Source organism: Rosa rugosa, chromosome 3 (genome assembly GCF_958449725.1).
Source record: "Rosa rugosa chromosome 3, drRosRugo1.1, whole genome shotgun sequence".
Classification (NCBI taxonomy): Eukaryota; Viridiplantae; Streptophyta; class Magnoliopsida; order Rosales; family Rosaceae; genus Rosa; species Rosa rugosa.
The window spans coordinates 11,036,601-11,158,496 of record NC_084822.1 but is presented as its reverse complement, the minus strand read 5'-3'; the positions used below and the strand labels follow the sequence as shown (position 1 = coordinate 11,158,496).

At 39.2% G+C, this 121,896-nt stretch overlaps 11 protein-coding genes and 3 long non-coding RNA genes across 18 annotated transcripts in view; 6 read left to right on the top strand and 8 right to left on the bottom strand.

Moving 5' to 3' along the window:
- Positions 1-1,540: 1,540 nt before the first annotated feature.
- On the bottom strand, positions 1,541-2,767 carry LOC133740194 (probable carboxylesterase 12). Its single transcript, XM_062168115.1, has one exon. The coding sequence runs from the start codon at positions 2,622-2,624 to the stop codon at positions 1,671-1,673; it is 954 nt and encodes a 317-aa protein (XP_062024099.1). The 5' UTR covers positions 2,625-2,767; the 3' UTR covers positions 1,541-1,670.
- A 12,672-nt stretch (positions 2,768-15,439) lies between these two features.
- Positions 15,440-16,718, bottom strand: LOC133740853 (probable carboxylesterase 12). Its single transcript, XM_062168790.1, has one exon. The coding sequence runs from the start codon at positions 16,530-16,532 to the stop codon at positions 15,579-15,581; it is 954 nt and encodes a 317-aa protein (XP_062024774.1). The 5' UTR covers positions 16,533-16,718; the 3' UTR covers positions 15,440-15,578.
- Positions 16,719-32,325: 15,607 nt separating this feature from the next.
- LOC133738768 (probable carboxylesterase 12) lies at positions 32,326-33,633 on the bottom strand. Its single transcript, XM_062166380.1, has one exon. It carries the CDS (start codon positions 33,537-33,539, stop codon positions 32,586-32,588), a length of 954 nt encoding a protein of 317 aa, XP_062022364.1. The 5' UTR covers positions 33,540-33,633; the 3' UTR covers positions 32,326-32,585.
- A 5,971-nt stretch (positions 33,634-39,604) lies between these two features.
- LOC133740025 (probable carboxylesterase 12) lies at positions 39,605-40,709 on the bottom strand. Its single transcript, XM_062167858.1, has one exon. The coding sequence runs from the start codon at positions 40,590-40,592 to the stop codon at positions 39,648-39,650; it is 945 nt and encodes a 314-aa protein (XP_062023842.1). The 5' UTR covers positions 40,593-40,709; the 3' UTR covers positions 39,605-39,647.
- Positions 40,710-43,616: 2,907 nt separating this feature from the next.
- LOC133736206 (presequence protease 1, chloroplastic/mitochondrial-like) lies at positions 43,617-52,036 on the top strand. Its single transcript, XM_062163650.1, has 19 exons — positions 43,617-44,109; positions 44,217-44,400; positions 44,511-44,685; positions 44,772-44,904; positions 45,015-45,085; positions 45,743-45,826; positions 46,331-46,421; positions 46,973-47,493; positions 47,634-47,798; positions 47,874-48,092; positions 48,196-48,323; positions 49,420-49,609; positions 49,927-50,010; positions 50,102-50,199; positions 50,480-50,744; positions 50,826-50,988; positions 51,066-51,246; positions 51,458-51,529; positions 51,667-52,036. The coding sequence occupies exons 1-19, from the start codon at positions 43,839-43,841 to the stop codon at positions 51,806-51,808; spliced, it is 3,237 nt and encodes a 1,078-aa protein (XP_062019634.1). The 5' UTR covers positions 43,617-43,838; the 3' UTR covers positions 51,809-52,036.
- Positions 52,037-52,857: 821 nt separating this feature from the next.
- LOC133737207 (NDR1/HIN1-like protein 10) lies at positions 52,858-53,710 on the bottom strand. Its single transcript, XM_062164816.1, has one exon. It carries the CDS (start codon positions 53,488-53,490, stop codon positions 52,858-52,860), a length of 633 nt encoding a protein of 210 aa, XP_062020800.1. The 5' UTR covers positions 53,491-53,710.
- A 12,227-nt stretch (positions 53,711-65,937) lies between these two features.
- Positions 65,938-67,372, top strand: LOC133738709 (cyclin-dependent kinase inhibitor 7). The gene is made up of 4 exons (XM_062166290.1): positions 65,938-66,381; positions 66,599-66,648; positions 66,772-66,915; positions 67,099-67,372. Exons 1-4 carry the CDS (start codon positions 66,100-66,102, stop codon positions 67,166-67,168), a joined length of 546 nt encoding a protein of 181 aa, XP_062022274.1. The 5' UTR covers positions 65,938-66,099; the 3' UTR covers positions 67,169-67,372.
- Positions 67,373-73,552: 6,180 nt separating this feature from the next.
- LOC133738719 (uncharacterized) lies at positions 73,553-76,942 on the top strand. The gene is made up of 7 exons (XM_062166301.1): positions 73,553-73,908; positions 74,081-74,138; positions 74,425-74,505; positions 74,648-74,683; positions 74,811-75,050; positions 75,171-75,312; positions 75,948-76,942. The coding sequence occupies exons 1-7, from the start codon at positions 73,718-73,720 to the stop codon at positions 76,439-76,441; spliced, it is 1,242 nt and encodes a 413-aa protein (XP_062022285.1). The 5' UTR covers positions 73,553-73,717; the 3' UTR covers positions 76,442-76,942.
- Positions 76,943-77,908: 966 nt separating this feature from the next.
- On the top strand, positions 77,909-80,289 carry LOC133739536 (B3 domain-containing protein Os06g0194400-like). Its single transcript, XM_062167321.1, has 8 exons — positions 77,909-78,061; positions 78,165-78,260; positions 78,345-78,437; positions 78,922-78,953; positions 79,054-79,219; positions 79,309-79,518; positions 79,714-79,810; positions 79,936-80,289. The coding sequence occupies exons 1-8, from the start codon at positions 77,909-77,911 to the stop codon at positions 79,974-79,976; spliced, it is 888 nt and encodes a 295-aa protein (XP_062023305.1). The 3' UTR covers positions 79,977-80,289.
- An 811-nt stretch (positions 80,290-81,100) lies between these two features.
- On the top strand, positions 81,101-83,200 carry LOC133738971 (B3 domain-containing protein At5g42700-like). Of its 2 annotated transcripts, none has more exons than XM_062166677.1 (7): positions 81,101-81,320; positions 81,432-81,524; positions 81,839-81,870; positions 81,964-82,111; positions 82,210-82,416; positions 82,621-82,702; positions 82,828-83,200. In XM_062166677.1, the coding sequence occupies exons 1-7, from the start codon at positions 81,204-81,206 to the stop codon at positions 83,007-83,009; spliced, it is 861 nt and encodes a 286-aa protein (XP_062022661.1). In that variant the 5' UTR covers positions 81,101-81,203; the 3' UTR covers positions 83,010-83,200. The 2 variants fall into 2 exon arrangements, with proteins under 2 accessions (XP_062022661.1, XP_062022660.1); XM_062166676.1 differs by having other exon boundaries at positions 82,819-83,200.
- Positions 83,201-107,859: 24,659 nt separating this feature from the next.
- Positions 107,860-109,680, bottom strand: LOC133740626 (uncharacterized). Its single transcript, XR_009861342.1, has 3 exons — positions 109,464-109,680; positions 108,474-109,278; positions 107,860-108,143 (listed from the first exon to the last, which is right to left on the bottom strand). It is a non-coding gene; the product is annotated as an uncharacterized LOC133740626 (long non-coding RNA).
- Positions 109,681-110,079: 399 nt separating this feature from the next.
- On the bottom strand, positions 110,080-112,637 carry LOC133735138 (uncharacterized). The gene is made up of 3 exons (XR_009858773.1): positions 112,107-112,637; positions 111,272-111,348; positions 110,080-110,341 (listed from the first exon to the last, which is right to left on the bottom strand). It is a non-coding gene; the product is annotated as an uncharacterized LOC133735138 (long non-coding RNA).
- A 2,986-nt stretch (positions 112,638-115,623) lies between these two features.
- On the bottom strand, positions 115,624-119,540 carry LOC133741410 (uncharacterized). The gene is made up of 3 exons (XR_009861892.1): positions 119,271-119,540; positions 118,436-118,512; positions 115,624-117,505 (listed from the first exon to the last, which is right to left on the bottom strand). It is a non-coding gene; the product is annotated as an uncharacterized LOC133741410 (long non-coding RNA).
- Positions 119,541-120,458: 918 nt separating this feature from the next.
- The window catches only part of LOC133739527 (B3 domain-containing protein Os01g0234100-like), a 2,609-nt gene continuing 1,171 nt past the window's right edge, over positions 120,459-121,896 (top strand). For 2 of the 4 annotated variants that reach the window (XM_062167315.1, XM_062167314.1), the window contains exons 1-5: positions 120,459-120,785; positions 121,050-121,081; positions 121,177-121,333; positions 121,439-121,651; positions 121,881-121,896. The exon at positions 121,881-121,896 is cut by the window's right edge and continues 75 nt beyond it. In XM_062167315.1, coding sequence (XP_062023299.1) covers positions 121,196-121,333; positions 121,439-121,651; positions 121,881-121,896 — 367 coding nt within the window. In that variant the 5' untranslated portion in view covers positions 120,459-120,785; positions 121,050-121,081; positions 121,177-121,195. The remainder of the gene's footprint in view (positions 120,786-121,049; positions 121,082-121,176; positions 121,334-121,438; positions 121,652-121,880) is intronic. The other 2 variants (XM_062167312.1, XM_062167313.1) reach the window with 2 other exon arrangements.

The following is a 121,896-nucleotide window of genomic DNA, read 5'->3' as shown; positions in this document are numbered from 1 at the left end:
GATCCACCATGAGTGTAGATCATTCTGTCCAAATTTCAGAGCTAAATTCCATGTGGTTGGGCCGGAAACGCTGCTGGACTCCTTATAGGTCCAGTTTTCCAGTTTTGCTTCTGCAGAAAATTGGACTGATTGTTTGAAGGCTTTCCACTCAAAACTAGCTCTGGCACTCTTCATAAGAAATGATCCTTGGGATGTCTAGATTTAATCTAGAAAGTTTTAGCTCATTTGGATTTCGTTTGATTAGTCTGTCGCCCCTCCTTCCTTGTTTAGCTCGGTTTCTCCTAGCCGAAGTAGGAAAATGTGCTAAAGTTGACTTTTCATTTCCATGCTTCCATGCTTCCATAGTAGGCTTTATTTAGCCTCTAAATAATATATTTCGAACTTGTCGACAATATATAGCTTGAGCCACTGACATTGGCCCAATTTCTCCAAGACGTGCCTTGTCAAGCCAAAATGCTCATTTTGGGTCCAAACAAACATACGCTTTGTGTCTTGAAGAGGTTTGGTGCTACTTGTAGGCCGCGTTGTGCCCCGAAAGTTTACGAGATGAATTGGCATCCACCCATTATTGGTTGGTTCAAAGTTAACACGGATGGTGCTTGGAAGCGAGGGGAGGATCGTTCAGGTTATGGTGGAGTTTTTCGTGATTTCCAGGGGGAGGTTGTTGGTGCTTTTTTATCATCCCTTGACATTCCTAGTTCCATTGTTGCGGAGGTTATGGCAGTGATCAAGGCAATCGAGCTTGCATGGGTTCGTGATTGGAAGCATATTTGGCTTGAAGTTGACTCTTCCCTAATTCTGAATTTTCTCCGCTCTCTTCAAATGGTACCTTGGCAATTACAGGTGGCATGGAAAAATTGTGTGCATCGCATTTCAATGATGCAATTTCGTTGTTCACATATTTTTCATGAAGGAAACCAGGTGGCTGATGCATTGGCCAATTTTGGCGCTTCAGGTACGGGCTTTACTTGGTTTGATTTATCTCCAAGCTTTGTTAATCAATTTTGTTTAAGAGATAAGTTGGGTCTCTGTAGTTTTCATTTTAGATGATTTCTTTTGTTTTGAAAGGCAGGATGTTGTTTGTCATTCCTCATCCGTAGTACTTTACATCTGGGAGGTGTATAATATGTCATCTCCTCTTATTTGTATTTCCCTTTATTTTTATTAAATCGTTTCCCTCGCATTTACGAGGTTTGATTAAAAAAAAAAAAACCTAACCATCGCAGACGCAATTTTGGTCATGGGTGTCACATACTCACGACCTGTGTCTCGTCTGTCTCTCTAGAATTACTCATCACATAATGCAATAATGGCTCATATGAAGAGTGATTAGCCACCTCGTTAATTACTTGGTGAAGAAATTTAGGGCGTAGTTTCATGGTACCTAATAATTTGAGCTATTGTAAATTTGTAATGGATACCTAATTTCCCCATCTTAATCGAGTCATTTCCCCTTTTTCTTTTATAACTTGAGCTTAGGAAGGAATTACATAAAGAAAGCCAGATCGGCCGGTCAAGAGCTACTTTCACATTTTCACAATTTAAGCATAGAATTCTCTTGTACTAGGATCATTATTATCCAAGAAACATAGTACGGTAGTACAAGCAGGCATAGAATACCAGAACATACGAAGAAGAGACCAACAAGCTAACCAGAATCGAAACCAAAACTAATTCATGAAAGAAACGATCTTCTTGAGCATGGTCACAGCATTGTCACAAGTAGCATTGGACAAATGGAACACATGCTGCTCCTCCTTCGCTTCTGATACCTCCACAACTCCATTCCATCCACTCTTCTTCAACACCTCACTGTAATACCACCCCCTATCTTTCAACGCATCCTTCTCCGCAACACAGACCAAAACTTTCTCACAACCCAACTCCCCCAACTTCGGATCCTTACCCGGATTAAAAAACGGGTCATCGGATCCACTAGTCAAAGGGTAAGCAAACCGCCACAAAGCAGGCACCATCTTTCTAAGACTCTCGGCCAAAGCTACTTCTCCCCCTATTGGTTCTTCACCCCAAAAGTAGGGATGCACCAGAACAATCCCATTCAGCTTAAAACCCACCAACTTCTCAGATCCAACTCTCAAACCCATGTGGTGAGCTATGTTAGCCCCAGCACTATCACCTGAAAAGAAAACCCGGTTCAAATCTGCATACCGGTTCAGCCACTCTTCCGGGCCGTTTCCGGCGAGATGGGACTCCACCCATTTGAGTGCGGCCCACGAATCTTCATAGGCAGCCGGGAGTGGATGCTCCGGCGCCAGCCTATATTCAACAGAAACAGCTGCAACATTGGCCTCGGAGACTAAAGAGTTGAGGTAGTTGTGATAAGTGGGAGAGAAAGCACTTTCAACGCAGAAGCCACCGCCGTGAAAGTAAACGAGAAGAGGGAGCTTCTGGGTTGACTCGGCTGACTCGGTTGCGGTGGATTTGGGAATGTAAAGCCTTGCAGAGATGGGTGGTGCGGTTGAGATGACGACGTCTTTGGATTGAACACCGGTTTGGGGATCAATGGATGCAGGGACTGTGGATGTGCCTAGGAGGCGGTCGATTCGACCGTCTTTGTATACTTTGATGATGGGAGAGAAATCATGGGCTAGTTCGTCGCTCATGGTTAGATTTATGGAAGAGACGATAAACAGATCACAACCGATATGTGAGGAGGAGAAAGGAGGGCTTGTTCTCTCTTAAAATATAGGGTAGTTGTTGGTTTTTCTTGGTGGATTTTCTTGGAAATGTATTCAAAGCAATTTTGAGTCTTTATGCAAGTCACTATATAAAGACTTGATCTTTTACATCATGCATGACGCTCTCGAACTTGTCCTTGTAATCAATGGCATGCAAGATTTCTCGACTAGAAAAAATATCGTAAGAATTAGATTAGATTAGAAAAAGAGAGGAAGTTATCTCATCAGCTTTCGAAAATAGAGCACAACTAGCTTCCCAAGTTTCTGGAAGGAAGATATTCCCTACTTGAAATATCTATGCAGATTTGATTTCTTAAGTCTCTGCTAAAGTAGTAAAGAAAAACTAAACAAATAAAGACTTGCATTCTTCCCACAATTGCCGAGTTTATATTCTTGTCTCGGTATGGAGATTTACCAAATAGATCATTGGAAGCCCGTATTGGGATTAGTTGCCTTTGGAAGCTCGTGTTGAGCCTCAATAAGTCAATATATATGAGTCAACCTATTGGAGCTAACTAGTGCAATAATTGTCGAAGCTCAAATCTTATCCTAAGCCTCACATCACATGTAAAATTGCTAACGTGGCTAGAGGCTTTAAATCTTATTGGTAAATCAACATAACCTCTTCACTCAAACAACTTGACAAAAATAAGCTTTGAATAAGAGAATTAAAATAAGTCAAATAGAACAGGTTGAGAGAATGAATTTTCTGATATATTATTACACCCATTCTGTGGTGTATATAAATAGACTACAATCGTACTACAACTATTGTGTACTATTGTACTACACAACATATAGAAGGTAAGTAGTTACAACAATATATTTTCTTGTAGTCTATTCCTAATAGGGAACGATGACTCACACTAACACTCTCCCTCAAGTTGGCGCATATACATCAACCATGCCCAACTTGCTTAGTGAGTCATAAAACGCCTTCCTAGAAACTCTTTTGGTAAGTACATCTGCAAGTTGCTCTTCAGTTGAAACAAAAGGAAAGCTAATAATTTTGGCATCTAGCTTCTCCTTTATAAAGTGACGATCAACCTCCACATGCTTAGTACGATCATGCTGTACTGGATTCTGTGATATGTCAATAGTTGTCTTGTTGTCACAATACAACTGCATGATATTTTTGAGTTTGAAACCCAGATCACGTAACAGATTTCTCAACCACAACAATTCACACACTCCGTGAGCCATACCTCTATACTCAGCCTCAACACTAGAACGTGCCACAACTTTCTGTTTCTTACTCTTCCATGTAACCAAATTACCTCCCACAAAAGTAAAGTAACCTGATGTCGACCTCCTGTCTGTGATATTTCCAGCCCAATCTGCATCTGTGAAGCCACAAACCTCAAGAATGTTGTTGTGTTTAGAAAACAGTACTCCCCTTCCTGGAGCTGACTTCAAGTACTTCAGAATTCGCATAACAGCATCCATGTGACTCTCACTCGGATTATGCATGAACTGACTCACCACACTCACTGCATATGCAACATCTGGTCTAGTATGAGCCAAATAAATCAAGCGCCCAACTAACCTCTGATAGCGAGCTCGATCAGTAGGTACCTGATCTGGATACTCAGCTAAACAATGATTCTGCTCAATAGGAGTATCAATAGGTCTGCAATCCAACACACCTGTCTCTGTCAGCAAGTCAAGCACATACTTCCTTTGGCACAAATAGATTCCTTCTCTCCCCCTAGCTACCTCAATTCCTAAGAAGTACTTAAGCTCACCCAAGTCCTTCATCTCAAACTCAGAAGCTAGCTGTCTCTGTAGTCTATCCATCTCAACAGTATCATTACCAGTGATTACCATATCATCCACATAAATAATTAGAGTTGTTACCTTCCCTTGTTGATGCTTGAGGAACAAGGTATGGTTTGAGTTGCTCTGCCTGTAACCAACCTTCCGCATGAACTATGAAAATCTTCCAAACCAAGCACGAGGTGACTGTTTGAGACCATAAGAGATTTTCTCAATTTGCATACAAAATCACCAGGAGAAGCAACTACATACCCCGGTGGAAGGCTCATGTACACTTCCTCGGCTAACTCTCCATGAAGAAATGCATTCTTGACATCAAACTGTCTGAGTGGCTAGTTTAAACTAGCAGCGAAGGAGAGCAGAACCCGAATAGTATTCATCTTGGCAACAGGAGCAAAAGTTTCATCATAGTCTATACCATACGTCTGAGTAAACCCCTTTGCTACAAGGCGTGCTTAATTTGTACCAATTCACTGATCCATCTGCATTATGCTTCACGGTAAACACCCATCGACAACCTACAGCCTTCTTGCCTTGTGGTGGAGGCACAAGTTGCCAAGTATTGTTCTTCTGCAACGCCTCCATCTCTTCATCCATCGCTTTCCTCCACTTTGGATCCCCCAATGCATCCTGCACTTTGTTAGGTACTGATACAGCAGATATTTGATTCACAAATGATTCATATGACTTAGACAACCTCCTAGTGGACATATAGTTGGCTACTGGGTATTTTGATTTGGTAGTAAGAGTAGGTTCATATCTTTTGGCTGATTGACCTCGAGTGGTCCTATGTGGTAACACATATTGCTCAACATTAGACTCACTACTACTAGTATCAGTGGATGGACATACCTCAAATGGGTGATCTTCAGTACCAGGAAGCTGTGGGTCAGGGGTAGAAGCAATGGCAAGAGGGGCAGATGTGTCTTCAACCTCATTCTGAGTGAGGTTAACTGGAGCTTAGATGTCTGGAGTTTCTGCTACTGGAGGCGACGTGCTAATAGTCTCAACCGGATCGGTCAAAATACCTCCTGGCTGTGTGACTTCTCATTCTCCTTCTAATTCCTCCCCCTCTCCATGATATAGCTCTTCAAAATATGAATTCTCCCCCTGAAGAGCTGTATCTGAAGAGGAAAAATAACTCATGTCTTCAAAGAAAGTAACATCCATAGTGACATAATACTTTCTGGTTGGTGGATGATAGCACTTGTACCCCTTCTAATAGCCTCCGTAGCAAACAAACACACACTTAATGGCCCGGGCATCCAACTTAGACCTCTGGTTTTTTGGTACATGGACAAAAGCAACACAACCAAAAACACGAGCTAGAATATTATGAAATGAGGGTAAGGAGACATGAGAGGCGAGAACCTCAAATGGAATTTTTCCCTGAAGGACACTAGATGGAAGACGATTGATAAGATGAGAGGAAGCATGTATAGCATCGCCCCAAAGATACTTAGGCATATGAGCACTAAAAAGAAGGGCACGAGCCATATCAAGTAAATGACGGTTTTTCCTTTCGGACACCCCATTCTGTTCTGGTGTTTGCGGACACTGGTTATAAAAAACTCTTGGAACACATGGTTAACATACTCCCCCCCATTGTCAGAACGAAGGACTTTAATGGTGCTATGATATTGTGTTTGAACAAGATTACGAAATGTTTGAAAAGCAGGGAAGACTTCATCTTTGGTTTTAAGAAGGGCAACCCATGACAATCTCGTACAATCATCAATAAACAACACAAAGTATCTCATACCCGATACAGTGGGCTCTCTAGAAGGTCCCTAAACATCAGAATGAATCAACTCAAAAGGAATAACACTTTTATTAGAAACACTAGGAGAATAAGTAGCACGATGACTCTTGGCCAAAACACATGTTTCACAATGTAAAACAGACTCATCCACACCAATAAACAGAGTAGGCATGGATTTTTTCATAAGACTAAAAGATGGATGCCCTAAACGGCGATGCCACAACCAAATTTCACTTAACTTATCAGAATTCGAAGTCAAAGCAGCTCGGGACTGTGCTCCTGGTTTCTCTCCTGCGTATGTCTGATCCAGATGGAACAACCTACCCCTCAGATACCCCCGACCGACTATCTCCCTGGTGAGAAGATCCTGAAAAATCACATACATAGGATAAAAGGTTACAGAGCATGTTCGACTCAGTGTTCAACTGTGGAACAGATATCAAGTGATGGGATAAGTCAGGCACATATAACACATTATGAAGTTCTAAAGTGGGAGTAATACGTACTGACCCTGACCCTAACACAGGAAAAGCCTCACCATTGGCATTAGTTACATAGGACACTGGTGGGGAAGACAATTCAATAAAATACGATTTGTCATAAGTCATATGATCGGAAGCACCAGAATCAATAATCCATGTATGAGAACCAACAAAGTTAGAAACCTTTAAAGCCATACCAATCGTACCCCGACCAGCTATAGAGGCTGTAGGAGTAGCCCCACCTGCTGTATGATGATCTTGTCCAGCCACTCCATAGAAATCTGGTTCTTGGACCAATTGAACAGCAGCTGCTTTTGCCTTATGACGATAACCTTGTTTTTTAGGTTTGAGGTGCGGATTCAGTTTCCAGCAAGTCTCTCGAATATGCCCAACATCGGTGCAATAAGAACACTGAGGACGAGGACGATTAGCAAAGCCTGGTGGAGGTCCTTGCTGATGAACTGGGATTGATCTCTGATGCTGAAGAAAAGGTGCTGGTGCCTGAATAGCTAGGCTGGATACTTCAACTTGTGCCTGTTTGAGACTTTCTTGCTGAGACTCATCCTTACAAATGTATGTAAAAGCTGTGGTCAAGCTAGGAGGATCTGGCATTCTAAGCAATTCTCCTTTGACACTGTTATGTTTGGCATCAAGTCCTCGCAAGAATGCATGAACCCGCTCAAGTTCCTTTTCTTTCTGGTACCATGCAATATCCTCCTGGTTCTTGATCTTGCAAGGACGCTTCTGATCAATTTCAGTCCATACATTCTTCAGCTTGGTTAAAAACACTGACACTGGTTGCTCATTCTGTTGCATTCCTGCAGCTTTGCACATCAATTCATGAACCTGTATAAAATCAGACTCATTTGTATAGAGATCTCCCAACGTCTTCCATATCGCCTCAGCAGTTTCACATTCCTCCACCATCTGTAGCACATCATCAGTCATGGCTCGAAATAGAATCGACATTATAAACCCATCATCATCTTCCCACTTAGCATATGCCTCCTTATCATCTTCACTAGGAGCCTTGATTGTTCCAGTCACATGCCCCATTTTGTGTATCCCACGGAGATAAACAGACATAATCTTCTTCCATGTTCGAAAATGGTACCGGTGAGTTTGGTACCCCCAAAAGAACCACCTTCTGAGCTCTTGACAGAGACTTCAACCCTATGGACCTCATTGGACTTAGAACTCTGACCTTCACTGTCATCACCACCCATTGCAATAATACAATAGAAAAATACAAAAATCCCAAAGTACGCAGCGGAAATAAGAATAGTAACAGTTTTTTTTTTTGAACCTGTTTGACTAAGCTGAATGGGTTGACCGAGTTGAGACGAGTTGACTCACTGACCGAGTTGACCGAGTTGACCAAGTGAAGAGATCGATCTGGAATCGTCCCGAGTTTGGGCAAGGATCGTCGTCCGGGCAGGAAGCGATCGATCTGGAATCCTCCTGAGTGAGCGACGCTGATGTGGACCGAGCGACGCGGCTGAGCAGAGACACCGACGCTGATCTGAACAGAGGGAGGAACGATTCTGGTCTGGTGATCAAGGGAGGAACGATTCTGGGCTGGTAACCAAGAACGACGCCGGGCTGGATCAAGAGAGGCCGATCTGGACTGATGAGAGGAACGGCGACGGTCTCGGGCTGAAGACGAAGCCGACTGGACAAAAGGAGCGACGACGGTTTTGGGCTGAGGACGAGGTCGTCTGGACTAGAGGAGCAACGGCGGCCTTGGGCTGAAGGCGAAGCCAATCGTAGCTGTGAGATGAGGAAGTTACCCGTGAAGAATGAAGACGTCTGCCAACAATTAGAGAACGACGTCGTCTAACCCACAGAGGGTTCTAAGTCAACTGTCTTCCTCGTATTGAGAGAAGACTACAGAAGAAGAAAAAGAGACAAAGTCCTTTGGATCTTTGCTCTGATACCAAGTCAAATAGAACAAGGTTGAGAGAATGAATTTTCTGATATATTATTACACCCATTCTGTGGTGTATATAAACAGACTACAATCGTACTACAACTATTGTGTACTACTGTACTACACAACATATACAAGGTAAGTAGTTACAACAATATTGTTTGGACCCAAAATGAGCATTTTGGCCTGACAAGGCATGTCTTGGAGAATTGAGCCAATGTCAGTGGCTCAAGCTATATATTGTTGACAAGTTCGAAATATATTATTTAGAGGCTAAATAAAGCCTACTATGGAAGCATGGAAATGAAAAGTCAACTTTAGCACATTTTCCTACTTCGGCTAGGAGAAATCGAGCTAAACACGGAAGGAGGGGCAGCAGACTAACCAAACGAAATCCAAATGAGCTAAAACTTTCCAGATTAAATCTAGACATCCCAAGGATCATTTATTATGAAGAGTACCAGAGCTAGTTTTGAGTGGAAAGCCTTCAAACAATCAGTCCAATCTTCTGCATAAGCAAAACTGGAAAACTGGACCTGTAAGGAGTCCAGCAGCGTTTCCGGCCCAACCACATGGAATTTAGCTCTGAAATTTGGATAGAATGATCTATACTCATGGTGGATCATTTCATATGAAGAAGTCAAAAGCCCAATTTGAATTCTTGATGGAGATATAATTGAAGGAATAAAGGAGCCGAAAGTGCTTCCTTATCTCCAAAATTCATCATTCCTCATCTCCAAAATTCATCATTCCTTATCTCTTATCTCCAATTTGTGCTTCCTTATCTCCAAAATTCATCATTTCTTATCTCCAATTAATGCTCCACTATCATTTGTTTAAGGCCAACTACTTTGGCATGGTAGCCTATAAATAGAGGTTACAATGAAACACTTCAACACACAATTCACAACAACAATCTCTAAGATTATCCAAGCCTCTCTAGAGCAACCCTCTCCTTCTCTTACCAATAGTCACACTCCAGTCCTAGTCTCCTCAAGAGCCGACTGTTAGTGCCACCAAACCTTCCAGCCAAGCTAAAGTCACGCTTTAGCAAGTTCTCCTCACTTCCTAGCAGTTCTCGCTCTGCTCGATCTACAACATCGAGTATCGATTGTGATTTTGAAGAAGCTCAGCAAAAGTCCTCGCCACGAGGCACAAAGAATCCCACGACGAGGTTGGTGCTCTCCTCGTCCACAATCGCTTGAAAGAAGTCAGGTCAAGGGATACCCCCGACAACCGCACCCGAACGATGCTGGCACGGCCGCGCAAGAAAAAAGACTGTTGACCAGCTCAAGGAAAACTGGAGTCAAACAAATATATTCCCTTGTAGTCTATTCCTAATAGGGAACGATGACTCACACTAACAAAATACCTGTGGATGAGGGCAATGTCGACCAAGAACCCTCCAAAAATCGAGTGAAGGCAATATAGGTGTAAGGCCCAAACTTAGAGATAAGCTTTGTAATCCATTTGGGCCGCAAGGCCCAAACTCATATAGTGCAAGATTAAAGTGGACGTAGTCTCCCGCTAAGGCGGGAGACGAACCACTATATTTCTCGTGTCTCATTTACTCTATCTTTCTTCTCTAATGTTAACTAGAGCCTTCGGTTTCTAACGTTAACAACCACCTATATTTAAATAAATAAAAAATACAATACTCTAACTTAACTCTTTGATAAAAGAAATAAAAAATAAAAAACTCTTACTTAGACATAAAACAAAAAGAAAAAGATGGATTGATCGAACAAAGAAAAAAAAAGATGAATTGATCTAACATAAGAAGAAGAGTTTTGTTTTGTTTTTTGTTTTTGTTTTTTGTTTTAACTCTTAGCCCACATATATTAGTGAGAATCGAACTCATGCCCTTTATAATATTGTAATTATAATTTATCAACATATCACAGCTCACTGATCATAAGAAGAAGAGTTAAGTTATATAGATTATCATATATATATAATCAATTAACCAGTTTATTCAAAAAAAAAAATCAATTGACAAAAAAAAGACAAAAAAAAAAAACCAGTATCATTTGGTCTAGTGGTATAGGTCTCCTCTTTTTTTTTTTTTTTTTTTTTGAAAAGAAGTCTCCTCTTTATAAGTGGGAGGTCGTGAGTTCGACTCACAATGGACTAGTTATTGTATATGAGTTGTTTATTTGATTAAAAAAAAAGATGAATTGACGAGCATGAGAGGAAGAAGAAGAAGAATAATTGATCAAGCATATAAAAACTAAAATCATATTCAAATGTTTAAAAAAAAAAACACAAACAAACAAACAAAAACCCTAAATGTTACCTTTAATTCAAGCTCTCTGTGCTCTTTGTCGTTATCAGAGGTACCCATCATATAACCTTCACTTTCCAAAAGGGCAAAAGTCGAATTTCAACATCGGGTGGAGGTAGAGAATTTATCAGTATGGAATTTGGGAAAAACGGGGTTAGTTACAATCTAAGTTAGAGTTTTTTATTGGGAAAATGTCTATTTACCCAAATTTGAGATATACTAACCCTACTTACCCAAACATCTTATAAGATTGCCCACTTGTTGGATCATAATTCATATACATATTTGTGCCCTAAAACATGGAAATTACTTGTTCTAAAGCCCAATTTAATGTTGACTAATCCAATTCCATTATTCCCCTAATCTTGTACTTTTGCTTAACCTTTGTGTTTATTTATAAATATTTATTATGTTTTCTTTATCATACTAGGAAACAGTGGAGAAGCATGGAAATGAAAAGTCAACTTTAGCATTTTCCTATTTCGGCTAGGGGAAAACGAGCTAAACAAGGAAGGAAGGGCGGCAGCCTAATCAAACGAACTCCAAATCAGCTGAAACTTTCCAGATCCATTATAGACATCCTAAGGATCATTTCTTATGAATAATTCAAGAGTTAGTTTAGAGTGGAAAGCCTTCAAAATATCAGTCCAAGTTTCTGCCTAAAAGACGAAAAACTGGCAAAACCGGACCTGTACAGATTCCGGCAGCATTTCCGGCCAAACCACAGTGAACTAAGCTCTGAAATTTTACTATGATGATCTACACTTATCAAGCAACATTTGGTATGAAGAGTCGAAGGCCAATTCCAATGTCTCGATGGAGATTCAATTGAAGGAAGCTTCAGGAGCAGCAAACAAAGTCAAAACATGGCAGTTTGGCCTAGAACCTTCTTTGGACGGATTTCTTGTGCATTTTTGGAAGATCTATGATGCTGAAATTATCAAGGAGAGCCCTAAAACAATCCTTCAAGAATATGGCTAGATTAATCCATCATATTATCTTTTGAACAATAGGCATCCCTTGCACACTTTCTCTCCCATGCTTGTCACCTTGACTTTGGTGAGCCAAAACCACTCCAACACTCTTCATTTTCATGTTTCCCATGGACAACAAAGAGAGCAGCTGATCCTCTCTTTTCCTAAGTCATTTTTTTCTACTCTACACTCTCATAGCTCATCATTACTTCTCTCTTTTTACTCCATCTCTTCCATACCCATTTCCCTTGTTTTTAGGATCTATTACCACTCTCATACTCCACCTTCATGCTTCTTACAATACTAGAGCTGCTCCCTTTTGCTTCCATTCATCGTTTTACTCCTCTCTTTCTTCTCTATATAAGCATCCCTTCATTACACTCTTAAGGCATCATCCATTCCACCCCATTGCATCTTCTTTCTCTCTTCATCTCCTTCATAAAACCTCCATATCCACCTCCCAAAATTCAAACCCATAATATCCATACTCCCCTTACTACTCCATCTCCTCCATCACCACCACCTCAACTACCATCTTCAACCACCATAAACTCCATCACTACCACTCAAAATTAGTCAAGGAAGCATCATATCTTCATCACCATTATATTCATCATCAACATCAACAAGTTCATAATCCATTCATTCCACCATCAAGGAGGATCTAAGGGCATTGAAGGAGGAAAACCATGGAGGAGCTAGTCATCAATTTGTCAAGCTTCAACTAGTTCACTCTTTCCTTAAACTCCTTAATTTTCCTTGATGTATTTTAGATTTGGTGTTAATTTGTATGAATATGAGTGAGTAGTTACTTTGTCGGGGCTAGGGTTGAAAGCCCTAACCAATCTTGTATGGATTGATGCTATAATATGATGTTATGCAATTTTCTTTAACATGCCTACATGCTAGTTCAAGAGTTGAATGCATATGCTTATACTTTACCATTTTGAGTATGTGTGTTTGCTATGTCATGATATAATGTTTAGAGATTGGTAACCTTTGAATGTTAAAGCATGAAAGCACACTAGGTGTGCATGTAGGGGTTGTGAATTACAATCACTTAGAGATAAGCTTGGTTGGTTTGCATGATTTCTTCATCTCCAAACTTTATGCACTTAGTTTAATGCACTAGATACCTAACCGGATTGAAATGCATGACTTAAGTAGTTAAGTACTACACCCGAGAGGGGTTGCTTGATATCACAAAAGGAGCATGTCCCTTGTCATACCCGAGAGGGATGCAAGGAGAGAAATTGGTTAATTAATTTAGCATCATTCATATTGAAATGCATCAATACTTGCAAGGGAGGTTAGTGGTGGACAATCTAAATCCTAAATTTCATCCATTTGATCATTAGTTTAGTTAATTTAATTTCCATTTGAGCATCTAGCTATTTTTCAATTCAAAACTATCTTCAAAAACCAAAATCAAATCACTACTCCATCTTGCACATACTCACCATGAGCCTAGATTTCCTTGTGAATTTAGGTTTGTGATTGTACATTTGCATATTCTAGCTCTCCTTAAGTTCACACCCTAGCTAGTGAAAGGAATCCAATCCTCGTGGGTTCGACAACCTTTCTTAAATCCCTATACTATTACTTGTACCCCTTATACTTGAGGGTGGCTATTTGGCTAACACCACTTACCCAACAAATAACATATTTTTTGTGCTAATACCCAACTAAGTATTTTTTTTATTTTTTTTTTAGACAATTTTGCCCTCCTTCCCATTGTCACTTAGAGAGAAGTCAACGGAGACTTGACTGGAGTCCCGTTACCAGTCGCCGGAATACCGTCACCGGTCGCCGGAAGTCCTCAAAAAGCTCGTCAGAGATCTCGTAGGTCACAGGAGAATATTATTGCTCCCTAATAATATCATTATTGTCCCCCAATAAAAACATTACTGCCCCCCAATAAAAACATTATTGCCCCCAATAATATGATTACTACCCCCAAGTAGAAACATTATTGCCCCTCAATAATATTATTATTGCCCCTGAACAACAGCTTCTGCTCCTCTGGTTAGATTACATAGAGCTCCATAAACTTTACAACGCAGATACACTAGTATAATTTTAAGCTCTGCTGCACATTTTCATGAGACAATACCACAAATGAATTGCTACTTTCAAGATCACACATGGGGAGGTGCTTGACCATATAATGCCTTTGTTCTAGGCGTGCATGTGGGTTGCTACTTGCTACTTGCTAGTGTGCATAGTGGAGGTGTCTAAGCACAGTAAGTTTTAAAAAATTAAGAACTAATCAGGTGTTATTATTGTTGTTTACCCTAAAAGATGAAATAATCCAAATAACTTGTACTGGTCAGTAACAAACTTTTGCCAAATAGCTTTTACTTGGGTTTCTACCACATAACTACTTCCAAATGTAGTAGTAACAAATTCAAACAGGATAATGCAGACAAATAGCATATTGTACCTCAACACTTCCTGGTTCTAGTTTGCCTTAATCTAACAGGCAACACCCCCCCCCCCCCCCACACACACACACACACACACCCTCCCTAACAATGAAAAAATTACGTAGAGCTCCATAAACTTTACAACGCAGATACAAGAAAATCAACTCTGGTTCTTGTACCAACTAGCTCAATAGTTGCAAACATCAACACCCACCCAATAAAGTATATGGTGACTAAGATAATTGGCAATTCATGTTTTCAGGGGAGGCAAGAGCCTTTCTCTTTTTGCCATTTCATAGAGCGCAACGGCTGTTAAAACCTTTGCATCAGCTGTCATGCGCCAGAGCTTTTCATAAAGGAGTACACGAACCTTAATCAGCTCACGAAGACCTGTTTCTTTACCTTGCAGCTGATCAATAATCTCTTTATCCACCTGCCCTCTGTACAGATTGAGGCTGAGTTCTTCATCACACCCTCCCTAAGAATGAAAAAAAAAACAAAAATAGTGACCTTTTACAGATAGAGGTTGAGATCTTTATCCACCTGCCCTCTGAACAGATAGAGGCTGAGTTCTTCCTCCACCGCACCACCGCCGACCTCAACCACCTTAACAACGTCTTCGTCGTCGTCGGGTTCCCCTAGCAAGACCCAGCCAAGATCTGGATCGAGAAACAGAGCCGAGATGGCCCAAAATCCGCTGGAAAGGTTCCGTCACAGTCATCGACTCGCCAGGCAACATGATTTCTGCAGCAAAGTCTTCACCGCTGTGAATCGGACTCTGGTGCTCCGACACTCCAACGACGACGAGGAGGAGGAGGAGGAGGAGGAGAGAGAGAGAGAGAGAGATCGATGAGGAGTTAGTTTCAATTTAATTAATAGGGGGCAAAACTGTCATTAAATATTAAATTGGGTAAATAGGAGTAGTGGAATAAGTGTGGGAGTATATTGACTCAAATTTTGACATTGGGTCAATATCCCTTTTTTATTTTTTCTTATAAAAGAGTTAGATCAAATTTTAGTATTTTTTTATATATTTAAAATATAGATGACAATCCATAATTAGTGAGCTGGGAAAGAGCTGAACAAGTAGCTTTATCCAGGGTGAACCCAAAAATTGTTGTTTTCAACTTTTCACAATATGCGCATAGATTTCTTTTGCACAAGGATCATTATATAGAACGTACACCACAACAGATCGATGAAGAGACCGGCCAACAATCTAATCGATTGGAATCGAAACCAAAACTAATTCATGAAAGAAACGATCTTCTTGAGCATGGCCACAGCATTGTCACAAGTAGGATAGAACAAATGGAACACATGCTGCTCCTCATTTGCTTCCAAAACCTCCACAACTCCATTCCATCCACTCTTTTTCAACACCTCACTGTAATACCACCCCCTATCTTTCAACGAATCCTTCTCCGCAACACAGACCAACACTTTCTCACAACCCAACTCCCCCAACTTCGGATCCTTTCCCGGATTGAAAAACGGGTCATCGGATCCACTAGTCAATGGGTAACTAAACCTCCACAAAGCAGCCAACATCTTTCTATGACTCTCAGCCAAAGCTAGCTCTCCGCCTATTGGTTCTTCACCCCAAAAGTATGGATGCACCAGAACAATTCCATTCAGCTTAAAACCCACCAACTTCTCAGAACCAACTCTCAAACCCATCTGGTGAGCTATGTTAGCTCCAGCGCTATCACCTGAAAAGAAAACCCAGTTCAAATCTGCATGCCGGTTCAGCCACTCTTCCGGGCCGGTTCCGGTGAAACGGGACTCCACCCATTTTAGAGCGGCCCACGAATCTTCATAGGCAGCCTGGAGAGGGTGCTCCGGCGCCATCCTATAATTAACAGAAACCGCTACAACATTGGCCTCGGAGACTAAAGAGTTGAGGTAGTTGTGATAAGTGGGAGAGAAAGCACTTTCAATGCAGAAGCCACCGCCGTGGAAGTAAACCAGAACAGGGAGCTTCCGGGTTGACTCGGCTGACTCCGTTAAAGTGGATTTGGGAATGTAAAGCCTTGTAGAGATGGGTGGTGCGGTTGAAATGACGACGTCTTTGGATTGGACACCGGTTTGGGGATCGATTGATGCAGGGACTGTGGCTGTGCCTAGGAGCCGGTGGACTCGACCATCTTTGTATACTTTGATGAGGGGAGAGAAATCATGGGCTATTTCGTCGCTCATGGTTGGATATTTATGGAAGAGATGATAAACAGAGCAAACTGATATGCAAAAGAGGAGGGCTTGTTCTCTCTTAAAATATAGGTACCATTTTTGGTTGGGCTGTTTTCCAGCAAAATTTTGGTTTTCCTGGGTGGATGTTCTCGGACACTGGAATTATATTGCATAAACAGTGTCGTAATTAATGTCGTTGTTGAATAAATTTTTGAGTTTGAAGGCAAGTCATTGAAGACTTTGATCTTTTACATCATGCAAGACGCTCTCGAACTGTTCCTTGGGATACTAGACAGTTAGGGTGAGTTTGGCCCCGAGGTGATTAATTTAAAATCGGCTTTAGCTGTGCTGTGAGAATAATCAGCTGTGAAATTAAGTAGGTTGGTGTTTGGTAAACTGTGCTTTTAAAAGTACTGTGAGTACAAAAGCAGTGTTTAAGTGTTTGGTAAACTTTAGTATAAAAGTGCTGTGAGTTTAGAAAATGACCAAAAAGGACATGATGTTAAAATGATGTTACTTATATATATTTTTAGAAATAATAACATTTATTATCTTTATAAGTTATACTCTACTCATTCATATATCGTGACTTTCTGAAGTTCTGGGAAATTTTCGGAGAATTTTTTGGATACCCGGACTATTTATCGTGACTTTCCGAAGTTCTGGGGTTTTGAAAATTTATTTAAGGAAATAGAAATCAAGTGGCGCGATCTGAGCCGTCAATTTCCTCCACCATCCAATCTGGTCCGTTGATTTGGCTTTAAAAGGAAAGGAAATGGACCAGATTGGCCTAGAAAGCTCGAGAGAGAGGGAGCTTGGAGTCAGAAGGCCACCGACCCGGAAGAGAAGCCTGATCGGAACTTTCACCTCCGGCCACCCCACGACGGCGCACGGGCACCATCCTCTTCGTCTCATCGTACCCGTCACGTATATGGCCGTTGATTGTCCATGCACCGGACGACGAAGAAGAATCGACGGTGAGAAGGTCCGACTGCTCCGGCGAGTTTCAGCGAATTCCGGCGACTCCGGCCACCGATTGGCTTGCATGTGGTATGAAACCTCATTTTCTCGTCATGGTCTACATGCCTGTGTGATTATTTTCTGAATTCGATTAGGTTCTGATGATTTTGTTTTTGGGAATTCTCAGCTTCGTCGCGGTTCCTCGACGCCGGTGACTTTTCCAGCTCTTCTCGGCTTACTCTTGGCTTCGTTGCATCTGTAGAAGAAAGCTGACCACGATTGGAGTTGGAAGTCATGAACTTGCTGGGTTGTAGGCATCAAATCCTCAGTCCATCTTCAAACCGGTTTCGGCAGTGTTGGGATATAGATGAGGGCAATATAGGTACACATCTCAACTTCTGAAATGTCTTAATCTAGAAGCATCACTTTTGCAACTTGTGGATTATAGCATTGGGAAGTGGGAGATTGGATTATAATCACCAACCTCTTGTTTTACCAAACACCCATCCAACTTAAATTATGGAATAAGCAGCTTAAGCTGCTCTAACCTCGGGGCCAAACTGGGCCTTAGTAGACACTGACCTGCAAGATTTCTCAATTAGAAAAGAAAAAATCGGAAGAATTACCAAAGAAAAAAAATAAAAAGGAATAACATGTAGAGGAATTTAGAGAAATATATATGGTATAAGTAACTCATGGGCTTCTAAAAGTGGAGCCCAGGTAGCTGTGAATGTATATTCCACCATACTTGTGTGGTCATGTGGAACGTCATCTTTTCCGGAAGTTAGTCCAGCTTGAAATCACTGTGCTCATATTATTAGGGATTGCGGTCAAATTCATTTCCTCAAATTCTGGTAATGAATTTGACCAAGGGAGCTTCTATTCATACCTCCAAAGTTGGCATTTGGACCTCCCAACTTAATAGACCTCCAACTTACTTTTATAGATAACCAATACCTCCCTAATTTTCCCACAACGCCCATCGTCCAATAAAATCAATAAAAACTTCTTCTTTTACGTTCTATTCATACCTCCAAAATCAGTAGTCGAACCTCATTCAATTTTTGAAGATTACACAATCCTATTTTACCCTTCATACAATTAAGCTGCACAAAAAAAAAAAAAAAATCTCCAGTCGGTAGTCAATACAGTATTTTTCATTAAATCTATTGAATATAGAAGCACGTTGGTATACTGCTATCTGAGATGTTTAGATATTACTCCCAATTCTCAAAATTTTTAATTAAACTGAGTTTTTGGATACAAAATTTTCATTACTTAATTATGATTTACGTACAGTCGATACAGATGCCTGTACTGAAAGTTGTCATGGTGTTCCAAAGCCAGTCCAACATAATGCTCTTTAGCTTGGAGAGAGACACATATTTACTAATTGCTTCGAGTTGGAAAAAAAGTACAAGCAGCAATATAATAGGCAATGCACAGTTTAGAATTTTACTAATTGCCTCATCGAAACATACTATTTGTAAAGGTAAGAAGAGACTTTTTTTTTTTTTTTTTGTCTGTGAGCTGTGACCTATTGGTTTCTAGGATAACCGATATTGTGGATGTCACAGTTTCAAACCCCACTGACATCATGGGAGGGGAGGGGTGGGGTGGGGTTAAAAAAATTATAAAAAAAAAAAAAAGTTTTTTTTTTTGTCTCTTTTGTGTCCTTATTGGTAATTTGGCATGAGTTGACAAAGTCAAATATAATTTGAAAAAAATAGAGAGGTACAAATACTAATTTTGGAGGTATGAATAGAAGCTCCTTTTGACCAAATGAAAAACAATAAAATCTGGCAAGTAATTAAAGATAAAATAAATAAATAAAATATTCCCCACAATTGTTATCCAAAGCACAAAATTGTGCAAATGTATTCCTACTTACTCCATCAACAAAATTTTATTCCTGCTAACCAAATTTAAAATGAAATGTCAATTTTACTCTTAACCTAAATAATAAATTACAGCCTGCCACTCCCCTCTCTCTCTCTCTCTCTCTCTCTCTCTCTCTCTCTCTCTCTCAGCGCCGTTGTCAAGGATCAATTTGAGGCATCTGAGCCTGCCAAGAAGCAACAGCAGCAGCCGAAAGTAGTCGAGCAGCCGTGAAGAAATTTGGTGCCCAAAGCCCAATCTCTCTCTCTCTCTCTCTCTTCCGCGCTGAAGAAACTTCACATTTTTGCCCAAAGCCCGACCTCACCTTTGTGCTCGGTGATGGCCGTCGCAGAAGCAAACGGCGGCGAATTGCAAGAACGGGAAACAGGATGTTCACTCTGTCCTCGATTCGTCGATGCTTGAGAACTCATTTGGGTCAACATTGTCATCTCCGTTGCTGGCCAATTTGCCTCCAATTCGGGTCCACATGGGTTTGCTCAGATGAAGGTGGGTTTGGTTGGGCAGCAAAAGCAAGACGATGGTGACAGCTTTGTGGTGTTGTCTTCGCTGTTGTTGCCGGTTTTGTGGCAGCAAAAGGGAGAAGACGTGGGTTTTGTTGGGTAGCAGAAGCAAGATGATGGTGGGTTTGCTCCGATTCGGTGCCCAGAGCATTTTCTAGGTGCCCAAATCATTTTTTTTTTGGTAAACTGTGGGCAGAAGGCCGAGAAAGAAAGAAAAAAAGAAAAAAAAATGTTTTATTATCTCATAATAAAATGTTTATTGCCCCCCAATAAAAGGTTTTGAATTGACGTAATCTCCTCATATTTTTCCTCAATCAAAGTTTTATTTGTCTAAATTTAGGGAGATTAGTTCCCCTTCCCCCTAGTAAATTTTTATTGCCCCCCAATAAACATTTGTTGGGGGAAATAAAGGCTTATTGGGAGGCAATAAAAGTTTATTGGGGGGAGCAATAAACATCTCCGGTGACCTATGAGATCTCTGAAGACTTCTGGGTGCCCAAATCAAATTTTTTTTTTTTGTCAACTATGGGAGGAAGGCCAAGAAGGAAACAAAAAAAAAAAGTTTTATTATCTTATAATAAAACGTTTATTGCCCCTCAATAAAAGGTTTTGGATTGACATAATCTCCTCATCTTCCTCAATTAAAGTTTTATTTGTCTAATTTTAGGGAGATTAGTTCCCCTTCCCCCTAATCTCCGGTGACCTATGAGATCTCTGAAGACTTCTGGGTGCCCAAATCAAATTTTTTTTTTTTGTCAACTATGGGAGGAAGGCCAAGAAGGAAACAAAAAAAAAAGTTTTATTATCTTGTAATAAAACGTTTATTGCCCCTCAATAAAAGGTTTTGAATTGACATAATCTCCTCATCTTCCTCAATCAAAGTTTTATTTGTCTAATTTTAGGGAGATTAGTTCCCCTTCCCCCTAATCTTCGGCGACCTATGAGATCTCCGAAGACTTCTTTAGGGACCTCCGACAAGGTTTCATAAACTTCATTGCCCCCCAATAAATGTTTATTGGGGACAATACATGTTTACTAGGGGGACAATAAACCTCTCCTGTGACCTATAAGATCTTCGACCATCTCTTTGGGGACCTCCAGCGAGGTTTTCAGAGAAGTTCGGTGGCCGGCAACCAGTGACCGGATTCCGGCGGTCGGTTACCGGAGTCCGGCAAAGTCACCTATGGCTTATTTCTCTTCCATTTTTCCTCTCTATGTGACAAAGAGGTGAGGGCAAAATAGTCTAAAAAAAAACTTAATTGGCTATTAGGGAAGAACTTATTAGAATCATTATAGGTAAGTGGGAAAAAAAAATAAGTAAGTGGTGTAAGGGGGCAAAAAGTCCCTAGAATTAGGGTAAATGGTAAAAAAACCCTTCTTATTATTGTCTCTGCATGGAGTTTTACCAAATAGATCGTTAATTAGCCTATCCTGTTAGACGGCACCAGTAGAGGAGGTAGTCAAGATCTACATGAGATAGATGTGTAAGAGCAGATGAGAGAAGATATTTATGTGAATTAGAGCTTTTAACCTAGTGCTTTGCTAAAGTTTGAGAACCATCTTCTTTATGGCGGCGGCTTCTAGTACCTTGCTATTGTTAGTAAATGGTGGCTATGGCGGTTTTTAGGCTGCTTATTCTCTTCTTCGTTGCTCTAGGTGGCGAAGGTTCTGAGGTGGTGTCGGGGTTTAGTGATGTCATGGATGTGGCTTGTGTTGTAACCACACTCGGTGGTGCTGACTGGGTGGAGTGCTCGGTGTTGAACCGTGTGGTTTTGAATCGAGATGGGCTCTCAGTGGCTCAGATCACGAGTTGGATGAAGAAGCCAGGCAGTTTCTCATCATCCATCAACATGGTCGAGTATGAACTCGTATTGACGCGCTCTATGACTTTCGTGAAGAAAGTTTTCAGAGAAACTGAACGTATAAAAAGTCAACTCTTGAGCTCCCTAAAACAACTCATTCAAAGTAATTATTCATCCAAAAATAATTCCACTCCACCCCTAAACCACGTAATCGTCCTAACAATCAACTTAATAATTTTCAAAAAATCATCAGAAATTAATAACTAATTTTTGGGGTATTACACGTGGCTTGTGTTGCTATCACACTCGGTGGCGCTGACTGGGCGGAGTGCTCGATGTTGAACCGTGTGGTTTTGAATCGAGATGGGATCTCAGTGGCTCGGATTGTAAGTTGGATGAAGGAGCCAGGCGGTTTCTTATCGTCCATCAACACGGCCAAGTACGATGGGATCAGATTGGGTGTGGTTGCCCTTTGGGTTCCGACTCTGTGATGGGTGCCAGAGATCACGCTATTGGCACTGGATTTCAGCCTCTTTCAGAGCCTGCCGATGAGTGGGTCAGAAGCGTAGGTGCTGGTGGAGGACGTGGTGACACCGGCGAAGGGCGCGGTTTCTTCTCCTGCTTAGGTAGCGATGGTGATTTTCAAGTAGCCATCTAGCCATGTTGGAATTGTGTCGGCTAGGCTTGGTGGCTTTGGGTGTCTAGGGTTCCTCAAGACTGGTCTCTTTAGGCTCGATTAGTTTGAGCTCATAGTATTTTTAGGTTTATGTTTTTTATTTTAGCTTTGGGTTCCCATCCTTTTTTACTCAAATATGATGGGCTTATTTTTTTTATTTTTTTGAGTGGGGAAGATCGACAAGAAATAAATAGCCTCGTAGGTAGTTTATTAATTTTGGGGTTATTTTATTTCTTGTTTTTGCACTTAATAAAAAAAGGTGAGTGTGCTACGAGTATGCTAAGTAGTATACTTGTGTGAGGGGTGTGCTAGGGCTGCGTGCTCTATGTAATGACTTCTACTGACAGCCCTATGAGCAAGTCAGTATTGTACTGCTTGCTGAAATGCATAATGGATAACATTTTTAACTCAAAAAAAGAAAAAATAGATCGCTGGAATATATTGCAGTTCCATAGCCGATATTGTGATTAGTTGCCTTTGAAAGATTATGTTAGGCCTCAATATTTTTTGAGAAACCCATTGAGCCCGGCCAGTATGACAATGGTCGAATCTCAATCTTATCCTAAGCCTCACAGGATTACTTTCGTCATCACACATGAAGTTACTAACGCGGCCGAAGGTGTTAAATCTTATAGGTATTATGTTGCATAATTTCTTCACTCCAACTACTTGACAAAAATAAATAAGAGAAAGAAAGTACCGTGTGAATGAAAGTGTTTTGATTTAGGTGCTCATGACGTGGAGTATGATTTATACATATGAATTGAGGGTCCTCGTAAGATAGGAAGCTTTAACTCGCTATGTTGCCTATGAAGTAGAATACACACATAGATATATCCTTCTCTGCTAAGGAGGTCCTTTGGATTTCCTTGATATACCCACTTTTCGATCGCATATCCACATCTCAACCGTTCAGTTTTTATGTATATAAGTAGATCATCTATGCAAATTTTTAGCCAAATTGATGATCATTAAAGCACTGCGATTTACAATTATAAACACGAACAGTTCAAGTTGGACATATTTGGTTCGTTCATTGATTTAATCTAGTTCGATATCTTAACGATCATCAATTTGGCTGAAAATTTGCAGAAGTGATCTATATATTAGGACCTAAAAACTGAACGGTCGAGATGTGGATATGCGATCGAAAAGTGGGTCTATCAATGAAATCTTTAGATATTAATATCTAAAAATCTCCTTAGCAGAAAAAAGTTATATATATAGGGAAAAAAATGCAAACCATACCTGACGTTCGTTTCATTAGTAACTTTGGTACCTCAACTTAAAAAAATGTCAGATTGGTACCTGAGGTTCACTCCCTGACCCAACATAAGTACCTGGAGCCCATTTCGCCGTTATGCCGTTAGCTCAATTTCAAAATGGGAAGGGTATTTCTCTTTATTCATACGGGCAACCTACACTTATCTGTTCCATTTCACCCAAAATGGAATCACTTTGAACCTCTCTCTCCAAATCATATGTGTACTTTCCCTCTCTGTATCTCATCCACTGCTAAGATAGAGATTCGCTTCAGAAATCACTAAAACAACAGAGGAAAGGAAGACTGAGGAAGATTTGATTCGATTCCATGGATAGAACTTGGAGATACTTTCGTGTGTATGGGGAGCCACTCGTATATGCAGGTAAAATGAAATGCCCCCCCCCCCCCCCCCCCCCCCCAAAAAAAAAAGTTTGTCACTTTTACTCTATTAGTTTGGAATTGATTCTTTAAGGCTTTTTGTGTCTTTATATGGTTGAGTCATTGTCGATATGGTGGTGGGTTTGTGGCTTTATGTGGTTTTGTCTAGGGTTTGGGTGGTTTTTCCCCCTTTTTTTTTGTCTTTTTATGAAATTGTTTATTTCTCTGTCTGTTTTATGTCGGAATCAGGTGGTTGAGGAGGTTAAATGAATTAGGTTTAGGGTTTATGGCTGGGTTGGTGGGGAATTTAAAAATCCCAGCTGCTTTGGGGGTTTATAGTAGTCAAAGGGGAAAGTTATTAAACCTAGGTTGGTGAAATCTTAAATTAGAGACTGACAAATTAGGGAATTGTGTGTAATGCATCTAAAATGAATGGGATGAATACATTTACAGTTTTGCAATTTCATCAACTGAAACACTATGAAATGTGTAATGCAGATCCATCTTTGTTCACCATGAAGATATATCATGGAGGGAGGTTTCACAGTACCAGTGGTTTAGATAAGAGTTACAGGGGGGAAGTGTTGTATGTTGATGGGGTTGACCCTGACAATGTCTCATTGACAGGGTTGCATTATTGGGCTATGATATGGGATATCAGACACCTCCAATACAGTTTTGGTTTCGAATTCCGGGTAGTGAGGAAGGTACAGGATATCTGCCAGTGATGAATGATAGTGAGGCAGTGGACATGTACAAGTATGTCTCCCCTAGGACCAAGCTTCTGGAGCTTTATATACTTTGTGAAAGTCCAAAGAGGGTGTTCATGGTAGATGAGCTTGACAAGTATGATGAGGATTTAGATCACACTTCTTTCATGAACTGGTGGATTGATGATGTAGAAGAAGGGTCCATTAGTGATGATGTGGATGATGATGGGCCTCCAATTGTGGAGCTGTCAGATGATGATGGGCCATTTGTAGATGAAAATACAGAGGATAATGTTGTTCCAAGTAACCGTTATAGGCTGGGGGTTGGTACTGGGCCAAGGGTTGGTGATGGCCCAAGGAATGTTGACGGGCCAGGCCTTGAGAGCCAATCAAGGAAAAAAAGAACTTTAGACAAAGGGAAACAGAAGGTGCAGCATGATGACATTCAAGCACCAAAGAAAAAGAAAGGCAGGCCTAGTAAGGTTGTTCAGCCTAGATATGCAACACGGTCTGGGGGATAATGTTCTGGGCAAGGAGAAGGGACATCAAATGGTGGGAGCATACCCCTGCAAGAGGAAGATTGGGATTCAAGTTCTACCGATTCTGATGACCCCAACTTTGATAGGATTAGAGATTCTAACATTGAGCTGGATAGTGAGGGTGATGACGAGCAGTTTGCTGAAAATGTTGATGGTGATCCATCTAGGGTAAATGAATGGGATGATATGGGCTTTGAGGGAAACATTTCATAGGAGGATGGGAATGAAAGTGATAAATTGGGTAGTTTACATGGCTCTTCAAATGAGGAGGGTGAGGATAGAGGGAGGTTTCCTGTGAAGTGCAGGAAAAGGTATTCCAACTAGGGGAGAGTTTAAGGGAAAAGAAGGCATGAAGAACCTTAGCTTTGAGTTGGGAATGGAGTTTTCCAATTCAAGGGTTTTCAAGAATGCTGTTACGTCCCTTATCTCAACTTACTTGTTTACTAGTCATTCAGACGGTAAACGACAATTACTTTCACCTTTTACTTTGCTTCGATACTTTTAGTGGCCCTAAAAGTTGACTTTTTGTTTGGATCAGTTTTGAGAAAAACTTCCTACATAAAAGTCGTAGAAGACATTAAACTGAGCGCGTGCATATATGGTACGTAAAAATCAGAGTTCGTATGTGAAAGTTATAAGTGAAATACAAAGTTATTGTTCATGGTAATTTTATATATATTTGAAAAATTACTGTGAGTAGGTCAGAACCTACCAACTCGGTAACTCTCTCTCTCTCTTTCTGTTCCACTATTCACCGTCGTAACTTCGTCGTCCATCCACCTGGGAGCATGCCACCGGCACCGTTCGACTCGTCTCCTCCTCCTCAACACGTCTGTGGTGGTGGATCATCGCGTTGTGGCCAGAAAAAGAAGATACAAGCAGTGGAAGTTCACTGTAGCATTTGGAGGTCAACGCCGTTTTCTTCCAACTCTGGCCACCTCCGGCGATGAAACCAGGTCCTTTAGAAGCGCCTTGGAGTGTACTTGGATCCCCCCAAATTTCATAACCCAGATCGAAGCGTGGAAGGAGAAATCACGACGGGAAATTTTCTACACTATTCCCCGTCGGGTCCTTTCGGGTTTGCTTGGTTTCTGGCCAGTTCAAGGTATTTTTTGAATTTTGTTGTAGTTGAGAAAGATGTTTGGATTGTTGAGAGGAAGCTACTGGTAAAATTTGGTGGTTAGAGGTGATGTTGGACGGCCGTGCGTGGAGCCCACGCACCGCCACTGTGGGTGGCGCGTGGAGGCGTGTATGGCAGGATTTTTGGCTTCTGTTTTTAGCTAGATAAATTATGTGTGAGTTGTAGAATCTGTAAATGTGTGTTTGGTGGAATTTGGAGAAGTTTGTTATTGATTGTGAATTTTCGAAGTTTGGGGTTTCGGATGTCGATTTATGGGAATCTAACCTTCAGATTTCCCTTGTTTCCGCTATGGAATACTTTAATTCACGGATTGATATTAGTGGTGAAGTTTGGGTTGAATCCGGAAAGAAATGAAGATATTGATTTACAAGGGGTTTTTGGGTTTCATTTTAGATTCTTATTTAATTGTCGAATTGTTGTTTACGGAATATAATTGTGTACAAGACGAGGTACCGACCCATCGCTCGATGAGGATCCTTACGCTTGGGTACCACGTTAGCCGTATACTGTGAGTGGACTTTTATTTTAAGTAATAATGCATGCGGTTATTTCTCGAACTAATGCTTTATTTAATTATCATAATATTTGTCTAGCATATTATTTTGGTTTCGGATTATAGTTTCGTTTATCAATTGATTCTTCCATCATGATTTTCGAATATGAGTTTTCTATGCTCGAACTTGAATTTATGATTTATGTTGATTTTCGACGAATTATTTTCCGAGGTGATTTCTGGAATTAAACATTATATTTTATTCATCAATTTTGAGATTTTTGAAAGGCTTTCGAAAATGGAATTTTCGAGGAAATTATATTCATTTGTTGATGGATTTGAGAATATCCTTTTGGCGTGTGGGACATGTCGTTGATACATGTGATTTATCATGCCATTCTCCATGTACGGTTGGGAATCGTACTCGAGCTTTTATTTGCGAGATTTTGGAGAAGTCTTATTGGTTTTTAGTTTTCGTATGGTTTTTAACCCACAATACCTGGGTCGTTATATTTTATTGCTAGCTAGCCTATTAGTACTCCTCCCCGCTTACTATGTGTTTGTGGGTGAGTTGAGCAAAGAGCATGGGATGCTCAAGAGCCTGGAAGGCTCCGACCAGAGCCTGGGAGGCTTCCGTACTCGTATGGTGATGACTTCTTCCCCATACTCTATCGTTACTTGACTAGTGGGACTTGTCCGATCTTGTTTAACCAGCGGGGCTGGTCTTGTTTCAGTGGTCTCGAGAGCTGTCTGGTCCAACTGAACACGGGTTGTATCGGTCTGCTACTATCGCTATCGGTCTCTCTTATCTGCAAAATAGACAAAGGTCAGAGGGAAGACCGGGTGTGCAGGCCTTCAACGCTCCGATGCCTAAGTCAGTATCGGATTAGATAATGATAATGGAAAGCGATAGTAAACAGTTACCTCTTTAGGTCATTGGAGATTACCTTAATGTAGCAGGTTTGTGGGAGCTTGGTTTCGTTTCTTTCTGTGTGGGACACTTGGGATCCAGATATCGCCCCGAGGGGTATCCGAATCCCCAGCTGGCTTATAGGCGATACAAGTATATAGGCAATACGAGTCTTGTGCTTCCGATACTTGTGTCTAGGAGGTATGTGTATACCAACCGGTCTTATTTTTCTTGAGTGTTGGAGTATCTTTCTTTTAACTTGGTTGTTTGTGACTAGCGGGGCTAGTCGGTTTTCTTGAGCTGAACATTATTCGGATAATTTTCCTTAATTGTTGCATGCATCAAGTTTTTTAAAGGAATAAACGTTAAACATGGGAAAGTATAAAATCCTTTTTCTTTACAATTATTTAATTTTGTCCACTCACGCTAACGTTTTTTTTTATCTACTTCCCCCCCCCCCCCCCCCCCCCGGGACCTTTGGTTTCAAATGCCCAGTTCACAGTGAAGCTGTTCGACTTTAGGAGTTGAGACTTAGCACCACCGCTGCCATCTATCCTTCGTAGGTTACTTGCTAACCTACTTTGTATATTGTTTTTCTTTTGTCTTTAGACTGCTCTGATAACCATGGGACTGTTGTATTAATATTGTAAACTATGAGTTGGTTGTAAAACTGAGATATTTGGATTTTTGGATACTCTAATTTGTGGAGTTGTTTGTTTGTGGGATCAAGGTGGCTCCAGGAGTTTAAGGGTGATTGTTTAGAAGTGTAAATTTATTTCTACAGGTTTTAGGTAGTCCATTTTAGGGGTGACTCTGCTGAATTTTCGGTAGAGTTATTCCTAAAGTGGGCCCCACATGGCCATCTCTGATTTCAGGGTGGAATTCGGGGCAGGTCCTGTCAAATGCTATTAGGAAGCATTCTATTCTGACAAAAAAGGAAGTCAGATTCCCAACTAACACCAGACACAAGGTGAGAAATAACTACATTATGAACTGTGGTCTGTTTTCTTTTTCATTTAATCTCCCCACTGTAATTCTTTTGGACTAAATACTGTTTAGTCCTTAAGCTTTTGACTATAAAACACTTCAGTCCCTGGCCTTCTAATTTCACACGTTTAGTCTTTGTACTTCAAAATTTCGGACCAATAGGTCCTTACCGTCTAAAACCTCAGTTAAATCGCGGCGAAATGTCTATTATGCCCTCAATTCTTTTTTTTTTTAAATAAATTTATTCCTTTCTTTTTTCTTTTTTTTTATTATTTTTTCTTTATTTTATTCTTTTTCTTTCTTTTTATCTCTTCTCCTCCACCCCCTACGAGGAATGATGAAGAAACAAATAGAAAGAAAGAAAGGGAAAAAAAATTCCTTTTCCAAAAAAATAAAATAATTAATTAATTTTAAAAAAAAACTGAGGGCATAATAGACATTTTGCCACGACTTAACGGAGGTTTTAGACGGCAAGGACCTATTGGTCCGAAATTTTGAAGTACAAGGACTAAACGTGTGAAATTAGAAGGCTAGGGACTGAAGTGTTTTATGGTCAAAAGCTCAAGGACTAAACAGTATTTAGTCCAATTCTTTTCATCTTCATTAACTGATGTGCTTCATGTTTATTGACAAGATGTGTGCAAGGTGTATAACTTTACCAGGTTGACCTTGGAAAGTTTATGCCTCAACTACTGATCTTGATAATCCCACAATCTACATTAGGACATTAAAGCTTGAGCACAAGTGCAATACAGTGGTGAAAAAGGTGTGCCAGATGCATACTCCTTTCATAACAGAAGAGTGTCAAGCATTCTTCATGATTGATCTCAACTGGTCAGAGAAGGCATGCAGAATGCCATAAACAAGGATTTCGGGATGGAGGTTGGATACCAGATGTGCTATATGACAAGGATGAAGGCCAAGAAACTAGCACAAGGCACTTATGAAGACCAGTACAATTTGCTTGAAAGCTATGCTCATGAGCTCAAGAAAAGGAACCCTGGTACCTCAGTTTGGATTCAGATTGAGTTGGATGGAGAGGTTACTAGATTCAAGAGGATTTACATATGTATAGAGGCTCTGAAGAGGGGATGGAGGGAAGGATGCAAGCCATTCATAGGATTAGATGGTTGTCACTTGAAGACAGTCCACAAGGGTCAGCTGCTCTCTGCTGTTGGCATTGATGGAAATAATGGGATTTACCCTATAGCTTGGGCAATAGTCAAAGCAGAAAGCAGGGAAACTTGGACATGGTTTCTGGATTTTTTGAAGGCTGATCTGGAAATACATCACAGTGGACATTACACTTTCATGAGTGACAAGTAGAAGGGACTGGAGTAGGTCATCAAAGAGTTGTTCCCAGATGCTGCACACAGGCACTGTGTCAAACATCTTCACAACAACTTTAAGAGTGATGGACACACAGGTTGTATTATTTGAACTATTTTTCTTCTTAATTGTTTTCTGCAGCTTATGTCAGACTTCTAACTTAGCATGTTTAATTGTTCATTGATTGTAGGGCTGGAGTTGAAACAAAAGCTTTAGCCGTGGCAAGGAGCTGTACAATGAACACTTTTTCATTGAAGCAATGGAAGATTTGAAGAAAAGCTCAGTTAATGCATGGCAATGGTGAATGGACAGACCTGCAATTCACTGGTCAAAGTCTCATTTCTAAGCAAAGTTCAAATGTGACTTCCTTCTCAACAACCACAGTGAGAGCTTTAACAAAAGCATTTTGTCAGCAAGGAAGAAGCCTATACTAGCATGTCTGGAAGAAATCAGAACATGAACCATGGTGAGGTTAGCAAATCGCTGGAATTCTGGCCCTAATTGGTAGCGTAAGGTAGCCAAGAGTGGAAATTAAGCTGTTGAGTGTAGACTTTAGCCATGATTATAGGCCAGTTGCATCAAGTCCATGGAGATATGAGGTACAAGGAAGAGGGGTTGGATCGATGTCAGAGTAGGGTGGTTGCACAACACTCAGTGGCCTTGGATACCAAGTCCTGCACTTATGGAAGATATGATATATTTGGCCTACCATGTGGCCATGCAATAGCAGCCATTTACTCAAAAGGAATGACCCCTGATGACTTTGTAGATGCATGTTATACCAAGGAGACATACATGAAGGCTTATGACCTAATTATGCATCCAATTGCTGGAGTGAAGGAGTGGGAAAAGATTCATAGGCCAATTGCACCTCCTTTGTATAGAAGACAACCTGGCAGGCCTAAAATGAGTAGGACCAAAGAACCAAGTGAGGTGTTTTACTTGTCCAGTTGGTTGTTACTGTTACTAATATCAACAACTTTTTTTTGGGTTGTAGATGAGGTGGCTCCACCTCCTGGAACAACCAAGTTACCAAAGGTCTACTACTCTCAGGTAAAATGTGGGATCTGCCATCAAAAAGGCCACAATAAGAGGACATGTCTCAAGAGTAATCAGGTATGCTTTAGGGATAATTTTGTGTTCTGGAAATTTGAATTAGATGGTTGGAAGTGTTGATTGCTGTGGAATGTTGGGGAATTGCTAAACTATTTGTTATTGTAGGCACCTGCTGAGAATGTACAAGCCCAATCTGCTGAGAATGCAGATGTCCAGCCTCAGCCTATGCATATGCCTCCCCAGCCTGAGCCTATGCCTTCCCAGCCCGCTGACCCTATGCAGCCCCAATCTCAGAGTGACCGGGGGCCCCAAGTGGATTATGTGGCTACCCAGCTGTCCCAAACTACATCATCTGCCCAAGCAGGAGGATCCCAGCCCCAGTTCAGAGCTAGGAGGTTCAAAGCCCTAGCTCATAGGAAACCCAAGCCTCAAAATGCACCCCCAAGCCCACCAAGTTCAGATGAATGAGTACATGATGTTTTTTGTAGGAACCAGGTTATGTTGTTAATGCTTGGCTTTTTAGAGTTATTTTAGACTGGTTCTGAAATGATGTGTGATACATGCCATTTTTGTTGTTTATGTGCCTTCAAACATTGGCATTTTAAGTTGTTGAATATGGCTTTTTGGGACATATGCCTAACTTCATCTCTTTTGTAGCAATGGACATGCCTTCTTGAATGAAATTATGTGTTGTTGTGGACAATTTTTTAGCTTCTGTGTTGTTTCATTTCTTTGCCATTTTTGGGCTATCAGATTATTGAGCAAACTAAAGTTCAGGTACCAAGATTGTATGCATTTTGGTAAGTCACATGATGGTTTAGTCGTTCCATCCAAATTTGGCGCAAAAAAGGGTTCAAAGGGCCCACAAAACTGGTATGACCAGACTCAATGGCGCAAATACATAAATGGACAGAAATACCCCACCAAAATTGCCACGTGGCTAGCGGCATAATGGCGAAATGGGCTCCAGGTACTTGTGTTGGGTCGGGGAGTGAACCTCAGATACCAATCTGACATTTTTTTAAATTGAAGTACCAAAGTTACTAATATAACGAACGTCGGGTATGGTTGGCATTTTTTTTCCATATATATATGTATATATATTTATTCCTTCATTTTCCTCAGATCTCGACTACAATCACAAGATAATCCAAAAGAAAAAGAAATGCATAATGCATACACTTGTTTGGCATATTTTTATAATCAATTTTGAACCTAAAAACAATAACCAGTGGTCTGCATCTTTAGTTGGCAAGTCAACAACATGTGTCTAAAGTTTAACGAAATTGTGCATTTCGTTTCCTTCTCTTTATTTTCCTTAATGTTAAAGGCGTGAGAGAAAATGAAGTAGAACATTGGAGCTCAAAAATGGATGAAGTCTGAAGAGACCAAGAAGCTAATCAGTATCGAAAACAAAACTAATTCATGAAAGAAACGATCTTCTTGAGCATGGTCACAGCATTGTCACAACTAGGATTGATCAAATGGAACACATGCTGCTCCTCCTTTGTTTCCAAAACCTCTACTACTCCATTCCATCCACTCTTCTTCAACACCTCACTGTAATACCACCCCCTATCTTTCAACGCATCCTTCTCCGCAACACAGACCAACACTTTCTCACAACCCAACTCCCCCAACTTCGGATCCTTACCCGGATTAAAAAGCGGGTCATCAGATCCACTAGTCAAAGGGTAAGCAAACCTCCACAAAGCAGCCAAATGCTCTCTATGACTCTCGCCCAAAGCTACCTCTCCGCCTATTGGTTCTTCACCCCAAAAGTATGGATGCCCCAGAACAATCCCATTCAGCTTAAAACCCACCAACTTCTCAGACCCAACTCTCAAACCCATGTGGTGAGCTATGTTAGCCCCAGCGCTATCACCTGAAAAGAAAACCCTGTTCAAATCTGCATGCCGGTTCAGCCACTCTTCCGGGCCGGTTCCGGCTAAATGGGACTCCACCCATTTGAGAGCGGCCCATGAATCTTCATAGGCAGCCGGAAGAGGGTGCTCCGGCACCAACCTATAGTCAACAGAAACAGCTACCACATTGGCTTCAGAGACTAAAGAGTTGCAGTAGTTGTGATATATGCGAGAGAAAGCACTTCCAATGCAGAAGCCACCGCCGTGAAAGTAAACCAGAAGAGGGAGCTTCCGGGTTGACTCGGCTGACTCGGTTGTGGTGGATTTGGGAATGTAAAGCCTTACAGAGACGGGTGGTGCGGTTGAGATGACGACGTCTTTGGATTGAACACCGGTTTGGGGATCGATGGATGCAGGGACTGTGGTTGTTCCCCAGGGTCGGTCGATTCGACCGTCTTTGTATACTTTGATCATGGGAGAGAAATCATGGGCTAGTTCGTCGCTCATGGTTGAAGAGATGATAAACAGAGCACAACTGATATGTATGGATGAGAAAGGAGGGCCTGTTATCTCTTTAAATATAGGTATGTTTTTGGATTTTTGTTGGTGCATTTTCTTCAACGCTGGAATTAAATTGCATAAACAATTCATTGTTGAAAGTCATTAAAGACTTGTATGTTACATCATGCATAACGCTCTCGAAGTCTCGAACTGTTCATTGGGAGAATAACGGGGATAGTCAATATCTTGTGATTACAAAACCCATTTTTTGTAATCTACCTTATATTCTTCCTCATGCATATATCTTGGAATAATTGGAAAGAATTCGAAAGAAAGAATAAAGAGGGTTTAGCAAGCAGTTGAACTAGTACGTAGAGGAATTTAGTGAAATATGGGAGGCACTTAATTCATCAGCTTAAGAAAATATGTGGATCGTCATCTTTTCTGGAAGGAGGGAATATCTTCCTTGAAATCACTGTGCTTATTCTATAAGGAATTGTCGTCAAATCCTGCCTAATGAATTTGACCAAAAGAAAAAAAAAAAAAAATTAATCGCGGCTTGGTTAAATGGTTTTACTAATCTGGAGGTGGAGGGAGACTCTAAAATTCTACTGGACAATATTTCGTGTGCTTGTCAAACCCTTGGAAGTTACATTCTCTTTTACAGGATATTAGAATTTTGAATGATAGAGTGGGGAATGTCACATTCAAGCATGTCAAACGTGAAGCAAACTTTCTTGCGGATGCTATAGCCAAATGTGGTCATTATCTTGAAGTTCAATCATGGAGCCACTCTTTACCTTTGTCAGCTAGTCAAGCCTTCCATTTTGATAATTTGGGTTGTGGTTGTATTAGGGGTTTTGTGTTGTAGTTTTATTTTGCCTGGTTGAAAAAAAGAAAGAAAGAAAAATCTGTTAAGTAATTAATGTTAAACAAATAAAAACTTTTCCCCACAATCGCTAAGTTCATATTATTGTCTCTATATGGAGTTTTACCAAATATAGATCATTGGAATGTAGTTTCGTAGCCCATATTGCTATTAGTTGCCTTTGGAAACATATGTACGTGTTGAGCCTCAATATTTTTTGAGTCAACCCATTGATGCCGCCGGTGCGATAATGGTTGAAATTGAAACCTTATCCTAAGCCTCATGGGAGTATGGAGGCGTTAAATCTTGTAGGCATAAATGCCGCCATAATAGGTACGTTGAATATGGAGAATTCTTGGGTACCTTGGTGTTTGCCATACCCGCATTTTGTTAAATATTTTGGACCATTGGATTAGTAATATATCCAATGGTTCAAAATATTTAACAAATTGGTAACTTGTTTAGCCCTTAGCCTTTCTAATTTTTTTGGTAACACAAACTACTAATTGAATTGAAAATAATAAAGATAGTGAAAACAATAAAGCCAATTAATGTTTGATTATCAATTGACAATTGACAATTATGATTTTTCCTTTTAAAAAAAAAATTAAAAGAACCTTCTATCCTAGGTTCACCGAATTACTTTTAGTTAAATAGTCTATACTACTAATTAATTTTATTATTAGTAAATTAATGCTTGATTAATGCTTGTTATTAATTGACAATTACACAATTGAAAATTACGTTTTTTCCTTATTAAAAACAAAAAACTTCTAACCTAAGTTTGCAAAATTAGTATTAGTTAAGTAATCTTTATTATCAATTAATTATATGGATTAAATACTTGTTACTCCCTATACTTTTCTCCTAAAAACAGTTCAGTCACTGACCTTTTAAATTAAATAGTTTAGTCCTTATTCTCTCTAATTCTCACACAACAAGTCCAAAATGAGTCCAAAATCACTATTATGCCCCTCATTTTCTATTTTTATTATTATTTTAATTTTTTTCTCTATTTTTTTTTATTTTTCTCCCCTTTTTTTATACTCTCTCTCTCTCTCTCTCTCCCTCCCTCTCTCCCTCTCTCCTCGCTTCTTTTTCCTTCTCTGCATTTCAATCTCAAATTCCAGTAGTTAGGGCCAAAACCCTAACAGTAATTCTCTCCTCTCTCCTGTCCACTTCTCTCGATCGGAGACCACCATTTCCGGCCACCAATTCAAAACACACCACCGCCAATCGATTCTGGACCCGATTCCGATTAAAACCCAAGAAGATCACTGCCATCCACCGCCGCCAGCCTCATCACGCGACCATCAAAGTCGCGACGGCGCTGCTCCCAAGCTCTCATCAAGTTTCGGCCATTTCCTCAACACACCCCCGCCATCAGCGTGCTCAGAGGAAGCCGAACATCAAAATCCAGAAGCCTCGCCGCCAGCCGTGCCTCGAAGGACCGCGCACGTTCCATCGCCGGAATCCTAGACCCTGGGTTTCTCCGGTCTTCCTTCTCCAAATCGAATCGAGCTCCAATACCTCTAAGAATGGAGTCAGTGCCTCTCCTTTTATCAAAACCAAGGGCTCGACTTCTGATTTCAACCAGAGCCGCCGCGGACGCCGTCGGATTATCCTATTCGTTCTAGGGAAAGGGTCCACGGAAAACAAGGGAAAGGGTTTTCTAGATGGGTCGAATATCGCCAGGCTTTGGCCACAGGTGAAAGCGGCGGCGGAGGAAATATCTCCGAGGCATTTGAAGGCCCTCAAAGGCAGCCATTTCGAAATTAGGGTTCAGCCCACTGACACCGTGAGCACCTTTCTTCTTCATCTCCTTTTTTTCGATTCAAATTTTGAATTTCTTTTGCCTTCTTTAGCATTTCGCCTTCTTTCTCTCTAATTGTGAGTCAAGTAATTGAACAATGCCCAATTGGAATGATGGAAATGTTGTGATGTAGAAGACTTGATGTAGTTATAGAGAATCAGTTTGGCTTGAAATTTGATGTGAAAAATGCAGGTTATGATTGGATGTTTGGCTCTGGTTGTTATGTTGCAGATGACAAGCATAGATTTGGCTTATGGTTTTTGAATTGTCGTAGTCTATGGAGTGTTACTTCTGAGCTATTGGCTCAATTGCTATCAATTGGATAGATTATGGATGATGGGTTGAAGAAAAAGAAGGTTTCGAAGAAGAAGAAGAATAAGGTTTCGACCCGAGGCCAAGAACAGCTCTGGCGAGAGAGAGAGAGAGGCAGAAAAAAAAAAAAAAAAAAAAAAAAAAAAAAAAAAAAAAGAGAGAAAAATAATATAAAAAACATAAAAAATGAGAGAAAAATGATAAAAAGATGAATTGAAGGGTATAATAGTCATTTTGGACTTGTTGTGTGAGAATTAGAGAGAATAAGGACTACACTATTTAATTTAAAAGGTCAGGGACTGAACTGTTTTTAGGAGAAAAGTATAGGGAGTAACAAGTATTTAATCCTAATTATATCATTAGTAGTTTCCTTAACCAAATATAATTCTTTTTACATGCATTTTACGATAACGACAACAATTAGTGTAAAAATAAATAATATTTGTTTTAAATGTAGTCAAATGAGAACCTACTTTAGGACTTATTTACTCAAATGAGAATCTACTTTACTCTAATGAGAACTTATTACAATTACCACTTTTATGACTTAATTACTCAAATGAGAACCTACTTTTCTCTAATGATCGAAGACCTTTTTTACTTTAATGCGAATTTTTTTTCTAATTACCACATGTGTCCTCAAAGTGGTTACATGAGTCCTCAAAGTGGTAAATATTATATAAAATAGAACATGTATGAATCTTTATGTTTTTATCATTAGTGAAATTATTACTACAATGACTACACATTTTATCACAACCCCCAACACTTGATGTAAAAGCGGTAACTTTTGTTCTATTTGTAGTAATTACTCCACCTAAACTAATGTACTAATTTATAGACAATTTAACAAGTATGACAACAAATTTGTTGTCAGAGTGGTAAATCTTTATGTTTTTATCAGTAATGAAATGATTACTACAATGACTACACATTGTACCACAATCACAACAATTGATGTAAAAGCGGTAACTTTTGTCCTATTTATAGTAATTACTCAACCTAAACTAATGTACTAATTTATGGACAATTTAACAAGTGCAACAACAAATTTGTTGTCAAAGTGGTAAATCTTTATATTTTTATCATTAATGGAATAATTACTCAATGACTACATATTTTACCATAACTCGCAACTATTGGTGTAAAAGCGGTAACTTTTGTTCTGATTGTAGTAATTACTTCAAAAACTATACCATTTACAAGATTACCAACCATTTTACAATTCCGACAACATTTGTGTTGTGAACATGGTAAAATTAAAATTGGACCAAAAGATATGTAACAACTCAGTATTGTAAGGAGCTTCTCCACTTGATAATCAAGGTTCTAAATTTGATAAAAGTTGTCCAAATATGATATTTACATCTCTGACCACTCAATTACAATAACCACAACAACTGTTGTCATAAGTCGTAATTGTAGTTCAACTATGTGTAATTTATTATTTTGACAATACTTGTTACATGATTTTTAACAATGTTACATATCAAGAAATAGTGTGTTGTTAATATGGTAAATTTTATTTTTTAAAATGACACATGTCGATATTTAATTGGGTAACCTGTTGACCAGTTCAGTAGGTTTCCACTATATTAATTTACTAAAAGTAAAAAAAATAAAAAAATAAAGGTATGACAAACACCAAGGTACCCAAGACGACCCCCGTTGAATATATAATATATTAATCTGAATGAACAGGGATAGTTTTTTGAAAGGTTATCTGGGAGAATTCACGATATTGGCCTCTTTCTTAAGTAGGCAGGACGCGACTGCAATCTTGCCTGCAATATATGAGGAAATATTGCACGGGAACAAAGTTTTCAACTCGTTGTGAGCGAGTACGTCAATGATAGCCAGCAGCTGCTAGATTTTTGCTCAGCTTTGGGCAAGTTCGTAAAGTCAGCTCGTGATAGTCATTCATATATGGACCACGTGGTTCAACAATACTTTGAGACCCGAGCACTGCAAGATGATCTTACAGAAACTGAAAAATCTCTAGGTCTCTGAGGATGTTGACGGGATTCAGCTGAAAGCTTGCTCGAAAAGCTCCAGTGTTTGGTCACGCAGTTTAACGAGATATTTAAGACTTTGGAAAGTGGAAAAAGAAGGTATTCAAAAGGAGCATGAACGTGTTTAGAGAATATCAAAGACTGTATGTTAGTGTGGCTGCGGGTATACTTACGTACTGTGCTTAACTTTTTATAGCCCTGCAGGTGCCGAAGTGTTACCGGACATCATACGTGATGTAGCTGATTGTGCTTACTATTCCAACAGTTATGGAAGCTGTTGCTGAATGTTATATCTAATCGGATTTATGTAAACCGATAAGCTTTCTCAGTTTACCATGTGCTGGCTACACTAATATTGTTACTATAATTAGGGTTCATGAGTTCTGGATTTTGTTAGGGTGTGTGCTCTTAGTATCCAATCATCTATGTTGCTGATCTGCTAAGCTACAGAATGATCTTTATTATAGTTAATGATCATATTACTTGAATATTGAAGGGCCATTCGAGTCTGTGAAAGACTTAAGAGTGCCACCACCTTGTTGTCATGTTGCCCGATTTGTATAGTACTTTTTATTGAATACCTCTAGTTTCTGTTAGTAATTGTTTGATTTACTTTTACTACAGGCTCTTTTTCCAGACAATACCTATGGTGTGGACAGTGGAGGTGATCCAAAAGTTATTCCCAAACTGACATATGAGGAATTTAAGGTATGTTGTGTTAACTGAGAAGAGCTAGTTATGTCTTAATACTAGGATAGGTTTTCAAATATCTGATCGTTGAGTTGTTGTAACCTTGAGATATTGTGATTTGGTCTAGTTGACTTATGGTGCTTTTAGTTGAGGATGGTTAACTTTTCTTTTTGTAGACTTAGAATCAGAATTTTTTTTTTTTTTTTTTTTTTCTCTTCAGTGAGTTTTGGTAGATTGTTAGTATTATATTTAGCACATTCTCCGCAATCTTATAAGCAGTGTCCTGGAAAATTTTAGCATGCTTCCAACATGTCATCTGAAGTTCTGGACCATATTGGCTGTAGAATGACTGTATTTAACTTTGATTAAGAAAGTGTTTAGTGTTTAACGTAGCTGCTTATCAGAATCGAAAACAATAACTAATTTATGAAAGAAACTAACTTCTTGAGCATGGTCACAGCATTGTCACAACTAGGATTGACCAAATGGAACACATGCTGCTCCTCCTTTGCTTCCATAACCTCCACTACTCCATTCCATCCACTCTTCTTCAACACCTCACTGTAATACCACCCCCTATCTTTCAACGAATCCTTCTCCGCAACGCAGACCAACACTTTCTCACAACCCAACTCCCCCAACTTCGGATCCTTACCCGGATTGAGAACCGGGTCATCGGATCCACTAGTCAAAGGGTAACAAAACCTCCACAAAGCAGCCAACATTTTTGTATGATTCTCAGCCAAAGCTAGCTCTCCCCCTATTGGTTCTTCACCCCAAAAGTATGGATGCACCAGAACAATCCCATTCAGCTTAAAACCCACCAACTTCTCAGACCCAACTCTCAAACCCATGTGGTGAGCTATGTTAGCCCCAGCGCTATCACCTGAAAAGAAAACCCGGTTCAATTCTGCATGCCGGTTCAGCCAGTCTTCCGGGCCGTTTCCTGCGAAATGGGACTCCACCCATTTGAGAGTGGCCCATGAATCTTCATAGGCAGCCGGAAGAGGGTGCTCCGGCACCAACCTATAGTCAACAGAAACAGCTACAACATTTGCTTCAGAGACTAAAGAGTTGAGGTAGTTGTGATAAGTGGGAGAGAAAGCACTTCCATTGCAGAAGCCACCGCCGTGAAAGTAAACCAGAAGAGGGAGCTTCCGGGTTGACTCGGTTGTGGTGGATTTGGGAATGTAAAGCCTTATAGAGACGGGTGGTGCGGTTGAGATGACGACGTCTTTGGATTGAACACCGGTTTGGGGATCGATGGATGCAGGGAGTGTGGATGTGCCCCAGAGTCGGTCGACTCGACCGTCTTTGTATACTTTGATGATGGGAAAGAAATCATGGGCTAGTTCATCGCTCATGGTTGAAGAGATGATAAACAGAGCACAACTGATATGTAAGGATGAGAAAGGAGGGCTTGTTCCCTCTTAATATATAGCTACGTTTTTGGTTTTTGTTGGTGGATTTTCTGTGACGCTGGAATTGTAATTTCAAGGTTGAAAATATGTTTTGAGTTTTTAGACAAGTCTTTGAAGACTTGATCTCTTACATCATGCATGACGCTCTCGAACTGTTCATTGGGAGAATAACGGGGCTAGTCAATACCTTGTGATTACAAACCCCATTTTTTGCAATCGACCTTATATTCTTCCTCATGCATCTTGGAATAGTTCGAAAGAATAAAGAGGGATGAGCAAGCAGTTGAACTAATACGTAGAGGAATTTAGCTAGTGAAATATGGTAGGCACTGAATTCATCAGCTTATGAAAATGGAGCCCAGCTAGCTGTGAATTTATATTCCAATTGTGTGTGGTCATGTGGATAGTCATATTTTCTGGAAGGAGGGAATATCTTCCTCGAAAGTCGAAATCACTGTTCTCATTTTATTTGGAATTGTCGTCAAATCCTGCCTAATGAATTTGACCAAAAGAAAAATAAGAAAATCCGGTAAGTAATTAAAGATAAACGAATAAAAACTCTTCCCCACAATCGCTAAGTGAATATTATTGTCTCCGTATGGAGTCTTACCAAAAAGATCATTGGAATGTAGTTTCGTAGCCCATATTGCGATTAGTTGCCTCTGGAAGCTTGTTTTGAGCTTCAATATTTTTTGAATCAACCCATTGTGCCCGTGCGATAATGGTCGAAGTTCAAACCTTATCCTAAGCCTCATGGGAGTATGGAGGCGTTAAATCTTGTAGGCATAATATGTTGCATGCATATATAATATATTAATCTGAATGACGCGGTAAACAACACACTAAATAGGGATAGTTTTTGACTTTTTGGATAGGTTATCCCAGATAACTTCACAATATTGGTATCTTTCTTGAATAGGCAGTCCGCGACTGCAATCTTGCCTGCAATGAGGAAATATTGCACGGGAACAAAGTTTTCTACTCGTTGTGAACAATTACGTCAATGATAGCCAGCAGCTGCTAGATTTTTGCTCAGCTTTGGGTAAGTTCGTAAAGTCCGCAGTCCGCTCGTGATAGTCATTCATATATGGACTACGTGGTTCAACAATTGAGAGGATCCCAGCACTGCAAGATGATATATTTTACAGAAACTGAAAAATCTCAAGGTCTCTGAGGATATATGTTGACGTTCATTCAGCGGAAAGCTTGCTCTAAAAGCTAGCTCCAATGTTTGGTCACGCAGTTTAATTAACGAGATATTCAAGACTTTGGAAAGTAGAAAAAGAAGGTATTTAAAAGGCGCATGAACGTGTTCTTTCTTGAGAGAGTATCAAAGACGGTGTGTATGTTAGTGTGGCTGCGGGTACTTACTGTGCTTACTTTTTATAGCCTTGCAGGTGCCGAAGTGTTATTGGACATCATACGTGTTGCAGCTGATTGTGCTTCTGGTCCATTAATTTACTTCACTTGTGGTGGATTACTCACTTATTGCAAAAGGTATGGAAGCTGTTGCTAATAATTCATTAATTCTAATGCTAGGGGATCTGCTTTTAAGGGCGGGATTACAGTAATTGCTGGATCTGCTGTGCTCTCATGGGGCGATTAACTCCTTGTTTGAAGCTTATGAAAACAATTTGGAAGATGGGAAAGCGGAGATCAACTCAATGCAAGCTGGAACTGTGATTGCCATTAAGGAGTTGGCGACATCGATCAAGTTTCGCATTGAACAGGTTGTAAACGAGGTTGATTCACTCTTTTCCAAAGTTGACACTTCATTAACATGGGAGATGTAGATTTCTTACAAAAGGATATTAAGGAAAAGCTGCAAATGTTTATATATGAAGAAAGTTGATGATTTGGAGGCATAAAATGTAGCATTGAAACATTGAAAGCCAGGGATGACGTTCGGAACAAAATCAAACCCAAGCCTATGGAACATGCATCACAAAAGATCGAAAACCTATCCTGTTATCTTGCATAAATAGTACTTTCTATGAAAATTATTCTGAATAACAAAAATATTAGCGGTTTGCTGCAACGTATGATTTTGATGCATAGGCTTCGGGCCTAGTACTGTCTACTCGATAAGTAATTCTAATTAACTTTTTGTTTTTCTTTGTTGGTTTGCTTGCTTTTTGTATTTTCGTTTTGATTATTGAAGTTGAACTTCATCAAAACTCCATAAAATGTGGAGTTGGGTGTGTGCATAAGTATGGATGTCAATGTTCTTTTTTTTTTTTTTGGCAAACCTCGACAGAACGAGGGAAATTTATTGAAAAAAGAAAAACTAGTACATCAAGACGGGCAAGGGGAAGACAACAACCTTACCCCTTGAAAGATTGAAGAGACATTGCTCTTCAAGAACAACTAAAAAACTACAAACTAGCTAAAACAAAAATTAGGAAAACCTAAAGGGTCTCGAGCACAAAAAGAAATTGCTAAAGTAGTCTTGGCTTTCATGACCCTTTGGCGTTATTCATTCATTAGTAAATTGATTCATTGAAGTTGAATTTTTTTCCTCTTTTAATTCTAGACTACTTTTGATATCAGTGAGATTTGAATTCATGGCCTCCATGGTGTTAGTTGGGCTAACTAACCAACATGCCACGACTCACCGACCATTGAAGTTGAACTTCATTTAACGATAGTCATTTTTATCATTTTGTGATTAATCTTATCGAATAATAATTCTATGCATTATTATTAACCATTAATAAAACATACATTAACATTTATATCTATCAAGAACAAACCATCACACATCGACATCACATACATTTCTTCGAATGAAGGAATTGGAATATAAACAAGTCTTATGTAGTGATAAATATATGCTCTTTAATCCACAAGCCTCCTCTTCTATTGGGAGATTTCACTTTCCTTTTTTTTTTTGTCTATATTTCATTTTTCACTTGTCAACCAAGAAAACAAAAACACAAAAGAAACAAACACTAGTTTCGTAGTCCTCACTCCACTCTCCACACCAAGATTTCGAGCAAACTATGAGAGCCATGAATCTGTCTACTCCCTAGGCAAGAAAGCTCTGTTGGTATCACCCAAACCACCAATACAAACCTCCCTTCACTACTTAACCCTCTGATATTATTTCCCTCCCAGCAATCAAAAACCCATTAAAAACCAAATCTTTATCATCACTGGCCGCTCAACTCTCCATTGCACGCCACAAAAATGGAGAGAGCAGCTCTCCTTTCCTGCACTAATAGAGCCTTCTTCTCCTTCCGCCCCCCCTCTATCCCATTCTTTCGATTCTCTCGCTCCTCTTCTTCTTCTTCTGCTCTCAGAACCCATCGCCACCGTCCGATTCTCCGACCCTCCTCCGGCCGCCCCCTCCGCCGCACCAGCCTCTTACCACTCCCCGCCGCTTCCACCCACTTCGCCACGCGCTTCTCCTCCCTCTCCCCACGCGCTGTCGCCACGCCGCTAACCCCCTCGCCGTCAGGTAAACTCTTCTCTCTCAGTCTCAAAACCCTAGCTTTCCTCCTTTTTTTTCCCCCCAATGCGTCGTCGTTTTGATTGAGTGGGTGTTATTTTTTTTTGCGGGTGTAGAGTTCTCTGGGGTTTCCGATGAGGTTGCGGAACGGCTGGGATTCGAGAAGGTCGCTGAAGAGTTTATAGGAGAGTGTAAATCCAAAGCTCTGCTCTTTAAGCACAAAAAGACGGGTGCACAGGTGATCTCTGTTTCCAACGACGATGAGAACAAGGTTTTCGGCATTGTTTTCCGAACACCACCGTGAGTATATATTACTCCAAAATCAACTCTCTTTTAGGATTAGGATGCATTTGATTAGTATTTGCTTGTTGTATTATATAATCAAGACCTTGTTCTATTTGTTGTTGCAGAAATGATTCGACTGGAATCCCACACATTTTGGAACACAGTGTGTTGTGTGGTTCTAGGAAATACCCTTTGAAAGAGCCGTTTGTGGAATTGTTGAAAGGGAGCTTGAATACTTTTCTCAATGCATTCACCTATCCTGATAGGACTTGCTACCCTGTTGCCTCCACAAATTCAAAGGTAGAAACGAGTTTGAGAACAACCGCACACCACCTATACGGCCTCTGTGTTCTGAAAAGTGGTTTTCTTTTCTTTTTTTAATTCAGGATTTCTATAATCTGGTCGATGTGTACCTGGATGCTGTGTTCTTTCCAAAATGCGTGGAGGATTTCCAGACTTTCCAGCAGGAGGGCTGGCACTATGAGCTCAACGATCCTGCTGAAGACATATCTTATAAAGGTTGGATATAGTTAGAAGTGCCCACATTCTGTTTTGTTTTTGGGTTTTTTTTTGCCCATTCCCAAGTGATGCCTGATTTCTTTTTAAATCAATTTTGTTCTTACTTTCAGGAGTTGTTTTCAATGAGATGAAAGGGGTGTACTCCCAGCCTGATAATATATTAGGGCGGATTGCTCAACAGGCAAGTTTTCTCTGCAACCTAAATTTTTTGTTCTGGTAGTCTGGATTTTGACATCCTTATAGGCTAATTATTGAGTGTCAAATATTCCTTTTGAGTTCTCATTATCCTCTTGCTGGTTCCAAATGAACAAAGCTAGATGCTCTCTTCTCTGTCCCTCCTACCTCCTGTCTCTTATCTTATCTCCTCTCATAAATGGCTTTGTGTATATGAATTGTCACCTGAATTTGGTTATTGAACTGCTAGCAAGGTCAATTCTAGGAAACTATGTAACTAGTTGAGAGGAAAGTTATCTAGGGATTTCATTTTAACAGATAAGTTTAAGCTGAATGTTTTATGTAATCGGATGTATGTCTAAACCAGTAAGCTTTCTCAGTTTACTATGTGCTGGTTACACTGATGTTGCTATAATCATGTAATTAGGGTTCATGAATTCTAGATTTTGTTAGGGCGTTTGCTCTTAGTATACCAGCCATCTATGTTGCTGATATGCTAAGCTACAGAATCATCTTTGTTATTGTCAATGATCATATTACTTAAATATTGAATGGCTCTTCGAGTCTGAAAGACTTGAGTGTCACCAGTTTGTTGTCATGTTGCCTACTTTTATAGAATATCTCTGGTTTCTGGTAGTAATTGTTTAACGTACTTTTTCGACAGGCTCTTTTTCCAGACAACACCTATGGTGTGGACAGTGGAGGTGATCCAAAAGTTATTCCCAAGCTGACTTATGAGGAATTTAAGGTTTGTTGTGTTAACTGAGGAGAGCTATTTATGTCATAATACTAGGATAGGATTTCAAATATCTGATTGTTGAGGTGTTGTATCCTTTGAGATATTGTGATTTGGTCTAGTTGACTTATGGTGCCTTTAGTTGAGGATGGTTAACTTTTCTATTTGTAGACTTAGATTTTTTGGTGAGTTTTGGTAGATTGTTTATGTTAAGCACATTCTCTGCAATCTTACAGGCAGTGTACTGGAAAATTTTAGCATGCTTCTGACATATCATCTGAAGTTCTGGACCATTTTGGCTGTAGAATGACTGTATTTAGATTTGATTGAGAAAGAGTGTTTAGTGTTTACAGTAGCTGCTTAAGAGAATTTGTACTTCAGTCACAGTGACTTTTAGTAGAATTAGCGGTGCCTTTTGATCTAATGTGCTACAAAATGGAATAGTTTGTGATATATATTGCATGTATTAGTTAAGACTTTTGTAATTGTGCTCTTCTTTATGACAAACAACTACAGGAATTTCACCGTAAATATTACCATCCGAGCAATGCCAGGATTTGGTTCTATGGAGATGATGATCCAACTGAGCGCCTACGCATTTTAAGTGGTATTAAATTTTGATCAGCTTATACATGCTAACATGCATGCATACATACATACATTTGAAGTGCTTTTGTTTGCCTGCAAACTATCATGTCTATGATATTCTGTGCCATAGAAGTGGGAGTTTTCCTTATAGAAAACTTATGAGAATTGTGAAGTGATCACTGTCATAGATGCTAATCTGGTGTTAAAACCATGAAAAATAAATACAATCATTTTCTTTTTGATAAAAAACAGTATTTCGATCACTCGTTATGTGCATTCGACTATTTTTCTTTTATTTAAGATGGTTTAACTGTGAATCACCAAATGATTTGTCATTTTGGTTTTATAACCAACTTGTTTTAGGAAGGGATGTGTAGGTTACAAAATTGAGAAAGAACAGCTGTTTACAGCAACATCCTCTGTCACAAGCTGCCATCATTTATTCAGTGCAAGATAAAAAAAAAAAAAAAACTAAAAAAAAAAAAAAGCATGTTTAACATTGTGGAGTAATATATTTTCAATCTATAGCATCTTACTCCTACTCTTACTCTCTCTCAATCTATCTTACAGAGTACCTAGACATGTTTGATGCAAGTTCAGCTCCAAATGAATCAAGGGTTCAAACACAAAAACTATTTTCGGAACCAGTTAGGATTTCTGAGACATATCCTTCTGGTGAAGGCGGCGACTTAAAGAAAAAAGGCATGGTATGCATCAATTGGCTGCTCTCTGAGAAACCCCTGGACTTGGAAACTGAGCTTGCCCTTGGGTTTTTAGATCATCTTATGTTGGGAACTCCTGCGTCTCCATTGAGGAAAATATTGCTGGAAAGTGGCTTGGGAGAAGCTATCATTGGAGGCGGGGTTGAAGATGAGCTTCTTCAACCTCAATTTAGTATCGGGTTGAAGGGTGTTTCTCAAGATAATATTCAAAAGGTAGAAGAATTAGTCATGAGTACACTTAAAAAATTAGCGGAAGAAGGGTTCGATACAGCTGCTGTAGAAGCATCCATGAATACCATTGAGTTTTCTCTCAGGGAAAACAACACCGGATCATTTCCTCGTGGTTTGTCCTTAATGCTTCGATCCATGGTACTTATCAACCTATTTAGTGTTTTCTTTCTTTCGTTCTTTTTTGTTCAATAAAATACCTGTCATCTCTTTTGACCATTTATTCTTGATCACAAGCTTGATTCAGTTCTTTTTTTTTTTTCTTTTTTTTTTTCCCAAAGGGAAAGTGGATATATGATATGGATCCATTTCAGCCATTGAAGTATGAGAAACCTTTACTGGCACTAAAAGCAAGAATAGAACAGGAAGGCTCTAAAGCCGTTTTCTCTCCTTTAATAGAGAAATTTATTTTGAACAATCCTCATCGAGTTGTGGTAGAAATGCAGGTAATCAGTTGTATATTTTTTTCCCAAAGCTTGCTTGCTCATTTCATTACTCCTAACTAGTAAGATCTTTGTCAGCCTGATCCAGAAAAAGCTTCTCGTGATGAAGCAGCTGAGAAAGAAATTTTGGAGAAAGTAAAAGCAGGTATGACGGAAGAAGATCTTGCTGAGCTAGCACGCGCTACACAAGAACTGAAACTGAAGCAGGAAACTCCTGATCCACCAGAAGCTCTGAGAAGTGTTCCAAGCCTCTCTTTGCTTGACATTCCAAAGGAACCTATTCCTGTTCCCACAGAGGTTAACATCGCCTTAAATTTTTTGTGTTCCAGTGTCATACAAGTTACTCATTGGTTAGTTAAAAAAAAAAGTAAATAAATAAGAAAATGTCTGTTAAATGTAGGTTGGGGATATCAATGGAGTTAAAGTTTTGCAGCATGACCTTTTCACAAATGATGTTCTCTACACTGAAGTTGTGTTCAATATGAGTTCACTCAAGCAAGAGCTCCTTCCTTTGGTACCTCTTTTTTGGTAAGATGTTGTCTTCAATATGAGTCACTTGAAATTTCTTAGTTGCTATTCATAACATGATGTTCTACAGATGAACTTTTCTTAATGGAAGGTCAACTTCTGAAGAAACTCAAAAATTGATTGATTTTAGTTTGCTTTCCATGGTAATTTATGTGAGCACAAACTAATTGATTCTCCAATTTCACTATCTGGTAGTTTATGGGATATAAAATTCATACAAAAGATTTCTACTTTAGCCTCCAGTTGTCAAGGTAAAACATAATACTCTAGGGACCAAACTGGAATGCTCCCATTTGTTAGATATACTTTGTCATTGTGTTAGTTTCAGTTACCTGTCATTAATTAAGAAAATGGAGAAGGCTTAGGTTGATCCCCGTTCCACACCAACTCCCTCAGATTAGTCAATGAGAGAAACTGATTCTAATGCCCTTTTTTATTAGTCTTTTGTTATGCGACTCTTTTAGTTAAAAAAACGTCTCTTCAATTCTTAAATTATGTCAGTCTCGCGGGCAATGCTATCATTTGTTTAGAACCCCTGATCTATAGCTACATGGTGTCTTTGGTACTTAAAACCAAAACTTGTCTGCCCATTTCTGAAACCCCTTGTGGAAAAATGAGACTTTTCATCCATGGGAATTATGCATAATTAGTCGACTATATGTTGTTTACAGCAAACTGCACATAACTGTTTCTTTCTTTTACCTATTTAATTTAGGGGAATACATGTATAGATACTGTAAACTACAAGACTACACATTTCAGGGTGAATACCCTGTCTGTTGAATAAGATACTCATGTTCGTTTCCACTAATTGTATCAACACATCGTGCCAAGAAAAGAAAAGACAATTCTATATATCAAACCTTAATGAGAAATCAGCTGCAGTAGTAGTAGTAGCAGTGGTAGTACATGAATACTGCAGAGCCACAGACTAGTGGATCTTTTTTTTTTTTCTTTTTCTTTCTTTTTTTTACTGACATCGTTTAATAATTATGATTATGGACAAAGTACCAGTCAAGATTTACATGCTTATTTAAGAATAAAATTCTTTCTTTGGGGGAAATATTGGCTGACTGTATCATGATGTTCTTAACAGTCAATCATTGCTGGAGATGGGAACCAAAGATTTGAGTTTTGTGGAACTTAATCAGTTGATTGGAAGAAAAACTGGAGGGATATCAGTTTATCCACTGACATCATCTGTCCGGGGCAAGAAGGATCCCTGTAGCCATATAATTGTTCGAGGCAAAGCCATGGCAGGACGTGCGGCTGATCTATTTCATCTGGTATCCTCCCCCCTCTCTTTTCTTCTTTCCCCCCAAACGCTTAATTTCAGTTTTCATTACTTATGGATTAATTTATGTGAAGATTTTGATGTACTTAGATAATTCATTATACTGTTAGTACTTATTGCTTAGAACTCGTCTTGATTAATTGTTGCACTAAGGTCCCAATTTTTCATTCACAGTGATGCTTTATTCGTGTCCTACTTTTGGCACCATGAGGTTACAATAATCAGATGTAGGAAACTGCTTATGCACCTGGCTAGAGGAATAACTCTCAAAAAGAAATATTTGAATGACCAATGAATATGTTATTGCAGATCAACTGTATTCTTCAAGAAGTCCAATTTACAGACCAGCAGCGGTTTAAGCAGTTTGTTTCCCAAAGCAAAGCTAGAATGGAGGTATATTATGTTTTATAAAATAACATTTCAACAGAACGGGATCCTAATATTAGTAATCACAGCTTAAAGAGTTTATGGTACTCCTTTTCAGAACCGATTGAGAGGTAGCGGTCATGGAATTGCTGCTGCAAGGATGGATGCAAAGCTAAATGTTGCGGGGTGGATTTCTGAACAAATGGGTGGTTTCAGGTTTGGACCGAAACTTTCTACTGATTTGACATCTTGGCCAAGTGTCCACTATCTTCTCATTTTGAAGTGTACCATCAGAGGCGTGGAGTTTGCGATTTAGTTGTCTCAGAGCTTAAGATCGAGTCCAATTTTTTTCCCCACTTTTATGAGATGAATAATTGTGAAAAGCTTTCTAGATTTTTGATTTCTTGTTAATCTATATATACATTGAAATCAACTCTTTTCTTTCTTTCTACCAATACAGTTTCTGATACAGTTTGTGTAATTTCTGTCTACATAGTTACTTGGAGTTTCTACAAGCTCTTGAAGAAAAAGTTGATAATGATTGGGAGAGAATATCTTCATCTCTTGAGGAGATTCGCAAGTCCTTACTTTCACAGGAGGGTTGCTTGATTAATATGACTGCTGAAGGAAAGAATCTTACCAACTCTGAGAAGTTTGTTGGCGAATTTCTTAATTTGCTGCCTCTCAAATCTCCCCTTGCAACAACTACTTGGAATGCTCGATTACCTTCTATAAATGAAGCCATTGTTATACCTACTCAGGTTAGAGTGCAATTCTTTATCGGCACGTTTCTTTTTTCCATATTTGTTGGAGTAATTATTCTAACCTCTTACATTCTACAGGTTAATTATGTTGGAAAAGCAGCCAACATTTATGACACTGGGTATCAACTTAATGGAAGTGCATATGTTATCTCTAAATACATAAGTAATACATGGTTGTGGGATCGTGTACGAGTTAGTGGTGGAGCATATGGAGGCTTTTGCGACTTCGATAGTCACTCCGGTATAACTATCATCTGTTTTATGTTTGTATGGAATTTTATGTGCTATCAGAACCTAACATTGTCGAATTTGATGTAGGTGTGTTCTCCTTCTTATCTTATCGTGACCCCAACTTGTTAAAGACACTTGATATATATGATGGAACTGGGGAATTTCTACGCCAACTAGATTTGGATGAAGAAACTCTCACAAAGTCCATCATTGGAACAATTGGAGATGTTGATTCATACCAGCTTCCTGATGCCAAAGGTTATAGTAGGTATGTGGAGATAACTTCCTCTTTCTATAGAGATTCTTATCAGCCATTATGATACAAAAGGGAACGAGAAAACAATTGTTTTATCTTTAAATATGCCTGTAGATGGAAACAATTTGGTGAACTTATACAACCTGCCATAAAAACTCATTTGTGATCCCCTCAGATGTTTCTGTATTTACCATTAACCTAGTTTTCTTTTTATTTTCTGCAGTTTGATGCGGTATTTATTGGGAGTTTCAGATGAGGAAAGGAAAATTAGGCGAGAAGAGATATTGTCAACAAGGTAAAGATGCTGATCGGATGTCCCCGAAGGGACTAAGATGCTGATTGTTATACCAAACATTTAATTATTTTAAGACAGATGCTTATGAAGAATTATTATATTCATGATTTTTTACTTACTATGCCTTTGTCCCACAGCTTGAAGGACTTCAAGGAGTTTGCAAATGCAATTGATGCAGTTAAAGACAAAGGGGTTGCTGTTGCAGTGGCATCTCCAGATGATGTTGATGCAGCACAAAAGGAAAGATCAAACTTATTTGAAGTGAAGAAAGCCCTCTAAGACAGGCATTCGTGCATTGCTGTTCTAATTTATACAGCAACGGGCGCCTGATGTGTTGTTTCTGTTTCCACCCGTCCACATAGAAAAGCAATACAACATAGTAGATTAGAAAAGAAATTTTGGAATGCATTAAAGGTGTACCATGTCTGGCTACTGAAATTATGTGCTTTACACTGACCAGTGAGGATCCGATTCTTTTGACCCAGTAAAACATGTCATTTTGTTGGAGTTTTGCTTGTCTTGTTTTTGGGTCTGCTTAATTCCTCAACATCTCCAGCAGATCCGGTACTTGAAGAATGTGTTTCCTTCATTCAAGAATGAGCAAGCTGCCATGCAAGTACTTTCTGTTGCCCATTTATTGACAACAGAAAGTACTTGCATCCTAGATTTAATTGGCAAAACGTCTTTTATATCCCTCCCGTCGAGTAATGGCTTTGCATCACAGACGTTATCAAGACCTAGATTATTTATCACCTTCTAAAAACAAAGCTCTCTTCGATCTTCTAGTTTCAATTTCTTGTCCATGACAACGTCTGTGGGATATAACAGTATATCAGCAAGCGACTCGCCAAATATCTTTAATTTTTCATAAAAGAAACCCTGTCAACATTGGGAGTTGATTCGTTAAGTTACAGGGACATCAACATATTCTTTTCCCAAATCAACTTCAGCGAGGCGTACATCCCCATTAGATTCAAAGTAAGGAAGCAAAGACAAACTTCTCCACTGCATGGTGTATAGTCGTAACTGTTTCAGCATCACTGGGTTTTCCTCTCAATGAGTATCTGAAAATGTAATTCACCACAGGAACTTCTATTGCTTTTTTCATCTTTGTACATTTTTATGTTCATCTTTGTTCATGCTACCTCAATCTCTTGTAAACTGGCCGGTGATGCTTAAATGGGTTAGATCAAAACCACAATGCAGATGGAAAAGAGAAGAAGATAAAAAGAGAATATAAACAAAGACGAAAAGTGCTTGCTTGCATAGCCACTCATGAATCAATCAGCACTTTGACAATTGAGATAATAGAATGGAAAACGTTAGTATTAATCTTCATCAATATCAGGATTGTGAAAGAAATAAACGTTGCTACACTTGTTAGCCTTGAAGCCATTTGCATATGTTCCATTGAGACTCAATGGAACCTTAAGTTTGCAATCGATCTTGCGATAAGGCTTGTAATTGCGTGTCTTCAACTTGCCAAACCTGGCTTTTATCCGAAGAGCAAGCTGCAAGTCAATACTGTAAACTCTGGCAGTAGTCTCCTTGTTGAACTGGGAAATGTCGGCATTCCCAAACTTCATCAACTGTGATCCTTCAATGTGCACATCGTGCACATCTGTAGTGTTCTTGTGGCCTCGGTAAAATGGTGAGGAAGTCAAAGTCACAAGACAAAATCTCTTCTTTCGGTAGTTGGCAATGACTTGGATGCGGCGGTAGTAGATGCCCACCCTTTTGTTGGGATTTCTGATTGTGATGTTGATGGCGAGGTTGTAGTTGAGAGTGTTGTTGGTCTTGTTAAAATTGAATTGGGTCAGAGAGGCATCTGTGATTGTGAATTTAGGCTCTTGGGGAAGAAAGATGAGCCAGAATATGAGGAAGGACAAGGAGAAGCAGATGATGAGAATGTAGTATATGCTACAGAAGCAGCAAAAACAGCTAGAGCGCCTTCCAAACATGGTGTGGAACAATTGAGGAATCTAATGTGATAACGTATATGCATAAATATAGGTGTAATGATTTGATGATCATGATTATAGTGATCAAAATGGCTGTACGGCATGTGCCTGCTACTTCAAAGTCAAATAGGCCGGAAGGAGGTGCTCAGCAAGTAACTGCTTACTGGTAGCTCCCAACAGCTCACTTTTGCTTCGAACTGCATGTGGCTTTCTCAGGTTTATTAAATTATGTTGACAATGTCGACTAATACAAATTTGTGTATTGACCAACGCAATTAGAGGCGATTTGATTAGATGGATCAATAACTCAAGCAATGCTTACAATGTAGACAATATAAAAAAGACTATTTTCATATTTCTCCTTTTTTGTCTAAACTTATATTCTTGTAGACGACTTTTCATCTAGTTTTCAACTCTATCTATAGATGCGAAGCAATATTCGAGAAAACCATGGCTACAAAAGGAGAACACCAAGTGCTTTCTCTTACATAGCAATTGTATATATCTCGGAGAAAGTACTCTTTTGGGTTCAACATACAACTGGTGGTTTGGTTCAAATTTAACGTCAGTTTGAGCAATTGGTCAACCAATCTAGACTGATTTCGATTTCCGAATAGGTTTGATTCAACATTAAACACAAATGACAAATCAGTGTTTTACTAAACTAATCAATTGTCTTTGGTTTTGGCCGGTTTGGTTTTTGCATATCCCAAGGGGAAAACTAGTAAGCACTTTGAAGTTTCATAAGGTTCTAACAAATGCATCCACGATTGGATTCAAAGTGAGACAGCAAAGACACAAACTTTTCCACTGCATGTATATAGTCGTAACAGTTTCAGCTTCATTGATTTTGGCCTCCCCTATCTGAGTATGTAACTCACCGCAGGAACATCTTTTGCTTTCTCATCTTTGTACATTGTCTTCCTTGATTCCTTCATGGGAAGACCATATATAGCAGCATAAAGAGAGGCCTTTGTTCATCACTAAAGGTAATAGAGTCCCCAACTGGCCAATTGAATAAAGTTCTGCAAGTAAGCGGCACAACCTGGCTGTAACGTCCTTATAATGGATACTGCTTGCTCAGGATTCAGGAAGACTGAATACAACCTTATAAACTTCAAGTCAAATAGATAGGTCATAGCTTAAACAGGGTTGTTTCCAGACATATCAGATCAATTTCAGCTCCAGTTGGTTCTCTGCTAACTTTTATCTAACAGTGCACCTTTCACTTCATCACAGGCAGCGGCCTCCTTTATATCCTCAAGTCCTCATGTTTTATGAATCCACACTGCAAATAATTAAGGATGGCTCTAAGAGTTCGTAGCATATGCTCATCAGTTGGATAAAATATGATACAATTTATCAACAATCCCTTAAGTTGCCAGAATATTTTACAACACGAGGCAACTTATCGATCAACACTCCCATTACAAAAGATCGATGATCGGCTAGCATAGCCACTCATAAAATAATCAATCTGCTTTTTGACAGTTGAGGTAATAGAATGGAAAACGTTATTATAGATCGTCATCAAATATCAGGATCGTGAAAAGAATATGTTCCACTGGAAGTCAATGGAACCCTTAGTGTGCAATTGATGGATACCACGTTTGATTGCGCTTCTTAACCTTGCTGCACGTCAATACTGTAAATCAAGCAGAAGTCCCGTTGTTGAATTAGGAACTCTGCATCTCCCAAACTTCATCAACTGTGACCTTCAACGACCACATTGATGTGGTGTTCTTGTGGCCTTGGTAAATGGTGACGAAGTCATAGTTACAAGAGCGAATTTCTTCTTTTTGTTGGGATTTCTGTTGGTCATGTCAATGATGAGGTTGTAGCTGAAAGTATTGTTGGTGTTGTTAAAATTAAAGTCATAGCCGAATTTGTGACTTTGAGTTTGGGCTCTTGGGGAAGGAAGATGAGCCAGAATATGATCGATGAAGGGTAAGCAGAAGTAGAGGACGAGAATGTATCTGCTACAGGAGGAGAGGCAGCTGCAGCGCCTTCCAAACATGGTGCAGATCAGTCTGCAGTGGACAGTTGATGAATATAAATGTGATCGTGTAGACCTTGGTGGGATTGATTGCAGTTACTGGTACGTAGCTTCCAACAAGGTGACTTTTGCTTCGCATTCTGTGCGAGCCACATATTTGCTAAGGTTTATTAGTTAATGTACGTTGACATCCCTTTTCTTTCTTAGTCTGAATGTCGAATGATTTTTTCAATAATAAAAAATTTGGTAGAATCTGCGTGCATATAAAAAATGGGAGAGAAACCGCTTCCATTTTGGGTCGTAAACTGGTTGGATTTAATTTGAGCTCGGTTCTCGTTCAACTCATGTTCGTTAAAGAAATAATGAGTTGAGGTTGAACTCAATTTTAAGTTTGATGGAGAAAGCGAGTTAAGTTTGAACTTTAATATATTCATCTTGAAAGCTCGTGAAAAGCTTGTATAACGTTAAGGACGGCCTATGGGCGCGGCTAGCCTAAGTGGTGAGAGAATATGGAAAAATGGGTTAGGTTTAAGTCGGTTCAATTCCACTTCCAATGTTATATAAAAAAGAGTCAAATAGACTCTATTATGTTCGTGCTTGAGAATAAGATAACAATTGATAAGTATTTAATAGAATACTAATCATATCTCTATAATTCCATAGGGAAAGAAAAAAATATCAGATGTCTCTTGCTCTTGCTCTTGCTCTCGCTCTCGCAAACCCTAGCGACGCAGTCATCGGTGTCGAGCATGTTGCGCACAATCTCAGTAGTGTTTCTACCTTTCTCGATCACCCAAAACGATTGCGTGTGTTGACCTCTCTCTTCTGGTGCATTCCTGATGGGTACAAATCTGCCATGGCAAATCTCCTTTGGTTTTCTATTGGTTGGCGAGGGCGGCCACGAAGAGGGCGGCTAAAGGGTGGACTTCGGTTCCAATGTAGTGGATCTCGGAAGGACTGGTCGAGATGGATGGCGGCACTTGTCTGGATTGTGAGGTCATTGGCAACCATTGGCTGGTTTTTTCTCTGGTAGGTGGCCTTGACGCGGTTGCCGTCAGAGATGCTGGTATGGCCTGGGTTGGAGGAGATCTTACGTAGCCGCGACTGGGGGATCTATCTATTCTGGTCTTGGTCGCTCGAGCTCTGGGTTTGGCCTCTCAGACTCCGAGCTATGATGCTGATGGTGGTGTTGCATGGAGGCAGAAGGTGCATGAAGTCGTGGTCGGTCGAGGCACAGAGGACGGCAGCTTTAAACGGCAATAGGCTGCAACATTAGGGTGCCCGACCTTGGGTGTCCAGATCAAATCACCCTTTCGAGAATTTGGGCTGCTTCTGGGTCCAATTCAACCTTCTGTTGGGACAGACCTCTCCATATGGGTCTGGATTTGGGACCCAGGTGGTTTTGGACCTGAGTTTTTGTTCTTTTATGCTATTTTTACATGTTCGGGTTTGCTGACTTAATTTCAGGTGGATTGAGCCTTTCTAGATTTTATAAAAACTCTCTGTATAGTTGCACTGTGAGTACCACAATTGCATGCATTGGCGTGCAGTGTCCCTTATGCTGGGTCGAGTCTAGTTTTGTTTGGTCTGCTGATCTTCTGCATACCCAAATCTCAAGTGTTGAATGCTGGGTCTACAATTCTCAAGGTCATGACAATGGTTTCGTTGTTGGTAATTATCTTGTGGACGATGAAGATTTACCTTCAAAATATGCTAGTTGTTTCTAGAAAAGTTTCAGAATTGAGCTTTACAAGAACATGCAATTGGTTGATGTAGTACATCTTCTAGTTTGCTCTACTTTAGTTTTAAGACCTAGGCGTTTCTGGCCTTTGTATGCTCCCTATTGGGATGTCCTCTTAAGCGATTTCAATCGCTAATTCAATGAACTTTTCATCAATAGAATAGTAATCATAATAAAAGAATGCCTTTCTTTCTCTCTCCTGACAACCACTACGCCTCTCTGCCATTGTTTCTTAAAATCGCAGCGATAAAAATAAAAACTAAAATAGTGATGCATTAATTGATCTTTCGCGAGTAATAGTTCATAATTGAAAGCCTCCCATATAAAAGTTAAAAAAAAAAAAAATTGAAAGTGAAGGAATTGTCATCTAGCTCCAAATTCATTTTCACGATTTAGGTTGCTCCAATTTTGCATGCCAATAAGAAGGCAAAAGTTTATAACGAAACATAATGATTAGAAGTCTTAGTTTCAATTCCAACTGCTTCTTCAATTCTCTTCTATTTTTCAGTAGTTTCTTTTTTTGGATAAATTCTATTATTAATAATTAATATTGCAGTTTCAAGTTTCTATCATATTGTAATTCAAAAGAAACCAAAGTTAAAATAGGTCTATTACTTTAAAATGACTTTCGCCCTGATCTGGAGGAATGCACTCTCATGAGTGCCCTAGTGTAGGGTTGCTTCTTGGGAACATGAATAAATTGGGATGGTCTTTTGATTGTCGTCGGAGACCATCCTAGTAGTGTCGAACTTGGTTTCTACAGCACTTGAGCTTCATCTCATGGATTCATTATGTTTGATTAGTCTAGGTTTGGCTTAGATTTTTCATTCATGACTCTTTCTGTCGTTGCCCGGAGTCTGGGTGAGTCATCTCTTGCAATGTTTCCTACTTTACTTCAATGGACTGACACCCCACGCGTTCAAAAAAAAAAAAAAATTCTATCATATTGTTGTATGCATCTTATGAATTTAATTTTCTATTATTGGCTTTTTTATAATTTAGTGTTGGTTCTCAATTGCATGAAAAAAAAAATTGATTGAAATGCATTTATCTAGTGTGCTATGCATCTTTAGTTTAGGTTCATTTAATAATTGTTCTATACCGATTGGTTAAAAAAAAGGAATTAGTTCAATATACTAAAAGGTTTCAAGCGTCATGAATGTTTGAACTCCTGAATTCTTAGACCTGCCTTGGAGTATGGATATCTCGTAGTTAAACTGAAAAATTAACTGTATTTACTACATAGTGATTAGTGTTAGGTCGATCTTCCTTTTTTTTCTTTACCAATGTTAGTTGTTACTAGCTTTTCAGTCCACATAAAGACGCCCAGGAAAAAACAAGAAAAAGAAAAGGAAAACCGTCAATATTGATCATATTTTTGCAATAAACTCCAACATGTTAACATGACTTATTTAGTTATAGACTTATAGGGGTTTGGATTGGCAATGATTTGGCACGAACACAAGTATGACACGACTCACTAAACAAAAATAATAAATGGACTGGTATTAGTGTCAAACTCCCTAATCTAATCTAATTAAGATTTCTGATTTTTGGGTTCTTTCAGCTCATCCAATCTGTAACTACGCTAGTTGATGAATGACAGTCTCTCTTTTGGATGGCAGCCGCCTCTGCATGTCTAGTCCTTCCTCATACTTTATGAATAATAAAATTTTCCCTTCCTTTCTCTGTTTTAAAGAAGAATTAAACCATTCTCAAAAAAAAAAAAGAAAAAAAAAAAAGAAGAAGAATTAAACCACTTAATAGCTTCCTGTTTCAACTTCCTGATATTATTACTGACAGTATTTCAGTAGATCTGTAAACTCACCGATCAACATTTACCCACCGGCCAGCCTGTGCATTTCAGAACTCTGCTGTGTACCATTAATATTAGTTCATATTTGTACTAGCGTCTAGCTAGCTAGATTCCCAAACCAAAGGTACATACAATACAGATCGAGCAAGCTTTGTCAGAATTGCCGGGCCACCACACCTACCATACTACTATTAACAAGAGAGATATTTGAGGCTGCAGGTAGTTTTTCCTCCATAATTGATTGTTCTCTTTTTCATCCACCAATCATCTACAAGAACAGTTAAGAGCTAGCTTAGACATGCATGCCCACGCTAATCACTGTTAGGATTTAGTTACTAATTAATAACTAATCAATTCATTGAGCTACATTGCGGGGTGATCGCTGAGGGAGTTGTCATGCATTTGTCAACTTGATGTACATCGATCCTCTGCCCATTTCTTAAAACTTAATTTAGGCTTCTAGCTAGGGTTGGTGGTTATCTAACATGGTATAAGAGTGTTACCCCGTAATTCTCTATCAATCACTATGGAAAAATGTAAGTGTCTCTCCACGTGTAGGTTGATGTACAGTGGACGCGAAAGAGGATTTAAGCTAGATATACAATATTCCTACCCAGCCCCAACTAATAGGCTGCATGTAATGTCTAACAACATCGATCGATCATATATATGCTGAAACGTTTAATAGAAATGAAGTGTAATAATGATACGTGCTGAGGACGGTCATGAGTTCATGACATATGAATAACCTTGTTTCTAGTGATTCAGAAGTAAGGTAGAACTATCCCAGCTTTTGAAGATGGTGGTCCATTCACTTCTCACCATACCATAGCCATACATGTAGCTGAGCAAGAACGCACAGATTACGGTTACCCATTGAGTACAGTACCGTTCTCAATTTCTCACCCAACATTCCAGAAGTAGAGCTTGGAGTGTGGTCCTAATGAATCAGTTGGGTGTTTCAGCTCCTAATAAACACTCACTTATGAATCAGCTGCCCCTAGTTAAATGAATCCAGTAGTATCTAGCTAACCAATTTATTTCCAGTTACCAAGATTAAGATCTTAGGTTTAATCTGCAGGTGGATCAATTTATAGCCTACCGGCCAACTCCGGTTTGATGATATATATCAAAGAAAGCCATAATGAGTAGTGAAGTTTTCATGCAAGCTTGTGGCTCCGGCCTGTAGAAATCGAGACATCTAACTAAAAACCAATCAATAATATGTGGAGCTAGCTAGAAGCTCAAGATCTAACATGTTACTTGATTTGCATGAACCTTCGTAATGAATGGATATTTTTTACATATAGCCACCATATGGATGATGGTAAGCAAGCAAACAACCCGCAGCCATGGCATATAAATCCACGCGTCCACCCTTGACGCAAAAGCGCTTAGCAAACTCAAATGCACCGGTGTCAGAAATAATCTCTTTTTTTCTTTCTCAAGACACTGAAAATAAACTTCAGCAACTTGCGCATCAGTGATGACAACATCATTACCGAGCACATTGATTGGGACACATCAACTAAAGTGGCTTTTGAACGAGACCTACCGGGCTTAGAGAGTTTCTAATATGAGATTCTATCTTCTAACACATGCAGTAGAGCTGTAGAGGCCAGCAATTAATTGCTCTCACATGCATCTTAGGCCAGAATTCAAAGTTTCGAAGGAAGATGTCGGAGTTTTTCCAATTGCTTGATTAATTAGCTAGTTTGCTGCATACCCAACGTTCACATATATCTGTTCTGATATGAGAGATTAAAAAAAAAACTTTACTGGTAGAAAGATGTAGCATGATATGTCTATTACATGCATGTTAGGTCCTAAGTCTCAAGCCTAATTGTCACAGTCAGGATGAGTGTGACATATTACACACATAAATACATATATGTACACAACATTAAACACCTACGAGCTACAGTAGTATATTAGTAAAGTATTGGTGGCGTAGAAAGTACACTAAGAAAGTAAGAATGGAAGGTGAAATTGATCATATATGCACACAATTCTGTGATATCATAGTTGAGTTAGATTCACATACTGTGATTCAACTTCATTTTATACTTCCCCGGAATCGAAACGAAAATCAATCGAAGGATATATAGAAGGAATTGGGGAGAGAGAGCTAGATGGCTACGTTAGCATCCGAATCGATCAAAGTTAAAAGGAGAAGATCAGATGCCAAATATCTAAATTTGAACAATCTTCAGCACAAGAAGATTACTACTAGCTAGTGAAAGTAGAAAGAAACAAAGAGAAGCAAAATTTGAATTTTATCTCTCAATCTACATATTGGCCAGCTTTGGTCCCGAGTCCCAACACTAATATTCTTACAACGCAACCCTGTACGTTCTGTGGCTTTGGCAACTATCAATTTATGAGAGGGGGTGTTCTTTTCGTATATCTTGTCTTGCTTGTAGAGTGGCGCAAAAAAATGAAACTCATTTTCGAATCAATTCACCTTCCACAATATGTTTATTACATGGAAGCAATCTTCTTCTTCTTCTTGTGGTCTCAACTTTAAGATGAGCTACTTGAGTCATCTGATACTCCCGTACACAGATTTATTAAGAGCAAGAATCCGACCAGATCTATCCTTACAGTACGACTACTGTTATTGTATAGAGTTAAACAATTACTAGCTCGTTTAAACGACCGACGATATATATCAAACTTTCAATATCTACGACCTTATTAAAAAGGTATATTTTACCATTTCAAATCGCATTAGAAATTCATACCCCTTCATGTGCTACCGGTAAACTAGTTTCAACTTTCAACTATGCTTGTATGGATAGATTCTAAGGGCAACGTTTACTGAATTTTTAATTTGGATAACTCTCTCCAACTGTTCTGGAGTACATAGAGGTCGAAAGAGTAAAAGAAAAATTAGGAGGCAGAAATTATTCTCTTATTCAAATATTCAGATAAAGAGAATCAAACAGATATTTGATCACAGTTCAAAAGCCATGTTTAGCTAATTGGCCTTCGAGTAAGTTAATGCAGTGCACACAAACTGATATCTTCTTTTTTCTTTGAGAAGGCAGAAATTTCATGCAAACCATGCATACATCGAAGGAAACCTACAAATTAAGTCTAATTTGCTTAGCTTCAGATATACAGATACCAAAAGATGTCGTGTAGTTGTGGAACCTCCGAAGTTTACAATAATCTTGATTCTTGAAGGAACTACATGAGGTAAACAACTAAGATGCAAAAATAAATACGTGTGGATAACATAATAAAGCAAGAGTAAACAAACACATATTCGTACCAACCCGAAAAAAAAAAATTAATAAAAAAATAAGAAAAAATAAAAATAAAACCCTCAAATTTTTAATCAAGCCTAGCACACCAAGGACTCAAATTCGTAGATTATGATGATGCCCTTCTGACGGCAACATTGTCATTTGTAGGTGGCTCGCGCCTTCCCTACTATATATGTCTCCACCATCATTTGCGGTGGTAGATCGCATTTGGTGCGTCCTCAAGAAGGCTACCAGCTTCATATCAACTGGGCATGTCCTGAAATTTTGGAGGCTTGGTGCAAAAATGTACGAGAAATTTTATTAATAACTGTGCCTCCATTGAAAAAATAAATAAATAAAATTATTGTGTTGCATATAATATATTATGAAACAAGTGTTATGATCAATGACTAAAATATTGAAAGTCATGGACATAATGAAATATCGATAGTTCGAAAAAATGATATTTTGAAGAAAATATCGAATATCGATGGAAATTTTGTCAAAATTTTACATAAAAATTGTATAATCAACTAAAAATAGACTTAAAATAAAATATTAGAAAAATGTGAAAATTAATATAGGTGCTTGTGAAAAACGGAAATTTTGAGAAAATATCAAGGATATTGAAGATATTTTAGTCCTTGGTTATGATAGGTTAAAAAGAAAAGGATATGAAAAAATAATAAAAGAAAAAAAAAAGGAGAAAGGAACATAATAAGGCAAGCAACAACAAAAAAAGAACCAAGGAAGGCGAAAAATCAAGGTGCAACAGGGATTCGAACCCGATAGGTTAAAAAGAAAAGGTTATGAAAAATAGTCAAGGAGGAAAAAAGAAGGCAAAGCAACAAAAATAAAGAAACAAAGAAGGGAAAAAATCAAGGTGCAACAGGGATTCGAACTCAAAATGGATATGCCAACTGAACTACATAAACCATTCAATTCATCATAACATTCTCAAAATATATATGGGGTAATTTACTGAGGTGTCACAAAATCAGAGGAGGAGGCCTTGTGCGGCGGAACTACCCGGACACATCCAGAGCCGCTCCTGCATATCAAAGCTTCGTGCTTTGTTCAGTGCTATTAATGAAGGCTACCACGAGACTTGTTCATGCCTAACCCATCTTTTTTGTGTTGGTGTTAGTGCTAGAAGAGAATTACAAATCTCACAATTTTCTCTACGTTCTCTCCTCTCTATCGTCAGCTTATTAGGTGTTTCATATTAATGCTATGTTTACTGAAGTCGGTAAGTAATTGAGAGCAAACGTGCTTGAGAGAGTCGATAGGAAGAATTCTAGTTTATAGAGTGGATCTTGAGAGACATGCAAATTAAAAGTGTATGGTCAGAGGGGCTTGTGTGCACCAGTGAAAAATTCTTCGATATTCAAGTTAGTTGAGTGATGATTTTGACAGCGTAAGGATGTCAAGTAGGGAATTCCATATTTGATTTGGGGGGTGCAACCCCTTAACTATAAAAGAATGTGTTGAAAAAGGCATCATGCATTTACCTTATATGAAAATTCTAGGATTCTGACATGAAATGGTAAGGATAAGAGACATTTGTTGAACGGTCCAGACACGTCTCTATGAAATTTGGAGACTAATATTAACAGTTTGTCGTAGGTACGTAGGATTGATGGTTTTGGATTCGGTACGTTAGGGAATGTTCACTCCTAACATAATTAGGGTACAGAAATTGTATGTGCATCCTTCCTGATTATTCCCATACATGTTGGAGGTTTCCTTCCCATGAGATATGCAACCGAGGTGTGGTCTTTCATTATAGGGTTCACTGATCAGAATGATGGACTTCCAATCAAAGAATAAAATATGTTGGACGAGATGGTTCGTGGTTACCGAACTGTAACGTACGTCCAATAGTAACATTGTCTTTAAGAAGCCAACTAGTAGATTATATTGTGTTGGTAGCAGCTCAGTTACAAAAGGTTCTTACTGTGTGGGCAAAGGGCTGGAATGGGGTTGGGATGACATTTTTAGTAAAGGATATAGAGCTTGAGACTCTTTTCGGTTTGACTTTTGTCATGGACTGCTTCGATTGACTTTCAAGGATGGAGGGCGGGGAGCTTGCCACCTTCGTGAAGCATTAGTGGTCGAGTACCTCCCTGGTGGGAGGTCACTAGTTAAATTCTCTCATATGCCCGGCCTACAAGTTTTGGTGAAATTTTTGTTGCATCATTTGATTTTTTTTTTTCGCTTCTCCGATCAAGTCGAGGTATAAGGCTTGTACTAGGATGATCAGCGGAGCATGGGCTTCAAAACCCCGGTGGTGGCGTTGCTGAAGGTGGCCAGAAAATGGCGATTGAACCGGGTCAAGGATACGGCCGGCCGAGTTGAGTTTTGCTTCGAAACTCTTCCGTCGACGGTGATAGGTGGAAACCAAGGCCGCAAAGATGGCCGGCATGAGGATGCACTCCAGATGGGACCAGTCTGGCGGTCTAGGGTGGCCGAACGAAGGAGAACCCGTCGGGTCTCAGGGTTCGAGTCGGATCGGTGATCAGGTCACAAAGATTGTTATGTTAGGGTCTCCATCCAAAAATGGAAAGTTTCAATTAATAGTTTGCTATTTATAGTAAGTTCCTAAGATAGTAACTTCTGTTTTTCAGATCGTAACTTCTTCGTATGAGCTCCGATTTTAGCATGTCACGTGTTCTCGAACTCGGTTTAACAGCCTCTACAACTTTCCATAAGGAAGTTTCACCGAAAACTGAGGCGAAGAAAAAGTCATTTTTTAGGTCCCCTAAATGTTCTAAATAAAATAAAAAGTAAAAATTTTAATTGCTTACCATCCAAATGAACAATAAATGTGTAAATCTAGATATAGGGCGTAACAGAACAAGAGCGAGACGATGTTCTCTATTATTTTTGTTAATTTAAAATATTCATTTTAAGTTATTATATGTAATTTATAAATATTTTTTTTTTCTTCAGAATTTTATGAATACATTTAAACTATTTTTTTTTCTTTATTCAATAAATTACACAAATTAAAAAACTAGATAAAAATATAGAGAACTGATGCAGACACATTTCAAAAGTGGCTAGCCAAAATAATATTTTAGCTACTTTAGTTAAAATAACATTTTAACCACTTTAGCTAAAACTTAACTAAAAACAACTAGCATTGATAAACATACTCTAAAACATTTTTCTCCAACAAAATATGGGTCGTGATCACAAATCGGATCTTAAAAATAAAAAACAATTAATACTCTATTTATTGGAATTACAGAGGTTAGATGGCATATACATTTGGAAATCGATACAGCCAGCACAAAACGACTTTACCACTAACATTCAAGTGGGAAATCACAAAACGACACACACAACTTTGCGTTTTGTTACCGGCAAACGCCAAATTGGTATAGAAAGAACCCGGATTTTCGTAACGGCACCGTTATCCCTCCCCTTTTACCCATTCAGCATTTCAGGACCACATTTTGGGAAATAAGCTCACACGCTAACACCAAACCAAAACCCCAAAAACGGTGTGGACCCCACCACCACCCCGAAAAATATTTTCTTTTTCTTCCCTGGGCCTTTATTAACGAAATCTCAACCGTCCAAGAGCGAAAAAGATAAATAAAAAAAATATCACAGTTCCCCTCAACATCCCTCTTGGATCTCCCACTTTTCTCTCTCTCTCTCTCTCTCTCTCTCTCTCTTTCAAAACCAAAACATAGCAAAAAGAGCCACAGAGCAGAGGCACAAGCACACACACTGTGCGTGTGCGCCCTCGTCTCTCTCTTCTCTCTCTCTCCTCGGTGTTTTTAGAGAGAGAAGTATGGCGGACTGTAAGCGAATGGCGGTCGTCGACTCTTCCACCGCCTCCGCAGCCGACGAAGACCACTCTCCGTCCAAGAGAAGGAAAATCCTCACTGCTTCTTCGCCTCCGGAGACAATGCTTCATCATCATCATCATCAGCTCGGCGATTCTCGCAGTTTCAAGCTCCTTCGTTCCACGAGTTCCTGCTCCGACGAGCACTCTCCTCCTTCTTCCTCTTGCTGCTCCAGCAACGAGTTCAACGACGTCGTTCTAGTCAGCTCGCCGCTTCTGGATCTGGAGGTGAATCTCAATTCCTTAAGCTCCGAGCTTCGGAATTTTGTTTGTGTGCGAAAACGGCTGGAAAATGAAGCAATATTTCATGAGTTTTGAATTTTTTTTTTCCTTTTCCTTTAAAATTTACGTTTCTCCTTGGATTTTAATGTTTTAGAAAAATTAATTTTCGAAATTTAATTATTGACGATTTTTGAAACTCAAAGGCTAGTGTTCATCGTTGCAGGCCAAGAGTTGTGAAACCGTCTATACTGCGCCGGCCGGCAATAAATTCAGGTACCATTCGCTTCAAATTCCTTACTCTTTCTCTTCAATTTCTCGAACCGAAACGTTAAACGCGCGCCTCTGTTAATCTTATCGCTCTATTCTAACAATTTTCGGTTCGTCAAAAATCTGCAGAGAAACGACGCCGTCGAGCGAGCTGTGCCTGGAGAACTCCGACGAGATGGAGTCGCCGGCGGTTAGCAAAGCGCCTCCGAGTGACGAGATCGAAGAGTTCTTCGCCACGGCCGAGAAGTACGAGCAAAAGCGCTTCGCAGAAAAGTGAGTACTTTTTTCATTTTTTCTCCTTTTTGATTTTTTTTTTATATTTATTTTGAATTTTTCACTCATTCATAGTGCGCAGGATAAGGTTCGCAACCTTTGTGTGTACTCCACAAGAGGCGCATTTTAGCAGCCGTAACCAACTAACAACTTTTTCTTCGGATTCTGTTTTGGGTGGTGCAGGTACAACTTTGATATCGTGAAGGAGGCGCCGTTGGAGGGCCGGTACCAGTGGGTTCGTTTGAAGCCATGAGCAAAAAACCTCGAGGTGGGGAGATAATAAACTGACACTAGATAGGACAGAGAGTTTCGTGCAACCTAATCTGATGGCTTTGTTTTGGAAGTAGTACTATCACTACTGCATATATGGCTCTGTGTTCATTGTACAGCTTTCTTCTTACTATTGGAAGCTTCTAATTCCCTCTGCAAATTTCTAATCTATTTTGCTAGAAAACAATTTCTGCATTTGGATTTTGGTGCCTTTCAATATATATATATCCTGTGAATTTCTCCCTACAAACAATTTCGTATAGTTAAATCGATCCAGTAATTGATTAATTAAATTTGGGTGTTTCGATTGTTTCTGGGTTTGTTTGTTTGCTCTTTGTTTTGGACAAATGCACAGTGTTGGCTATGTTGGAGAAAAAGTGTGTTTTGTTTGGGTCTATTTTGGCTGTGGTGCATGCCGTGAATTCTCTCTTGGCCATCTTCAAAAAGATGCAGCTTTGGGAGTTTTTTTTTTTTTTTTTTTTTATTAATTGCAGGCTGTTTGTTACTGGGGTTAACCCTTTGTTTGTTTTCTTTCTCCCTCCCTCCCTCTTATCCTTTGTTTGTTTTCATCTTTTGCTCAGAGACTTTTTCCTATCCGAATATGCTTTTTCCAAATGATGATAATGATTCGTTCTGTTACTTAGAGCGGGGACCAACCTAGCCTAGCTACGTGCCAATTGAGAAAGTGCCCGTATTATATTGAAGCATTTTGGCTTCTCATTTTGGAAGGCCGGCATAGTCAATTACAAATCTGTTACAATTTTTTTACGGCTATGATCTTGCTTCTCCATTTTAGTCCTATACAAAAGCAAAGTATAGACCACTCGGACGGATATCTTATTCACATTTAAGTCGCAAGTAGCTCTTTAAGGCAACTTTTGAAGCTGGAGGAAATGATTTCCCCTACATTTGCTCATAAAAAGTGAAACATAATGTAAGTGGACTCTAAACAAAAAGGTTACTAAAATTAACTAAATTTTCTCATTCATTCAGGAACTTGATTACATGATGATGATGATGATGATATGGAATTTTGCTATGTTCATTCATATTTTCATACGTACTAGTACTACCGAAAGAAATATGTCATGACATGTAATAAATGAGATGTAAATATGTACTTAGGCAAGTAAGAAATGGGATGTACTTGTGGCAAAGGAAGCGAGTGAAAAGAAGTAAGATTTTTCTGTTATTGGGTGGAAGTAGAGAGGTGCTCCAATAGTACAGTACTAGAAATGAGAACAGAGCGGAGAGGAAACGTTCAAAACGGTACGCTTAGAGTTGGGGAGAGACAGAGAGAGATGCTTTTTGAAAAAGGCGGACACGATCGAAATATTCGTTTTTAGGGAGAGGGTCTAACAGAGAGTGAGTGCATGATAGAGTGACGAGTCTGTCGTGCTGGTGTTGCAGACTTGCAGAGAAGGAAGGAGGATGAGGGGGGAGAGGGTGGCAGAGGACATTGTCGGAGTAAACAAAATTTAACAAGTAACAATTTCTGCAGGCAGGTACATGTACATTGGCATGATTGGACACGTATCGACTGGTAAATTAATCCCAGTGTCTCTATCCCTTGTGGGGCTACTCGTACCTTTAAGGATCCAAATGACAAAAACCAATGAACACGATGACCCCTTCCTATGAAGTTCAAAAATTTTCGATTTCATGTTGGTTTCAATTTGCACCAAATTGAAAATTAGTGGATTTTTATTGATTTTATCATTTAGGGCCTCGTTTGGTTCACGGAAATGAAAATAATTTATTTGTCTTTTTTTTATGGGAAGGGAGTTAAGGACTTTCCATTCAGTTGTTTGGTAACGTAAGGAAAGTTATCCGGAAAGTTGTTATAAATTTTGTAAATAATGTATTGTGAGTAATAAATGCAAAAAGAGAATGAGAAAAAGTGATTTCTTTGGAGTTAGGAATGAACCACTTTCCCCTTTATTTTCCCTCCATTCAGGAAAATATTTCATTTCCTTTCATATCCCAAATGCAAGAAAAATGAACAAGTTTCATTTTCTGTTGCTTACTTTCCGCGAACCATACGTGACCTTAGTGTAAGTGATGGAATAGTTGAAACGAATTGGTTGATTAAGTGTGCGGATTCGGCCTAGAATCGTGAGCTGACTTGTGTTTATTATCATTTATAGCTCACTTGTGTTATAAGAAACTTTGTTTCCAGATATCCAATCAAACGTCTTTTCATTGCTCATTGTAGCATTTTCTATCACTTTCAGTCTACTTTGCCTAAAAATAATAAATTCATCACTTCTCACAATGTAAGAATGAATGTTGCTAAAGACTTTTAAATATAACACTCCACATCTCATTTTTCTACCTCAAAACACACTACGCTCATCTCCTTGCTAGTAGCTTAGACTATCGACGGTCGGAGTAGTACTACGGCCTGATCAAAGAGTTTCTCCGTAGGATGGGAGCCTGGGAAGGGAGAGTGCAATTACCATTACTCTAATTTGAAAGAAGAAAAGAAAAAGTATAACAAAAAATTCAAATGTATAAAAGAAAATTGGAAAGGGAAGGAGTTCACGTGCAGGTGCTGATACCATCCTCGCGTTTGCATTGGATCTGATGCAATATATATATATATTTTTTTCGGTACAAATGCAATATATATTTCTTTACACTTGCCCAAGAGAGAGTCAGAGATCCCGAGTGAAGTGTGGGGGGGGGGGGGGCTTCTCTCTTTACGGAACTGATTAGGATACTGGCAAAGGAATTTGCTTTCTTCCAGACTTCATGATTTCTGTGTTCGTTTTGGTAAATTTTTGGCCAACTCCTGTCCTCTACCACCTTTCTGGGCAAGTAACTTAATCTGCTCATTAGCGGGAGAATGGTCCTTCCACTCAAAGCTTCTCTTACCTAATTCTTTACTCTGCAAATAATTGCCCGATTTGAAAGCTCACTACTAAACGAAAGAAAAACGGAGTTTCGTGTATTGAGAAGTTACTCACAAAATTATTCATTACAAAGAAATTTGTTGAAAAATCACTTTCATCAATTGCTGACAATCATATACTATTTTTTTGTTTTTTTTATCACAAGTCATTTTGCTGGTTCTATAGGCTGTCATGTCACTACAAACCTATAGATGAATAATTTCTGGATTCTGATAGTGTAAATATTCGTTGTGATAGATTCGCAAAACAGCTTATAGGATTAAATTATTTATACATCTTCACATATAGCCAATCAAGCTTGATTATACACATTTGTATAATCAATTTAAGTTATACACATTTGCTTGCATATCTTTACATGTGAGACATGTTTGAGATATGCAGAGTGCTGCTTAAATGAAAAAACTAAAAAAGAAAAAAAAAAGATGACTTTAATTCCACAAGTATTTGTCAAGCTGACTCTCCAACATTTTGGGTTGATAGAGTAGTTTAAAGCACTTAAGAAGTTGGCAACTAAACTTCTACCAAATTTTTCAAATTGATTGAGTATCTCCATTAACTGAAGCTTCTACCAAATCAAATCAACTCGTTAAATAAAGAAGGTGGTATATATGAGCATTGAATTCTGTAAAAGGACCCGTGACATATCTCTCTCTTGCAGCTACCTGATCTTTGAGGCATTATCACAATATATGGTTGGTTAAATGTCTCTTCATTATATCTGTTAGGTTACAATTAGATATGAGGCCATACCCATATTTGATAGATTGGTTAATCATATAAATAGACATGTGTGGTTTACACATACTTTTGATGAAATGCTTGTTATTCTTTCTATATATGGTCACACCTCTATGCCCATTAAACTGCCCTTTGATTGAACGTCACCAAATTAAAGGCGGTAGTTAAAACTTAAACATTGCAATAAGGTATCCAAAGCTAGTAAAAGAAGTAACCAAAAAAAAAAAAAACTAGTAAAAGAAGGTGCATGACGTGTTGTTTTCATATCAACGGTAATATTTCTTTTCACAATGTTAGATAAGATTTTATTTTTTCTTTAAACCTTAGAAAAGAAGTTTGTCATTACTCATTTAAAAAAAATAAAACAAAATTTTAAATTGGCCAAAGTCTGGGGCCTCTGCAGTCATTATTCAAATAGTGTAAATGTGACGTTGAACAAATAATCCAAGTCCGACAAAATAGTTTCTTGAACTCTGTGGACTCTACGATAAATGGTTGAAATGTACTTGATGCAAAATAAGTTAAACAACCTAAAGATAGCTAAATATTTTATTTCATTGTTGTTTCCCGCTCATTGGTACATACCAAGCCTAAGCTTAAGCTCGTTACACAAACTGACCAAGCGAAACCAAGCTCAAGTTTTAAGTAAGGTTTGCAACCTAAGCTTGAACATAACTAGTTAGCAAGGTCAGGCTCCAACACAATTACTAATTAGCGAGTCAAACTTGAACACTATTACTAATTAAGTTTGATATATGAGCACCTTAATACTCAAATTGGCTTGGTTTGTTTACACGACTAGTTCCACAACCAAACCTAGAAAAAATAAGAGCCTCAAGGTCCAAAACTAAACAACCCCTGTATGTAACAATGAAGCCCAAAACATAAATCTCCAACACAAATCTGAAAGCCGAAAATGATAGGAATCAAAATCCTGACGAGGTCCCTCCCCGCTCAGTTAACTCGTAATCACATCCCTAACATCCACGAGACCACGACACATGCTTCAATGGACGTGGAAACATCGGCGACCCCGCCACTGAGCCACACCATCGTTTTGTTTTGATAAGAAAATAAATTACAAGGAAGATCTTCGTGGGATCTTAAGAATCGCCACACCATTATCCTTCGTCGTTTTACATAATTTTGTTTTTTGTTTTTTTGTCCTTAACTGCTAAAGTTATTATTTTCTGGCCATTTTTTGTATGGAATAAGATAATGTAACATGGCGTGTAGTGATTGAATTCTTTGGTGCAATTAGAAGTACCCAATGTAAACTTTCTTGATGGGCTTGAAGTGAGCCTTTTCTTTTGGGCTAAGAATGCTAAGTTGGTCAAGATGTTTTTGATTCTATGACCGGACACAGAGTGGAATTAAAATGGTGAATTAGCATAAATAAGTAAATAATAGAAAATGTGGAGTAAACCAAAAGAATGAAGCACGGATAGAAACGTTTACAGTCATGAATATGATTGTCTTTTACTATATTCTTATTTTTGGCTGGAAATCATCTTAAGGGGTCACGACTTCATCAAAGCTTAATAACATAATCTAATTTATATATGAAAACACTAGATGGAACAATGATTAAGGACTGATCAACATATGCAGTCCTATAATGACAATCACACAAACACAATTTGACACAACTATTTACTAACGCAGTGTAAACCTCACCACTGAAGAAACTTCACTGCGAGGCTTATAACGTAGCCTACACGAGAATCAAATCCAATATGAAACAAAGTGATTACAATTTACAAGTAGTGGTATTCAACACAACCACATTAACTAGCAACAATACTATCTTGCTTACAACTGAATGACCACATTAACTAGCAGCATGCAATTGATATCTTTTGAGATATTTTATATGATATGTATTTTAAACCACTTTAAATGCAGAGAAGATATTTAAAAACTCTTTCCTAAAACTCCGATAAGATTGCAAACAGTTTAGGTCCACAATATAAGCAACAATCACATGCAATATGATATGATATGCAGACTACCTTAGATCGAGATCAGTGAACTCTTCAGTCACTTGATTTACGCTGCCTTGAATGCACACGATTCATGTCAGCTACTGCAACCTCTTTGCTTGATCTTTAATCTCCTAGAGCAACCGGGAAAGTAGGAGAGAAGACCTCTCCTAAGCCTTTGGTCATTCAATCTCCTAGTACACTCAGGAGAATTTGTGTTGAATGGGGACTTGCCAAAATACTTACAATATAGCACTAAGCCACTCGCCATATACAATGCTTATTATCATAATAAATAATTTAAGATAAGTAAACGGTATTATTGTTTGGTGAAAATTGAAATTAAGTATTGAATAGAGTAAGAAGAACACATGAAAAAGTTGCAGGTAAATAACAGGAGGACACATGTCATTCCATCCGTGGATATGCTATCCGTCCGAACGGAATTAAAAAGGAATTACTAAGAATTTTTTTAATTATTTTATTTTAGTTTAGTTTTATCTATAAAGCTGAACGGTATCCGTCGTCTTAGTTAAAAAACAATTAACGACTAAAATGATTCCATAAGAAAGGAAAAGAAAGAAGAAATTAAAGACATAATCCGACGTGGCAGAATTGATCCTATCCGAATAATCCTAAAATGCGCAGGGGTGCGTATTGATCCTAGAGGTGGGTCACCACCTCCATCCACATGACCCATGACTCTGACCGTGACAACATGACCAGCTATGCTAAGCCCAGCCACCACCACCAGCTCCTATCATCATTCCCATCTTCTTCTTCTTCTTCTCACCACTCCCTCTCCCAACCACCATTCCCCAATCCTCTAAACCCTAGATTTCCCAATTCCCCCAAAAAATTCAAACTCCCTCAACTCCCATAAGCCTGAGAGCCATGTCGGCCGGTGCTGCTTCTGATCGCGGCGGCGGGATCTACTGGGGCCGAAAGGAGGTCTCCGATTCCAAAGGCATCGCCGTCATCTTCGCCTGGGTTTCGATTCCCGAGCGACACTTGAAGAGCTACGTCAATCTCTATGCGTCTCTGGGTTGGAACTCCCTCGTCTGCCATGCCCATTTTCTCCACGCGTAAGTCCCTCGAGCCCTACATTTTCCTCAGCATGCATAAGCTCTTTGCTTTTTTTATTTATTTTTTTACTGGAATCGGTAGAGAATTTGGTCTGTGCTTCTGACTGTTGAGATTGGGTTGGTGTTTGTTTTTTTGCTGATTTTTTTAGCTGGTTTGATCAACTGTGTGCAGATTCTATCCCGAAAGGGCGATGTCGTCGGCATTTGATATCCTCAATGAGCTTGTGGAGGTCAGTCTTTCTCACTAGTTTTTCAATTTTTGAATGTTTCTTAGGGTTTGATGGATATTTTACTAGCTTATGGACCTCTGATTTGATTACTGTTTGAATAATAGTTACTATGTTTACGGTATTTCCAATGGCGAATAAAACCCGAATTAAGCATGGTGTGAAATTTTATTCCATACGAGCTTTAATTTGCTTTCGACCTGGGATACGTTAGACAGTGGTATTAATTTGGTCAAGTTTATTCTGCGGGATATATTCTTCATTATCCATCTTGTTTTGGGTTTTCCAGGAGCTAAGGATTAAGCCGTGTCCTGTAGTTTTTGTGGGTCTTTCTGCTGGTACTAAAGCTTGTATGTACAAAGTTTTTCAGGTAAGTGTTGTGCGTAATACAGATACTAATGTAATCGGTACTGATAATTAATTTCAGCATTTTCTTAGAAGTCTTAACTGGTCTTCACTGAGTTTATTACAATGGTGGTAGTGTGTAATGACTCTAGCATATGTAAATGCAGATTATTGAAGGAATTTGCGAAGGCCAGCTGTATCCGGTATGCTTTCTTTAGCACTCTCAGTTAACACTTCAGTGTTGTGTTCTTGTTGATGATGGTTATTTATTCCATCAGAAGTTATATTCTAGAAACTCTATCCTGATTAATCTTTTTCAACTTTGTAAAGGGTGAATACCGATTGGTGAGGAAATGTATTACCGGACACATATATGATTCCGGCCCGGTTGATTTTACAACTGACCTTGGTACACACTATGCTCTACACCCAACCATTCTAAAGATGCCTGGTTCATCAAAATTGGTTTCGTGGGTTGCTAAAGGCATTGCTTCTGGTTTGGATGCTCTTTATCTTACTCGATTTGAATCCCAGTGGGCTGAGTATTGGCAGGCTCTGTATTCTTCAGTTGTAAGTTCTTATTAGCCTTTACCCTACACCTGTTCGTTGGTTGTTTATCTTTTTTTCTTTATGTTTTTTTGATTGTTTCTCTCAGTTATGTAACAATTTACTATTATTATTTTCCTATAGAATTTGGGTGCTCCATTTCTCATTTTGTGCTCTGATAAAGACGATCTCGCTCCCTATCATGTTGTCTGCACTTTCAGTCAACGTTTACAAGAGTTTGGAGGTGATGTCAAGCTTGTAAAATTGAATGGTTCCCCTCACCTAGGTTTGTCTATAAACCTCTTCTTTCTAGTCTTGTCAAGTGTGCACTAACAAAATACTAGTGCTCCTTCAACATACTTTCTAAATACATGAGTGTGGTATGTCAGTGTTTGTTTTGGTTTCATCAAACTTATGGTGTGTTAAGCTTTATTTCTATCTTCACGGCGAAGGGCAACGGTCTTGAATGATATTTAGAAAAAAAAAAAAAAAAAAAAATCTTCATGACTGAAGCTATCTGTGGATACCATCTCATCTTTGACAGACAGAGAACCAACAAAATCAATGCAGAAGTGATAAGCTGTGGTACAGCTGTTACTTAGTCGGTCTTGTGCATTAAACATGTGATCTACTTATGCCAAGCTCTGGTACTTGACAACATAAACCTGGCATTGCCCCTTGGAATCAATATAAGATATACAGAAACCCGGATATAGTTGTTAGAAAGGGTAGCTACACAAATGACCAAAATTATTGGTGTGTTTAGTCTTCCTAGATTATGGGAAAAACTAGGAAACACTTAATCCTACTCATATTTAAATTGCGCATGGGTTGTTATGTTTTAACTCTCGGAGTCTTAGTTGACCTCTATGTTCTCTGATACAAAAGTAATATAATTCTTTTCTTATCTTTTTATTTCAGGCCATTATAAGAATTATCCAATACAATATAGGTCTTCTGTTACTCATTTTCTTGGGAAGGCAGCTTTGGTTTTCTCTCAAAGAATTCAAAAGCTTGAATGGGAAATGACTAGCATGGAAGGCATGCATGATGAGATATCTGAACTAATCTGTGATCTCCAGAAAGCAGCCGTTAACTCTAATGAGAGCCTCAGAAGAGTTGCAGTTGAGCCAAGCGATCACTTCTTCTTGCCGAGTTCAGCAGAGAATCAAAATGGTACTGACTCTGGGTCATTACAAGATGAACAGAAAGAAAGATCACCCTGTCTGTCTAATCCTCCGAGCCTTAGTGCACACAGTGTACTTGGCAAAGTCCTGTTTGATGTTTGTGTCCCTAAGAACGTGGATGGTTGGGATATCAAATTTTGTGGGTCTTTGAATGGGCAGCCATTTGCTTCTGCTCGTAGGAATTCACCTCCTCGTGGTATCAAAGGTCTCCGTCGCTCGAGATTATGATATGTCTTTGAGTTTAACCTTTAAGGGAGCTCTGCTAAAGGTGGTGCTCAAGATCAATAGGATAGGTTGATGCACAGAGGATCGGTGGTAGCAACTTGAGCATTGGAGGTGAGGTCTGCCTTTTCTGACGTAATATGCAGTATTCGGATTAGATGCATGCTCAACTAGGTATTCCTCCAGCATAGATAACTAGGCACATGTATATATGACAATGGATTAGCTGCGGGCGTCACCCTCGCTTCAGATCCAGCCCGTGTATGTAATACGATACTTATATGTTTAAGACAGATTTTGTCTATCTTGAGCCAGCAAATGATCAAAGCAGCAAATGATCAAAGTGTATAGTTGATCTTGATGGTGGATGAGGTTTCATGTGTATCACTTGGGACTGGGATGAGAAGTTGGTTCCTTAAGATAATAGGCTGTAGAAAAATATGTTTTCCTTAACGCCTGACGATGGCATCAGTAATATTGACACTGGCAGATGTTTGCTTATGACCATATTATATGTACCTTGTAAGAGAAATATCAAGTTTTTCTAACCTCCGCCCTAAGATAAAAAAAATCTGTATGATCATTGTTTCTTTTTTCCTAGTTGAATAGAAAGAATAATGGTGATGAACATATTCAATCTCATAACGAGTAATCTCTTTTGATGACATATCATTTTTTCTGCAGTATCATTGTACATTCTTTTTATCTCCAATAATGTTCACCTAGTTAATAATTGATTAAGAAAATTATGTTGTAACCACCGGTGGATACAAATCTAATTGTGGAAATTAAATAACTAAATTTAAAAATAATTATTTTCACCATTAGATTTACATAATTCAGTATAATTTTCTTGATTAATTATCGATCAGGTGAACACCATAGTTTCAATTTCATATTACTTTTATTCAATCTCATAACGAGTAATCTCTTTTGATGACATATCATTTTTTCTGCAGTATCATTGTACATTCTTTTTATCTCCAATAATGTTCACCTAGTTAATAATTGATTAAGAAAATTATGTTGTAACCACCGGTGGATACAAATCTAATTGTGGAAATTAAATAACTAAATTTAAAAATAATTATTTTCACCATTAGATTTACATAATTCAGTATAATTTTCTTGATTAATTATCGATCAGGTGAACACCATAGTTTCGATTTCATATTACTTTTATTTAACCTGACACACGTCATTTCTGATGCAACCAAAACTGGTCTAATCCGTAGGAGTGATTTTAACCCTTCATGTTTTTACTTTTTACCTTTGCGTTTCTCTCTTAATCTACTATAGACTAGCTAGTAGGGGCACAATGGAAACTTTGCCCCAGACAATTTTATGAAAAAAAAATTCTTCCCCGACAAGTAATAATCCTGTTACGTTCACAAACTGACAAAACGGAAAAGGTAAAAGTGACGTGGCACTAGCAGCAGAGATCTTCGTCTGAAAAAGACGGCCCAAAGCTTCATGCTCCAACACAAAATGAATGACAGGGAGGAGGAAATGTCCGAGGATTTCCGAGAGGAAAAACAGGTGGAGGAGAAGGACAGGATGGACATTTCCCCGCTCTCTGTCACCAGACAACAATTTGACAATTTGACCCTCCATTCAACATTCTCGGTCTCTCTCTCTCTCTCTCTGTTCTTGTTCTGCATTCGATGAATTTGCATATAAGGTTGCGAATGTGTTTTTTTTTGAATATTTTTAGGTTCTTTAATGGCAGGTACAGCAGAGGAAGCGCTCTAAGATCCGGACAAGTCGATTTAGTCCAACCCAAATTGTCAAATTCCACAATTTGACCCTTGATTCTCCAAACTCGGTCTCTCTCTCTCTCTTTCTATTCTGGGTTTGATGGGTTTGCAAATAAGCTAGGTTGTGAATGCATGTATTTGTTCAATGGCAGGAACAGAGGCAGCCATTGGCGGAAGCTAACAAATATGGGTTCAAAACTCCCAAAGGGAAAAGACATTTGAGTCCAGGCCTTAACACCAAGCGAGTGAGTGGCACAGCTTTTCATTGTCATTAATTTACATGGCTGGTTCTTCTAAATGTTACTATGATTATTGAAAAACAACCAATCTGTTTTTTTGTTTTTTTTGTTTTTGGTACTTTTTTGTCTTCGATTTTGTTTTTGCTTGGCTGGCAATGTTATAAATGCCTATGAAATCTGTATATATCTGGGTTTGTCCTATTCTACCTTTGGGTTCTTCAACGATCAATGGGAAAACCATACGTCGTTTACAGTCAAGAACAGGCCGTTGTTCTATTGTCTTGTTCCTGTTTGACAAAATTACCCAATGAATTGTTATTTTCATATCAATACCTTGTACCCCTGATTCTTGTAGAACTCTTATACCTTGTACCCACTGTGTATGTATTCTGCTGCGTGCCATTACTGATATCTAAATTGTTTGAATGATCTTCATGTTAATATTGTTTTTCAAGACTTGATACGGAGAAATTCTATGATTTTTGAACAGGAAGTTTCTAGTGATCCTCAGAGGCATGGAGGGTAAGTATATTTATCCAAATGGTTTTTCAATCAGGTTCAGTTCACTATTGCTAGAAGTATTTAGCTAATGTTTTGATCTCTTAATTTATTGGCTGACCAGCTGCAAACGGAGTCGAACCAACCCGTCCATGTCCTGGCATTTTGGCCATCCTGAAGAGTCTTCTGTCAAAAGCCAAGTTAGAGAAATCCCAGAGAATCTAGAAGCCGAATGTCCCTTCTTTATGAAGTCCATGATACGATCAAATATTTCCGTTTGCTTTATGTTGGTAAGTCAGTCCAAGTAAAACCATTTATCAAGTTTAGACTACCTGGACAAATATGAATGCAGTTGTAAACTAAATTTTTCTATCGACAGACACTGCCTAGGAGATTCTGCAACTTGCATTTACCTGTGCATGGTACAGCAACAATAACATTGGAAGATAAAGAAGGGAAAGAATATGAAACAAAATTTCTTGCGGACAAAAGGACGCTGAGTGGTGGATGGAAAGGATTTAGTCAGGCAAAGGACTTGCGTCTTGATGATGTTCTAGTTTTCCAGTTGGTTAGCCCTTTGAAGTTCAAGGTAAGCCGCTGTTGCTAGGGGCATAAATTTTGTTAAGATTTGCACTACTATTGCTTGGTTAGTTCTTAGTGTCCTCAGATTTGTTGAGCATATTAAATTCTATATTGTATATCCACTTAAGTTGGACTTTCTACTTATTATGAACAGCTTATTCTTCTGCCTTTGATATATTGCTGTGTCTACACACTGTTGCAGGTGTACAGATTGAGACCAGAATATGATCCAAGTGAAGATGATGTAGATGCAGCTTTTGTCCTCTTGAAAATGAGTGCCTCTGAACAAACACTGTTTGGTACTCTCTCTCTCTCTCTCTCTATTCTGTGCTTTTAAAAATATGAAGGATCTTTAAAGCTATTCATTCGTTTAGACGTCATTGCCTGCAAACCTGACATGGTAACTTGATGAATCATTATGCAGAGGAAAACCCTCCAATGCAGAGGAAAACCCTGCAAACCTGACAAGCTATTCATTTGTAGATGATGATGAGTCTGAGGATCAGATTACAGAGATAAGGAATTTGGCTCCAATCACGGTGGTGGATTTGATCCGGCCAGGACAAGCTGCTGATTTTGAAGATGTTAGAAGTTATGAGAATTTCGCCAGTACGTGAATGATGAGAAGGTGTATAGGTTTAGGAGATGACCCATAGAATTGAGAAACGGTACACATACAAAAACGTACACAAGACCCCTTATGCTTTTGAGGATCTTAATTACTTGCCAAGATGAATCCTAAATGTTGATATATAGGAACTCCACAAACTTCAGCTGATGGTAATATGCATATACTGATATACAGGCATACAGCTAGGGGCACTATGCATTGTTAACTGCTCTGCTTATTTCAAGTCTCATGAATCTTTGCCATTTACCCGGATTTCCATTTTCTGCTATAGATGAGTCTAAGTAAGCTCAGTGGAGATGGGTTACAGTAATCTATCCTCATTCTGAAAGGAACATTTCTAAATGGGTATAATGTCTTACAAAGCAGAATGAAACTCACACGCTATGTTCGTATATTAAATATTGTCTATTTATAAAGAAAAAGTGTGAGTTTGTTTTTCATTCTAAAAGAGGAAAGTGTAGATTGCAAATTTTGAAATGTGAATTTCATTCTCCTTTATAAAATGTTAAATTTCTTGAATTATTAAAAAAAAAAACTATAAAAATGAAATTTCATTTAATCTTGAAACTTTTTTTTTCCTTGTGTCATGATTTGTCTTTTAGACCATTATATAATTGGATGTAGATTCAATGGTTAAGATTAAAACACTTAAAATAATATTATTTAATGTAAATTATTGAATTTTAAATCTAATAATAAGTGACAATGAAATTCATAATCACCGCTGATTATGTGAATATTTTCGCAAAGTCATAAGTGCCACTTTAACAATCTGAAACCTTGCTTTCTACAAATCCAAAATCGGTCCAGGAAGAGTAAAATATTCGGTAATCCAGTAATTCCTTTTTTAACCTTTAATTCAAAAATTAAATATTTAAATTTAGTGAAGCGGCGGTAGGGGCATAATTGATAATTCCGACCGAGAAAAGACATGTCCTTTAATAATTACAGATTCTGAGCTGCTTCTTTGACATTAGCTGCCGCTCACTCCAGTGCATGTTCACAACAGCTAGGTGGTGACGTGGTAGAGCTCCTCAGGGCTGTGTGTGTCTCAGGAATTCATGAATCTGGAGGAGAATTTCTTCCAGTATTTCCAGGAAGACGAAGGGCACGCGACCTTCCCCGAGCTCCCTGTCCCTACTACTTCAACTCCATTTGACAATTTCACCCTTCATCCGGTATCTCTCTCTCTCTCTCTCTGATTTCTATATAGTCTGTATTTGATGGAGTTGGAGAGATAAGGTTGTGGGTGTGTTGGTTGAATATAGCTTTGGTTGTTGAATTGGCAGGTGGAGCAGCGCAGAGAGACATTGGAGGAGACCACCCAAAATGGGTTCAGGCCTTGGAAGTGGAAAAGTCCATTGAGTCCAATTCCTAAGAGAGTGAGTGAGAACCCTTTTCCGTACTAATTAACAATGCTTGTTCTAATCCTCACTGTGATTCTTGGAGCTTAGAGAACCAATCTGCTCTGCTCTCTGCTCTCTGCTTTTGGTTTTCTAGTTTGTTTTTCCTGCTCGTTAGTTGTTTTTTTTAACTTTTTTTACATGTTTGATAAAATGACCCAATGAACTTGTTGTTTGCCACTGATGCATTTCATGATTCATATGCCAGTAGTTTTTAGGTGGTGTTGATGTTTATATTGTTTTGAATTAACGGGACAATAGTTGACTGGTTAAATTTGATGTTTTTTGAACAGAAAAATGCTGGGGATCCTCTGAGGAATGGAGGGTAGGTAAATTTTCTAAAATGTTCTGAAAGTTAGCTTCAGTGCGTTAATGGGTGAAGTATCTAATGTTGATCTCTTGTTGATTGATTGACTAGCTATAAGCGTAAGATCACGAAGTCCAACTATCATGAAAAGTCTTCTGTCAGAAACCAACTGCAACATATCCTGGCAAATCTAGGACCTGAATGTCCCTTCTTTTTGAAGTCTATGATACATTGTAATGTTGTCCATGGCTTTAGTTTGGTAAGTGTAAAACCATGTCCCAAGTTTAGAAGTACCGCACGTGCCCTGCACGAATATGTAGGTAGTCATGCTGATAGACTTGGTTGTTCTGTTAACAGACATTGCCGAAGCAATTCTGCTATTTGTATCTGCCATTCCATGATACATCTATAACCTTGGAAGATGAAAGAGGAGAAGAATATAGAACAATATTTCTTGGGGACAAGAGGAGACTGAGCGGTGGATGGAGAGGGTTTTGTGTTGCAAAGAAATTAGTTCTTGGTGACCTCTTAGTTTTCCATTTGGTCAGTCCTTTGAAGTTTAAGGTATGCTTCTATTGTTGCTTGGGCATAATTTTCTGTATTTTTGACAATAACTGCTATTGGTTCTCGATACCCCTCCAATTTGATGCGACTTTGTCCACATTAATTGGAATTTCTTGCTTGGATGAAGAGCTTGTTCTTTGGCCTTCGCATCTGCATTTTGACTCATGTAGTGTAGTACACAATCATATATACACAATATTGCAGGTGTACAAAGTGGAACCTGATAGTCTAACTGAAGTAGATGCAGCTTTTATCCTCTTGAAATTGAGTCTCTCCACACTATTTGGTACTCTCTATTTATAGTCTACCATTAATCTTTCAGAAACTAAGAGGGAAGGATCTCTAAAGTTCCTCATCTCTCTGTTCGCTTCATGCAAACCTAAACTGTTAACTTGGTGAAAGATGATGCAGAAGAGTACCATCCAATGCCTCCTCCAAAAGATGCTTGCCAAGACAATATTCAAACGACAAGTCTGACAATAGATGCTATTCTGGAGCGTGTAGATGAAGATCACTCCGAGGATTACAGTGATCATCGTTTTGGCTCCAATCTACTATTTCATCCAGGACTTGTCACTCTTGAAGATGTTTGAAGTAATTGTGAATGTCACCAGCATTTTGATGATGATGAAATTAGAGCACGACCCACATAATACACACACACAAACATATGTCTCTTTGAGGAGTTTAATTCCTGGGTAGTTAGATACTTAGGAACTCCAATACTCCATATGACCATATACGGTTGTAATTTTGGGTATAATAGTTGAATCCTTCAATTCTACACAGCGTATTTGTTTCAATATAGCTGTAATTATCTCAGCACATATTGTAATCTGGTTGCATCTTCAAAAAGTTCACGCGTACTGTACTATTCCAGCCATAATCTCTGACCTAATTTTGGAAATGAAGCTCCTAAAACTACATTTGAAGAGGCAGGAGCTCATAATCCAAGTTCAGAGTCTCGTAATACTCCTTGCATTTATAAGTAGGGTTAAGCAAAGAGACGGGTTTTCAGGAAAACTAGTCCGAATCGATTATTTCAGTGCGGGTTTTCTTTTAATTTTTAATTTTATTTTTTTATTTCGGTCCGGTTCTTCCCGATCCTGAGTCTGTTATATATATATATTGATTATATTCCGTAACCCGAAAAAATCAATATATGATTCTTTTGATTTTTTTTTTGTTACAATAAAACCTCTATAAATGAATAATATTGGGACTACGGAAAATTATTATTTTAGAGTATCGATAAATGAATATTTATTACTTTGGATAGAGTTCTTTTTTTTTTTTTTGTTTGAAATAAAATGTCAAATATATTACTCAATGAAGAAGATTACAATCAGATACTAAAGCATCTTGAATAAATAAGAGAGGAATAGTATCCCAACACAGCTGTTGCCCTGAATGCAAGGCAACCTTAGCTAAAGAATGCGCAACAACATTCCCATCTCTAGAAATATGTCCATGCTACCTGATATAGATGATAGCCCTTCACTAATATCCTCATAGAGTCTTCCATAAGTAGAAGTAATTGAACCTGATCTTTGGTTTACAAAACAAGCTAAGTTCAAAGAATCCGTCTCAAAGGATATAGGTGCTAGGTTTTTTTATTGTACCATACGCACAGCTATCCTCCCTGCTACTGCCTCGCTGCTCCGGGGAGTAAACATTTTCAATATGCTGAAACATGCCCCCCATACAAGAGCCTTCTGAGTCTCTAATAATAACTCCAACACCACCCATGTGAGTTTGTTTTGAGAATGCACCGTCAAAATTGACTTTGAGCCAACCTGCAGAAGGAGGCTTCCACATTGCTTTCCTGGACACTTGTTTTGGCCTTTTTTTGACCTGATGGAATTGAAAATCATGAAGCCATGCATTGGCTTGAAAGCAGACATCACCAACTGTAGAAAACTTCTCTCTCCAAGTCCTATTATTTCTCTCTTTCCATACAACCCACACTAGGAATAGAAGCTTATGGAAAGAAGGTTTAGATAAAGAAGCAAAACAGAATTGCAGCCAACCTTTAAAAGAAGAAAATTGTACATTGGGAGAGAAACATACTTGATGAATCAAGGGATCAGCTGCCTCAATTAATGCCTTAGTGAAGGGGCATTCAAAGCATAAGTGTGGTGTAGTCTCAATTGCATTTGAACACAAAGTACGACTCAAATCAGTTATATTAACATGACGATGCAATAATCTGTCCTTAGTTGGTAAAATGGCCTGACAAGCTTTCCATATACAAACTTTTGCAGAAGCTGGAATATTTATTGCTTTAGAGAGAGTTTTTTTTTTTTTTTTTTTTTTTTTGTGGTTCTAGTTGGACCTCCAACTTTTTTCATTTCTTAATAGACTTTGCCAAGTCATATGAAAAGACAAATAAGGATAGAGATAAAAAAAAAACTCCTCTTACCTCCCCTAAATATAACATTTGTTTAAGGAAAACTGAAATTGGGAGAGAATCGAGTCGTGCTTTCCTTGATAATAGGGGGCTCTTTATATAGAGGATTACAAGACATAGAATCAGAGTTGTACAAGGAAACATAATCGTACAATTAATCGGATATCTATGAATATCTCCGAGAATATCTCTAATTCAAAACTCTATTACAACTAGGTCAAGTAACCTAGAGTTTGGGCCAGACAAATATTCTGGATTTACTTAAACACTCCCCCTTGTGTCGCCCAAACGTGGTGTTCATCTCGTTGCCTCATTAAAAACCTTGCCGAGAAACAAAAACCATGTGGGACAAAAATAACCTCGGTCAAAGGGGAAAAAGAGCACAACACACCCTACACGTTTCGAGACCACACATGTAGACATTCCCCCCTGATGACAATGGTCATGGGAGTTCGGATAACTTCCGCAAATGATGCTACCAACATGTTTCTCAAAAGTGGAATTTAGGCAACGACTTAGAGAGCAAGTCTGCCACACTGTCCTCAAATCGAACCTAGTTCACTTTGATCTTGAGGAGAGTCTGTTGTTGCTGATTATCCTTGGTGTTGTCTCTTTTGATGTAGCCGTGCTTCATTCGTTCAAAACAAACAACATTATCCTAAATGCTCGTAGGCTCATCTGTGGTAGACTTCAAACCACAATTTTTCGAACATGCGTAATTATGGATCCAATCCATATACATTCACGAACCACTTCATGAAGAGCAATGATCTCTGCATTGTTCGAAGGTATTGCGACTATGGTCTGTTATGTAGACCTCCAATATATCATAGTCTTTACCCATGGTGAACACGTAACCAGTTTGGGAAGACTTTTGTGTGGGTCAGAGAGATACCCAACATCAGCAAAACCTTCCAAACACATGTCATTTTGGGATGGGGATAGCGGACGCAGGCCAGTGTTGGCGGCGTTCCCGGTGTGTGATGGGTCTGAATCCGTCGTCTCTCTGTAAGGATAGAACAAGCTCATATCAATCGTACATCTCAAGTACAGAAAGATATCTTTTACACCAATCCCATGGCGTCGCGTTGGCGCAGAGCTATATCTTAGCTAACAAGTTTACTGCAAATGAGATGTCCGATCTTGTGCATTGAGCTAAGTACAATAATGCGCCTATTGTACTTAAGTAAGGCACTCCTGCCTCTAGCACATCTTTGTCATCATCCTTTGGATGAAGAGGATCATTTTCATGATCAAGACTACGGACGATCATGGGGGTGATTGGAGGCTTAACCTTGTCAAAATGCCTAAGCATCTATCAACACGATGCTCAAGTTCCAAACCGAGACATAATCATGTTCTCCCAAAATCCTTCATCTCAAACTCGGATTTCAAGTGTTCAGCAGTTTCCCTTAACTCTTTAAGGGTTTCCAATGAAGATCATGTCCAACATGAACCGCGATAGAATCCGAAACTTGTTATGGAAATGCGCGGGCATATCCCTTCCCAATCAAGTAGTCACTTTAGTGAGCGTTTCAACCTTATTGCAAACGCGCTCTGTGGTCTAGAGCCACTTGACTTGGGTAAATGAAGTCCACCATGAACCTTCATGTATATTCCGTATCTAGATCCCCATAGAGATACGTAGTGACCACATTCGTAAGCTGCATGATCAGTTATTCAGAAACTACCAAACTGACAGGGTAGTGGAGTGCAATGACATTCATTATGAGAGAATATATCTCATCGTAGTCGATTCTAGAGCGTTTTGTGAGAAGCCTTGCACCATAAGGCGAGATTGCCATATCTTTTTCTCATCACACTTTCTAACGAAGACCCATTAGTCCATAGGTTTTATGTTAGGAGGTGTTGGCATCACTGGCTCAAAAACCTTCCTTTTCGTTAGAGAATCCAACTTAACCTGGATCACATCTTTCCATTTAGGCCAAATTTCTCTACATTGGCATTCATTCATCAACGGAGCGTGGTTCGATATCATCAGACTCAACAAACTCATGCGCAACTACATCATCAATTATGATGGAGTTTCTATCCCACGTCTCATGTACACTAGTGTAATTTTCAAAGAGCTCTATATTCTCAGGAATAGGTTCTGACATTGAGGCGTCCCCCAACGGTAACCTTAATCCAGAAGATTCTCATGAGACGGATTTTGAGTCTTGATGATCAAAGGATTGGAATGTGCCAAAGTATCCTTCGAACCCACTGGCCTCCCACGCATCCTAGCTGGGGCCATGGCCTATAACGCCAGAGTGCCACTCTCTTTGGCGTTGGCGCCATGCCTACCTCCGTGTAGGGTGGCGCCACGTCCTCTCGTAGGGACGTCCTTCCTTGCAAGCATATTTGCAGCAGATGTGTGTGATCTCGTCACTTTAATAGGGATAGAGATGAGACATAGTGGGGACAGGCCACAACAATTCTTGTCGTTCCTGCTGAACATTCGTGTTCTTATCTCCCCCTAACGACGGGAAGACTGTCTCATCAAAGTGACATCCGCAAATCTAGCGGTAAAGAGATCGCCTAGCAAGGGCATTAAGTGGCGGACGATTGTTGGAATCTCAAATCCAACGTAGTTGCCCATTCGTCTGTAAGGACCCATCATAGAGCGTTGTGGCAGCGCAATTGGCACACTCAAATTTGCGTAAGTACGATACTTGTACCCAGTCACTAGCTATAACGCAGAGGTAGATTGAGTGGCGGTGGGTCGTGGACGAATTAGCATCGCTGCATGCGATATTGCATCACCCCAAGCTGATATAAGGAGATTGGTGCGCATTACCAATGTCCTGACCACCATCGTAGTCGTTTCTGCGAGACCATTTGGGTGTGTTCATGAGAATATGATGTCCAACATTAGTCCCATTGCAATATCCATCGAAAGTCTTCGATGTAAACTCTCTAGCATTGTCAAATCTAATTGACTGAATAGGATGATTCGGGGAGTGAGCCCGTTGTCATATGATATTTGCTAGGAGTGTAGTATAAGCAGCATTTACAAGTGGACAATGGCATAACACGTGACCAGTGTGTTTGCGTGTTAACCAACATCATGAGATATTTAAACGTCCGCAGGTTGGTTGAACTAGTCCACAGAATCCCCACGGACTTTATGTAGGAACAGAATGAGTGTTATCATATCCTTTGCATAGGACGGTCTCAGTCCTAATTTCCCTAAGGAACAGGCTTTGTAAACGAGCGAGAGGCTTTAGAAGCAACCAATGAGGATTGTGGTTGAGCCTGAGCGTCTGAAACGCTACTTGAAGCAAAGTGGCAAAGTTGGTGATTGTAGCATCACCTAGGGCGCCATCACCATGATGGACGCCATCCATGGCGTCATGGATATGGACTGTGCCATCCCTAGGCTGGTGGTGGACGGCGGCGGTGCCAGAGGCAGCAGTGGCAGTCACACTTAGTCCAGGAATCAACTTTTGATTCATGCTTCGTTTCTCTCGAAAGAATAGATGTCCGTGTGAAGTCTTTAGTAGACGGATCATCATATCAGGACCAGGATGACCTATCTTGTCGTGACAAAGCCAATATGTGTCTAAATCCAAGAGATCTTCTCTCATGACTTTATTGGATTTAATAGCTCGAATAGTGACATAGAGTCCACTAGAGAGACACATAAACTTCTCTAAGATGCGCATTTGTTCGTAATCATTAGAGGTATTGCAAAGGAACTCATTTCCATTCTCTACATGCGTTTTCGCATGGAATCCGTTGGCTATTCATAGGGGCGATTTGCCCTAGGAGCGTAGAGAGTTTCTGTGACAGTAATCAAGGTGCCATTTGGCAAGGGGAACTTGGGCTATTCCATGTCCTTGAATTAATATTGATGACCCAGCCATCGTAGTCACAAGAGTAATATGGTCAGAATCAAAATGGAGTCATAATGAAAAGAACTCGAAATTAACAGAGTACATCATTGTCTCTTAACCATTAGGAGAATCTAATCCAAATGCTAGCTAATGCAAAACAAAGGTAGTCGTTTGACTTTTTTCGATAACTCCAAAATAAATATGACCAGGTGAGTAGAGAGATATCGGTGGAGCAAAGCTCGCTTAAGTACCACTTATCTCAAAACCTTCCTAGACATCATACTCATTTTGGATGAGCCTATGTGAACAAAAACTAAACCAATGGCATTTACTACAAAGTATATGGCAATTGCCTATTACATCTCTTAGAAAAATAAAGACTTAAACAGAATTGGCGATCTATTGATCCCAGCCAGATTTGCAGTCTTCAACCCTTCACTCTAGATCATCTTCTTGATCTTCTTGTTCCACATCGTGAGCTTCTCTTGCTTCACAATATGCTTTGTAGGCGGTGACAATTTCTTCACGAGCTCTACAAATGTGTGCCCAATGACCGGATACTCCACATCGTGAACATACATCTCTTCGCTCAGACTCCATTGATTGAGGCACTTTGAAAGCGTCATTTAGATGGCTCCAAGTGTTGGTGGCGCCACCAACATGGCCAAAGGCGTTGCCTCCCTCTCTCTTTCCACATTGACCTCTTCGGTTCCGTGTTCGCCTATTTTGGAGGCTAACTTCCCAAGTAGAGCGATTATATGGACCAGAACGTCCAGATGTATCCCTAAGATTAGGGTTTCGCTCTTGGCTCCCTCTCTTAGGGGCGCGACTATAATTGGATTCCTGAATATGCTCTGTTTCTACGGATCTCGAATTATAGTTCTTCACAAGGATGTTGTCATGATTTTCAGCGACATTCATAGCTCCAATGAGCTCATGAAGCCTTGTGATCTGTCTTGCAGTAACATCGATGCGATAGTTCTTAACAACCATCAATGCAGAGACGGGGAAGGTAGAGAGAGTCTTCTCAATCAACATCGCATTTGTGATCTCTTTACCACAGAATTCCATTAAGGATTTAATGCGAATTGCTTCCGAGTTGTAGTCAAGAACTAACTTGAAATCACAGAAGCGGAGGCTATGCCATCTCACTTCTACGTCAGGAAGCAGGGAATCACGGACGTTGCCAAATCTTTCTTCGAGTGAGACCCACAGCCTTCTGGGGTCTTCTTCATTCATACACTCGTACTGGAGCGAATCATCCATACGACGAGTCATTAGGATGATGACTTTTGCCTTATTTGCCTCTATGGCTGCTCTATTTGCTTCCAAATCTTGAGCTTGCTCAACAGTTAACACGTCCTGCCTAGGCTCGAGAATTGTATCAAGGATTCCATCGGCCTTGAGATGCTGGCGGACATCACGAACCCACCTGTGATATCCAGAGCCAGTTGTTCCCAATGGAGCAAAGTCCAATTTGTTCAGGTTACTCATCCTGAAAGAGAACAAGAAAAAGGGTTAGTTTCGGAGCGGAAAAAGCTACCACGAAAACATATAAAATTTCTGAGCGTAATCGCTTCTAAGAAATTCAATTCCAAGAGGTATTGGATTAGATTGAAACAATGACGTAAGTGGTTGATAATAAATTCTCTACAAACTCTAAGTTTGGAGATCTCAACAAGCTCTAAGCTTGGAGTGAGCACGAACTCCTACAGTTCGGCTTAATTAGGTCTCCCCTATGATGAAGAAAGGGGGGTAGAAGAAGGGAGTTTGCAAGTCCCTGAGAAAAACAAGAGAAAAGAAATAAAAACTTCAAAAACGGGAACTTTTAGTAAAAAATACCTCGAAATAGGTCGCCGGAAAATTTGACTAGAAAAAGTAGCCAGAAAGTGGCCGGAAAGTTGATCGGAAACGATCAACCGGCGTTGACGTGGCAGTGCGGTCCAGAGATGACGTGGCAGTGGGGCCGGATGCTGACGTGGCAGTGGGTCTTTGATGCTGACGTGGCAGTGGTCCCGGATGATGACGTGGCAATGGGTCCAGGATGCTGACGTGGCAGTGGGCCTGCGTCAGTGGGCTTCCTTCTTTTCCTTTTTTTTTTTTTTTTTTTTTTCTTTCTTTCTTCTGCCGGTTTTTCTGCAGGCCAGTTCAGCAACTTTTAGACCGGTTTTTAGAGTTCTGTTTCCAATTCCTGGATGCTGGGATCGAGATGCTGCTGGTGGCAAAATTTGGTAGCAATCGGAGGTCCAGAAGGTGGTGAACAGGTGTAGGGATCCCTTTTTTTTCTTGTTGGAGGGCTGGTTCTATACTTCCGGTGGCCGATTCGGTGGTTTTCACGCCGGTTCTGGTGGTTCCGCCGCCGGTTCTAGAATCCTGGGATTGAGGGCTTCAATATATGGGGCAGTGGTGGCTAGGGTTTGAAGGCTACGAATTTAGGATTTCAGGGTTAGAGCTTCGTGCTGATAACGTGTTTAAGGAAAACTGAAATTGGGAGAGAATTGAGTCGTCCTTTAATTTGGTGTCATTGCCAGGGATTGGAGTAAAGTCCAATTCCTAGCTTGGTTTACCTTAGGGATAGGTAGAAATTTTACTTATTTTTGTTTTGTTTTTGACCACTTGTTTTTGTGAAGGAGTACCTTGGTGGAAAATGGAGATTACTTGGTCTTCAAATGCAAAACTTTATATGCTCATGAGTAATTAGAGAGTGAACTTCATATGGACAGAAAGATACGGATGTCTAGTGTAGTACTTCGCGGATCTTCATTTGCATTTCTTTAGAGCAATTGAGCAATTTATGCTAATTTGAGTGAAATGAGGTCACTTAGTAGCAAAACAGAATCTGATTGAAAAATCAATTGACTTTGGAAGGACACAATTTTTAGCTCAAGATGAACTATGGAGTGTGCCATATATGGATGGAAAGCTCTACATTTGTATCCTCCAACTGACCTTACATATCTTAGTTCTGAGTTTTGTAGAAGTTGCAGTTTCAGTTTCAGTATAGAAAGAGTGAGATACAGCAGTTTTAGTACTGCTAGGTCGAAACTAATAATTTTCTGTTGAACCAATTTTCTACAATTGAGCACTTTTATGAAAGAGTATGGATGGCAAGTGCTTACAGCTTTTTTTGTTGGTGACTTATGTTTATCTTGGTGGTCTTCAAGGGGGAGCATTTCTAAACTCTTGCATTTAGTTTGTGTTTTATGTTCATGTGATTATGTTTACTTGTTTTTGTCATTGTGATAAGTTTTTTGATTTTGTTTCTCCCCACACTTGGACCTTTCATTGATACACTTTGTGACATTGCGGAAAATGATAAGTTGAAGTTTTAAGGGAAGGTTTAAGTGTAAACCCTCGGAGAAATTGAATGAAAAGTTGAAAAAGAGATATGCTAATCCACTTAGTTGTCTTGTTGACAGACGTTGCCCAAGCAATTCTGCATTGAACATTTGCAAAAACATGATAGAAAATTAATCTTGGAACATGAAAGTGGGAGAGAATATATAGTGAATTATCTTGGGAAATATAGACGACTGAGTGGTGGGTGGAGAAGGTTTTGTACCGATAGCAGATTACTTGAAGGTGATCTCTTAGTTTTCCAGTGGGTGAGGCCTTTGAGGTTTAAGGTATGCCACTTTTTTTTTTTTTTGGACAATGGAACTACTTGGTTCTCAATATCCTCAAATTTGATTTCACATATTCGATTTTCCTGTAAAGGTTTACGAAGTCGAACAAGAGACTCTGAATGAAGTTAATGCTACCTTTACCCAATACATGGTTCTCAATACATGTATTCTGAATGATAATGGAAGACTCTTCTTCTTCTTATTCTTCAACAATTGGTGTGCTAGCTAGTTTAGGGTATGACCCAAGTAGACAGATGTAATTAACAAGACCTTATATGGTTTCGAGGAATTTAGTTTTTCGTTTGTATAAATTTTTTATATGTAGGAGCGCGCTCCACATACTATAGCTCGTTCTAAAATGCAATTTATGCATTATCAACCACATAGCACTGCCGTCTATTAATAATTTGCTAATCTTGGGTACAATATTTAAATCTTTTTACGAAGTATTTGAGTTTTGGTATACTAGTTATGATTATATCATGCATCAATGGTAACCTGGTCTTGGAGTGGTATGTAATGTTCTGATAACTTAAGTTCTAGCCATATTCTGCTTAGTGAGTAAGCACATAATGAATTATAGGAAAGTTTGGAAAATGAAACTCCTAAACTACAATATTTGAATAGAGAAGAGCTCATAATTAATATGAAATTTCCAAGCTTTATAAATCATTGTCATGGATTTCATCTACAGCATATTATTGTATTTCACATCAAGTAGATTAATTGGATAAAGAGATAAACTTACTCCATGCATTGGTAAATTAACTCGGCTTTTGAGCTAGGATCTGATTATATGGTGTTACTCTACTAACTGCTAGAGAAAGTTGGTTTATCTCTGATGTACCACTACGTTAATATGCCATTATTTTTTCTTTGTCATTTGTTCAAGTAAGAAGTAGTGAGATTTTGATTCTAGCCACTTAGCCTACACATACTTGTTCGATACTCCATCTCTTTTAGATACTAAAATTTCTACACCGGTTTGAAGTTTTATTAAAATGGCTCAACAATAAATCACGACAAGCGGTTCAGTGGATGCATTGGGTACCACCACAGGAGCGTTCATGACAGGACCTGCCCCGGATTTCACCCCGAAATCCGAAGTAGCCCTGCGGGGCCCACCTTAGAAGAAATTCTACCAAAAATTTGGCAGAACTTCCTCTAAAATGGACTACCCAAAACCTGTAGAAAAACATTTACACTTCTAAATCAATTCATCCTTATGCTCCTGGAGCCACCCTGCTCCCCAAATCAACATCATCCCAATTCACATAACACAAATCACAACTTAAATAACATTAATTCCTCAGGTGATCAGAGCAATTCTAATAGCAAGGGTAGTCAAGGAAAACCTAAAACAAAGAGAAAAACGCGGAAGCCATGCTGTTGACTATGCCTCAACTCCAGTGTACGCCTGACCTCAACTAATTTCGCCTGCAAACTGGGCATTTGAAACCGAAGGGCCCAGGGGAAAGTAATTGAAAAACATGCATGTTAGAGTGAGTGGACAAAAATAAACAAATTTAAACCAAATGGATTTTATACTTTCCCACATTTATTTCTTTAAAAATCCCGATGCATGCAACAATTTAAAGAAACACAACTTTAGTTCAGCTCAAGAAAACCGACTAGCCCCGCTAGCCACAACCAAGCAAAGAGGAAAGAACTCTGATACTCAAGAAAATAAGACCAGCCCCGCTGGTTAAGGGAATCGGACTAGACCCCGCTAGCCCAGCAATAATATAATGAGTAGGGGAAGATGATAGCCATACGAATAAGCCACTCAGGCTTGGGTGATAGCCTCCCAGGCTAAAGAACTCCCATAACTCCCGTAATATACCCTTACGCCACTAAGTGTAGCGATAGGATACTGGGCTACAGAATTACTGTCACAGAGACAGTAACCTGCGCCACAAAGGCGGAAGGGCTACGGTGATCCCATCACCGCGCCACAAAGGCGGAAAATCAATGCTAGCATGATAAAATCACCCCTCAGTATGGCACAGGGAAACATAACCGAAAATCCAGTAAATCCAAAATACATAAGGCTTCCCCCATCTCTCGTAAAAGAATTTCCAACGACGTGTCCCACACGCCAAAAGTATCTCCAAATCAATAGCAAAAAGGCGAGAAAAAAATAATAAATCGTAATCCCCGTAAACCGAAACAAAACAAATTCTAAAATCATCATCAAGGCATTCCCAATGCCAAAATCGAAAGTCGATAAATAAATAGGAAAGATCAATAAATCAACGGCGTGTCCCACACGCCAAAATATTCTCGGGTCAATAATGAGTAAGCAAGGAAGTTCAATAATGAACTAATATTCCATTTTGGAAAATACCCTGGAAAATACTTTATTGAAAAACAACATAAATCATAATTTCGAATCCAAGCATAACAAAATTAATATCCGAAAGTCATAACCGAGATAAATCATAATCAATCTCAGAAAATCATTATTGAAAGCAAAACCACGAGATAAACCGAAATCAAATTCCGAAATCAATTCATATGCTCGAAAAGTAATATGTTAATTAAATAAAGCATTAACTCAAGAAAATAAGCGCATGCATCATTATTTAAAACAAAAGTCCACTCACAGTACTATTTAGGCGATCAAGCGTACGAGTTTCTTTGTCGAGCAATAGCTCAGTACGTCGCCCTGTACATAAATATAATTCATGAATAACGGTTCGGCAATTAAATGCGATTCTAATAACTTATCCTCCTAATCAAACTTCCAATTTCTTTTCCAATTTAATCCAACTTCACCCCTAATACCAACTCATTAGTTTAAAGGTTCTAGGGCAGAACCGAGAGAAATCCGACGGTCGGATTCTCGGAAATCGATATTCGAAACCCTCAATTTCAGAAATTCATAATCAATTCGTAACTCCTCCAAAAATTACCAAACTTCATAAACAAGCTCTACTCAAATTATAGGATTTAATGGGCTAAAAATTGGAATTAAATGTCAGCCCTACGCGCCACCACGCGCCGGCGGCCACCACCTCCGATGGCAACCAAATTTGGACAGTAGCTTCTACTCAACAAATCCAACCATTCTTTCAACTACAACAAGTTTCAATTTTACCTTGAAGGGCTCCAAACTGGCCGGTGAAGTTTTTCCAGAAAAACCCAAGAACCCTAGATATTGCAATTGTCAATCCGGCCTCCACACAGCAAATTGGAATGCAAGACCTTAGGGGAAATGATCCTTGGCAAAAACCCGACCTTCGATGTCCGTTTGGTGGCCGGAATCGCCGGGAATCGACGAAAACTCCAAACTGCAGCTGTGAAGAATTTTGCTTCGATCCGAGGTTTCTTGGCCAAATCGTCACAACCCAAGGCCGCTAGGGTGCAGGGAGGAAGGAGGCGCTCCTGTGGTGGCCGGCTGCGCGCCGGTTGGTGGCCGGAAGACGTGGAATCAAAGGAAGGAAGAAGAACCCGAAAGGGAAGGAAGAAAAGTCGGGGGAGAGGAGAGAGGGAAGGGGTGGGTTTCCGGTTTTGGAAACCTACCTCAGTAAATTTCCTTATTTAACTAAATTTTTACTATGAATAGTAACTTTCGTATTTCACTCATAGCTTCCACATACGAACTCCGATTTTTACGTACCACATATGCACGCGCTCGGTTTAACGTCCTCTACAACTTTCATGAAGAACATTTTCTCAAATTTTGACCCGAACAAAAAGTCAACTTTTAGGGCCACTAAAGTTACCAAAAAAAAGTAAAAGTAAATCAAATTGTCGTTTACTATCCAAATGACTAGTAAACCGGTGAATTAAGATACGGGATGTTACATTTTCCCCTCCTTATAAAAATTTCGCCCTCGAAATTTCATGCCGGTTAGAAAAGAAAGGGCATACCATTTGATTCAAAATACCATAATCTCAAAACTTATCAACTCTTATGATCTTCACTACAAAAGTAGTGAAAACTTGCTTATAATCCAAAATTATCAACGTCCATATTTGAATCACTTGTCTTGTTGAACCATGTAGCACCATAAACTCGCAAGTACATGAATTCCGGGGTAAAAGAAAATTCATTTCAATGGTTAGCTCAGATAACACATGGTATTGTCATCACAAATCACCCTGTTAAAATTATAGCATTCATAACCTTCTCACAAAAGTCGCTTAGTGAAAATCCAACCCATTTACCAACAACATTGTGATAACCATGCCACAAGATGGTCACTGCTAAACAACAATTCCAAAAGACATCACTTGCTTAGCTACCTCAAGACAGCACTTCCTTCCTTGTTTGTGCTTAAGTTCCTAATCAAAGGTCGTTCACGTAAAGGTCCCATAGTCAAACATACAAAGGTCGACCTCAAACGAACCTATAAGTTCTTAATCAAGTAGATTATGGGGCCACTACACTTCCACTGCGCTACTCTGATATCTGACTAAAATCATTAGTCCAGCTTTGAGATGACGTTCCGAGCCGACCAAGAAAACTCATTTGATAGCTACCTTACTGGACACACATATAAACACCTCACTCAAAAACTTTTATAAATACGATAATGTGGAAAAACTTTTCTAAATCAACTTTTCTAAATCAAATGTGTCACAAGAAATTTACTATTTATAAATGTCTCCGATCAAAACTGCTAACAATTCTCACAAGTTAGTACTCGCTTAACTACCATGTCCTGTACCACATCCTCAAAAATCCAGTGCAAGCAAGAATTATAACTACTAACTCTACTCCAGCTCAACGAATCATATCCGGAAGAAGATGCATCACACTCAAGTTGTTCTTAGCCGAAGCTACACTTCTTTAATAGTCATAGATTTGAAATCTGGTTGAATCCATGTCGTTCTCGTTGATCTCTATTGCCCCAATTGATATTCTTAATCCATATACCAATGTAAATCTCACAACCGAAAACACCACTATCCGTATTATTAAATACTTGATTGGAATTCTGATCAAACTCAAATAAAATAGCTTCCTTAGATAATTAGAAAAACTCTCTCTCATAACTGCTCCACCAGTCCCAAGTAGAACATTTCCAACCATCTGTCCAACATCACCTCATAACAATTCTACTACAGGTATGACATTGTAGAAAAGTTCTAAATTCTGTATGTGTCAAATCCTCTAATGGACACATACCTCTAATGGACTATGATGCATAAAACAACACTAGAAATTGTTCCAAATCTGATCCAAAATCTGACCAGCAGGAAAGAAATTCAACATTTGAAAAGAAAAATCCTCAAGATGGAATCTGGTCAGAGGCAACAATCCCAACAAAATTCACAGCATCCCTTATTGACTCAACAGTTCTAAAGTATAACTATGCCCTCAAGCATTACAAAAAGTCTTATCCACTACTAAGCAAAAATTTGCAAAAACTCTTTTGCTCAAAACAACCTGGAGAGAAAGTCGAATAATAGGCCAAATGGAAAAGTTCAAAGTCAATTAATTAAACAATTAACACTTTGCGTACCACAGAAACGAAAATCTAATTCCCAAGACAAGAATATGAGATATCGAAGAAGTTCATTATCTGATGTTACAAGAATCACTAGAAATTAATCATGTCAAACAACGTTGAACTTGCAAGTACTAGAATATAGTCAACTCTTCTTATTTAACTTAAGGCCAATGCTGATAGAAGACGACTATCCTTACCGAAAAGAGGATAAGATGGCCACAAATCCGCTCCTCGATCGACGCTTAACTTATAAAATTTCAGCTACAACAAGACTCCCTATGACTTTCCTGTGCTAACCAAAATTGTACCAAAAACTTGCCAAATCTTCTCACCAAGAATTAATCCAATAACATAACTCAATCATAGTAGCTCAACAATTAGTACTTAAATATCTGTTGAACCCTTGATAGAACATAAGCCCAATTAATTTATTCCAACTCGACTCCTACTTCCTGTTCAAGTCGTCTTACCTTTAGATAAGTAGTGACCGGATTTCACTCATACCAACAACTTCCTATACATTTCCAATTAAGGGTCACCAGGGTGACAAAGTTCGCTCAATTCCTCCAAAGAAATCCATTACATATATTCGAATCAAGCAATAATCAATTCCCCTAGATAGCTGACACAATTCACAAAATCTTTCCTGAACAATCCTTTATATAAATCATAGGACACCCGTCCAACATCTTGTAGCACACCAAGCGATATCCAGATCCAAACGTGGTCCCACCACAATAATGATCCAATTCCCTCAAAGTAATCATTACTGAAATAGATCACCTAAAAACATGCTACCATACCTTCTGCCCAAAATAACAAGAGCCCTGGTCAAACCTTGACTTGAAATATTTCCGGAGCTAACTGAAAACTTATTTCCTTAAAGTTATTCCACCAACCGCTAATATCATATCACAACCCATCTGTCAGGCAAAACTTCCACCAAGAGCCTATCACAATTCAACCTTCAAGGCTCCATGATTCAAAACTCGAATCAGATCCCGTATCACATAGTAATTCCGTTCGAACTTCTATGGACACCCAACAAGGTCATTACCGCTATTCCCCAAACTTATGTGTAACTGTTTCACTCAAAAGCGGATAACCAGGGACACCCATTTGCATAATATCACATACGAATAGTTGATTCCAACTCCCAATTATTTACCGACCAAAACAGTAACTCCATTATAAAACCTTAAGCATTCTACCGATTTCTAGAACTTCAAACACATAACTATAAAAACCCACTCATGTTCGTCTCCCTACTCGATACCATCCAAGACTCAGGTAGACAAAACTATAAGTTGTGGTATCTAAAATCAATTTCTTTTATTCTGAGCAAAACTATGCTCATACACCCTGGTTAGGTCAACGACCCAAATCGACAATTTTTAAAAATCTCATCCTACTTAAAATTCTCATTTACTGTTATCACTTCTCACTTACCAACATCAGTGACCATAGCCACTTGAAAACATAGCCTTTAGACATAACAACCCAGGACATCTCTTCAATTTTCTCTGTTGTCTACCGGAGAGTGATGCGTACATGACGCCGACATAAGGTGTCCAGTTGAGATACATTCCAATGTGGATTCTCTATAAATGATTTCCAACAATGAGATTCACAAAGAATCTCCATCGAATTCCAGTAATATTCCTCATGCTGCTTACAGAGCCGATCGTATCAAGTAACACATTTTCCAAAACTCAATTCAAGGTTAGAACCACTATTTCAATTTGTCCCACTTAAAATAACCATTGTGATTCGAGGTATTCGAAGACGACCCAAAGCTATAGTCACTCGTCTCGTTCACTTAAGCACGGAATCGAACTCCGTTCTCGCACCTTAAACTCTTATCCAACAAACTTACTGGCATCGAGGAAGAAATAACCACAACATTTCCTCGACTCACACTTCATAGCACAACTCGAAATTGTAGAGTAGTCTTACTCTACCATCAGTAGGGAAATGTGCAAAACATGTGAACAATCCGCTACGCAACCAAAACCTTAGGAGGTCGGCGTACAAGAGGCATAACACCTAAAGAAATACCACCTAGACATATACCTTACACACTTAATGAATACATCAGCACCGAAGAGTAAACGATGGGGAACCGCTGCAGTCGGGCCATCACTCGGGAGGTACTGTGTAACATCAAGAGTATAAGGTAATAGGACAGAAGCAAGTCTACAGAATCTGACAACCTAATGCTCTGATACCAACTGACAGGACCTGCCCCGGATTTCACCCCGAAATCCGAAGTAGCCCTGCGGGGCCCACCTTAGAAGAAATTCTACCAAAAATTTGGCAGAACTTCCTCTAAAATGGACTACCCAAAACCTGTAGAAAAACATTTACACTTCTAAATCAATTCATCCTTATGCTCCTGGAGCCACCCTGCTCCCCAAATCAACATCATCCCAATTCACATAACACAAATCACAACTTAAATAACATTAATTCCTCAGGTGATCAGAGCAATTCTAATAGCAAGGGTAGTCAAGGAAAACCTAAAACAAAGAGAAAAACGCGGAAGCCATGCTGTTGACTATGCCTCAACTCCAGTGTACGCCTGACCTCAACTAATTTCGCCTGCAAACTGGGCATTTGAAACCGAAGGGCCCAGGGGAAAGTAATTGAAAAACATGCATGTTAGAGTGAGTGGACAAAAATAAACAAATTTAAACCAAATGGATTTTATACTTTCCCACATTTATTTCTTTAAAAATCCCGATGCATGCAACAATTTAAAGAAACACAACTTTAGTTCAGCTCAAGAAAACCGACTAGCCCCGCTAGCCACAACCAAGCAAAGAGGAAAGAACTCTGATACTCAAGAAAATAAGACCAGCCCCGCTGGTTAAGGGAATCGGACTAGACCCCGCTAGCCCAGCAATAATATAATGAGTAGGGGAAGATGATAGCCATACGAATAAGCCACTCAGGCTTGGGTGATAGCCTCCCAGGCTAAAGAACTCCCATAACTCCCGTAATATACCCTTACGCCACTAAGTGTAGCGATAGGATACTGGGCTACAGAATTACTGTCACAGAGACAGTAACCTGCGCCACAAAGGCGGAAGGGCTACGGTGATCCCATCACCGCGCCACAAAGGCGGAAAATCAATGCTAGCATGATAAAATCACCCCTCAGTATGGCACAGGGAAACATAACCGAAAATCCAGTAAATCCAAAATACATAAGGCTTCCCCCATCTCTCGTAAAAGAATTTCCAACGACGTGTCCCACACGCCAAAAGTATCTCCAAATCAATAGCAAAAAGGCGAGAAAAAAATAATAAATCGTAATCCCCGTAAACCGAAACAAAACAAATTCTAAAATCATCATCAAGGCATTCCCAATGCCAAAATCGAAAGTCAATAAATAAATAGGAAAGATCAATAAATCAACGGCGTGTCCCACACGCCAAAATATTCTCGGGTCAATAATGAGTAAGCAAGGAAGTTCAATAATGAACTAATATTCCATTTTGGAAAATACCCTGGAAAATACTTTATTGAAAAACAACATAAATCATAATTTCGAATCCAAGCATAACAAAATTAATATCCGAAAGTCATAACCGAGATAAATCATAATCAATCTCAGAAAATCATTATTGAAAGCAAAACCACGAGATAAACCGAAATCAAATTCCGAAATCAATTCATATGCTCGAAAAGTAATATGTTAATTAAATAAAGCATTAACTCAAGAAAATAAGCGCATGCATCATTATTTAAAACAAAAGTCCACTCACAGTACTATTTAGGCGATCAAGCGTACGAGTTTCTTTGTCGAGCAATAGCTCAGTACGTCGCCCTGTACATAAATATAATTCATGAATAACGGTTCGGCAATTAAATGCGATTCTAATAACTTATCCTCCTAATCAAACTTCCAATTTCTTTTCCAATTTAATCCAACTTCACCCCTAATACCAACTCATTAGTTTAAAGGTTCTAGGGCAGAACCGAGAGAAATCCGACGGTCGGATTCTCGGAAATCGATATTCGAAACCCTCAATTTCAGAAATTCATAATCAATTCGTAACTCCTCCAAAAATTACCAAACTTCATAAACAAGCTCTACTCAAATTATAGGATTTAATGGGCTAAAAATTGGAATTAAATGTCAGCCCTACGCGCCACCACGCGCCGGCGGCCACCACCTCCGATGGCAACCAAATTTGGACAGTAGCTTCTACTCAACAAATCCAACCATTCTTTCAACTACAACAAGTTTCAATTTTACCTTGAAGGGCTCCAAACTGGCCGGTGAAGTTTTTCCAGAAAAACCCAAGAACCCTAGATATTGCAATTGTCAATCCGGCCTCCACACAGCAAATTGGAATGCAAGACCTTAGGGGAAATGATCCTTGGCAAAAACCCGACCTTCGATGTCCGTTTGGTGGCCGGAATCGCCGGGAATCGACGAAAACTCCAAACTGCAGCTGTGAAGAATTTTGCTTCGATCCGAGGTTTCTTGGCCAAATCGTCACAACCCAAGGCCGCTAGGGTGCAGGGAGGAAGGAGGCGCTCCTGTGGTGGCCGGCTGCGCGCCGGTTGGTGGCCGGAAGACGTGGAATCAAAGGAAGGAAGAAGAACCCGAAAGGGAAGGAAGAAAAGTCGGGGGAGAGGAGAGAGGGAAGGGGTGGGTTTCCGGTTTTGGAAACCTACCTCAGTAAATTTCCTTATTTAACTAAATTTTTACTATGAATAGTAACTTTCGTATTTCACTCATAGCTTCCACATACGAACTCCGATTTTTACGTACCACATATGCACGCGCTCGGTTTAACGTCCTCTACAACTTTCATGAAGAACATTTTCTCAAATTTTGACCCGAACAAAAAGTCAACTTTTAGGGCCACTAAAGTTACCAAAAAAAAGTAAAAGTAAATCAAATTGTCGTTTACTGTCCAAATGACTAGTAAACCGGTGAATTAAGATACGGGATGTTACAATTCAAGATGTGGAACCCCACGTTCTAAGGTCGAACACTGTGTTGGTTATTTAATGTTATTTACTTAATTAAAACGTGACCAGGAGAGGGGTAGCAATGCCTTGTTGGTTGTCCCGATCCCCAGTAGATTAATCTATGAGCCTAGGAAGCCTTAGGGATACCGCAAACATTCCGAAAGAAGAGTGTCAAAAAAAAAATAGCTCAATAATAGTTTGCGCGGTTCTCTCATTTATATGATTCATTTAAGAGTAATTATTATATGATCTCAGACCACCACATGAATTACAATATTGTGGTCTGGATCAATAATATCACTAGAATTTGGTGAGGACCAATGCAGAGGAAAAAAAAAGAAAGATTACATTTAGGGTACCAATCAAGAACAAGTACATGTCATATGGACCAATGACATTAATCCGGACCATCACGTGTATCATGGTCTGAGAATATAGAATATTTTTCCTTCTTTAAGCTTTAATATATATGGACCACAAATATGGCTCTAATTCAAGTCACTTTACACACACACACACACACACACACATGCATGAGGGCCCTTCTACTAAGGAATCCTTTTTTTGGCCATTTTAAGGGATTCCTTGTGGAACATACTTTTTGATCGTATTTTGACATCTCGACCGTTCAATTTCTAGGCCTAATGTACAGATTATTTCTGCAGATTTTCAGCCAAATTGTTAATCGTTAAGGTATCGAACTAGATTAAATCAATGGACGAACCAAATTTGTCCAACCTGAATTGTTCATGTTCATAATTGTAAACCGCAATTATGAATGCATTAATAATTATCAATTTAGCTAAAAATTTGCAGAGATGATCTATCATATGTGAATATGTGATCAGAAAGTGGATCTAATGAGTGATCTCTTAAAATGGCAAAAAAAATGGATCCCTCACTAGAAGGGCCTTGTGTGTGTGTGTGTATCACTACTAGAATTATGCCATCAGAAATTGGCTAAAAACCGATGAGAAAAAAAAATCACGACCGATGTCTTAGTGGGTGATGAGAAAGGTCCGAAAAATCCAGACATCGGTTTTTAGCCAATATCCAGTATCAGTATAGATATCGGTTACCCATTATAAATCGATGTAAATACGTTTAAATGATAATAAACTTGTATGTTTAACTATTGTTAAACCCTCATTTTATTTCCTTTAATGCTTAAAAAAAAAAAAGATCCTACAGCACAGCTATGCATTTTCACATCGTTATTCATTTAAGAAACGATGACTGACATCGGTTTCCATAAACTTTTTTTGTTATTCATAATTTTGACGCGTAATTTGCCTCATATCCTACGATTTCAGATTCAGTATCCACTCTTTAATAATGTATGAACCGATACATTTACATATAATAACATCAGATTCTCAGAGAAAAATGATGTCAATTATCTCATAATACATCTATTCTGGTAAACTAACGATGTCCAATACCTTGTAATATATCGAATCATGTAAAAGAACGATGTTCGTAGATTTTTGTAACATCAGTTTTCTCGTGTGCATCGATGGCCATACTTATACTGGACATCGATCTCTATCTAAAACACGATGTGCACTAGTTAGTGGCACATCGATTCCAACGTAGTAATTCGATCTCCTGTGGTTAATGAGACATCAAGTTTCATTTTCAAACTGATGTATTTCTCTTAACGGACACCAGTTTGTACACAGAACAGAAAGAAACCAGCTACAAAATAGAAGGGATCAATTATTCATAACGAGGGAATAAAAATGGTTGTGAGAAACTCTTAATGGACACCTTTTTGTACATAGATTAGAAAGAAACCAAAACAATTTGGCTACAAAATGAAGGGATCAATTATTCATAACGAGGGAATAAACATGGCTGTGAGAAACAAATAAGGCAAGCTTCTTTCTTGCTTTTGGAACAAGCTTCTTTCTCAGTCTTCTTACTTCTTCCTCTTCTGCCAACTGCAAGTTAAAAAAACTGTAATGTCCCGTACCTTAAAATTTTTACTAGTTACATCTTTATAGTTATTGACCGAGGAGTTGAATTTTTCTTTGTCCTTTGAGATAAGAAATTTCTTTGAGAATGTCGTAGTATATGCAAAATCGAGTTCGTGGACACGTAGTTTGTTTAAATCGGAGTTATATCGGGAAAGTTGTGACCAAAAAAGGAAAGTTATTATTCATAGTTGTTGTTTTAAAAGAATTTCCATTTGGGGAAAGAGGAGAGAGAAGTCAAAGCAGCCCAAATCGGGACAGACCCGACCTCCCCCTCCTATTTTCTTCTTCTTTTGCCGTTTCTGGTTTTCCGGCGATTTCGTCGCCGTCAGGCCACCCCAGGACGTACCGCTTGGCATGGAATGATCCTCTCCTCCTCCTCTCCCTATCCATGTAATTTTTTCACCTTGGGTAGCTTTGATTTTGGAGATTCGAAGAGAAATTCTCAGAAATGGGAAATCGGAGATTTGATTCGATCTCCGGTTTCCAGCCGGATTTCCTTGGGGTTTTGGGTGCTAGGGTGATGCTACCCTTCATCCCTAACCTCTTGCAGCTTCTCACGGCTGGTGGAGGAAGAATTGAAGGTGTTTGAGAACGTGAACAGTGTCGTGAACAGTAACTGACGAATTCATGGTTTTGTTTTGATTTTTTCGGCCAAATCGTTGGGTTTTGTTGGTTGTTGCAGGTATAGAAACTGTTGGGTGTGTTGTGGAGATGATTTTGAGCTTGTTAGGTTGGCCGGATTTGGGGTTTGGTGTGGTGGCGCGTGAAGCCACGCGCCGCTGCTGGTGGTGGTGGTGAGGAGGCTCTGCCAGCCCCTCCAAAACCCATTAATTTAATCTTTGAGTTATGTTTTAGACTTGAGGTTGTTTGGGTATTGAGATTTCTTGGAAATTTGATGTTGGATATAGACCTGTAAATGGACCGGATTTGGATCGGATCGACCTAAATCCAAATCCGTTTACTAAAAAAAAAATTCGATCCAAACCCGCTCCGTTAACCCGGCGGATCATTGATAGCTCGATCCAAATCTGTATCCGCCGGGTTAACGGATACCCGATCCGCTAATCCGACCTGTTATAATTTCAAATATTTTAAAATTTTAAATAGTAATATTAAATTTATATCATGATACCTCATAAGATATTAATAAAATATTAAAACAACATGAAAAGTATCACCAAAAGTAAAATTACATTATCAAAATTCTTAATGATTCTTGGAATCTTGGGTGATAGACTGTCCCTTAGATTTCTGCAAAAAAATTGTATTAGAAATTCTTCATATTTTATATTTTATATTTTAAAAAAAATAATAATATATTAATAAAAAAATAATATTTTATTATTACAAAAACGGGCCGGATCATTAACGGATCGGATCGACCTAGATCCGTATTTGATCCGTTAAATAAACGGGTTAACGGATTCGGATCATTAATGGATCAACGGATCAAAACTTTCGATCCAAACCCGTCCAATAGTCACGGATCTGAAGTGGGTCCGGATCAAAATCCGGTCCATTTACAGGTCTAGTTGGATATGGTTGTTTTGAATATTGTGGTTTATAAATTTTATGGGTTAAATCTCTTGGTAAAATAATTTTGGTGATATTGCGGTATTGATTTATTTTGTTGAGAAATTGGAGATGAAATTGTGGATTGAAAAGAGAAAAATTAAGAGAAAATTTGGAGATTTCGGAAAGGGTTTTATTTCATAATTTTGGTGGTTAATTATGGTTAAGGAATTGAAATTAAATCGGCTATGTTATTGAACTATCCATGTGAAGGTTAAAGATTAATCGAGGACGTGGAAATCGTTAAGAAAATTTTGAATTCGAGAATTGTAATCCTAATTTGAAGAGAGGGATTTTTAGAGGAGTCTACGAATAACGAGTATTAGTTTTCCGAGGGAATGAGTTTTGATTTTGAGATTATCTCCTTATTATGGTTAATTATATCCTGCCAATTTTTATAGGACGTACTGAGCCCTCGAGCGAGGAGGACATGGGCAGGCAGCAGGATTAGCTGCGAGACTCACCTGTGAGTGGACTTTTATTTTATTTAAATGATGCATGCAGCATGACATTAAATTTATAACTTGTTTATTGTTTGAATAAACGTGGTTTTCGTGGAAAGAAATGAGTTTAAAGAAACGAATTGGCAAGGAGGCTATTTTCGGCGCATGCGTACATTACCTAGTTGGCAGTCCCCTCTAGGTAATAGTCTGGTCGGCAGTCCCCTCCAGACTGTATCCCGGTCGGCAGTCCCCTCTAGATGACATTAGGTAGTTAGTTGACAGTCCCCTCTAACTACCTATGATTAGTTGGCAGTCCCCTCTAATCACCGCCTCCTAAATTCCGGTCGGCAGTTCCCTTCGATGCGTCATCTGGGCGGTAGTCCCCTCCAGATGGCATGAGATGACTAGACAACAGTCCTCTCTAGTCATTGAACGATTCTTCATGAAAATGATGTTTTAAAAAGGAATGCCAGATTTTTATTAATAAGAAAATGGGGAAGCATTCAAATATTAGTTTCATAATTCATTTCGATTTTGTCCACTCACTCTAACGGATTTTAAATGTTTTCCCCTGGGCCCTTCAGTTTCAAATGCCCATATTTCAGATTTGCCGGGATCGCGTCCGGGAACTCGAGGCATAGGAATCAGCGCTTCCGTTTTGTCTGTAGGTTATTACTTAACCTACCTTGTATGATATCGGCTTAGTTATGTAGAACTGCTCTGATAACCATTTTAATTTGGGGAATGTTGTTGCTTGAGTATTTGTTATCGTATTGAAGTTGTGATGGAATTCGTACTTCTGGATGTAATATATACACTTGGAATGTAAATCTTGGAATGTATCTGTGAGTGTGAGTTTAGTTTTAATCATGTCCAGATTTTGTAAATTTTTGGGTAGCCCATTTTAGGGGAGATTCTGCCGATTTTACTGTAGGATTTCACCTAACGTGGGCCCCACAGGCTCGTATCCGGATTTCGGGGTGAAACTTGAGTCGGATTCTGTCAAAAACAAAATGAATATTCAGCTGAAGAAAAACTACGATGATATAAGTTCATCAAGTACACATTACTCTTGAAATTTGGCTTACCTTCTGCAGTCTCTCTTTCCATCTTGTATTTGCTCAAACAGGCTCAGCTTCTCTGCCACCTGAATTCAAATAGTAACCCATTTTTTAGTCTAAGAGCTGAAAAGTTGTACCCTCATACCATTGACAAACAACCACTAAAGTGAGAGTGGCACCAACCTTTCAACTCTTGTCAGTACTTAACAACCAATCCCATTCTTGGTAAAATAAACCAAAACTACGATACCTTACTTAACAGACTTGGATCTACAATCCCATTGCTCCGGGGCTCCTTGTCTTCCTTGTTCCTTCCTTTCGCAAGTCGTGCAATGGCAGAAGTACACTGCAAGCAGAAGCTTAAAACTTTCTTTCAGTCATTCCAGTTTGTGACAAGACAGAGAAAAGAGGGATCAAAACAATATAGTAGCACATGCATGTCTGATAATCTAGAATCGGAAGAATAAAAAATTTCAAGAGAAAAAGGAGAAATGTAACTAGAGATGAGTTTCAGTACAAGCAGGATCAGCAATGATCGATCTAAAAGATGAGAAGTGCTTAGCTTCAAATGGGATGACTTGTGTACTTCCTTTGAGCCCCATATACAATGAAGCAATCCAATATAGATGAGCATTTCTGAATTAATGCACCTCAAGAGGGGAGAGAAAGAACTCACCAAGTTAATACCAAATAGTGCTATGATATTGTTGCCCCCAATCAAGTCTATATGCGTAGCATTTTTTTGCCGTCTGTATGTTTTCTAATCCACCAAGAGTGTAAAGAATCTGTTAAACACAGAAAGAAAAACATCAAAGACTTGCAGAGCCACTTCATATTTTAGGGTGAAATCAGAGACGGGTCATGTCAGATACATATTGTACAATGTCGTACATTTCACTTTAGCCTCTCAGGTCTCAAAACTGGTTTTATGCATTACCAAAAGACCTCAAACATGCACAACTTTATTTGAGGCCAATTGTTTAACATCATGTTTTTAATCATCAAAATCAACTAGAAAAAGTGCCAGCTCTTTGCTGCGGGACTTATTGTTACATGGTGGAGATTATGTTTGATTTTGTAACATTACATAGTAGAAATACCAATTGTCTTTGTTGAAATTTACAGATTTTATTTGGTTTGAACTTACTGATTCTGATGGAGAAATTCGTGTAACATGTTTTAATCATGCAGTTAAAGAATTCAACAACTTTTGAATTCTTTAGCTGTATGATTAGCACATGTTACACGAATCTCACCAGAATGAATAATTTCAAATCAAACTTGGTATACATAGTTTAATGAAGGAATAAACAGAATACAATAATGAGAAGTGTTTGATGGATGTTGCATAATGATACACGATCTGCATGGATATTCATCTCATGCTGCTGTTCCTCAGTCTAAGCTGTTATTGCCATATCACCTTGCTGATGAAAAGCTTTTCATTTTTTCATTAGGCACTCTATCCATGCTTCAGATGCCTGATATAACAATGCACATCAAGAACTGGTTAGAAAAACTGCTAAGACAGAAGTCAAGCTCTCAGTTGGTATATGAATCACAATAGAACTTTGAAGATTTTCCTACATGTACTCAAATTAAACGCTATCATAATATAAGAAGCAAGAAAATACAGAGCAACCAAAACTTGAACCACAAAGCTTACTTTGAATGGGTTCACTCAGTTATTCCTGTCGCATTGGCTTCTGTTCTCTTCATCTAAAAGCAATTCATAAGCAGCTTGAATGTTGATAAACCTAGCTCCAGCTGTTTCTCACTCGACCCTAACATCAAGATACTACCGTCAATTTCTTAATGTCATTATGGTCAGAACAGCTTAAGCACACATGACGACATATCATGTTAAAACAGAGCATGATTTCAATGATACCAAACAGAGCATGACGACATATCAGAGACTCAAAAAGTACATAAAGAATCCAACAGAAAAGGCTAAAAAGTTCTGATTAATTTTCAGAGACTATACACTTCTGCAACTATACTTCTGCTAATATTCCAAGACTAAAGACACACTCGAACTGATTAAGAATTAGGGGAAAATTCTACAATGTGTTAACGTATGACATGCATACAATTGCCTTAAAAGTGGTAAAATGAGTCATATCATGTTAAAACAGAGCATGATTTCATTATGGTCACCAAATGATATGCTAAGCACACATGACGACATATCATGTTAAAACAGAGCATGATTTCATTATGGTCACCAAATATGTACCTTACGCTCTGATACCAAACTGTCACGCCCCGAATTTTGAATAACCAATTCAAATCCGAAACATGAATAAACAATTAATACAAATAACGTTCTGAATTTTTTTCTCACAAACAAACATACCACTCGCCACTCAACACAAAAACTCGAAAACCTCGAGTTAATTATTACAATTCACTCTTACAAAGTAAAATTGCAAAGCTCTAAATGAGCATAACAAACCTCACAATATAATGCTGTAATTCACATAACACTACTCTAAGCAGCCCGATCACCGTCCTGGTTCTCCTGACCTGTAGGATTTCCCGCTACACAATTTGAATAGTGTACCGGGAGTTGCAACAACACAAAACCCGGTAAGCTTTTTACAGCCAGTATGAGTAAACAAGAAAGAACTGTTGATTTTAAATTACAATTCTTATAACTCAACAACACAACCAACAATCTCAACATCCACGACGCAAACGTCAAACCCATTCAATATCACCACTTTGGTCCTATCTCACAACACTATCACCACTTGGGTCCCATCCCATAACACGTTAGAGCTCTAACTGCCTCGTTACCTCTGACACCTTGGCCTAGGGTCAAGCAACGGCAAAAATACTTCGGTTAACACTATAACCGTCGCGCTTTGGACATCCCCGTCCTCAGCACCATATACTTCGGTTAATAATAAACCGTCGCGCTTTGGACATCCCCGTCCTCAGCACACAACTTCGGTTAATAATAAACCGTCGCACCTTGGACATCCCCGTCCTCAGTACACAAACACTCCGGTTATCCTTAACCGTCGAACTTCGGACACCTCATCCTCAGAACCCTACATTCTCTGACTCTATACATCCTCCAATGTAAATCATGAATATTAACAAGAACTCATCAATCATGTTCATCACATATAAATATGGTAAGTCACATGTCAATTTATAATAATTTAATCATCTCAATTTCACACTCTTCAATGTCACGCCATTCACATATAATCACGTAAATATATATATACGTAATTATCCGCTCAGGGATAATCACTAATACCAACTATAGTTCACACAAGAAAATCGTGAAATTCATTTTGTATAATTAAAATCATTTTACTTACCTATGGACCGTAATTGATCAAGTCCATATGATTTTAAAACAAATATTTATTCCATAAATATTTTCACGCAATTACGACAAAATAAGGTAATTAAATTTATTCGGTTCGTAATATGAACCACGTGAGGTTTACTCACCTCGATAATCCCGCTGCGTCTTCAATTCAGCTCAAAATACGATCCACAATCGTCCACCAACTCAAACCGTCAATAACCTAATCCAATAATGATCTTAACTTAGCCAACAACTCATAAATGTAATTAAACGACGATCCAACGGTCAGATCTGAATATAATGATGATCCAACGGTCGGATTCAAATTAAACGATGATCCAACGGTCGGATCTGAATTTAATGATGATCCAACGGTCGGATCCTCACGGATCGCCCTTAGGATCATCCTCCAAAATTATCACGAAGATCCAACGGTCAGATCTTCCTGAATCGCCCTTTCTAACATCTCCACAAAATTATATGAAAATCCGACGGTCGGATTCTCACGAATCGCCTTCCGAATAACTATTTCTCAATTATACGAAGATCCAACGGTCGGATCTTCGCCCGTGACCTCACAAAGTCATCGGGACAGTCATACGATCAACATACTAAAATTTGAAGTAAAACCGATGGTCTGATCTTCACAGATCGTAAACCGAAGATAAAACGTAAAAACCGTAAATAGTAACGTAAAAACGTAAATCCACTATTTATCAACTTTTTCTAACATGACCATGTTATATATCAAAACGCTCGTAAGGATGCGTAGATCATCACCTAGATAATAAAAACTCAAAATATGGTCGAATACGCCGCCACAAGCGGCGGTCAGTGGGCGGTCAACGGCGGTCAACGCGGCGGTCAACCACCTCCGATGCAAAAGTCGTCAACTACAAACTTGTTCAAAATGACGAGTTGATCCACTTTCATAACTAGCATGAAGTCTGAAAACGAAAGGAAGTGGTCGGAAATTACCTAGAACAGTCGAGGTGGCCGGAAAATTTCCAGAATCCGGCGAAATTTGCAGAATCCGGCAAGGCTTGATTTCGACGTCAAAACTTCAATTTCAGGCTTCGATTCCTTCTAGAGAGTTGTTAAGAAACTCAAGACGAACGCATTGGTTCAAGAATCACAGAAAAATATGGTCTGTAGCTCGAGATATACCGATCGAAAGCTTCGGTGGTCGGAAAATTTGCAGAATTTTGCAGAATCCGGCGAGGGCTCCGATCGACGTAAAAACTTCAATTTCAGGCCTCGATGCCTTCTAGAGAGTTGTTAACAACATCAAGGGGAACCCACTGGAAAAAGAATCAATCAAAACGATGCACTACAGCTCGAGATATACCGATCGAAGCTTCGGTTTTTCGATATGATCGGGTCTGGCTTCCAGCCGCCACCACGAGTAGCGCCGCCGTGCAAGGCCACTTCTGGGAGCTTCAGGACGTTGAGGCGAGCTCGTGGGTGAAGTTTGGTGAGGATTGTTGGCCGGTAGCTTGAGATATCAAGCTTGGAACCAAAACGAGCTCAAACCGGGCGGAGCTTCCCGCCGCCGCTGGTGGCCGTGTCGTGGTTCAAGGCTGCCACCTGCAGCTGCGCAAGGTCGAGGCGAAGCTATAGGAAGTGTTCTGGTCTTGATTGGTGGCCGGTGGAGTGAGAGAGAGTTTGGAGAAGTTTTGCTCTGTTTTGGGTGGTTTCGGACGTGAGAGAGAGAGAATTCGTTTCTTAGCTTAATTGATTCGTTCTTCCACTCATGCATAATCATGTTAAAGCACCGGCCTTCAAATTATGCAATTGTCCACTAACCTTAAATCACGGAACCGGTGTTTGCCACCAAATTGTTTGATTAAAAAAAACTAGGTTATTACAATCTACCCTCCTTAAAGAAATTTCGTCCCGAAATTTAAGCGCAAGTTAATTGCTCTCGATTACAGTTAACCTAACCATCGAATCTCCATCTTTCCCAAAACTGTAGTAATCTACAAAACCACAGCCCTTTGTATAAAAATACATTCCTATGGCCACTAAATCCTTTCATCACAAACGTAAACTCACACAACGAGAATTCACAAATGAAATCCTCATCCCCACTTAAGTCATCAACATGACATTCCTTCACCGCATCATTTCTCAAAATTACAACACAACAATTGCCTCAAGCAACCCACACTCAAATCACCACGTGGCATTGCACATATAGCTGTTTTCACACAGATCGTCATCCTGTACTGGCATACAAGCACAGTAAACACTCCCACAAAGCGTTTCGCTTCTCAATTAGCATCACTCAAAACAAATCATTCTCAAAAGCACGCCAATAAAACATGTCACCCAGTGATGATGACTTGGGCTTGCTCAATCCTTGGGCTAAGCATTAGGGCTGGCCAATTGGGCCGAAGAAACCGAACCATCCACATTTAGAACCGGCTCGAACCAATTTGGGTTTAACATTTGGGCCTACCATTCGGGCCGAACAATTGGGCTTACCATTTGGGCCTACCATTTGGGCTTACTATTTGGGCTTACTATTTGGGCCTACCAATCGGCCCACCAACTTCCAGCTCGGCTACGGTATGAATTTGTACATACCGTATATACGTATGCATACCGTACAGATCGTATATACGTATGCATACCGTACAACTGTATATTCGTATGCATACCGTACAGACCGTATATACGTATGCATACTGTACAACTGTATATAAGTATACATACCGTACAGACCGTATATACGTATGTATACCGTACATACCGTATATACGTCCGTATATCAAGCATATACGAGATCCAAAAATATTTGTAAGAGGTAAGGTTCGAACTCCCGACCTCAAACACGAAGGTTTTGCTCCCAACCACTGAAGCAAGAGCTGCCTTCATTAATATATGCTCACGTGTTATATTTATTATGTCATAAGCGACATAAATAAAATAACGGGGGAGGCAAGGTTCGAAACCTTAACCTGCTGCACAAGGGCTTTGCCCACCAACCACTGGAGCACAAGCTGTGCTTAATATAATGTGTACAAATGTTTTACTTATTATGTCATAAGCGAACATAATAAAAATAAACGAGAGGCAAGGTTCGAACCTCTGACCTCTTGTACATGAGCCTTGCTCTTCAACCACTAGAGCACCAGCTGCTCTCGTTACTATCCATGCAACTTCTTTTATTTATTCTATCATAAGCGATAGAATAACAACAAACTGTCGGTACACTCCACGTGCCACGACACGTCTCTTCCGTGATTTACGGAAAGCAAATCACTTTCGGCTAAAGCTGTCTGCCACAGCGTCTCGAGGTTCGGCCTGTCCCCTTACACGCTCAACACGCGCCAACAGCTTTTCCGGGTTTCGGGGCGACTTTAATCCAACGCGTGGATTCAAATTCTGAGATCGTTCATCCAACGGTGGAGATCTGCTCACCTTGTTCTATAAATAGGTGCATTCTGGAGAAAAACTGTTCACTCCAAAAGAAAAGAAATTTTTCTTCCGAGCTCAAGTCTTTCTCTCTCAACTCTTCAGCCTTTCTCTTCTCAAATCCTTTCTTCATCAATTTCAATCCTTCTCTTCTGATCTTCTCTCCCATCTAGTTGATTCAATCCCATCTTTCCTCTGAACTTTCAGATCTTCAATATTTTCCTCCAAATCTTCAATCCTTCTTTCTCAGATCTTTTCTTCCATTTGAAGATTCGATCTCATCTTTCCTCTGAGAATCTCAGATCTCCAATCACCAGTTCAACAACTCCAATCCTTCTAACAAAATCTCCCTCAAACACTAAACCATGTATTCCTCGATTTCCACATCCTCTCACCCCATGACCCAAGAGCCACGAACTCTGCAACTAATGGAGCTCCAAACCCCGCAACAAATGGAACCACAACAACAGCAACCAACAGAGGAGGGAGGAAACACCCAAGCAGCTGGAAGTAGTGCCAACATGGATTTCTGGCGAAGCCGTACCAGGTGGATTCCTACTCCAGAACAAATAAGAATCCTCAAGGATCTTTACTATGTCAAGGGATTTAAGTGCCCAACTACAGAGCAGATTCACGAGATCTGTCTCCAGCTGAACCAGTATGGGCATGTTGAGGGTAAGAACATTTACTTTTGGTTCCAGAACGTCAGGGCTCGAGAGAAGCAGATGAATAGGTGTAATCAGGCTGCTCCAGTGCCCATGAGAACTAGTTCTCTTGGTACTGGTAGATCCATTGATCTCAATTTTGGGTCCACTGGTTCTACTGGTGCTGGTGGATCCATCGACATCAATTTTGGGCCAGCTGGTGGATCCATTGACATCAATTTTGGGTCCACTAGTTCTACTGATGATGGTAGATCCATTGATCTCAACTTTGGTTCCACCTATTCTACTGGTAATGAAGGATTTCTTGATTTAAATTCTGTTTCATATTCTTCCTCACACTTCAACACTAATACTAGTACAACTCTTTTGGCACAACAGGAGGACAAACATCCCTGCAACAACGAGGAGGAGATCACCAGGAGGTTCAAACTCTTCCTCTGTTCCCCGTGCACGGCGAGGACGTCTTTGGTAACCTGAAGGCTACTTCCGAGGAAGGTAGCGCTTTTGGTTACTATTCTGGTGGCTCAGGCGGTTACCACAGTGGCTCAAACGTTTCTCTTGAGCTCAGCCTCAACCCATCCGGAGCTGCTGACTAGGCTTAGTATAGCATAGTCCTCGCTTTTTTTTTTCTTTTTTTTTTTCTTTTTTTTTTTGTAATATAAACTCAATAAGATGGTGTGCATGTTTTCTTTCCTGTTTGTTTAACCAACAACAACACCAAGGATCGAACCTTGGTCACCCAATACTGTTTTCAAAACCATAAACAACTCTACTGCACACATCTTTCATAATGATTTATCACAAACAATCAATTAAGTTGCACAGAGGTCAAGCTAGTATCCTCTGAGTCAAACCAAACACAATAATTTCGTCGCTAGAATTAGGGATTAATAAAGCTAAACACTTCCTGAGTTAACTAGGAAAACTCACATCCTTAGAGTTACTCGTGCTAGTCTTATAAAATCTCAACCATTCCCTCTAAAACATGCTCCATCAAACTTACCATAATTCAACCCTAAGATTTCACGATTCATACGTCGAATCAACTCCATACCGCATAGTAATTCACTTGAACCACTATGGATACCCAATCATGTCACTATCATCAATACCCAAAATTGTATTTAACCATTTCACCTAAAATCCATAACCATAGAAACACACTCTCGTCCAAGATCATTAACAAAGAGTTGATTCTAATTCTCCCCATTATCTATCAACTAAAAATCAAACTCTATTTCAAAACTTTAAGTGTCCCGTCTACATAAACTTAAAACACAAAACAACCTCAAATATATAGTCGTTCGTCTCAATCACTCAAACACGAGATCAAACTCCTTTCTCACAACTTAAACCCTGCTCATCAACTTACAAACACATGGAAGAATTAACCACAATAATTCATTCCCAAACCGCAATACTACCCACCACTCCACATGAGTCAAGAATCAAATCAAAAACATCTGTATATCCAACCTAATAAGGCAAAAATTCCATCAATTCATACTCGTATCCACACTAGGTACGTGCATAGGCCAACATCATGCCTTCAACCAAACACCTCAACATCCAAAAGAACCTCACTTCCATAAAACAATCACCCTAACTCAATAGAGTTAAATCCGAAGGTTTCCATCCCTTAAAGATTATAACTCGCGGTAACTGAACTTATTCAAATACGAACCTACAAGACAACTCTGTAGTTCTAAGTACTACTCCTTCGAATATTCAACACCTAAGAAATATAGTATGCTTGGCTAATACACGTATAACACTTAAAACACAGTATAAGTCAAATACAAGTCCATATTAACCAAGTCAATACTACAGGGAAGGTGTTAACGTTCCTAAAACGACTTAGCGGCCTAAACAACTTCCAACACTCACACATACCCAATGACTTAGCCAATACCGAAGAGCGCACGATGGGGATCCGCTGCAGACGGGCCATCACTCGGAAGGTATTGACACGTCACCAAATATGTACCTTACGCTCTGATACCAAACTGTCACGCCCCGAATTTTGAATAACCAATTCAAATCCGAAACATGAATAAACAATTAATACAAATAACGTTCTGAATTTTTTTCTCACAAACAAACATACCACTCGCCACTCAACACAAAAACTCGAAAACCTCGAGTTAATTATTACAATTCACTCTTACAAAGTAAAATTGCAAAGCTCTAAATGAGCATAACAAACCTCACAATATAATGCTGTAATTCACATAACACTACTCTAAGCAGCCCGATCACCGTCCTGGTTCTCCTGACCTGTAGGATTTCCCGCTACACAATTTGAATAGTGTACCGGGAGTTGCAACAACACAAAACCCGGTAAGCTTTTTACAGCCAGTATGAGTAAACAAGAAAGAACTGTTGATTTTAAATTACAATTCTTATAACTCAACAACACAACCAACAATCTCAACATCCACGACGCAAACGTCAAACCCATTCAATATCACCACTTTGGTCCTATCTCACAACACTATCACCACTTGGGTCCCATCCCATAACACGTTAGAGCTCTAACTGCCTCGTTACCTCTGACACCTTGGCCTAGGGTCAAGCAACGGCAAAAATACTTCGGTTAACACTATAACCGTCGCGCTTTGGACATCCCCGTCCTCAGCACCATATACTTCGGTTAATAATAAACCGTCGCGCTTTGGACATCCCCGTCCTCAGCACACAACTTCGGTTAATAATAAACCGTCGCACCTTGGACATCCCCGTCCTCAGTACACAAACACTCCGGTTATCCTTAACCGTCGAACTTCGGACACCTCATCCTCAGAACCCTACATTCTCTGACTCTATACATCCTCCAATGTAAATCATGAATATTAACAAGAACTCATCAATCATGTTCATCACATATAAATATGGTAAGTCACATGTCAATTTATAATAATTTAATCATCTCAATTTCACACTCTTCAATGTCACGCCATTCACATATAATCACGTAAATATATATATACGTAATTATCCGCTCAGGGATAATCACTAATACCAACTATAGTTCACACAAGAAAATCGTGAAATTCATTTTGTATAATTAAAATCATTTTACTTACCTATGGACCGTAATTGATCAAGTCCATATGATTTTAAAACAAATATTTATTCCATAAATATTTTCACGCAATTACGACAAAATAAGGTAATTAAATTTATTCGGTTCGTAATATGAACCACGTGAGGTTTACTCACCTCGATAATCCCGCTGCGTCTTCAATTCAGCTCAAAATACGATCCACAATCGTCCACCAACTCAAACCGTCAATAACCTAATCCAATAATGATCTTAACTTAGCCAACAACTCATAAATGTAATTAAACGACGATCCAACGGTCAGATCTGAATATAATGATGATCCAACGGTCGGATTCAAATTAAACGATGATCCAACGGTCGGATCTGAATTTAATGATGATCCAACGGTCGGATCCTCACGGATCGCCCTTAGGATCATCCTCCAAAATTATCACGAAGATCCAACGGTCAGATCTTCCTGAATCGCCCTTTCTAACATCTCCACAAAATTATATGAAAATCCGACGGTCGGATTCTCACGAATCGCCTTCCGAATAACTATTTCTCAATTATACGAAGATCCAACGGTCGGATCTTCGCCCGTGACCTCACAAAGTCATCGGGACAGTCATACGATCAACATACTAAAATTTGAAGTAAAACCGATGGTCTGATCTTCACAGATCGTAAACCGAAGATAAAACGTAAAAACCGTAAATAGTAACGTAAAAACGTAAATCCACTATTTATCAACTTTTTCTAACATGACCATGTTATATATCAAAACGCTCGTAAGGATGCGTAGATCATCACCTAGATAATAAAAACTCAAAATATGGTCGAATACGCCGCCACAAGCGGCGGTCAGTGGGCGGTCAACGGCGGTCAACGCGGCGGTCAACCACCTCCGATGCAAAAGTCGTCAACTACAAACTTGTTCAAAATGACGAGTTGATCCACTTTCATAACTAGCATGAAGTCTGAAAACGAAAGGAAGTGGTCGGAAATTACCTAGAACAGTCGAGGTGGCCGGAAAATTTCCAGAATCCGGCGAAATTTGCAGAATCCGGCAAGGCTTGATTTCGACGTCAAAACTTCAATTTCAGGCTTCGATTCCTTCTAGAGAGTTGTTAAGAAACTCAAGACGAACGCATTGGTTCAAGAATCACAGAAAAATATGGTCTGTAGCTCGAGATATACCGATCGAAAGCTTCGGTGGTCGGAAAATTTGCAGAATTTTGCAGAATCCGGCGAGGGCTCCGATCGACGTAAAAACTTCAATTTCAGGCCTCGATGCCTTCTATAGAGTTGTTAACAACATCAAGGGGAACCCACTGGAAAAAGAATCAATCAAAACGATGCACTACAGCTCGAGATATACCGATCGAAGCTTCGGTTTTTCGATATGATCGGGTCTGGCTTCCAGCCGCCACCACGAGTAGCGCCGCCGTGCAAGGCCACTTCTGGGAGCTTCAGGACGTTGAGGCGAGCTCGTGGGTGAAGTTTGGTGAGGATTGTTGGCCGGTAGCTTGAGATATCAAGCTTGGAACCAAAACGAGCTCAAACCGGGCGGAGCTTCCCGCCGCCGCTGGTGGCCGTGTCGTGGTTCAAGGCTGCCACCTGCAGCTGCGCAAGGTCGAGGCGAAGCTATAGGAAGTGTTCTGGTCTTGATTGGTGGCCGGTGGAGTGAGAGAGAGTTTGGAGAAGTTTTGCTCTGTTTTGGGTGGTTTCGGACGTGAGAGAGAGAGAATTCGTTTCTTAGCTTAATTGATTCGTTCTTCCACTCATGCATAATCATGTTAAAGCACCGGCCTTCAAATTATGCAATTGTCCACTAACCTTAAATCACGGAACCGGTGTTTGCCACCAAATTGTTTGATTAAAAAAAACTAGGTTATTACATTTCAAATGAACCAGAAGCACTATACTCATTTTTGTTTCCCTTACATTAGAAGGAGATTGAATCCTTAATCTAGCCTAATCCCATCCCTATTTCTCATCCTCACTCACCACCTAGACTGACCTCAAGGGATTTTAAGACCCATATTCATTTCAGAAAAAAAAAAAAAACCCATGTAATTAATCAAAAATAACTTACAAAACGATTTAGGATTTTTTTTTTTTTTTTAGGGGGTTGAGGGTTCGAGTACACTTGTTTGCTTGGAAGTTGAAATACCCCATATATGTGGGAGAGGGAGACTAGTGCTTGTTCAGAAAAGGAAAAACCAGTGCTCAACATGAATGTGGAGGACCAATGCTTCGAGCATTTCTCAGACCAAGACGAAGAAGACGACGATTTTACCATTTCGCAAATTTCTTCTCTCCGTATACCACAATTTCACCCTTCATTCTCTCCATCGGTCTCTCTCGTTGTTTCTTCTCTCTCTGTGAATATACGTTTTGTAAACGCTCAATGGTAGTTTGTTCATGAATAGCAGGTAGAACAGAGGAAGCTATTGGAGACCCAGAAAAAAGGGGTTCAAGACTCGGACAAGTCCTTTCAGTCCAACCCATGACACCCAACGAGTGAGTCACAACGCTTTTCATAACACCCTTGTTCACTTAATTAGTCCTTCTAGTCTTCGTTTTTGCTCTACTTGGATCATATGGGAAAGTGGGAAACCCAGAAATTGTTCAAGCCAAAGAAATTTTGATGATAATATATTATGTTCAATCAAACTGTGTATTCTGCTGTGTGTCATAGCGCTTATATCCTAGTTATTTTGATGATTTTGATGGTAGTTTTATTAATTAAAAGAATTGAATGTAGTTTTTTGTGATTTTTGACAGAAAGTTTCTGGTGACCATCAGAAGCCTCAAGGGTAGGGTATATTCACCAAAATGTTTAGTTAATTAGCTTATATACTTTAGTGCTAGAAGTGTTGAGTTTGATGCATTTGATTGATTGATTGCCTAGCTGTAAACGGAAGAGAACCATGTTCGAGAATGTTGACAATCCTGAAGATTCTTCAGTCAAAATCCAAGTTGAAGAGATCAAAGCAAAAATAGGAGTGGAAGCCCCCATCTTTGTGAAGGCTATGCAGCCATCAAATGTTGCCAGTGGCTTTTTGTTGGTAATTGAGTCTAAACTAAAAGCATTTTAGCAAGTTTAGAAGCATCAGACTTGGAGTGCTAGATAAACATGATTGAAGCTTTGCACTTAATTTTACTATTGACAGGCATTGCCTAAGCAATTCTGCCATTCGCATTTGCCATCCCATGATGCAACAATAATTTTAGAAGATGAAAGCGGGGAGAAATACAGAACAAAGTTTATTGTGCAAAAGGACAAGAGCATACTGAGTAGTGGATGGAGAAGGTTTTGCTTTGCTAACAAGTTAGTTGTTGGTGATGTTTTAGTATTCCATTTGGTCAGGCCTTTAAAGTTCAAGGTATGCCATTTCTTTGTTTAAAATTTTACAAGAATTTCTTGGTAAAACCACCAAATTTAGTGGGACATATTTGATTAGCCTTACTGTCCACTTGAGTTGGTTTTCATAATTTGTGAGGATGAAAGCTTATTCTGATACCTTTGAATGTGGTGTGTCAATCTGATTTCTTGATATGTATATCCTGTCCTGTTCTAGTTTTTAGTTGATTGTTCTCTGTACACTGTTACAGGTGTACATAATGGGAA

Bases quoted from the DNA above. Each gene is read 5' to 3' on its own strand.
- LOC133736206 (XM_062163650.1), top strand. From the start codon at position 43,839: ATGGAGAGAGCAGCTCTCCTTTCCTGCACTAATAGAGCCTTCTTCTCC. The intron at 49,610-49,926 runs GTATCCTCCCCC...ATGTTATTGCAG, and splicing joins CGGCTGATCTATTTCATCTG to ATCAACTGTATTCTTCAAGA. The intron at 50,200-50,479 runs GTTTGGACCGAA...CTGTCTACATAG, and splicing joins GAACAAATGGGTGGTTTCAG to TTACTTGGAGTTTCTACAAG.
- LOC133740853 (XM_062168790.1), bottom strand. From the start codon at position 16,532: ATGAGCGACGAAATAGCCCATGATTTCTCTCCCCTCATCAAAGTATAC.
- LOC133738719 (XM_062166301.1), top strand. From the start codon at position 73,718: ATGTCGGCCGGTGCTGCTTCTGATCGCGGCGGCGGGATCTACTGGGGC. The intron at 73,909-74,080 runs GTAAGTCCCTCG...AACTGTGTGCAG, and splicing joins CATGCCCATTTTCTCCACGC to ATTCTATCCCGAAAGGGCGA. The intron at 74,506-74,647 runs GTAAGTGTTGTG...ATGTAAATGCAG, and splicing joins GTATGTACAAAGTTTTTCAG to ATTATTGAAGGAATTTGCGA.
- LOC133737207 (XM_062164816.1), bottom strand. From the start codon at position 53,490: ATGTTTGGAAGGCGCTCTAGCTGTTTTTGCTGCTTCTGTAGCATATAC.
- LOC133738709 (XM_062166290.1), top strand. From the start codon at position 66,100: ATGGCGGACTGTAAGCGAATGGCGGTCGTCGACTCTTCCACCGCCTCC. The intron at 66,649-66,771 runs GTACCATTCGCT...AAAAATCTGCAG, and splicing joins CCGGCCGGCAATAAATTCAG to AGAAACGACGCCGTCGAGCG. The intron at 66,916-67,098 runs GTGAGTACTTTT...TGGGTGGTGCAG, and splicing joins CAAAAGCGCTTCGCAGAAAA to GTACAACTTTGATATCGTGA.
- LOC133738768 (XM_062166380.1), bottom strand. From the start codon at position 33,539: ATGAGCGACGAACTAGCCCATGATTTCTCTCCCATGATCAAAGTATAC.
- LOC133739536 (XM_062167321.1), top strand. From the start codon at position 77,909: ATGCTCCAACACAAAATGAATGACAGGGAGGAGGAAATGTCCGAGGAT. The intron at 78,954-79,053 runs GTAAGTATATTT...TTGGCTGACCAG, and splicing joins GATCCTCAGAGGCATGGAGG to CTGCAAACGGAGTCGAACCA. The intron at 79,220-79,308 runs GTAAGTCAGTCC...TTCTATCGACAG, and splicing joins TTTCCGTTTGCTTTATGTTG to ACACTGCCTAGGAGATTCTG.
- LOC133738971 (XM_062166676.1), top strand. From the start codon at position 81,204: ATGAATCTGGAGGAGAATTTCTTCCAGTATTTCCAGGAAGACGAAGGG. The intron at 81,871-81,963 runs GTAGGTAAATTT...TTGATTGACTAG, and splicing joins GATCCTCTGAGGAATGGAGG to CTATAAGCGTAAGATCACGA. The intron at 82,417-82,620 runs GTATGCTTCTAT...ACAATATTGCAG, and splicing joins TCAGTCCTTTGAAGTTTAAG to GTGTACAAAGTGGAACCTGA.
- LOC133740194 (XM_062168115.1), bottom strand. From the start codon at position 2,624: ATGAGCGACGAACTAGCCCATGATTTCTCTCCCATCATCAAAGTATAC.
- LOC133740025 (XM_062167858.1), bottom strand. From the start codon at position 40,592: ATGAGCGATGAACTAGCCCATGATTTCTTTCCCATCATCAAAGTATAC.